General features: G+C 35.3%; 1 protein-coding gene across 1 annotated transcript; it reads left to right on the top strand.

Annotated features, from left to right (window-relative positions):
* The first annotated feature begins 39,035 nt into the window (after positions 1-39,035).
* On the top strand, positions 39,036-140,013 carry POLQ (DNA polymerase theta). Its single transcript, XM_031959723.1, has 30 exons — positions 39,036-39,653; positions 43,285-43,467; positions 44,149-44,279; positions 47,577-47,733; positions 50,977-51,085; positions 51,757-51,976; positions 54,257-54,404; positions 56,858-57,004; positions 57,588-57,800; positions 69,643-69,785; positions 70,468-70,684; positions 71,841-71,983; positions 85,591-85,784; positions 86,778-86,902; positions 88,729-88,972; positions 93,181-96,326; positions 101,531-101,674; positions 102,440-102,636; positions 106,082-106,322; positions 107,671-107,864; positions 109,321-109,449; positions 112,360-112,534; positions 113,847-113,967; positions 114,754-114,872; positions 120,915-121,099; positions 122,080-122,191; positions 125,731-125,855; positions 132,009-132,162; positions 137,637-137,746; positions 138,478-140,013. Exons 1-30 carry the CDS (start codon positions 39,455-39,457, stop codon positions 138,589-138,591), a joined length of 7,839 nt encoding a protein of 2,612 aa, XP_031815583.1. The 5' UTR covers positions 39,036-39,454; the 3' UTR covers positions 138,592-140,013.
* Positions 140,014-144,179: the final 4,166 nt, after the last annotated feature.

Genomic DNA, 144,179 nt, shown 5'->3' with positions numbered 1-144,179 from the left:
CTTTTCCAGAAAATGGTCCAGAAAATGTGACCTAGGAAATAACATCATATTTGACTCAAGACCTTGAAAAAAATTAGTAAATGAAGTAGAATGGGCCTAAATCAGGATAAAAGTCCAAGGAAATAATACTGTGTGGGATTGACAAAACTGCTTTGGCTTCTTTTATCAGGAAGGAAGTGAGGTTGTGCTCTGATCTGGGGATTTTCCCTGGAAAATATTCAGATCCCTCCAGTGTATCAAGAAATAGAAGGACTCCTTCCAAAATCTGTCCCATTGGAATCTTTTACATATTTCCTTATGAATCATGTTGGGAGAGAAAAATCAGAACAAAAGGGGAAAACCACAAAAGAAAAAAAACAGAAGAAAAAGAAAAAAAAGTAAACATAGTATGTGTTGATTTACATTCAGTGTCCATAGTTCTCTCTGGATGTGGATGGAGTTTATAGGGATTGCCTTGGATCACTGAACCGCTAAGAAGAATCAAGTCTGTCATGACATTCTTAATATGTTAATATGTTAGTTGCATTGTCTTCTTACAAAATTCTTATAAATTTCTGGTTAATTTAAATGTATGCATTATACTGAGGAGTTTTTGAGTCTCTTTGTTCCCAAGATGTGAATTTAAATCCTACTTCTGACACTATCTGTGTGACAATGGACAAATTATTCAACTATTTTTGACCTCAGGTGACACAGAGATTCATCTAAGTTATAAATAATGATTGTGACTTGGGTTTATGACAATGAATTTCCCATACATCACCTATCTCAAACACCACAGATTATAGAACTTCGATTGATTAACATTGATAGGGTCACATTCCCACACCTATGCAAATTGCCTCAAAGTTTTTTCCAGCAGTTTTCTGTTTTTGGACCTTCCTTGGAAAGTTGGTGTATGTGGTGTAGTACTAAGAGTTCTGGTTCTGGAGTCATCACAGCCTGCCCTTACATACTTAATGTTTGTGTGATATTGGGGAAGTCACTATTTTCCCTAAGTTTTGATGTTTTCATCTACAAAATAAGGATAATAGTGGAATCAACCTCAAAGGATTATTGTGAAGATCAAATTAGAATAATGTAAGTAAAGCACTTTGTGAATCTCAGAATGCTACATAAATGGCAGCTGTTATTCCTTCTACTGTTTATATTCTCTGAATGTTTAAGGGCTAAGTACTTAGTTATTATTATACTAACCACTGATAATCCAGTGTTTAATTGAACGTCATTTCCCCCCCTCTACAGCACAATTGTGATGGACCACATATTGTGTATGATGGGTCACATGGTCCTAATATTTGGTTCACTGCCTATAAAGGGAGGACAGCTGATTCCTCTGTGAGCACTGCCTGGGACTGGGGATGGATGTTGTCACCTAATATGTCCACATCACCCTACAGCTAGCTCTTCTCACAGTATCTCAAGCTATCTGGCTGTTTTAAGCAACTGTTTGCTTCTTTAGCTCATTCTTCTTTGATTACCTCTCTGTTTTAAGCAACTGTTTGCTTCTTTAGTTCATTCTTCTTTGATTACCTCCCTTCATAGAAGCACATTTCTGTCCCAAGCTGGGGAATGGAAAGTGAGGGAAAGAAATGAGGCTGGGGAATGGAGAGGACTTTAATGAGATTTTGAAGGCCTAAAAAAGATTGTAAAACCTTCATCCCTCCTCCCGGGGGACCTACCATTTCCTTTGTGAGTTGGGGGGAAAGTTAGTATATTAGTAGATGTCTCAGGCAAAAATTGAATGGCTCCCATTTGTGAGAAAAGCATTGAAAGAAATTTTAGAAATGATGGAAACCAAGAGGGAAACTTCAGGATGGAAGTCCGGCTGATTGTCTGGCTGATATGCTCATTTTCAGAAAGTTGAGGAAGGTAGACTTCACAAATTAGAGTGGCTAGCTTGACTTTAGTCTCCAGAGGTATCAGTATAAGAAAGATTTGTGAGTACTTAGAAAAGAAAAACTTTACTCACTATTAGATGGCATAACTCTCTAAGGAGAAGCCATGCCAGATGAACTACATTTCCTTTCTTTGACAAAGTACTAGTCTGTTAGATCTGCATGCTTGGATCTCAGTGAGCCATTTTACACAATCTCTCAAGAAATCCTTGTGAATGAATTGGAAAGATAGTACAACTAGGCAGGTTCAAAACTGATGAAAGGAATACTAAATAAGAGCACTGATCAATGCACTCGTGTTAATCTGGTGTGATGCAGGGCTTCATATTTAGTTCTGCTCTGTTTAATATTTTTAATCAATAATTTGGATAAATATGTCAATGCCATGCTTATTTACATTTACTGATGCAAATATAAGCCGAGAAGAAATGATATACTTCAGATAATACAATCAAGATTCAAAAATATCCAGACTGGGACAATGGGTCAAATATAACAAAGTGAAATTAAATAGGGATTTATGAAATAGGGATTAAAAACTCAGCCACACAGAGGAAAAGGAATGCAAAATAGGGAAGGCAAAGCTAGTCAATAATTTATATGCAAAGAACTGCAAGCTCATGAAAATCAGTGTAATGTGGTCACCCAATAGGTTAATTTAATTTTAGGCTATAGTAATAAAAATATCCAAAATAAGGGAGTAATGTACTGGACAAATCATCTGTACTGTGTTCAATTCTGGACACTGCATTTTAGGAGAGATAATGAAAAGCTACAATGTGTTCATGAAAGGGGAACTCTGATGATGAGGGAACTTGAAATGATATCATATGAGGAACTGTTTAGAAACTAATGATATTTAGTCACAAAAATAGAGAAAACAGGAGAGAGAAAGGAATTTCTTTCAAATATTTGAAGGGTTGTCATGTAAAAAAGAGATTAGAAGCATTCTGTCCTTGACCCCCAAAGGACAAAATAGGGTCATTAGGTAAAATGGGAAGGGAAGTGGATTTGAGCTTAATATAAGAAAGTAATATTCCAGCTTTTCAGAAGTGAAATATGAGGAACCTTTTTGTGAGTTCCCATTCTTGTGTGTATATGTATGTGTAGGTGTATATATATATATATATATATATATATATATATATAGAGAGAGAGAGAGAGAGAGAGCGAGAGAGAGAGAGAGAGAGAGAGAGAGAGAGAGAGAGAGAAAGAAAGAGAAAGAGAGAGAGAGAGAGAGGGAGAGAAGGCCATTTGTGGTTGCACTTAACTATATGGTCTTTAAGGTCTCTTTCTTTTCAGAGACTCATGTAACTCATCTTTCAACCTTCCTACCATATTTCTTCCCTTAAGATCATTTTTTCTCCTCATTTCAGCTTGGGCAAAAATTATTTAATTATAAAGTATACATCCTTTCTTTACTGAAAGAAAGTAAGAATAGGAAATGAAAGATTGAAGATGCAAAAAATACTGGTTTGAATATCTGGCACATTAGATTCATTTGGGAACTTGAGGGACAGAGGAATGAGCAGTGGAGCCAAGAAAGTCATGTGTTTTCTCAATAAAATAGAGAATCCCCTTCCTACTGATGATCCTTTCATTCTGTTCTTCCTGAGGAAGGGCTCTTCCCTACTGTTTATCCAAAGAGAAATCTCTGCTATTGTCCCTTTGACGCCAAAGGGACTTTGTTTGGCTATCATGGATGAGGAATGGGAAGGAAAGACCTATATACATTGATACTAAGCATACTAAAGCAAAGTGAAATACCATCACTAACAGTCTCCATTTTCCCTGGCAGGATCTTTTTTATGGCAGGATTCTCCCTGTTTGCCTTAGGATCAGAAGCCATTAAACCCTGTGTTGTGGCCTTTATTGTAGACCAATTTGAAGAAGAGCATGTAAGAGCCATGAGTCGTTTTTTAAATTAGAATCACTTTTGGACAGTAAATTTAACTGTGACAGTTTTATGATCTAGTGTTTCTGTTGACAGAGCTATGGATTTTTGCAAGAAAATTATAGTGATTGACTATATAGTTATTTTATTTTGGAAAATGCAGCATCTACATATGATACTATCCTGAAGTTGTGAGAGCGTTAATCAGTCATAGAACTTAACTAGAAACATAAATAACACCTTTGATTCTCTGTATAGGAAGTTATTAGCTTAAAGTTATTTTTCCATGACATGAATGTAAATATAATGTACAATGGCATTATCTTCCATCTTGATTGGTCTATATGATAGATAATAAGGAAGGAACATAATTCTAAGAGAAAAATAATGAAGTTAGAAGGAACCTTTAAGAGATCATCTTTTATCAGATAGGTAAATCATCTAAGATTTATCCTATTCTCTTTTTGAAGACTTCTAAGGGATTTTCACTTTTTTTTCATTCTGCCACTTAAGTTTTACCATGATATTCAAGAAATTCCTTTGTTCAACAGAACAAAGAAAATCAGAATTGTAAGGAACCAATTGTCCACTCAGCTCATTATTCTGGCTCTGACAGAGGGACTGAAGGAGACCATGATCATTTGCTTCCATGATTTTGACTCAAAATTTCAAGAATATTTATTTCTAACTTCCTCATTTTAAGAATAAATTTTCTTAAGCTATTTCAAATATATGAAAACACATTATTACTTTATCCTGGTGATTTCTAGAGTTTTAACTTCATTTCCTTTTTTTTTCCTTAAGTGTAAGGCTGTTGAACTAAAATCTACTGTATTCTAGCTTTCTTGTCTTCTTGGCATTTCTCCATTATGCATTTAATGTCTTTGAAGTGTCTACAAATCTTTAATTTATCTACCCATGCCTTGAACAGTTAAAACTTAAAACAGAAACCTTTGTAAGCCTTTCTCCCCTTGTAGCCCAAAACTGCTGAAGGCAATTCATAGTTTTTCAATAGTAGACCCCAGTGCTTTTTCATCCTTCTCCCTCATTGATTCAGCCCTAAATTTGGAAACCACTTCACAAAACTCTGGGATTACTGAACAATGGCTTCCTTTCAGTAGAAGCCTGTGAAAAATGATCAGAGCTGCTGAGCTGAGGAGTTTCCTAAGAAAATAACACTTTATACCAGATAATCAGCTCCTTCAATCCCAAAAGATCTTTACATTATTTGTTTCTTTTATTTGAACATTTAGGAGGAAGAACCAAGATTTATCTAAAATAGTAAAGAAAATCACAGAAGGAAAAAAAGGTTTAAAAAAAGATGTGTTTCAAAAGAAATCTGCTATCTGAATAAAGATATTTCTCCTCATTCCATCCTCTCTCTTTCACCAAAGCATAGTAGTTTTTAGACCTTCTTTCAGTAGAAAATTCTGACTAGAAAAGGCTGAATATAAAGCTTACACAGCAGGAGGAAATGTGGCTTTTGAAAGTAATCTAGCAAGAACAGCATGCCTTCTTACAGAAAACTAGAGGAATCAATAGTCAGCAGAGCAGATGATGAGTAGAGTGGTAATCAGTTGTATCCATTGATCTAGAGTATTGAAGAGACACCCAGCTGCTTTCTGATACATGTATTATGAACCACTGTTGGGAATGGGGAATATGAAAGCCACCTAGGGTCATTAGTGTCAACATGGAAGGAGTAGACAAACTTTCAGAATAAAAAGCTTCTGAAATGCAGCTCAACTTCAAACAAAATGTTAACCTTTTGACTCTCTTGAATCCCTACATATTTTTGGCTCTCTTAATTTTTTTTTCTTTTTAGCAAATTATCTTAGCTTTGTCCTCTGATTGGAAATGTATCTACTATACTAGTGCTCTAGTCTTTCTGGTGATGTCCTAGTCAAGTTTCTGATTATATCTTCTCACCTTTCATCCTTATCCTCATCCTACTAGCAAGAATTGCCTTGCTGATAGATTCCCTAATTACTAAGATGTGCAAATTTGGGTGCCACTGAAGAGGTCCTGGGTAATTAGGTGGGATTGACAGAGAAAGCCTGAAGTATTGTGTGGGGAGCTGGCACTAATCTACTGGCACATAAGGCCACATTTCTAACCTTGAATAAGAATCTCCTAATCACATCATACCAAAGACTTCCTGAATAGGAATCTCCTAATCACATCCAAGCACTGCCCTAACTTTGAATAGGCATCCCCTAATCACATCATAGAGCTTCCTACAACCAGAAACACCTGAGCAGCTCATCCTTGGGCGGGATACCAACCCTTTGTCTAGGACCCCCACCCTGTACTGTGTTTGTACAACCCTGCCTTCTTTCCTACTGCTATATATATCTGTACTATTGCACCCATTAAAATGAGGCTTGATCAGATGGATTTGTCTTGCCTCCATTTTGCTCAACCCCTCTCTCTTGCCCTTATCTCTTTTCTTCCAGGGTCCACACACTTTCCCTGCAGCTGAGGCAGTGTTGATAAGATTATAATATTCCCTGAGGCAAGCATGGAAGGGCACTGATGGATACATAGGGCACTGAGTCAATGCTTAACCTTACAGTACCACCCCTGTGGAGGTCTTGGAAAATCCCACTTTACTGTATCCAATCAGAAAACCAAGTTATGATGTCAAACCCCCAATAATAAATTTCCCCTATAAATCTGTTCATGGCCTATGCCATATTTCCTGAATCTCTATTGGGATTACCCTACCATGACATTGTGCCTCCTGGTGTCTTTCTCCTCACCCTCTCCCTCATACCTCATGGTGTCTTTCCTCTTCCCCTTCTTCCCCATGACATATATTTTCTTCCTCCTTGTTATAACTAACTTTTTAGGGTGCCAAACTCCTCTATGGATTTAGCCTACCAGTCAATGGTATATTCCTCATGATATTTTCCCTGTCTCCGGGTTAATTGTGAATTCCTGTAGGAAACTTGTCTTTCCCTTGTTAATTGTTAAAAATCCCTTTCCTTGCTAATTATATGCTCTCCTGATACTATTTCATATTTACCACTTCTGGTATCTATTTTACCTTTTCATTTTGTTGGTAACCTCTTCTCATAGATTTCCTTTTAGTGAGGAGAAAGCCATTACGAATTTTTCACGTGTGAATTGCTATCATTTCGAGCCAAATCATATCATTTGATGCTGGATCTCAGTCTCATCACTGACCTAACATCAAGAGTTGACAAATCAGTCCCAGATTCTGGAATGGCATAGTGTCCATCTAGGATGTTTCCCTCACAGAAAGCCAGAGAAACACAGATATTCTATCACTATCACTTAGCAGAAATGCTAAGAATCACTAAGCTTCTTTAGCAGAGCTTCTGTGAACTTTACTTGGTTGTTTCATCACATACTCTTAACTCTTCTTCAATGGTCAACATCAAAGATTGACCATTCAGACATTCATAAACCAATACTGTTTTTTAATCCTAAAAACATCTTAAATCCCAAAAGAATGTCTTGTGATTATATAAACATATGATCAATAATAATATAGTATAAGATGCTAACCATGTGATTATTAGAATTCTCCTTAAACCCATTTGGTGAACAAGTTCATGGTTCAATCTATCTATATCACTGATAATTTAAAAAGCTTTGATAATCCTCTCTCTTCTTTCTAATAGTTTCCTTATACTTGGCTTTGTTTGGTTTGACTATGTATATTAGTATCTGGAGTTTTATTTTTCTTTTTCTTTCCTATTTTAAGAAGGAGACAGAGAAGCCAGTTTTTTTGTTAATTGTAAAAAAAGAAAGTAAATTTTAATGGAAAGAAACCCAAATAGTGTCTGTATGAATACTTTTAGAATAGAAGTATTCATATGGAAGATACAACATCTTAATTATTTATTTACTTTGGATCTTTCCAAGTTCTATTATTTCATTCTGGAAAAAAACTGACAAAAATTGCACTTATAAGTATTACAAAATGTAAATATGCTGTAGTTTATTATAAGGGTAAAATCAAGCTTTTCTTTTTTGTTTGTTTCCAGAAACCTTTCTAATGAAGCCTAGGATTTTTTTTTTTTTTTGAGATTAGCTCATAGTCATAGTGCAATTACAAATATATAATCTTTTAAATATTTGGGTTTTGCTTATTTTTCCTACAAATTCCAATGTTGAAAGTCTTCATCTCATCACATGTATTCATGTATCTGATAGTGTTTATGATCTCTAAGGGAAAGACTATGACCTTAGAAGCACACAGAAAAGCTACCTCCTGGAATAGCAGTTATAACTAAGTTTCTCATTTATATTCTATATTCTGGAATCTTTGGGCAATTTGCCTCTGTAGACAAATTATATGTATGTGAAGGAATGCTGGCTATTCTTCCTGAATAACTAGTTTAGCAGCAAAGCACAAAGGTGCTCTTAAAGGGTATTGTCTCTTTGATTAGAAAATCCTGCTTTCCTTCTTTCCTCCATTTCACTTGTATTCTCTTTGATGCCAAAATTAAGAGATCAGTAAAAGTATTAAACAATAACAATTCTGTCATATACTAACTGCAGCTTGTGCTGAAATGGAACTAACAGGATAGTTTCCAGTGCTACAACTAGGATCCTTGCATACTGGCAGGGCTATAGGTTGCATCTTTAAGTACATCAAAGTGGAATTATAGTACCTGCATCAAGCAGATAAAATGAGATAATGGATATATGTATTGTAAGTATGTATATATGTGGGAATATACATTATATATATATGTGTGTGTGTGTGTGTGTGTGTGTGTTTGGATAGAGAGATAGATAGATAGGGACAGAGAGACAGAGACAGAGACAGAGATAGATCAGAGAGAAACACAGAGAGACAGAGAGAGAAAAAGACAGAGACACACAAATATACAGACAGAGATAGAGACAAAGAGAGAGAAAGAGAAAGACAGACACACAGAGAGACAGACACACAGAGAGAGAAAAAGATAGAGACAGAGAGAGAGACAGAGACACAGAAGAGACGGAGAGACAGAATGAGAGAGAAAGAGAAAGACAGAGAGAGAGACAGAGAGAAAAGAGAGAGAGACAGAGAGAGAGAGAGAGAGAGAGAGAGAGAGAGAGAGAGAGAGAGAGGCAAACTGCTCAACCTCCTACCACTAAAAGGAACCATTAAATACCTGTTACCCAATCAGTCATCTTGACTTTTATCTTGTCTCTGTACTTTGATGACTCTACCGGAGAAATGGGTCAGTTGATGATATTGCCCAGCTTTGCCTTACTTAAATCCAATTCACTCTCATGATGTCACCCTCTTTGAGAATGAAGGATGAATAACAATCTTCACAATTTCAAGTAGACTGACTTCTTTATAGTTAGTATCCTTTACTAACTTTATTAATAGTATCCTTATGTTGGATATATTTTGGGAGAGAGTACACTAGCAGATATAGGGACTAGCAAAGGTAGCACCTGAGTTTAGTCTTGAAGGCAACCAGATTCCAAGAACTGGAATTGAAGAGGAAATGCATTCCAGATCTAGGGGATAGTAATGGAAAAAAATGAAACTAGGAGATGAAATGTCCTGTCTAATAAGTCAATATGGCTGTACTGCTGCAAAGCGTAAGAAAATTGGAAAGATAAGAAGGTACCAAGCTGTGAAAAGCTTTAAAAGTCAAGTAGAGGACTTGATTGTAAATGTAATAGGGAACCATTGGCGTTTAGTGAGCTCTTAAGGGTTTGACTTTTGGAAAATCAATATGGAAAGTCTGGAGGCAGGAAGATCAAAAATGATGCTATTGTAATAGTACTGGCAAGAGGTGATGAGATTCCTAAATTAGGGAGACAGAAAGATGATTAGAGACTAAAAGACATATGTAAAAATGTTGTTGATATATAAATGATAAGATTTGATTTGTGAGATTACTAAGAATAAGGTATTAGAGATGACATATTTCAAATGTGGCTAGAAGGATGATGATGATGATGCCTTTAATAGAAATGGGGAAGTTGGAAGAAGAGTGCATTGAGGGGAAGAGGAGCATATATATTTTGTTTTGGATATATACAGATTGAAATATCTATTTGGCATCTGGTTGGAAGTGTTCAGTATGCAGTATATAATGTGATTTATAGGACATGATTTTTAAGGGACTTAGCATATCCTAATTCATTTGTTAATATTAACAGATACTATGAGTTATCAGCATGGCAAATTCTAATTAGCTGTTTCATTTTATTTCAAAAACTTTTTGTAATCAAGCCTGATCAAGTTCAGGTAAGAATCTACACTGCCATCATAGTGTTCTACCTTTTTTTTCCTCTTTCAATTTATTTTCTCATTATTTTATAACTCAAATAACACATAATAAGTTTGGAGTTGGAAGACAAGGCTCAGGGAGGAGATTTTTATGAATTGGATCAGAACAAAAATTGGGGACTTTCTTATTCCCTTTAAGTTTTGCTATAAGAAGTTCCCAAAATGAGTTTCATAGATTCAGAAAAGTGATGAGGGATAAAATGGAAGTTTAAAGAAATGCACTTGCCCTGTTCCCCTACTCAAATAGCAGACTGAGTTCAATGGTAGGCAGTTGGGGGAAAACCAGTTCGAAAGACAAATATAGTCTAAACCCAAAGACTGTTGGGCGGGTTGAGGTGGGAATAAGGTGACAGCTTGTTGCAGCTATGGATTTGACTGATAAAATCTGAAATATCCTAAAGCTATGGACTAAAAATGCTGAAATTCCCTCTTTATAGAGAAGAAATTATATATGCTACATTTAAAAATAGATATTATCTCTCAATCATTCTCTAGTTTTAGCATATCTGATAATTGGGAGGGAAAACAATGTGAACTAATGACCTTTCATGCAGAGAGGAGTTTGATTCTCTCTTTTACTCCTCTCTAAATTGCTAAATGTAATGTTTTTTACTTAAAAGGAACAAGACTCCAGTAGGGTTATTCAAACTCTCTCCAGAACACTTTGTCTCCAGCTCTCTTTTTGCTGCTTTCTTTTATAAATCTTTGTTCTCAAAATGAGTTTTCATAACTTTTTCTGGCCAATCTAATCACTTTTTTCATTCAAATTACTAGGGGTTAAAAGAAGTGTATACTTCTTTTGGGAAAGTTAAAAGAAGTGTATACTTCTGTATAGAAGGTGATTAATTATCTGAATGTCTCTGAATATGGGCTTATCAGTGGTTCTTCTTACCTTGTTCAGCTATTGAATCCCCTTATCTCAACCTTTGACTTAGTCATCTACCCACTAACAAAGATGTGCAGATTCAACTTAACATTACTCCTGCCCTAGAAGGTCCTTCTGACATATTTCTGTTCCCAGGAAGGACTTTTCCTCTCAAACTGATGTATTTTATATTGGTAAAATTCTTTGAGGAAAGATACTACAGATTGCTTATATTCCATATTGGTCTTTTTCTTTGTTTTTATTTTATGAATTGGGAAATAGAAACGAAAAATTCATGGATCCAAGTTAGGCAGAATCAGTTAAAGAAAGAAAATCAGGTATGTACTCTAGTTCTACTGCTAGGCTCCTTACATGATTGACCTGAAGCAAAACTAAGAAATAGGAAAAATTTATCTTTGGGCTCCTTCCATGCAGTGTCTCCTCTCTCCTCCTCCTCTCTCTTGTTCCTATCAAAATTTGCTTTCGGAATATGATTTTTGTCAGCTACTTATGCATTAGTATTAACTTAAGAAAAGAAGGAAACAAGCATTTAAGTACCTATTACATATCAGGCACTATGCTAAGCCCTTTACTAATATTATCTCATTTTATACTCCCAACAATCTTAGGAGATAGATGACATTATTATCTCTATTTTGGAGCTGAGGAAACTGAATTAGACAGAGAGTAAGTAGGTCCAATGATAAGTTTCTGAGCATTAGCTCTTCTGGAATTATTTTCATTTATTATCTTTAGCTGAAGAAAGAAACACTTTGTTCTTGCTTAAGAGAATTTCCAGCATCCAGAAATAATAAGAGACATGTGCTATAGTGGAGAATGCTGGACTTGGAATCAGTGGGACCTAGGTTTAAATTCTGGCTCACTAGTTTTTTCAGCCTCATTTTCTTCATTTGTAAAATTTGGGATTGGACTCAATGACCTTTAAACTTTCTTTGAACTTTAGTTGTATTATCTTGTGAAAATTGTAGGGGAAGATATTTTAAGGCAAGGGAAGTTTCTGTGAGGAGGTGGTTATATATAAAAATGAAGATATTTCCTGATCACACCTTATGTGAGGTGCTGCCTATAATTTTGATGAACTCTTGATTCATTTTCTGACTTATCAAGTTTCTCTTGTGTGAAGACCTTTTATTTCTGGTACCCAATAATTTTGAGGATTTACCTCAAATAATTGATTTACTAGTTTTATGTCCATGGGCAAGTCACTTCATTGTTCTATTTCTCCTTATCTATAAAATTAGGAGGAATGAGTAAAACGATCATCTCTTCTAGCACTAATGTTCTTTTTTCATTTCTCAAGAGTTCCATGACTACATATACAGCAAATACTCCCTGAATTCCCCTAATTCAAAATCACAGAAGAAAATTTAAATTTAATGTATGTCTTTTTATTAAAACCTTGAACATAGAAGTACTTGCATTTATAACAATAATAGCTAACTTTTACATAGCTCCTTAAAGTTTGCAAAGAACTTTACATATATCATCTCATGATCATAATGTACCCCCTCAATTGAACAATCATTTTTTTCTGTTTGGCAGAGAGTGAGGGAGAGAGGTCACATAGGGCAATTCTATTGCACATGGCCAGCCTTTGGCAAAAGCAAACTGAAGAAAACTCACAGACTAAGGATACTATCTAAGACTCAAGTACCTTCAGTTATGGTATCTAGACTTCTTAAAGGGAAAAAATTCAAGGGCAACTTCCAGTGGGGTGTCTTTCTCAAGCTTCTCAGCAGTTTCTCCCCTCAAATAGGAGTGATCTCCTCAAGGAATTGGTTATTTGCTAAGTTTTTCCCTTTTATTAAACAGAGATAAACAATTAGTAGATGTCCTTTTCATGTGTGTGTGTTCCCTTTTCCCACATTATATACCTAAGATAAGAGGTCTTTCCTTTTTTCTCCACATTTCCCAGTTTTTAAGAGATTGTCCAGTTCAGTGTCAAGTTCATGAAGGAATCTGGGAATGTATTGATGGGTACCTACAAACTTCAATCCATGCTAATTTACCATTTTATTAAGCACTAATACTATATTGTAATATGATACAATTTGACAATATGTAACATTGCGTATATAGCTGGAGGAAAGAGGGAGAGGATGGGAAATTTGAATCTGCGTTTCATTTGTGTGGGCAACTAAGAGCATTGGCAAATGAGAGCTTCTTAAGGCACTGACAGTAACTTGCCATGCTCACCCATTTACTATGTACCACAGGCAAGAATCAAATCCAGGTGTTTCTGAATCCAAGTCTGATTCCAAGTCAATATGCTAAGGCTCAATACAACAAAAAATAGCAACAATAATATCAAAAGCAATACCAATAATGCATATGGCTCAGAAATACCATCTTACAAACAGATATAAGTAATGAGAGGAAGGGTAGTATGGAGAACTATCTCCTTTGATTAGAGAGGTAAACTTAATCCCTCTCTACGTACACACATATACACCCATGCACATATACAAACATACATTCAGCACATTTGTCTAAGAGCAGTTGAAAAGCTGGTGTGTTTTAGATGATGGAAGCCATTTGAAATGTTACCATAAATAAATATACTTAATTAAAATGATTGAGGTAAATATTGACCGAGGATGATTTTCATTCAGTAAAGTCAGTAAAGTGAGACAAATGTCCTTGTTTTTTTAAAGAAAGCAAGAAAACAGAGTTTGTGGGCTATAGAGCAGTAAGCACAACTATTTTGGGCAAAATTATAGAAAATTATTAATGGAATAGTTTGTGAGTACTTAGAAAAGCAGTAATCATTAAAAGTAAGTATGAATTCCTTAAGGATAGGGGATACTAGACTAATTTCATTTCCTAATTTGGCAGACAATAGTACACTTCAATTAAATAAGGCATTTGACAAAGTGTTACATAATATTCTTGAGCAGAAAATGAAAAGATATGGTCTCGATGATAGTACAATTAAGTGTATTTAGAACTGTTTGAATGACTAGAGCAAAGAGCAATTATTAATTATGGTTTTATCACTTTGGAAGGAAGTTTCCAGTGGAAGGCCTCTGGGATTTGTCCTTGGTCTATGCTATATTCTTTATCCCTGTCAACTTCTCAGGTTTTCCAAGATCTTGCAACAATCACATCTGCCAGGTAGTTCAAAATCCAAGCAGGTAATTCTTTGGGGCCTTGTTAACTTGAACTTATTAAAAGAACTAGATGCCTAACTGATCTTTGGACTCTGCTCCCTCTTCACTTTTTTTTGTTGAACCCATCCCAGTCTAAAGAGCATTCACATAAAACAGAAGCAAAATGATATTTAAGCAGTTCTGTATTTTTTTTTAATTATAACTTTTTATTGACAGAACCCATGCCTGGGTAATTTTTTACAACATTATCCCTTGCATTCATTTCTGTTCCGACTTTTCCTCTCCTTCCCTCCACCCCCTCCCCTAGATGGCAAGCAGTCCTATACATGTTAAATATGTCACAGCATATCCTAGATACTATACATATGTGCAGAACCGAACAGTTCTCTTGTTGCACAAGAAGAATTGGATTCAGAAGGTAAAAATAACCCGATAAGAAAAACAAAAATGCAAACAGTTTACATTCATTTCCCAGTGTTCTTTCTTTGGGTGTAGCTGCTTCTGTCCATCATTGATCAAGTGAAATTGACTTAGATCTCTTCTATGGCACATTGAGGTTGAGATATTCAACAGATGTCCACTAATGTGGGACTAGAGTTAAGGGGAAAGATTAGTGCTGGATAAATACATCTGAAAGTCTGCACAAAATAATCATCATCTCCATGGGAACTTTTGAGCTCACCATTAGTCTTCTGAAGTCAGAAAAAAAGAAAAGGGTCTTTCTTGAGGGACTGTCATACTTAGAGTGGGCAAAGATATAGTAAAAGAACAGAAAAAGGAATGATTAGACATGTAAGAGGAGGGAAGGGGATAAGCATTTATATAGCATCTACTATGTACCAGGTACTGTGCTAAGTGCTTTTCAAATATTGTCTAATTTTATCCTCACAACAGCCTCGGGAAGTAGATGCTGTTATTCTTCATTTGAAGGAACTGAAGCCAATAAAGGTTGTAACTTGTCTAGGGTTACACAGTTATTAAGTGTCATGGAAGCCAAGAGAAGAGTGTGTTCATGGAGGAGAGTGTCATATCAGTGTCAAAAACTAAAGAGAGATTAAGTAAAATGAAAAATGAGAAAAAGTGATTTTAGCAGGGAAAATCATTGATGATCTCGGAGAAATCAGTTTCAGTTAACTAGTGGGGTTGGAAACCAAACTGAAAGGAGTTTAAAACTGAATGAGAAGTGAGGAAGTAGTAGTAACAAGCATAGGTGATCCTTTCTAGGAGTTTGGCTCTGAAAGGAGAAAAAATAGAGGATCATAGAAGAGGGAATGGCAGATCAAATGAAATTTTTTAAAGATAGAGGAGATCTGATCATGTTTGTAGGCAGTAAAAAAGCCAAAGAATAAGGAAAGTTTAAGATAAATTGAAATGGTTGAAGTTTAAGTTCTTGAAGGAGATAGGAGAAGGTTAGATCAAAATACAAGTGGTGGGATTAGCTTTAGCAAATAAAGTATAAAGACAATGCTTAATTCACAAGTGTTTGTTGAAGTACTCACTATATGTAAAAAAAAAAAAAAAAAAAAAAAAAAAAAGAAAAGAAAAGAAAAAGGAAAAGGAAAAAAAAAAACAAGAAACTGTGCCTTTTGGCTTATACCTCCACATTTTTTTTCTTTTAACCAAGGGTGGAGGGATGGGAGAGATGAGACTTTTGATTTCATTGTTCTAAGGAATACTCAATGAGGGAACATATTTAACTACAAGGCAATTAAATAGGTGTTAAAATAGGTGTTAGACTTAATTTTCTTGAAGAATCAAGAGGGAAGTGCCTAGAAGTCTTTTTCCTAGATAAATCTTTGGAAAAGAGACACAAAAAGTGTTTCATAACTCACTAGTCTTTTTTTTAAAGGTAATGTTAGGATTATTGCTACATTCTCCCTAGGAGCTACATTACATAATTTGCCCTCAAGAAAACAGGAAAAAACAGGTATTGAAAAACCACTATCTGGAACAAAGGCATTATAAGAATTTATATTAGATTTAGAATTGTAAAGGATCAGACAAGTCATTTAGTGTAATTCCCCAATTTTTAAAGTTGAGAAGCAGAGACCCAGAAAGGGGAATATTTGAAAATTGCTTATCCTATTAATGGAAACTTTGGGAGTGTCACAATTGACCTTGGATCCAGGATGAAAGAAAACAAATCAATTTCATGAGATTCTATATAAAAGTTTAGGTTTTTTTTTTTCTCAGTTAGGTATAGGTCTGACTTTAAAGTGACATTTTATGAATAAAATGGTAGATTCTTATCTCATGGAGAAAGCAGTTACAGTTTGCTCAAAGAAAAGTGAAATCATACAGAGCCATAGATCTTTAGAACTATAAGGGACTTTAAGGAGAGAAATGAATTGCAAAAATTGTCAAAGTAGTCAGCTCTAAATTGTTATCACAATTTCATCAAATGCCAAAATAAATAATTTTGTTATTCCTTTTTCTATTAATGTTCAAACAATTTTTGGTTTTCAGTCTTCTGGTTAGTCATTTATTATCTTGCAGGATTCAGATTCCAAATCAAGGGTTCCCATGGTCCAAGAAGTTAAAATAAGTGAATCTTATTATTTGAGGATTTGTAGGTGAAACTCTCATAGAATCTTGTCTTTGGAAGGAACCTCAGTGGTCATCTGGTCATTCCTCTATATGAATAATATTTATAGAGCATCCTTGAGAAATGCGCAGTGAGTATCTGTTTAAGGACCCCTAAGGACGAGGAATCCATTATCATCATTACACTTTTGGAGAGTTCTAATTTTTGAGAGTTTTTTTTTTTTTTTTTTTTTAATAATGAGCCAAAATCTGCTTCTTGGGAACTTCTGTTATTATTTCTGTTTTCTAAATTCAAATTGTCTACTAAAACAATATCTTTTTCACTCAAAATCATGACTTACTCACCCTATGCTTATGCTGTTGATTATATCTTTACTCAGATTTCTAAATGTTTTGCAAAAAATTATATTAGTAGAGGAAACTAATGGTATATTTAGTTTTCTTTTTTAATTAATTAGAGAGAATTAGCAAATCATGACACCTGGCGCCACTAAAATATGAGAATCAGGCGTCACAAAAAAATGTATCATCATATAATCCCAGTTAGGAAATTGAGAATAGGTCAAAATGTTTGAGAATGTACTTAAATATTTTTTAATTTTTATTTTCAGTTCCAAATTATCTCTGTCCTCTCATCCATCCTATACCCACTGAGAAGTCAAGAAATATGATACCCATTATAAAGGATGTACTTGGAAATTAACTTCACCTAGGAGTGGAGGTAAGGGTGGAGGTATAGGAGGGATTTGCTTTTTCCGGCACACGTTCATGATAATTTCAGGTAATGTCATTATGACTATCTGGTACTAAATGAAAATGATATTGAGAACCACTGAAATGAGCTTGGGCATAGTGCCTTGGAGAGTGGATGCTCCTTCCTGTAGGTAGCACTTGTGGTGATATGCTGAATACTTTGAATGATTAGGATCTTCCTGTGCAAGTAATAATTGTTCTTTTTCAAATAAACCTTCTCTTTGGAACATTGCTGCCAGTGTGCTTGCTAGTAAGAGTTTTAATATTCATGTTATTAGGCTTTTCATGAAAGATATAGTTTCTAGGCTTTAGATGAAGGGAAAAATTAGACACCACTGAAGGAAGTTCTTAGAGTCCTTCATATCATAAGTGTGCTTCAGATGAAGCACAAAAGTTCCACAAAAGTCAAATTAAAAAAAATTTGGATGCCTCCTCTCTATTACCCTACTGGCCCTTCTCAGCTCCTCCATCTTCCTTTGTATGTAAGTGCGGGCTCATGTTAGTAGAATTGCTTTTTTGCTTTAGAAGATGGCTTTTCACAGACTGTGGAAAGTTATGTGGGCCTAGTAGGTGTTCAGAACAAGGCAAACAAACTGGGTAAGGAGGGGAAATGGAAAAGTAAGACATGGATCTAAGAAATCTAGTGGAGAAAGAATCACTATTACTTAGTATTAAATTGGATGGTGGAATGTTGAGGGTAGGGGAAGAAGGGCTAAAGGAAAGAAATGACTGAAAAATTATTCAAAGGCTGTTTACCATGGGCTTAATGCTTGTTTGGGCAGAGCGATGGGGTCAGGGATGGGACTTGAACTAATTAAATAGTACTGTAAGTGTAATCTCTGATCCAAATCTCTCCTTAGAGAATGGCTCCAGCCAAGTCAGCTAAGAGAGCTTTCTACAGATCATAAATCTGGCCAAATCAGATGTGAAGATGATAATTCAGAGCAACCAGGTTGACACCATGTTTGCAAAGCCCTCAAGGCCCTTCCTTTCAAGGAAAAAGGAGGGGACAAATGGGTTGGGCTGGGATGATTTTGTAATAAATTACACTGTGTCTTCTCCATCACCATTATCTTACTTCAGCCAAATATCCTATTATATCTTAAATTACTAATCTTTCTAGAAAAGGGGTGGGGAAACTTTTCTCTGCCAAAGGCCATTTGGATATTTATAACAACTTATAAAACTCAAGCAGTGGAAGATTGTTGCACCTAGCTTTCAGCTCATCATTACCTGTGGTTGCATTAACAAATGATTTTGTGGGCCCTATACAACCTGCCTACCAGATGTTCCCCATCCTTGTTCTTAATTTTTTTTTGTCATGGAACTTTTTTACAATCTTTTTACAGTGAAGCTTATGGATCCTTTCTCAGAATAATGTTTTTAAATTCATTCAATAAAAGATATAGGTTTACAGAAGAAATTAATTACATTGAAATTAAATGTAGTTTTTTCATCCAAATTTATGTATCCCCTGAAATCTGCACAGGGAATTATTGGGGATCCATTGATTCCAAGGTAAGAACCCTTGCTCTAAATACCTTTGAACAATAGAGCAAGTAATGAGAAGTATAAGTATTCCTGTTTAAAATTAGGGAATTGTCATAAATTAGAAAATTTACTTATCTAGGGTTAGACATGTAAAACATAAAACCAGGATATTAGAGCTGGAGATCATCTAGTCTAACACTTTCATTTTTAATACAAAATTACATTACAGTTTTTACAGAGAATTATGGTTTAGCATTTAACACTATTTTATTATAGTTATCTTAAACAAATCTTTGATAATCACTCTTCAGGTTAAGGATAGATTAGAAAATTTAAGACAGTAATTTGAAACAATATACTAAAATATTATTGATGATGAGCTAAGACTATAAAGCCATAAAGAGAAAATTCATGTACTAATGTAGACCAAATAATAAGAATAGATATCTATCAAAAGTTGGGGAAAGCTAGATGGCACAATGAATAGAAAACTACTTCTGGAGTCAGGAAGACCTGAGCTCAAATTTGCCTTCAAACACTTAACACTTACTAGTTGTATGAGTTTGGGCAAGTCACTTAATCCCAATTGTCTTGCCAAAAAATAAATTAAAAAGGAAAGAAGGAAGGAAAAAAATATTAAGTATGAGGAGCAGAAGAAAGGAAAGACATTGTTCCCTTCTTTGTACAACAGGCACTAACATGGTTTGCCGTCAAATATCATGGTAGGGATTGTGATTATTTTTGAGTTCCTTTTTTTCTTTTTCATCTGAGTGTTCATAGTTGTAAGCTGCAGTGATTTATCAGAGTAGGCTTTTTTGAAAAATTTTTATATTTTTTAATATTTTTCTCAAATTATACATGAACAAATTTTAAACAATGCTTTATACCTGTGTGATGATGTAAAATATATTTCCATATTAGGCACATTACAAAACAAAACAGATTCTGCTTCTCAAAGAAAAAAACAAAGAAGAAAAATAAAGTTTTGAAAGCATGATTTGATCTGCATTCAAATACCATAAGTTCTTTTTATGGAAGTGGATACCATTTTTCATCATAAGTTCTTTGGAACTCTCTTGAACCATTATATTGCGAAACATAACTAAATCATTCATAATTGATATTGTACAATATTACTATTACTTTGCATAGTATTCTCTTGGTCCTGTTCACTTCACTTTGCATCCGGTCATTTAAATCTTTTCAAGTTTTTCTCAAGAGAAAAAGATGATCTCTGTTCTCAAAGAGTTTATCTTTTAATCGGGTGTGACAACATATATAAGAAGGCCCAGATGTAGGGTAGGAGGCCCTAAGGGTGAAGTGACAGGACTGATGGCAAGTCCCCAAGAGTTCTAAGGCTGCACTGGGCCTAGGGATCTATGAATCAGTGCTGGTGGCTTCCAGACTTCTCAGCCCAGAGACACAAAAGATGACTTGGAGGGTCAGCATAAATGATTTGTAAGTAAGGTGAGAGGGCCCTGGGAAACCATACCAGGAGGGGGTGTGGGCAGTGGTGGTGGCGGCAGCTTCTGGAGGCTGCAGCTCACAAGAGTTCTCTTTGTGGGCACTGAGAAAAAACTCTGTTGCTTTAACACATTAGATCTTAAGGCTACTGTGGGACAAGAGCACTCCTAACAGCTCCAGGGCAGAAAAGGATTATGGCCAGATTCTTAGAAAGATCTCTGAAAACAGTTGTACAAAACCCCTGGAACTTGGGACAGTGCACCCTCCATCCTGGAAACAGAGCCCTCATTTTATTTATTTTTTATTTTTTTATTTTTTAGCTTTTTGAAACAAGTTCTTTTATTATTATTATTATTATTATTATTATTATTATTATATCTTTTATTTACAAAACATACACATGGATAATTTTTTCAACACTGACCTTTGCAAAACCTTCTGTTCCAAATTTTCCCCTCCTTCCTTCCACCCCCTCTTCTAGCTGGCAAGTAGTCCAATACATGTTAAATATGTTAAAGTATATGTTAAATCCAATATATACAGATATATATACATATACATCAATTAAGTGCAAAGCACTGTGCTAGGATGATCAGATTTTAAATGTAGATATAATTTACATGTGTGTATATTTGTATGTGTATTTGAGTATATACATAAATCTATCTAAAATAAAAAATGATCCATGTCTTCATGGAGTAGACAATATAATAAGGGAATATGATAATGGGCCTAAAAAATTCAAAATAATTTATGATTAGTAACTAAAAAGGTGCAAAGAAGGTACAAATGTCCCTGTTATATAAGGTCCAATGATGATGGAATGGGATTGAGGGTTGCAAAAATCTTAATGGTATAACGGGGAAATCAAGTGTAGTCTTATTGGTACAGAGGATGTGTCAGAGAATGGTAGTAATAAGACTGGAAAGATAGAACATAGCTGATTATACAGGCCCTTGAATGAAGATAGGGTACCATTGAAGGGGTTTGAGCAGAAAAGGACATGACCAAATTTAGTAATAGTGTGAAAATAATGAAAATAGAAGCAAAAAATTTGGTTGGAAGGCACTGAGGAGACATCAAGACTAAGTGTGTCTTAAAGTTAATCTGAGACACATATCTCAAATTTAGGAAAGGAGGAGTTAGGCTATATGGGGATAGTGGCTGTAATTGTTTGAATGAATGAGAACTACAAGAAAGGACAGAGGCAAGAAAAGAAGGCCTACCACAGAACATGGCAAATAGCAACATTGGGGATCATTTACAAAGAGGAACCAGCAAAGAAATCAGATTAAAAAAGAGGAGAAATTAATTAATTCACTATATTAGAACCAAGGAAAGAATATCCAGGAAGGATGCATTGATAAATACAGTCAAAAGTATGGTCAAAAGTATCAAAGAGATCAAGGGGAATGAAGAACTGAGAAAGGGCTTTTGGACTTGGTGAGAAGGGAGCCATCCCTTAAAATCTAAGGAAAAAGAGATTGGGGTGGGAGAGATAGGGTGTATCTTAAAAATCAATAAATTTAAACTCCCTACCATGAGGAGGTATTATAGGGTAGCTAGGTGACACAATGGATGGAGTACTGGGCCTGAAGTAAGAGTTATATTCCTGAATTCAAATCCCACCTTGGACAATTACTAGTTGTGTGATCCTGGACAAGTCACTTAACCCTCTTTGCCTTAATTTGCCTTAGCTAGAGAAGGAAATGGCAACCACTCCTGTCTCTTTGCTAAGAAAATCCCAAATGGGATCATGGAGATTTGGACATGACTGAAAACAACGAAACAACCACCTCATCATAACCAGAGCAACAGAAATAGGAATGGACATAGCAATCTAGCAGCCCCTGTTCCTTCAACATAGCATTCAATCAAATATACTTGGAAAGGTGTAAGGGGACAGTGGGAAGAGCAATGGTGTTAGATTCTGGTAATTAATTTTTCTCTATCCCTGCAAAGTTATTGTTTTGCTTACATCGAACCCCAAAAATTTACATTAATTTATTGAAATAAAAACATGAATTTCAGTAGCTCTTATTTTCTAGTGTGACTAAATGCTTTTCCTATGTAGTTCATCTTCACTATGACTCAGAGAAAATGATAATCTGTTGAATCAAAAAGTGTCTCCTTTACAGAGTTGTAGCAAAGAATTATCCATTGGTGTTAGATGTTTGTTCCTGGGGCAGTTGATTGATGTTTCTCTTTTCTCCTCTTTTGCAGAAGTCTGGAGAAGGCCCCTTGGCCTGGAAAACAAAGAATATTCCAGCCGACAAGATGTCTATCTTGTGGCAAATGCCACAATATGTGCTTATCACAGCTGGAGAGGTCATGTTCTCTCTCATTAGCTTTAAATCCAGTTATATTGAGGTAAACATTTCTGACTTGTGGGATATGAGTGCAACAGGTTGGGAATTCAGTTGATGATTTTGAGACCTGAAGTTTCCCCAACCAAATTTCTCTTCTCTGTGATCCTACAGAGAAATCCAGCTCTGTTTGCAGAGGCACCTTAATGCAGTGTATTGGGTCTGGCTTTGGGGAGAATTTACTGTGTATGGGGCCAGAGCCGAATTAAGGCAGATATTTATCCATTGTTTGATACAAAGGCTCCATAAGGCCCACAGTTTCCTTTCTTTTTCTTTGCAGGCTCCTCCCAGCATGAAGTCAGTGCTATAGGCAGCCTGACAGCTGCCAATCTCCTTAGGAAATTTTATTGTGCTCATTGTGGCAAAATCTGTTTTTCTCCAAGTTAAGTTCCAAATTCTAGGGCATGGGACTTGTGGTTAAAATTATAGTATTGTTCTCTAATGCTTAATAAGTTTAGCAGATTCTACATTCACGTATGATTGTACACAGAAGTCTGATGTGTGGTCTTCCATGGGGTCATCTTAGAAGAATTTGCCTAAACAAGAAGGCTGAGCTTCAGGATGGTGACAGGAGACAGAGACCTGAGGATTGCTTCATCCATATATTTCCATCACTCATACTGACAGGAGGGGAAGTGGCTCAGCAATTGAGAAGGCAGAAATCTTTCTCATTAGATAAAGATTAGTTTATCCTTCTCTCTGTGAGCACTCGCAAAAATAGAAGTCATATGTAGTTCAGTCAAGGGACTGAGAGTCCACATGCTGGAGTTCAGCTCCCTGTTTTGCCCTTCACTTGCTGTGTGGTAAGAACAGAATTCATGATTCTCCCATAATAACCCTGCAAAGGGAGTAGTATGACTATCATCATTTTACAGACATATAATTTAAGTTAGGGACAAAGCTGACAAAAAAGATTGTTGTGTTGAAAGGGATGTTATTTTATATTATTTAGGGATTTTAAAGTGTTCTCAACACCTGCAGCTATTCTGTAAAGTTAGAATGGCCATGAAATAGAAATGTGGAAATGTAGTTAGAGTTTGGGACTAGGCTCTAGGATTCTCATAGTTCTTCTACTCATCATTATATAAATATGAATATAATAATGAATAGAAGAAGAACTATGAAAGTACCTGATTCCTGAGGGCAGAAAGTAGGAACATTGGTGTGATAGCTTTAGATGTCTTTAGAATTCAAGAACCCTGAGGGCCCAACTTCTCCAATCAATGGCTCCAGCATGAATTTCCCATTTCAAAGTGCAGGGCAAGAGTCTCCATGATTTTACATTAAAATTATTTTCAGCTTTTCCTTCCTACCTCTTCAAAGATGAGCGACTCTCATGATCATGAAATCATTGCTCAGTCTTTTCATTCGTAATCCCATTTGAGGATGGTTTGGCAAGATCTTGGAGTAGTTTGCCATTTCTTCTCCAGTTCATTTTACAGATGAAGAAACTGAGGCAAACAGGATTAAGTGATTTGCGCAGGTTCACAAAATTAAGTGTCTGAAGTCGCTATCCATTGTATCACCTAGCTTCCCTATCTTTAAATTAGGTGCCTCCAAATTAATTTATAATCTCATTTTTTCTTCTCTGAAACCTAATAAAGGCAACTAACATTTGATGATCTTTGCTCTAAAACTTCATAGAACTTTTTTCTTCTAAACATCTCTGTCAGAAGGAAGGATACATTTTTGCTCATGGAAAAAACTTGAGAGCAGAGAGGGAGAGCAGAGAGGGAGAACAAGCATGGCTTCTGAGAAGTACCCTGGTATGACAGTATTACAGAGAAGAATTGAAACACCTCCAATATATGTCAGATAGGAGTCATTTTGTGTAAAAAGGGAAAGCTTATGAGCCACCTATTGACCCCAAACCCTTCTTTCATCTCTACCTCCTAAGCCCCTTCTCCATCTCCATCCCTTGTGTCCCCGGTAACTGAGGTTAGACAGCAGGTGCTCTTGTGAAAATTACTTCTACTCTTGTAATCTTCCACAGACCCCTGGGGGTTACCCTTTCCTACCAGTCCTTTGGGAGTTCTTGCTTCTTCCCTTCTCCATCCCTTTTCCTGGATGATCTAAAACCACACACCCTAGCTCTCTTGAAGAAATGGCAAAGAGAATTTAAAAAACAGATTTGAGCTCATCTCACTTCCATCTGTGTTGAGACCTCTACTGCCTACAAAGAATATCCTTTAATAAACATTAGCTTTGCAAATTTTATTCAAGTAACTTGTTTCTTTTTCTTCTGGTTGTGTTGGTGAGTTTATCACAAAATCCTCATTTACAGTCGGAATTGCTAAGTAAATATAGATAATAATTTGAATAGGAGAAATCATTCAGTCCTCTTCATTTTCTTTCTTTTCTCTACTTATACTTTCTATAAACCCCAAGAGTTACATTAGTGGTGTATGGGGGGGAGTAGGGTCCTAAAATGGCCATTTAACATTCTTCTCAATGTTTTAGCAAGTCCCTTGTCCTCTCAGAGTCTCAGATAATTCTATAAAATTAGCTGTAGAATAGTTGGAGGTATTCTTTGGTTAAGAGGGTTTCCTTACTGCAACTTTCCTTTGCCAATAAAGGCACAGATCTACACACAAAACAAAACAAAACAAAACAATGTCTTGGATAAAGATAAGCATAGCATGCTTGTAAAAATTAAATATCACACAAAGCTGGGAGAAACTTAACACAGTCTGAGACAGAGATGGATTCAAGAGAAGATGTTTTAAGGTTAAATACTGGACTGAATCTTAATAAGATGAAATTTAATAGGGATAAAACTAAATTTTATTTAGAATTTTCCAAGTACAAAATGGAAGAAATGTAGCTAGAAAGCAGTTCACCTGAAAAAAAATCTATGGCAGCCAAGAACACTAATCCAATAACTCAAGAAAAGTCATTGTTGTAGATAATAACTGAGGAAATAATTTGAGCTACATGATTTATTTGCAAAAAAGGCATAAGAAAGGGTTCAGTCCAGTCAGCCCATTCTGAATACAGAATGAGACAGATTTTTATGTACTGAAAATAAATAAGACCTAATTAAAAGAAAACAATTAACCAAGATATCTCATTAGGTAATCTGATTTGTGACTGAAGGAACGATTTCTAAGTTGGGGGCAGGGAAGTGGTACAAAGCAGAGAGGGGAAACAAACAGGGTGCAATTCCCTGAAATCAGAAAAAAAAGGTGTCCTACTCCCCACAAGTACCTGAGTTCAATCAAAGGAACATGGAAACAATAACTGATTGATAGAACAAGGCCAGTTTTCAAAGGTTGCTTGAGATGTACAATTGTGAGAAAACTCCTTGCATCCATCTTTGAATCTGACTAGGTTTCTAGTCAGCATAAGTGAGGTCCTTAGTTAATAAGGGTATCTAAGCAACAAGGTGGTCCTGCTTCCCAACCATGTAAGGTTAGGCTCAAACAATAGTTTTTTCACAACTCCCACAACTGAATAAAGTTTTCTCACAAGTCAGAAGTTGGACTAGATCCATAACTGAAAAAAAAGAAAACTGAGCTAGCTCCAGAATTGAGTCACAACATGGAGTCAGTCTGGTTCACTCAGTTCCCACAGTATAATGTCCAGGACTGGAGAGTAAATCAACTTGTTGTACTCTGTCTTGATCAGAAAACAGATCAAGCATCATATTCAATTTTGGATAGCATATTTTAGGAAGAACATTAGTTATAGGGGGCCACCCCACAAGAAAATTAGTTGAAGGAATTAAGGATGTTTAAATTGGAAAAGAGAAAACTTTTGGAGGGGAAGATGAGGATTAGGAGAGAGAAGTACATAATAATTATCACCTATGTTAGTATTTAAATATTTGGTTATTAAATCATTTCAGCCATGTCAACTCTTCATGACTCCATTTGGGGTTTACTTAGCAAAGATACTGAAGTGGTTTGCACCTTCCTTGCCAGTATTATATAATACTCTAAGATTTACATATGTTATTTGATACCTAACAAAAACCTTGAGGTCATATTTATCCCTATTTCATAGAAGAGGAAATGGGGACTCTTCAAGTTTAAATGACTTTCCCTGCATCACTGGTAAGAAGTGTCTGCAGGACTTGATTCAGAGATCTTCTTTACTCTTGAATATATTATACTCATTTCACAAGGCAACTTTTCAACTATTTGAAGAGTTTTCAAGTGAAGGAGGGTTCTAACTTGTTTTATCTGACTCCTAAAGATAAACATCAGTCCTCATAGTCATAATTATTATCATCATCACTAATAATATAATGCTTTAAGCTTCCCTAAGTGCTTTTATACACAGATACTTACACATAAATATATTATCTCATTAGATATTAAGAACACCTATATGAGAATAACTGTTATTATTATCTATCTCCACTCAAATTGAGGCAAGGAGAGGTCCAGTATCACACTGCTAGTCTTCCTGGTCAAGTGCTTTATTCATGAGTGAAAACTAAAAAAAAAAAAAAAAAGAAAAGAAAAGAAAAGGAAAGGAAAAAAAAGGAACCTTAGACAATATAAACAAATACTTCCTAATATTCAGAGTTATCAAAACAAGTGGAAGCAAAGGGATCCTCCTCACTGGACAGAGATAAAAGGTGGATAATCGTTGGTATAGAGGAGATTCTTGTTCAGGTCTAAGATAGCTAATATGATCTCTGGGATTCTTTCTGAGATTGTGTGATTTACTGTGTTCCCTTCTCTGGCTTCCACCTTTCCCAAGATCTCTTTCTCCATGGTTCCTTGCTCTATCTGTTTTGAATCTGGAAGGTAGTGAGCCAAGGTCAAGGGGAGAGTTTTAGAAGAGCAGACATAAAGTTATTATGTTAGGATGGCGCTTTCAGAGATTGCAATCTTTACTTCTGGTGACTGTGAGTCTCAGTTTTTAGCAGAATCCATAGTACAGAGGTGGAAAACCTCATGATGGGGGTAGAAGGGAAGGTGTGAAAAGAATAGATAACATGACTCTTAAAATCTGGATGGAAAGAGGATGAGGATGATGGTGATAGTATTTGTAAAATTCTTTAAGCATATTATCTCTTTTTGTTCTCACAAATTTCCTAAGTAGTAGGTGCTATTATAACCTGAATTTTGCAGTTGAAGAAAATGAGGTTAAGTGACTTGCCCAGAATCACACAATTAGTGAACATTTGAAACAAGATTTGAATCCAGGTCTAACTGATTCCAGGTCCAGCATTCTATCCATTGCCACCTCACTGCAACTGGTCCATATTCCTTGAGGCCCCTGAAGACCTGTGAAAAAGAGGAAAACTGATGATTTACTGTTCATCTGAATTTATTTGAAGCAATGAAACTGATAATCCAAGGAATATGAGAGCAAATAAAATGATTTTTTTTTTTTTTTACAGTAGAGCCTCAATTAACCAGAATTCAACTATAAGAACTATCAATTAACTGGAACTATCTAGGGCAATTTTTTTTTTTTTTTGGAAAAAAGGCAAATGACAAGATAAAATGCCAGTGATTACTAAAGGACTAACACCAAATTAATAGCATTTATTTCTATTTATACCAACCTCAACAGTAGGTGCTAGGGAAACAAAAGATGAAATCATCTCCATTCCCCAGGAGCTTACATTCTATCAGGAAAGACAATATGCACATATGTTAATATGTATTTTAGGTTTGATACTAGATTTGTGATCTCACTGCTATAAAAAAACTCCCAGATGAAGCAACTCCCTCTGCCAGTGCAAATAACACCACTTTTCTTTCCCACTTAAGAGTGGGAAAGTATCCTGGGGCACTGAAGGATTAAATCACTTGCCTAGAGTAACTCAGTCACTCTGTGTCAAAAAGTGGGATTTGAACACACACATTTTACACAGAATAATATAACTACTAGAGAGGAAGGACACTAGTAAATAGGGGAGGAAGGAAGTGCATTCTAGGTAGGAGAAATGTCCAAAGTCAGAGGGCAAAAGGAATTTCGTGTGTGAGGTACAGAGAAAAAACTAATTGGCTGTACGGCAGAGTTCAGGACAGAAAGTAATGTATAGTGAATTAAGCATTAAATCCTTATTAAAATACCTACAATGTGTCACACACTGTGCTAAATTAGCTCTGGGGATACAAAAAGAAATAAAAGGCAGTACTTGCTCTCAAAAAGTTTACAATCTAAGGAGGGAAGACAATATTCAAACAAATACATATAAAGCAAACTACACAGAGGAAAAATAGGAAATAATTAAAAGAAAGCACTGAAATGAAGAGGAGATACAAAAGGTTTCCTGTAGGAAGTGGGATTTTAATTGGCAAAGTTAGGTCGGAACTAAGTTTTGAAGGATTTTAATAGACACAGAGACATTATATTTTCTTCTATAGGCATTAAGAAGCTGCTGAAGTTTACTGTGTAAGCACGATCTGCCTTTAATGAAAATCACTTTGGCAGCTGTAGGAAAGAGATATTGGATTGGATTGATAGTTGAAGTATGAGTAGGTCACTGAAATTATACAGGTTAGTATTGACATGAACTAAGTTGGCTATATGAGTGGAGAGGAGTCTGAGGCAAAAGATCCCATGGAAGGAGAAACTAGATTTGGCAAGTGATGGGCAAGTGATATGGGCTACATAGAATGCAAGACAGAGGAAAGAGTCAAGTATGACTGAAGTTTTGAAGCTAGAGACTGAAAGAAGGGTGGGGCCTTTGAGAGAAACATGGAAATTCAATTCAGGGGAATGACTTAGAAGAAAGATGATGAATTATTCTTTAGGCATATTAAATTTGATATACTGATGGGACATTAAATTTGAAATAATGAATAGGCAGTTGCTGATGTGGTACTGGAGCTCAGAGTGGATGTATAGAACTGTGAATCCTCTGCATAAAAATGGTAACTAAGCCAATGAGATTTGATGAGGTAACCAAGAGGAACAGTGTAGAGGGATAGAAGAGAAAGGCCTTGTGGTACACCTCGTCTGTGATTCTATATTTGAACTAAATTCGCGCTGCACATTTAGCCCAATTTCTTACATAAAAAATTGGCAATACATTTAATGACAGAATGGGGATTCAAAATATTTCGACAGATTAGAACAGTAGGGTAAAGCTGGCAAGCTTAATTGGAAAGTTGTTTGTTATAGCTTGATTGTGTAGGTTTTTAAAAATTCATTTACACAAGAATTGGATGGGAGAGATGTGACTAGAGAGCAGTTCATGTGGAAAATCCTAGGTGTTCTAGTTGACTGCAAGTTCAATGTAAGTCAGTAATGTGATGTGGAAGCAAAGCAAAACAAACTCTACAACCACTTTAACTTGTAGTAATAAATGCATAATGTCCAAAATCAAAGAAATATTAGTCTTTCCATACTATGTGTGCCAGTCACATCACTCTGTTATACTGTGTGCTGTTTTAAGCATCATATTTTACAAGAGACATTGACAAACTATATTCCTCCCAGAACAGGGTAACCAAAAAGATGACAAGACTGCAAATTATGACATGTATAGAAGCTGAAAGAACAAGCTATGATTTTTCAACTGTTCTTTAATTTTTCAATGATGTGTTCCTACTACCTTTCCACTTCCACCTTCATCTTCACACACACACACACACACACACACACACACACACACCTTATTTTGCAATAAACATGCATGTTGACATCAAGTAAAACAATTTCTTAACTTAGTCATGTCCCCAAATACACACTCACACACAACCTCATTATATATTCTTAAGTCAATGACCCCACTGTCAGATGGTGGGTAGCATATTGATGGCTGGTTGCTGTGCTGATTAGAGTTCTTAATCAAAGTGATCTGTCTTTACAATGTTGTTGTAACTATGATTTATTCTCCCAATTGTGTTCACTCTACTCTGAATCAGGGCATATAAGTCTTCCTAACTTTCTTTGAACCTTCCCTTACAAAATAATATTAAAATGAATTATGAGAAGAAATGAAAAGACTCAGGGAGATCACTGTTCACTGTTTCTCTGTCATTGTCATGAAAAACGGTGGAGGAAAATGGCAGGAACTCTTGCTAAAGGATATTCAAAAGATGCTAAAGAATTTACTTGTCTGCCCATGTTCACACATAAAAATACCCCTGGGTCAGGGAATAACTGTCAGCTTTGACTTTTTGTTGTTTACCCCAGCAGCAAATTAACATGTCCCAGTTCGGGTCCTGACTCTTGTTAGTAACTTGATACGATTCTAGTTTTGACTTTTCTTCTGAATCAAACCAGTTCCTTGTAAGAAACATTTCTTAAACTACCACTACGTGCAAGGTGTGGAACTTGACACGAAGTGCTGATGCTAGGAATCACTTGGCTCTAGTCAGGACGGATGCATCATACACATTTCTTGTACAGGCAGGTGTCAATGCCTAAGGCCTCGGAGGGTGTTGGACAAAACTGTGAAGAGCTACCTGAAAGGAACTGTCCACGATCAAGAGGACAGGATCACCCCACCAAGGCTGCTGGACTGTGGCTCCCCAGGGCAGATTCAGATGAATCTCATCATTGTGAGTCAGAATGGCAGAGAGAGCTTTGGCTAAGGCTGGCTGACTAGTGGATGAAATCATGAGATTTTTGTTCTTAACAGTTGTTAGAAAGGGGCAGTTATGTGTAAGGAGAGGTTTATCTGAGGTACAGAAACTGTATGAGCTCAGACATTGCTTTAGGGCCATTTCAACTTATTTTTATGAAACTTTGCCTAAAGAGTGTAACTAATAGGGCTAACTATGATTATACTAATTTATATGTTTCTTTTTAAATTTTAAAAAGAAGCTACTTTGCTAAGAGTAGGGGGACATGCTTTGAATGATATTCATGCATAATATGGGAGCTTTAGGAATTTTGTAGACTCCACAAAGACACTATGCTTGGTGCAAGGATACAAAGGCAAAAAAAGGAATTACCGACTGGCCTCAAGGAGTTTACATTGTACTGGAGAGAAAAGATTAGTACGGTAAGTGGATCGAGGATGATCTGAGAAGGGAAGGAGAGCTCTAGCCACCAGGGAGCTAAGGAAATGTTTCACTTCATACCTAAAATTTAGCCGAAGAAAGCCAAGGATTATGAGACGAACAGCAAGTGCATCCTCTGGTTAGGAGGGGTGGCCTAAGCAAAGGCCTGGAGGGAGGAGAAGGGGTATTGAGTTCATTTAGGGATGAGTTCATTGCCAACATTTAGAAGGGCAGCTCTCCAAGCACAGATGTTAAGCAAACAAAGGAAAGTATTAAATGTTAAGGGGAGAAAACAGATGGGGAGCTTTAAAAGTCAAATTGAGTTTTTAATTTACCTTGAGCAATAGAGAAATGGAGATTTTTTTCATCAGAGTGGTGACATGATCATAGGATCAAAGGTTTATATCTAGAAAGGATCTTAAAAGACATTTAGGGTTTTTTTTTTTTTTTTTTTTTTAAAGCAAATAAATTGAATCAAAATCAATACATAATTGTTTTATGGCGGTTTCCTAATTCTATTTCTAGTTTAATTATAATTTTAACACAAGAAATCTGGGATATATCACACACATATAATTTATATATCCATCATCAATGGAGATGTTTCCATTAAATGAAAGAAAATTCCAAAAATAACCTTGTAACAATGATTATTAACCAAGAACAGAATGTTTATCAAAGAAAAAAAATGTAAAATATATATTTTGTGGCGTTGGATCATGTGTAGAATATATAAGTCATTTCAAATCATAAAGATGCAAGCAAAAGTAGCATTATTTACAGTGGAAAAAAACAATAGAAGCTTTCTCAGTCAAGATGAGGATGAGGTCATCTCTAATATTATTGTATAAATCTAGAAATGTTAGTGATAACAAGATAAGAGAAAGAAATTAAAGGCATAAACATTGGCAAAGATGAAACTATTGCCATTTGCAACTGATATATTTACTTTGAAAGACTACAGGGACTCCTAAAGAAACTAATGGAGACAATAGCGTCAGTAAATTCTCAGGATACAAAATAAATCCACCCAAAGTCACCAGCATTTCTATAAAGCACAAAAAGCAAAAATGCATAAAGATCTGGGAATTAATTTACTGAAACTCATTCAAGATTTGTATGAATAGAATTATAAAATATTCTTTTTTTAATTTTAAAATTTTTTTAATTTAATAGCCTTTTATTTACAGGTTATATGCATGGGTAACTTTACAGCATTAACAATTGCCAAACCTCTTGTTCCAGTTTTTCACCTCTTACCCCTCACCCCTTCACCCCCTCCCCCAGATGGCAGGATGATCAGTAGATGTTAAATATATTAAAATATAAATTAGATACACAATAAGTATACATGACCAAACCGTTATTTTGCTGTACAAAAAGAATCAGACTCTGAAATAGTGTACAATTAGCTTGTCAAGGAAATAAAAAATGCAGGAGGGCATAAATATAGGGATTGGGAATTCAATGTAATGGTTTTTAGTCATCACCCAGAGTTCTTTCTCTGGGCGTAGCTGGTTCAGTTCATTACTGCTCCATTGGAAATGATTTGGTTGATCTCGTTGCTGAGGATGGCCAGGTCCATCAGAACTGGTCATCATATAGTATTGTTGTTGAAGTATATAATGATCTCCCGGTCCTGCTCATTTCACTCAGCATCAGTTCGTGTAAGTCTCTCCAGGCCTTTCTGAAATCATCCTGTTGGTCATTTCTTACAGAACAATAATATTCCATAATATTCATATACCACAATTTATTCAGCCATTCTCCAACTGATGGGCATCCATTCAGTTTCCAGTTTCTAGCCACTACAAAGAGGGCTGCCACAAACATTCGTGCACATACAGGTCCCTTTCCCTTCTTTATAATCTCTTTGGGATATAAGCCCAGTAGTAACACTGCTGGATCAAAGGGTATGCACAGTTTGATAACTTTTTGAGCATAGTTCCAAACTACTCTCCAGAATGGTTGGATTCGTTCACAACTCCACCAACAATGCATCAATGTCCCAGTTTTCCCACATCCCCTCCAACAATCATCATTATTTTTTCCTGTCATCTTAGCCAGTCTGACAGGTGTGTAGTGATATCTTAGAGTTGTCTTAATTTGCATTTCTCTGATTAATAATGACTTGGAACATCTTTTCATATGACTAGAAATAGTTTCAATTTCTTCATCTGAGAATTGTCTGTTCATATCCTTTGACCATTTTTCAATTGGAGAATGGCTTGATAAAATATTCTTTATAGAAATAAAAGACTACTTCTCATCACAACTTTTTTTTTTCTCCCTAAATTTCTTTCCACTGTTATTCCTTCAGTTTCCTTTATTCTAAGTGTCAATGGCCTGACAAGAAGGCATTGGCTCCTGGCCAGTCTTTTCAGTAGAAAGACCCTGGGCTTTGGGGGCTGGAGCTAATCTGGAGAAGTTGGAAGGAAGGGTGATAGAGGACAATTTTAAAGAAGAAAATGTCATCTTCTTTATCTGAGATAGTATGATCACTGTGTCATTTCCCTAATCATCATCTTCAGTTGTTTACAGAGAACTGCAAGGAAGGTCCATGGTCCCAGATCCGGCACTGGTTGTCTTGCCTACAAGCAATTTGATCATTAGCAATTTGTAGATTTATCATACTTCTTCCACACCTGTTGCTGACTAGCTATGTGACCCATGAGTTCCTCATCTCCATTTCCTGGCTTCCTTAAAGTCCCAAATCTCATCTTTAACAAGAAGCTTTTCCTGATCATTTTCCCTCTACTGATTATCTCCAATTTAGATTGATTGATTGATCTATCTTATCTCTCCATCTATCTATCTACCTATCTTTATTGTTTGTATATTTTTTGCATATTGCCTCCTGCCATTAGATTGTGAGCTCCTTGAAGTCTCTTGTTTCTTTTTTGTTTTTTGTAACCCTGGGTAAGCATGGTGTCCGACATATAATAAGTCTTAAATGCCTGTTAAAGACTGACTGACTGGTGTCATCTAGACATCTAGTTGGTACGTGGGGATATCACTCATCTGTTTTTATCAGATCATAATCAATGTAGCAGATTTTTGGTATGTTTTTTGGGAGAGGGTATAGCACTAATGGGATGTGTTTTCAACCGAAATTGTCCCACCTGTTTTAACTTGAAGACAATAGCTTGTTTGTTGCAGGGCAAGAATAGGATGGATTTTCAACAGGAAACGTTCTTTCACCTATTTTAACCTGAAAGTGACAGACTCTTTATTGCAGAAAAGAATTTTGTACATTTTAATGCAAGCATTCATTTATTGACTTGTGTTTATGTGTTAGACATTGTGTTGAAATGGAGTTACAAAGACAAAAAGATGTGTAAAGGTAAATGATCATTTTTATTACCTTTAATCATTTGGTTCTAAACACCTAGTTTGCTTTTAAACAGTTGATGTATTAACATAGTGGTCAAAATTCACATTTGTGTAGGTGAAAATTTTGTACTTAGTGTGAAGTCCAGAGGTATGTGGACCTGTGAAAGAGGAATGTATGTCACAACTAATTCACACAACCTTCTCCTTTCCTTGAATCAGTTACAAAATGTCTAACACACTGTCACCAATTTCTTTCAGCAGTGAGCAGGCACAAATTAATAGTCAGTTTGAGTTCAGCATTATGTGCATTGCTAAGCTTGAAGTTTAGCTTGGTTTGGCATTTTACCCAGTATTACATACCAACATGAGTTAACCATTATGAGCTGTAAAATAAGTTTTTCCCCAGCTTAAGTTCTTAAAGGGATTTTTAAATAAATAGTTTCAAGATTGACCACAAAAAACAAAAACAAAAAACAATCATCAGAGTTCGTAAGGGGGATATGGAAGACTATGGGAGTATTTCATCTGAGCTTCATAGAGTATAAAAAATCCTATTCACTAGAATGACTGGAATACATCTCTCTCCCTTGGATAGAGCTGATATTCTTAAGAAATTCTATTTAATAGTCTAATACAGACCACTACCTCTCTGTTTTGTGTTCATGATAAATGGATAAATGTTTTGTGTTCATGATAAAGTGTCCAGGACACTAACTGCTTTTACATTATGTTTTTATAAGTGTCTTTTTGATGGGATTTCAGTAGATAAAGTAATCTTAATAGCACCATCTTTCCCAACATTTTTTCTCCTATGGCCAGTTGTTTCAAGCAGATGATTAACATTATCCACATTTCTGTCAGCATCAAATTTTAATGTGTGACATTTGTTGAACTCTCCCCTAGATTCTGGATTGTACCCAATTTTGGCACTTATATCTTTTTGAACAGAATAGACTATGTTACTACTAGAAGGAAACATTTCCCATTGCAATTTATTAAATTGCTTTTCTTGTACAAATCTATTTCCTGTTAATTCATTCAATTTACATACATTTAAATGAGTTCTGACTCATTTAAAGGCACCAGGATGTAGATGTAATGGTAAATATAAAGATGCACGAATACTTGTCAATCTCCTGGGCATCTACAGTGGCTAACTCCAGTGTAACTCCATTTGGAGGCTTTTTTGACAAAAATATTGGAGTGGTTTGCCATTTCCTTCTATAGCTCATTTTATACGTGAGGAACCTTGAGGTAAATGGGGTTAAGTGACATGCCCAAAGTCATACAGTTAGTGTCCGAGGCCAGATTTGAACTCAGAAAGATGAATCTTACCAGGCCTGGTACTCTATCCTACAAACTACCTAGCTGTTATAATCCAGGCCCAGGAATTGGCACCTACAAAACCATAATAGTTAGCCAATATCACATTAAGGAAGTTCACCAAATGGGGCAATTGCAAACAAACAAAAAATGAGATCACAAATCCATTTGATATCTGTCTGTCAGACAACACTACCCAGCTTTTCTTTCCATCACTCTTGCTTCTTCAAATAAGTAGCCCTCAGAGGCAGAAGTTAGTCTGTTAATATGCATTTATGGAGGATCTACTAGTGACAAGTACTGACAAATGGGAAAAAAACTTGATATCTTTTGAAATACTCAAAAGACAATGAAGATAAAAATATTGAGCAGGAATCACTGCTTGAACACTAATGGAAGGGGGCAATAAACAAACTACCAATAAATAAACTTACCTTGAGCGAGTCAGCAAGGGTAAGGAGGTAGGAAATTGAGAATGGTTCTAGTAAGGTAAGTAAAAAGTACTCCCACAATCATCTTGTGTATAGGATGCAACCAGAATATAAAAAATTTTAAAGAATGAGTGAATGAATCAACAAGAATTTATTAAACACTATTTGTCAAGTATAGTGCTAGGCATTGGGAATACTCAAATAGATCTGTCATCTCATCAATATGGGAGTTCCTTTCAACACTGCAACACATCAGTGCCTCCCTATGCAGTGCAACTCTTAGGATCTAAACTTCCCAAAAAATTTCTCTCAACTCTTCTAGAGTTAGTGGAAAACTTTTGGCTGTCCATCTGGCATCTTATCTTCTGTCTATCTGTCATTTCTTACTCTTGATTTTCTCTTCCTGTATTATTATTCCTTATTATTGCCCTCTCCTATTCTCTTTAAAGTTTCTTCTTGGTTATGTGTTTGAGATCTGTTTACCTCCACTATTGTCTCTTCCTCTAGGTCTGGTTGATCCTAATGTTTAGTTAGTCAGAGATAGTAGAGCATATAGCAACAATAAGAAACCATTAGTACTGAAAAGTTGGGCTTTTAATTTCAGTAAAAGAGCTTTGCAATTTCTCTCCTTTTCTTTTGGGCAACCCTTGACCCAGTGGTAGAGATTCATGTCCCATTTAGATACAGATAGGAAAACGATGAAATCATGGACAATTCAGGGCTTCATTTCCCTCAGCTATAAAATAGGGATAATAATCCTTTCTCTTTACTGTTGTGTAAAGCATTTTGGAGACTTTCAAGCGGAAAGCATTTTGGACTTTCAAATACTATGAAATTTATGAAGTTATTTCCCCAAGATCTTACAAGTACTAAGCAGGATCAAGATTAGATTTCCGACAATCTGACTTCAGATCAACGGGTCCAAATCTCAATTAAGTACACAAAGAAGAGAAAGGAAAAATTTCTCAATTTGTTAAACATCCCGCAATTTCCTTCGCCTGCGGCTCATTTAAATCTAATTAGCTCAATAGATAAATTCTTTGTTACTAAGAATTACTGTTATTCATTCTTAAGTCTTTAACTTTTCTGTATTTCCTAAGGGAAAATAGGGAGCGAGATTGGAGGGAGGGACATGCTGCGATTAGAGATTTATTTCTTAGGGCAATTCTGGGAAAGACACATTTTAACCTAGGGCAAGTAGCTTAAAACTCTAACTTTCATTCTTTCTTTCCTTTTTAAATTAGCTTTTTTAAAGGCAAACTAGGCTTCAATTAAGGAAAGCCAGACGGCGAGCGACACAAAGCCATTGGTTGAAGTGGATTGAGCGAGAATGGAGGACTGATTATGCTATTGTTGAGGCCAGCTCGGACACTTTCCCTAGCCATAGCCCCAAGCCTAGAATTACTGACCTCCGGGGCTTCTTTTAAATCTCAACTAAAAATCTCACCTTCGCCTTTCTCAATGCCTTCCCTCCTTTAATTTTTTTCCCCTCTAGCTTGTATATTTCCCACTTTATATGTTTCCCGTTGTGTCCCCCTTTAGATACTTTTGACTCCTTTTGTATCTATTTCTTGATAATGAAACAAACTTCCCGCCAAGGGCAGAGCGCTTGTTTTAAGTACCCTGAAAAGATGCTCTTTTTGTATCCACAACTCTTGCCACATAGTAGGCGCTTATTCACAGATGAGGAAAACTGAGGCAGCTCGCGAGGTTAATGTGACGCAGTCGCGCAGAACTCCCCGCGGCACCCTGGGGCTATTTGCAATAAAGAGAATAAGCTACCTTTTAGTTACCGTTTTAAAGTTTGCAAAAGACAAATGTTTGTGGCAGCCCTTTTTGTAGTGGCTAGAAACTGGAAACTGAATGGATGCCCATCAGTTGGAGAATGGCTGAATAAATTGTGGTATATGAATATTATGGAATATTACTGTTCTGTAAGAAATGACCAACAGGATGATCTCAGAAAGGCCTGGAGAGACTTACACGAACTGATGCTGAGTGAAATGAGCAGGACCAGGAGATCATTATATACTTCAACAACAATACTATATGATGACCAGTTCTGATGGACCAGGCCATCCTCAGCAACGAGATCAACCAAATCATCTCCAATGGAGCAGTAATGAACTGAACTAGCTATTCCCAGAAAAAGAACTCTGGGAGATGACTAAAAACCATTACATTGAATTCCCAATCCCTTTATTTATGCCCACATGCATTTTTTATTTCCTTCACAAGCTAATTGTACAATATTTCAGAGTCTGATTCTTTTTGTACAGCAAAATAACGTAAAAAAAAATAAAGTGTATGTTGTATCACTTAAAAAAAAATAAAGTTTGCAAAAGGTTCTAAAAATGTTTTATTTTCACAACAAACCAGGGGCAGAACAGGAAACTGAGGCAGGCAGTTAGGACTAGCCCAGGGTTAGCGGACGTCTGAGGGCGGATTTGAACTTGGGTCTTCCACACGTCAAAGCCAGCCTTCCATTCGCGGAAAGCAAGACCGAGAGCTGGGAACCTCCTTCTAAAGAGCATGAGGAAACCAACCAAACCTCGAAGGCCGCTCTAGGCGTCTCCTCTCGGCCTCTCCCTGATAAAAAAGAGCGTCTTCTCTATGGTCCCTGCGGTGACTCCATACGCTGAACTCTATGGTTCCGGGGCTGGGTGGGAGGCCAGGATTTGAAACCCGCGGCGGGAAAATGGCGGCTGCGGCTGCAGGGCCCGGACCCGGGAGCCGCCGGCCCGGAGCGGGTGAGCGGCCGGGACGATGAGACTCAGCGGTCGGAGCGCGAAGCGGCGGCGCTCGTCGTCGCCCGGCTCGGATTCTTTCCTGGGACGCGGCGGCAAGAGAAGAGACCGGAGTGGCGAAGGTGTGGGGGCGAGTCCGCGGGAGCCCGCGGGGCCCGTGCTGAGCCCGCCCCCGGAGCTGGCGAGTAGCCTGCGGAGGAGCAGCCTCAGCCCGCCAGGTACGGCGCGGGCGGCCGCCGGCGGCGGGTCGGGGAAGGCCCGGGCCGAGGCGGGAGCTAGAAGCGTGCGCCCGCCCCCCGCCGCGTCCTCTCCTTTCCCTCGGAATCGCCCCTGCGGGATGTCAGTTACACGCGGAAAGTCACTGGTTTCCCCCGCCCCTTTCTCCTCCCCCTTTCTCACTTTGTAAGAGACTCCGTGTCACTCCCCCTCGTCTCAGTCTTCCTCCCTTCCTTTCTCTCCCTCTTCTCCTTGTTCCTTCCAATTTTTAAAAACTTCCCTCATTCCCGCTTTCTGTCCCTCTCCCTCTCTCCCCTTCCCCCCACCCCTTTCATTGGTGGCTTTTCTCTTCAAAAGATTATCACAATGCTTGGAATTTACTAAGCCCTTGTTAACCTAATCAGGTTAATATTCAATGTAATTGATTTCCTTTGTAATTCTATACATTTTATTTTTAAACATACATTTCTTTTTATATTGTAAAAATTTCTTCCGTATCCCTTCCAGCGCCCAGAGCCACATAACTCAATTTTTATTTATTTTAAAAATAATAGGTTTTTATTTTCAAAATATATACATCGATAATTTTAAACATTCACCCTTGCAAAATCTTTCGTTCCAAATTTTTCTCCCTCCCTTCCCCTGCCCCCAGACAGCAACTAATTCTCTCTGTCTCTCTGTCTCTGTCTCTCTCTGTCTCTGTCTCTCTCTGTCTCTCTGTCTCTCTCTCTCCTCTCTCTCTCTCTGTGTTTCTCTGTCTGTCTGTCTGTCTCTCTCTCTCTCTGTGTTTCTCTCTCATTCTCTCTCTCTCTGTTTCTCTATGTTTCTCTCTCTCCTCTCTCTCTCTCTCTGTCTCTTTATACATATTAAAATTTAAGAAATATTTTAAATTTAATTTTCAGTTCTAGATTCTCTTCCTCAGCCATTGGGAAGACAAGAAATTCAAAACCATTATAAATATGATGCTATACTTTATTTTGTGTGTATTTTTTAATGTATTAGCTATGATGGGGGTAGCAGAAAAAATAATCCTTCAGTTCACACTTTGAGTCTATCACTTCTTTCAATGGTTCTTCTGAACCATTTTTAATTGTGAGTTCTTTGGAATTTTGGTGAGTGATTGTATTGATCTAAGTCTTTCAAAGTTTATTATTATTATTTTACAATATTGCTGTTGTTTTGTAAATTGTTTCCTTGGTTCTTCTCACTTCATTTTGCATCAGCTCATATAACTCTTAGCAGGTTTTTCTGAAACTATCTCTTGCATCATTTCTTATAGCATACTACTATATTCTATCACATCCATATACTATAACTTGTTCAGCCATTCCCTAACTAATGGACATCCCCTCAATTTTCAGTTCTTTTCTACATAAAAAAGAACTATATAAGATTTTTTTTTAAAGAAAAGAAAACATTAGCAAAACTGATTATACATAGAAAAATTAAAAATATATGCAGCATTCCACACTCCAGTACCTTCTACTTCTGCAAAGGGGAAGAGTTGGAATGTTTTCTCATGTTTCTTCATTATTGCATGTTCTTGTATTCTGAAAAATTCACATTTAAATTTTTTTTATTTGCCTTTTGTTTTTATATCGCCCAAATTTCTCCCCTATATTCTCTTTTCAACTCTTTCCTACAGAGCAATTTCATATAACCAAGAACATTTTTAAAGAGGAAAAAAAAGAAGGGGAGAGGAAGCAAAACTGATGTATAGACTGAAAAAAATCTGAAAATATATGTGGTGTTCCACATTCTTGAACCTCTTACCTCTGCAAAAAATGGAGGCATATCTATTCATGTCTCTTAAGACAAGGCTTATGCCTTGTAATTGTGCAACATTCACTTTTTATCCTTTAAAGTTTCCTAAACTTGTCACTATATTCATTGTTATATATATTTTTTTGATTTTTGATTTGATGCATTTTTATTTGATGCATCTAAAAACATTATTGGGAGAAGTAGAAATGTTAAAAATTCATAGTCTACTGAAAAATTCCCAGTCCCCTTTTTATGGACAGGAAAAAAATAAGCACAGGAGTTGGGCACAGAGGAAAATGTGCTCTATTTGGACGAGAGGCCCTGGGTTTGTATCTTGGCTCTGGCAATTCCTCTCCGGGTGACCAGTTATTAATAGCAGGTATTTATATAATGTTTTGAGGTTTGCAAAGCACCCTTCATTCATTCTCTCAGTGGATTCTCAGAACAATCTTGTGAGTTAGATACTATTATCATCCCTGTTTTACACATTAGGAAACTGAGAAGTTAAGTAACTCGCGGGTGACAGAACTGTTGTGTCATTTATCTGCCTGCCAGTTAACTCTGCTGTGCCTTTTGTTTCTCAGGTCCTAATGTTTTCAAGGTCCAAAAGCTGGAAGGGGCTGAGGCTCCTTCCATCAAGTTCAACCTGTACTCAAAAGGAATCCCCACTGTAGACATAATTTTTGAATGGCCATCCAGACTCTGCTTGAAGGACTATAGCTGGTAGCAGAGGCAGCTCATGTTACTTTGGGATAGCTTCTAATTGTTTATCAGCTTTTCTTGGCATTAAGCTGAAATTTGCTTCTTTATAATTAACATCTATGGTTCCCAGTGTTGACTCCATGACTAGAAAGAACAAATCCATTTGCTGGTCAATATGTTCATTCCTGGGTGTCAACCTATATCTACCACCTAAGTCTAAACATTCAGATTAAAGATTCTAGTTCTTCAACCTTTCTTTTTATAAAATTTACTCAAGCCCTTTGTTTCAGGCACTTTGGTTGCTTCTGGGATTACAGATCAAAATAGAAACAATCCTTGCTCTCCATGAGTTTATATAATGGGGAAGGATGAATAAGTATATATAAATTATATATATATATATATGTGTGTGTATGTGTGTGTGTGTGTGTATGTGTGTATATATATATATATACACACACAACATAAACGTAAAATTAATAATCACAAATATGGTCCATGGATTTAACAGTTACAAGACTTTTGTAACCTTGGAAAAGTTGGTGGGATTGGAAAACAGATTTTAAGGTGTAGAAGTAGAGCCATTGAATATAGACAATCTTTTCCAAGAATTTAGTTTTGAAAGTCAATATGTGAAGGTAGTTAAATAATGAATATAAATATAATAATAAAAATAAATGCTAAGATACTCTAGCTCTGGAATAATTGATCTTTAAGGCTTCATTTTGCTCTAAATGTGTGATAGTAACATGCCAGAATTAGAAGGGAATTTAGCAGTCATCTAATCTAACCACTTTTAAAGATTCTCATTTAAAGATGAGAAAACTGACTTGCTCAATATCAAGGTAGTAAGTCTCAGGGCTAGGATTTGAAGGCTCTAAATTTCTAAATTGGTTCTAAATTTCTTTCTCTTTCAATTGCATAATGCTGTTTTCTTTTATAATTTCCTAGAAATTTCTTGTCCTCAACCACAATACAACTAATCAAAGAGCACTAGACAAGAGACTAGTGCCTTGTAGTTCAGGTGTTAGACTGAGGAGAAGTATGAGCTTGGGCCAGTCACAAACTCTTTGTAGTAGATGACTCCTTTAAGTTTTAACAATCTTAAAATGAAATTTCTATTCCACCAGTCATCACTGTTTGTGTGTTTGGTTTTTTCCCTAAAAGGACCTTTCAAGCCAGTGGTAGTTCCTGATAACCAAATAGACAAACTGCTCCTGGCAAGCTGGGGGCTTCCCAAAGCAGTTTTGGAGAAATATCAAAGTTTTGGTGTGGTTCAGATGTTTGAATGGCAAGCAGAATGTCTCTTGCTTGGACAGGTCCTGGAAGGAAGAAACTTAGTCTATTCAGGTATTCAGATTTCTGTTAACTATTATCTAATTTATTTTAAATACATTATGGATATGTAAAATAATATGCTAAGTAATTGTAGATGGAATTTTTTTTTTTAATCAAACACATTCAGAGCAGATATAATTATCTTTTAAGGAATTGTTATATAATTATGGGATGCTATTTGAATACAGCTTTCATTTTTTGGAATTAGAATTCATTTATTTCACTGTGGTAGCCTGAAGATGAATAAATTAATTTACAATACATAAAGTATTTCAAAGTCTTAAAATGTATTTTAACCAGATACCAAGCTCATAATAGGCTTTTTTTCCCCCAAAGCATTTGGCTAACTTGCCTAGTTACACATCTAGTAAATGTTAAGTAGCTGAGGCTAAATTTTCTCCCCAATCCTCCTGACTCCAGAACTAATGCTCTATCTATTGTGCCATCTAGCTGCCTCCTCCCCATAATATACTTTTGGTGTCTTGTTATTTAGTCTCTTAGTACATGTGGCTTCAGATTCTTACTTCATCATTAAGAGTATTCCAGCATATTATTTCAAATTATTGTCTTAAATTTACTGACTCTAGCTTTAATCTAAAGAACTATCAAAGGTATGCTTAAAAGAAGTATAATAAAATAGTGTTAAACTCTATTTACTTTGTGATGACTTTTAAAATAATTGTATTCTTTTAGCCCCTACAAGTGCTGGAAAGACTCTTGTTGCTGAATTACTGATTTTGAAGAGAGTTTTGGAAATGCGTAAGAAAGCTTTATTCATTCTGCCCTTTGTTTCAGTGGCTAAAGAGAAAAAATATTACCTTCAGGTAAGTCTAAAATAACCATCCCATTAAGATTACTTATATTCTGACTGAAATGAATGAAAAGTCACTGTTAAAAACTGTGCTCTGAATCTCTTTTTAAAGTGAGTTCCAGAAACAGTTGAATAGATCAATTTTTTTTTGTGATAATAACATGTCTTCAGAATGTTACTTTTTAAAGAAGGAAATTTGAAAAGAATGATATAAGTTCAGTTCAACAAGCCTTAAAAAATGCTTACTATTTGCTGGGTACTAGTAATAAATGCTGGGGATAACAGATAAATATGTAACACTTTATGCCTTCAAGTGTCTTTACATTTTTTGGGGGGGAAGAGCTACATCATGTACATATATTATTCATGTTTATAATATACAATATAATATAATAATTTGAGGGATGGATAGTGATAACTTAGAGATCAGAAAAGACTTTCCCTATGTACCAGAGTTAAATCTTGAAGAAAACTAAAGATACTTTGAGGAGGTGAATGGAAATGCTTTTCAGGTATAAGAATGACTTAGGTACAGATGTGAGAGATCAAATATTGAATTTCAGAGATAACTATCATAGTCTACTTTGACTGGAATGTAGCATATATTAAAGGAAGTAATATGAAATAAAACAGGAAAAGTAGGTGAGAGCTAGATTGTGAAGGGTATTAAATGATAGTCACAGGAATTAATTTTTTATCTCAGAGGAAATAGGAATCCACCGAAGGATTTTGAGCAGTGAAGTGCCATGGTTAAACCTGGGTTTAGGAAGATTATTTAGGTTGCTCCACAGTGGTGCTTACCCTATGAATAGGTAAGAGAAGGCAGTGGATGTGAGAGGTGTTCTTGAGGCAGGATTGGCAAGACTCAGTGATTGTATGTGAGGGATGAGGGAATGAAATGAACTCAAGATTACCCCAAGTTTGCTACACTGAATGGCTGGAAGCATGATGGTGCCGTAATTTGAAATAGGGAAGCTTGGAGAAGGATCATGTTTAGACAGTAAAAGAATGACTTTCTTTTTGAATGTTCATGAATTACCTAGGGAGAGAGTTTGGTGATATGGTACTAGAGGTCAAGGTCATTTATTTGGAAATCATTTACATAGAGATATAATTAAACTGATGGAAGCTGATGAAATCACTTAGAGAGAATTTAAGCCCAGACAGAACTTTGTAGAATAAACAAGGTTTGAGTCTGGGACACGAATATTTCATTGAAGAATGAGAGACAGGAAGGAAGAGAACTGAAAAAAAGAATATTCAGAAAAGGTGGAGGGATACAATAGTGTCAGAAACTGCAGAGAGGTCAAGTAGGATAAAGATTGAGAAATGTCCCTGGATTTAACAGTTAAGAGACTTCTGTAACCTTGGAAAAGTTCAGTGGGGTTGGAAGACAGATTTTAAGGTGTGAAAAAAATGGAGAGTAGAAGTAGAACCATTAGTTATAGACAACTTTTTCTATGAATTTAGCTTTGAAAGTCAAGACAGATATGTAATTATAGTTTGAAGGAATGATATAGTCAAGTAAAAAAAAAAATTAATGGATGGGGAGGCCTGGGAATGTTTGTAGGCAGCAGGAAAATAATGGATAAATACCTCTTTCTTTTGTAAGTTAAGGAGTTATAGAAATTGTAGGATATTCTTGGAAAGGAAGATGGAAAACTCATTGAGCATTTGATGTCCCCGATTTGTAGGAATTTATATCTTTTTGGTTTATATTTTATATTTACTTATCTGTATATATATTAATTTAAGAGCCCTCAGCATAATATAAGCTTGTGAAGGCAGGAATTGTTTTGTTTGTATCTTTTAGTCCTTCAGTGCCTTGTTCAGTGCTCATTATATATTAGACACTTAATAAATGCTTATTTAGCTGAATTGTATTTGGCTCTGGTTAGCAGGATGGGGTACATGCATAAATCAACCAATTTTACTATTGCTAATTAATAGGACATAGTTTCTATTTAAGACAAAGAAACAACTTTGTTGTTATTATTATTTATACTATCCACCATCTCAAACAAGACTTCACTGCTCACATATTAGCCAGAGATGGGGCAAGTCAGGGTGGGAAGGGGAAGAGGGAAAGAGTGTGTGTGTGTGTGTGTGTGTGTGTGTGTAAATAATTCTGATCCCAGACTTAGCATGACATTTCTTCTGAGGTAGTCTTCAAGCTTTAAATCATGCTTCATAGGCCATAACACTTTTTCATAGATATTTTAGAGGTAAAATAATCAACAAGTCTGGGCTTAAATGCTGGTAACTTTAACAGAATTCTCTCAAATAAGTGGCAAGTCCAAAGTTTAAAAAATGGTGAAAACATTCTTGCTATGAACACCTTGGATTAAAGGTAACTTCAAAGTCTCTTACAATGGAAAGGTTTTGTTTTTATATTCATTTTATATAATAGGCCAAAACTACACTAAAACATTTGGGACACTCCATAAAAATTTATCAGAATTAGTTTATGACAATGAGAGTTTAAATTCTATGATCAAATTATTTTCTTTTAGCATTGTAATGAAACTATAGGCATGATTTTACTTTGTTTGGGGCCTTAATGCTATAGTCTGAGGTGATTTTCCTGTATTTTTTATTTTTGCAGATGGATATGCATATTAGAATTACTTTGATCATTGTCATTAAAATAGTACTTGAAAATTTTTTGGTTTGTTTCGTACATTTCTTCATTGCTTACTTTGATGTCTTATTTTCTAGTAGAAATAATTCTGTATTTCAGAGACTGCCAATAAATAGTATTTCTACCCTGTTATGACTTAGCAAGCTGAAAAGACATGGGGTGTGGGCCAAGTCTGTTCTCTGAGGACTAGCTTTGCTATATTAGGAGTGGGTTCCTTACCAGAAGATTGGCTACTGGGGGATGACTGCTTCTAGCTATAGCAACTTGCACTCTGTGTCTTAGAGGCGGAATTGGCAAGGCTTGTTGATTGTATATGAGGGATGAGGGAATGGAATGAATTGAAGACTACCCAAAGTTTGCTAAACTAAATGACTGGAAGGATGATGGTGCCATAATTTAAATTTAAAAATTTGATGAAATCATGAATCCTGAAAAGTATAATAGAATATCTCTTCCTGTCTTAAAGCCGATTATGTACTATGTTCTAGAATTTCTACATTTTAACACATAATTCTGAGTTGAACCAAATAGGCTCAGGTTTATAAGGTGGATATAAGTGGTAAGTGATCTTCAAAGTTTTAATATCTCTACATTTATGAGTGCTTGACTATTTAATTTATCTTGTAAATTACAATTCAAGTCAAGAATTTTTTGTTTTTTTATTTTTAGAACCTGTTTCAGGAAGTAGGATTGCTGGTGGAAGGCTACATGGGCAGCTGCTCCCCAGCAGTCCGTTTTTCTGCTTTGGATATTGCTGTCTGTACAATCGAGAGAGCCAATGGTCTGGTCAATCGCTTAATAGAGGAAGATAAGATGGATTTGTTAGGTGAGCTCACTATGAAAATAACTGTTCCCGTTGTTTGGTGGTGGAAAGGAAAAGTCACTATGGAATGGTTCCTTTTCCCAGTATTTATTTCTCAGGTTCTTCACACTTTGCTTCATTTCTTCTATTGACAAAATCAGCAGGGTGATAAGATCAGGACATAGTAGAAGGGTAGTTTTTGTTGTTGTTTAGTTCAACAATTATTTTTTAAGAGCCTATTTTGTGCAATGTGCTATGCTAGACATCAGGGGAAATCCAAAGTGTCTTACTAGATGAAATTTAATGGAGAAAGTGACACATTTACAAATATTATTATAAAATACATAAAAACTTAAGAGAGGTGTTGTAAATTAAGAACTTTTAGACCTGGCCTTGGGAAGATCGATTGGTGGTATCAGTAAGAGCTTTGTCAAGGAGACATAAGATTATTTATGCTATTTGGCTCAAAAACACTTTCTTCATAGTGCAAAGGGTAGCAATTAAAAAGGCAAGTATATGAAAACACTACACAGTTATTGAAAAAGAATTATTTTACTCTAATGTGAAGAAATTATAGGTTACAAATTACCTGCACAGCAGAGAAGTAAAGCATATATAGTTTTACTAAATTGACACAGCTTTATTCTAGCTCAACTTTCCTTGCCTTTGTACCTTTGTACATACTTTTTTTATTTATTTATAAACTAAACTCTTATCCAATTTCCTCTTGAACTTCTCTGCCATTAACACCCGACTCATATGCCATCTCTGGTGCCTTTCCTCAGTAGTCTTTTCAACCTCAAGCTAGAAGTGATTGCTTCTTTTGTGATTTTGCCTGTGTGATTAGTCATTTTCTAATTTCTACACAAATAATTATTATACCTGAATCACTTGCTCTCATAAGATCATAAGCTTATGTTTTGGGGGATAGGGACTGTTAATTTTCATTTTTGTAGCTTTAGTATAGTCTTTTGTAAGTAGGCACTTAACAAATATTTGTTGAATTAAGTTGAGTTACTAAGTGGAGTATAAGTTCTCCCATTCAAATTAATTGTGATTTAAGTCAGTCTGAATTAGTGCTGTTAAAATTTTAGACTATTTTAAAAGAAATACTGTTTACTGTACAATACTTTAACTGTTAACCAGGTGATATCAAATACAAGTGAATAAAATTAATAATAGTAGCAGAATTCCTAAAAAACACTTCACCTGAAGTGCATAAACATATGATATAATTGATTTCATTAATTTGCTTGCCAACACTTTTTTTATTTTTCTAATTATATTGTAAAGATAGTTTTCAGCATTCATTTTTGTAAGATTCTGAATTCCACTTTTTTCTCCTTTTCTTCTTTTCCTCCCCCCTCCCCAAGATAGCAAGCAATCTGATGTAGATTATATAAGTAGAATCATTTTATACATATTTTCATATTTATCATAATGTGAAAGAAAAATCAGAACAAAAGGAAAAAGTGAGAAAGAAAAAGCAAACAACAAAGGTGAAAATAGTGTGCTTTGATCTTCATTTAGTCTCCATAGTTCTCCTTCTGGATGCAGATGGCATTTTCCATCCCAATTCTGTTAGAATTGTCTTGGATCTGTATTGCTGAGAAGAGCTACGTCTACCACAGTTAATCATTACAAAATCTTGTTATTGTGTACAATGATCTCATGGTTCTACTCACTTCACTCATCATCAGTTTACAAAAGTCTTTCCAAGCTTTTCTGAAATCAGCTTGCTTATCATTTCTTATAGAACAAAAATATTCCATTACATTCTCATACCATAATTTATTCAGCTGTTCCCCAATGGATGGACATCCACTTAATTCTTTGCCACTATAAAAAGCTGTTAACAAACATTTTGCACATATAGATCCTTTTCCCTTTTTTATGACTCTTTGAGATACAGACCCAATAGTGATACTCCTGGATCAAAGAATATGCATAGCCCTTTGTTGCCATCACTTTTTAAATAAATAATGCAGAGGTAGACTTCATGGGAGTCCAATTTGAAGAATCACAAATTCTGAATTAATGGATTCCAAAATAATGAGATTTACTGAATCATCTGAAACTTCTTTATATTTTTCTGATATCTGAAGATATTTTTGTTGCCACTGTACCATTGTAGAAGTCTGAAATGTTTGACTGGAATGTGGTGTATGTAATTTAATCTTAGCTCTCAACCATTATCATTTTTAATAGTAATGTCACTCTAAAGAATTGTGACATACCTGCAACAAGATTCTTCTCCCAAGTGGGCTTTTAGGAATTTGAGGTTCCAGTTCATATGATAATTATGCCTGCTGTATAATTAGAGGAGTTGTAATTATAGAATTACTTTCACTTTAAAGCTGGCAGGAATATTAAAGGTTTAATCTCCTAATTTTACAGATTTTTCAGAGACTGAAAAGCCAGAGATGGTATTTACTCAAAGTCACATTTGTGTAAATGGAAAGCAGTTGGGATTTGAATCAGTAATGTCATTTAAATCCAATTTGCTCTTTCCTCTAAGGCTGATTGATGTCTATATGAAAGATATAAATGGGAAACATGTTGAAATGGGGATAAATTAAATAGGCCCAAATGGTATTGGTTCTCAGAGTCTTGAGAAGTAGAACTTGAAGCATAAAAATAAATGTTTGTTGAGATTCGTTCTTTAGTGTGGCCAAGGAAGAGATTGTCCCATCTGGCCTATAAGGAAATTCACAAGAATATTTTTCATTTCTTGGTCAAATGTGACAAACTATACAACTATAGTTTAATGAAAACATCTATAAAGCCATCCATTTTCCTTTGTCTAATTCCTTTTATTTTTAACTAAGCAACCTTATGATAAGAAAGCAAAAAGGCATGTTCTATTGAGAAACATGTATAACTGCTAGCTGCTAGTTGGTTGATATTTTTTGACTGTTATATTTCCTTTAAAGGTACTTAATTATCTTTTTGATGGAAATAAGTTTAGATAATATGAGTCAATTTTTCAGGGTTTGCTCATCAAGGCCCTTATGTAGAATTAGGACTAATTGTATTCCACCAAAACATAGCTGGCCAACTTTATCCAAAATCTTTTTTATAGAGGTTAGAGGATAAAGCTGATAGTTTATCATGTGAAACCTTTTCCCATTATTTCCACTTTTAGAATTTTTCTATACCTAGGCTATAGTGATCTACCTAATATTTATAATATTTGACCTTTCTAAGGTTTATGGGACTTAATGTGAAACTCTTAGAACTTAATATCTGAAGATATCATCTTTTTAGGAATGGTGGTTGTAGATGAGTTGCACATGCTGGGAGATTCTCATCGTGGATACCTGCTAGAACTTCTTTTGACTAAGGTTCGATATGTGACTCAGAGAGCGGCAGCACGGTGAGTGAATGAAATCCTTTCTTTTTTAGATTTTCAGCAGAATTAGAGAAACTTAAATTATTGAATTGGCTGAATACAGTACTTTTCTCATTTGGAATCTGGTACATGATGGGAAACAATTCCTCTTTCAATAAACCCTCATGTATAGATCATGGATCTAAAGCCAAAAGAGACCCCTGGGGTCATGTGCTCCAGTGTTGTCATTTTTCCAGAGGTACCTCAGAAGAAAGTTTCAGAGCAGAATTTGATGCCATCATTTGACTATGGGACCATTGCTTATTTTTCTTCCTATACTCACTTGATATTGAAGAAAATTTATATTGGAACACTTGACACTGAGATTGAATTATAGATTTCTTTTTTTTTTTTCAAGAAAATTTTATCTTTTATCTTTAAGCTTCACTAATATCTTTGAGCTACACATTTAGATGTGTAATTTTAGAAATGTTGACAAAAAATCAATGATGTTCTTTTATAGTTCATATTATAGGCTTTTGAGTAGGTATATTGATGGGTTATATTTTTTTGGGGGGGTGTATATGTATAAGATGAATAGTAGCAGGATCTACTTATCATCTAATACTAAGAATAAACTTTGGGAGCTTTATTATGGTGAATAGCTATAACTTGTCTTCTATTTTGTTACTACTTGTTTTATATGCTTTTCATAGCCCAGAAAATTTGACCAGTGATTTTTCTAAAGACATTCAGATAATTGGCATGAGTGCAACGCTCCCTAATCTTGACCTCGTAGCTTCCTGGTTAAATGCTGAACTCTATCATACTGACTTTCGACCAGTACCACTTTTGGAGTCATTAAAAATTGGTAATTCAATATATGACTCATCCATGAAACTTGTGAGGGAGTTTCAACCCATGCTCCAAGTGAAGGTAAGTTCTTTTTCTTTTTTAATTAGACATTTTCTTTTTTCTAAACGTTAGATATATCCATACCTCTTAGATTAATTTATACATCACAACCTATAAGATTATATTAGAGATTTTAAAGTTAGATAATTTAGAGAATTCAAAATCATATTGCTAATAATTGTCCCTTCAGAACTCATAAAATAGTATTTTGTTATTCTGTTGCACTCATGATGTAATCATTCAATCAATCAATATTAATCTCTCACTATCAGACAGCTTCTACAAAATAGTATATGTTATAGTTGTGCTCATATCTATATTAGACTGAACTCTTTAACAGCAGGAAGCTCAGCTTTGCTTTTGTTGAATCCCTAGTTGCTCATGCTCTGTCTCCTTGGGATATTTAATAAATGTTTGCTTTTGCTTAAAAGAATCCTGTTAAAACTAAAAGTCAATATTTTACTGATGTTTAGCTATATCCTACAGAGCTAGCTAATGTTCATACCAGATAATATCCCCAAGAATGTAACTTTTTATGATTATAAATCCTTTTATTTTAAGATTACACTTTTTCCTTATTCCCATCTGAGGAGCAGGCCCATAAAAGCCTCTCTGGTGTGATATCTTAAGTTTCATTTGCCTTTGAATACTACAATAGGCACATTTTAGTAGGAGGATAGGTATAGGACTGACAATGAAGGGTGTAATTACGCATTCTTTAAGGGATGCAGTTGTAACCTCTGATGAGTAACACTTTTTTAAGCTGCTCTGAGAACTTCATAGAAATATGTATTGTCCAGTTTTTTTAGGCAACCTAAGGTCACCTAGCTTTGGGTGAGTGAGCCTCTCAAGTGGACATTCAGATCTGGGTATTATGAAAGGATAATTCTTTTTCCTTAACATATATGTAAGTATAGTATAACTTTGAAGCCATAATGAGAAGTAGGTCAACAAAACACTTAGGAACAAAAAAACCCAACCTTAAATATGTGATAATACCTTTTATATAATACTTCAAAGTTTATAGAGCTCTGTAAATATGTTATTCGATCTAACCATTGAACCTGTGAGGTAGGTGCTGTGATGTATGAAAATTCTGAGAGACATAATTTCTGGGTAATTAATAGCTATTTTATTAATTATAGCTAGAAGATAATAAAATGGTGGTCTCTCTAAAAACCAAAGAGAAATTATGGGTGGCAGTCAACCCTTGGAAGAATGGGGTATTCCTAACTAGTGGGAATCACCTTTGATTAGTTAACAATTAATGGGAGAATGACTATTTTAATGAGAGATGGACCTATCCTCATGAGGGGTGGGGACATGACTTTGACTAGACAAAGAGACTTTCTTTATCCACAGACAGCTGGAGGGCCTTCCCCTTCAATTTATATAAAAAGGGGACCACCCAGTCCACCCATGGACTGAAATTCACCTAAATTAGATTTTCTTTATAAGGTCTTCTAATTTGGGGGATGAGAAGCATGTGCCCCAGAGATTTTGGACAATCTCATCTATCATCAAGGAGTAGGTTCTGAATGAAGAAATAGAAAGAAAAAAACCCGTGGTCTTTTTCTACTCCCTTATCTTCCCTTCATATATTAGTCATTGGTTATTCACAATCATTTTTCTCAGTCCTATTATTATCTCCATTTTAAAGTTGAGGTAACTAAGGCTGAATCATCATTAAGTGACTTGCCTAGGGTCACGCAATGTCTTAGTGGCATTTGAATTCAGGTCTTTTTGACACTATGTCCAGCATTGGTACCCACTGAGCTATCTCCATACCTTTGATAAGTGTGCTTATACATATGACATAGGAAGGCTTATCCCATTATCACTAAGAGTTTTAAGTACATAACTCCTTTTGGGTAGTGGAGAACAAGTTGGGGCCATTCTATTTATTATGTGAGTTATATTTGGTAATATATATTTAGTTATATTTGTTAGAGACAGTGTTTAGTCTTGTAATTGGACATTTTCAGTTCTCTGGCTAACTGCCACCCCTCAAATGATGGCCCCAGGAGGACAGAATCATCAGTTTCTCCTCATTTGGGGCTGACACTAGACTATTGAGTCCACGATTCCACTAGACACTAGACCACTATCCAACAGTTCAAGAAGTTTTGGAGTTATTTAACAGGTAACAGCTTATTTATTATAATTGCATTAGAAACTGAAAACCTTGCTTATGAAACAATATGCTTGAAAAACAATGACTTGAAATTTCTTGGATAAGATGGGTTTTTAAGAAGTACTTCATATTGGAAGAGGAACTAAAAGGTATTCTTTCCTTTTTAGGGAGATGAGGACCATATAGTTAGCTTATGCTATGAGATCATCTGTGATGGCTATTCAGTCCTGATTTTCTGTCCATCAAAGAGTTGGTGTGAGAAACTGGCAAATATCATAGCCCATGAGTTTTATGACTTGCAGCATCAAACACAAGGTGAGTTACAGACACTAGGACAATGCAATCTTTTCTCTGTTGTAGCCTCTGGTTATAAAAAGATACTGATTCCACACACAGTTCAGACCAGGCAGCGTTCTTTTGAGTGTGAGAGAAAATGTTCCAAAGGTTATCATTTGAACTTGTAAGGAGCTTTTAAGTAAAGAAATTGTCTTTCCATGCAGAATGGCAGTGCTTTGCCACTTCTAGTGTGAGTGCCAAGAGACGCCTAGATGTTAAGTGATTTTTCTAAGTTCATATAACCAGTATCAGAGGATGCCTTTGAACCCACATCTTCGTGACCCCGAGGTGGGCTCTGTATTCATTATGCATGCTGTTTCTCCTTGTTATTAATCAGTTAGCTAACTACAATTTGTAAAGTACCTAGTATGTGCTGGCTAAGCATGGTGATATAAAGAACAACAAAACTCAACTCCTGATTCTCAGGGAGCTTACAATCTAATGGATATAATGATATGTAAGAAATTATGTACAAATAAACTAGATAGAAGATAAATTGGGTATAGTCTCACAGGGAAGGCTGTAAAATTAAGGAGGACTGGGAGAAGGTGCATTAGAAGCATACAAGAGAGAGGGGACATTATGAAAAATAATCAATTTTGTTAATAAAAAAGCAAAATATAGAATTAATGTAGCTAGACTAAGAAAAATCTGTCAAATTGGAGAAATATATTTGCCCCAAGTGTCAGATTAAAGTCCATTATACAAAATCTGTATAAAATTGATACAATTTATTAGAATATAAGTGTGCAATTTTCAAAATAAAACTCAATTACTACATGAAAAAATGTTTCAAATAGAGAAATACAAATTAAAATAACTTTTACATAATGCTGCATGCACATTCAATTGACAAAGTTGAAAGTGGTAAAGTTGAGGTAAGAGCACTGATATACAATTTATAGAGCTTTGAATATGTCCAGCTGTTCTGGAAAACAGTCTGAAACTGTTTTATTGAAAAATACCATTATACTGGGTTTATGTGCAAAAGAGGTTAGTGTCAGTAAGAAAGGTAGCATATGTTCCAAAATATTATTAGTAGCACTGTAATGTTCTTCTTGGTTGGGCTTCCCTGGGCTCTCTGGGAACAGCCTTCATTTCAGTTCAGTAATCACCACAAGTGCAGCCAGATGTTAAAGTCCAAATCCTTTATTGACTCTTTGTCCAGTGCTGGGCAGCTTTCTGGAGAGCCATTTAGTCTGGCCTTGGTCTTAGTGGGGGAAGAGCAGGAGGCCAGGCCAGCCACCAAGAAGATCAAAAATCGAATTGAATTTCTCCCCTTGGTTCTGAGAGCTTGAGCTCCTGCCGCCAGACCTTTGTTTTCTCTGCCTCTGCTGGCTTCTCCTTTATGTATCTCTCAGTCTGCTTATATGCTCCACACTGAGTATAAACCAATCATTATATCATTAGGAAACCATTGTTTGTTGTAGGATTAAATCAATGCTAAACAAGATTTAACCATTTGTCTTCTCAATTCCACTTAGTACCTTGTTTCAAGTTCTGGCCCATAACATAGCACTATTTGTAATAACAAAAAGACTAGAGTTGAATCATGTACTCACCTACTTGGAAATGACTGAACTTGTTTTAATATATTCAAGTAATAGAAATTATTGCATTATATAAAGATGGGAAAATGTGAGAAATTTAGAAAAATGTGGGAAAATGTGTGTGAATTGACAGAAAAGAAAGGTAAAACTAGAGTTCACAATTACACAATGATGACAATAATGTAAGTGAAAATAACCCTAAAAAAAAAAACAATTTGAATCAAACCTAGTCAGACTGATAAATTCCAGTGTTTGATGTTAGAACCTGGTGCATTTCTGTTAAGAAATGGTTAACTATGCAGATAGAATGTTACATGTGTTTTCTGTTGTAATCAGTATAGTTAAATAATTTTGCTTATCTGCTTTTCAAAAGAGAAAGTACATGATGAAGGGATTGTTGTTCAGGGGATTGATTGTTGTATTTTAACAATAAATCAGTGTAAAAAATTTGTAAACTACAAATACATAAACTGGAAAAGTGACTATACAATTTCTGTCACATTAATTAACATTAATTAATGATTATTATTTATATATAGTGTGCTAAGGTTTGCAAAACACTTTACATATATCATCTCATTTTATTAGGTGTTTTTTAAAATAGCTTCAGGTAATATACTTTTATAAGGAACTTACACACATAGACATATATATCAGATACACATATACCCCTCTGACTCAGCTTTTTACCAGAAGATCATGAAAAATTTTTACTGGGTAAAGATAGTTATGAAAATATATGATCATAGTCATTTAATGAAGAAGGAAATGGCTTGATCATAGGATTATCTCATACACATATAAGAATAGTGGATGGAAGGGAAAATAATGGTTTGCTTTATAATGGCTAATGAAAGTTTATTTTGATTTATTTTATAAAAGGATTTGTAAAGCCACCTGAACTTCACCCAGTTACATTGGACCAAAAAGGACTCTTGGAAGTAGTGGATCAATTAAAACGCTTGCCTTCTGGATTGGATTCTGTACTGCAACAAACTGTGCCATGGGGCGTGGCATTTCATCATGCAGGTAAGTCTGCAAACAGAATCAGAAATCATTAGAATTGAGTGTGATTTCTTAAGACAACCTCATTTTAAAAATGTCAGTATTTCTTGATTTTCTGATTATTTTATATAAATATGTATGCATGTATGTATGTGTAATTTCCTCAATGCCCAGATACTTATAAAATATGACTTGACATGAACTTGGAATTTGGAGCTGTTTAGACCAAGGAGGTAACTTTTAAAGGAGTTGCATTTCTGTTCTTTTAATTCTTTGAAACTTGATGACCATTCTTTGTTCCATTTCATTTCAGAATGTATCTATCACAATGTGTTTTAAAAATTCAAAATGAAATAAAATTTAATTCATTTTCCTTTAAACTTTATATTTTGCATATCATTTAGCACCTGAGGAAGGAAGAAAAATTTACAAGATCAAATGAAAACAGATTGTCAAAACAAAAAAATTTGGGAGCTAATGAACTCTTGACCATTATCCATTCCTTAATAGTCTTTCTAAAATTTTAGTTATCACAGACTTTAGTTTTGATGCTTATAGCTATCTTTTAAATTCTTTACTAAATATTTATGGAAACCCACCTTTTCAGGTCTCACTTTTGAGGAGAGGGATATAATTGAAGGAGCATTTCGTCAAGGACTTATTCGTATTTTGGTAGCAACATCTACACTTTCTTCTGGAGTGAATTTGCCGGCCCGCCGTGTGATTATTCGGACTCCTGTCTTTAATGGAAAATGCCTTGATATCCTCACTTACAAGCAGATGGTTGGTAGGGCAGGAAGGAAAGGTGTTGACACAGTAGGTAAGTAGAATTCAATAATGCTAAGAACATAGACAATTTAGTTATGAGATTACCATTTATCAACTAGTTGATAATTATTATGGATAATATGCATAATAATATGTGAGCTCTTCACAATGATGTTTTTAAAAGTGTAAAGTAAACTTCAAAGGATTACAAAGGAAACTAATAGTGAAAATCATGATTTAAACTTTCTCTGTCCAAATTCATAAATCTTTTGAAATAGAATCCATGTTGGTCTTTGGACCTCAGGTAAAGACTTCTCTTAAAGGAATAAGAAAATACCTAACTGAATTATAAAATATACAGTTTTAAAACCACTGAAAATTAGGTGTTTTATGTTTTGAAAAGAAGACTCTTAATATTGGAGAAAGATTTACTGGAATTCAAGAAATCACTCATCTCTGTCACTCTTCCTTTCCTTTAAAAAAAAAAAAATCTTGTTGATTTTTTTTTAAACCCTACTTTCATTTCACAAACCTAAAAAGTGCCTCAGGCAGAATCAAAACCAAAAGTAAATCACATTTGATTTACTTATCAGATACTGAGAGATACAGCTAAGAACAATATTACTTTAAAATATAAACTCATTTGTAAAGCTGTTACAGAGAAAGATAGATGATTATGAATAGTTTCATCTCATGGAACAGGAAACAGTTAAAATTACTTTAAAGAAAGTTTGAAGGAGATCCAACAAAATTATTCTGAAGACATTTAAAGATGGAAAATAGAAGAATGAAAATGCAACAGAAAAACAATGGAAACTATCATAAATATTTTTGCAAGAAGTTTTTTTCACTGTGAATCAAACCACCATGTTGTTACTCTTCACAGTCCCAGATGGTTGCATATAAAAGTCAGTAAGAATTTATTAAATGTTTACTCTGTCCCAGGCATTATACTATAAAAGATAGAAATATTGCTAAAGAAATAAGAACAAGAAAAGCAGCAGGATTATACTAATTAGACATTAAGAAGATCCATGTTGGACTGACACACTGAGGACATTGAGGAAATTTTCTTATTTTTAATTTTTCTTGGGGCAGATAAGTATCACAGTGTATATAACACTGGTCCTGGACATAGGAACACCTGAGTTCAAATGCAGCCTCAGACACTTGACACAAACTGTGTGACTAGATAAAGATCCTATTGCCTTCAGAAAAAAAAAAAAATTTTTTTCCATTTTATTAAATTTAATTTTCAGTTTCAAATTCTCTCCCTCTTCCCAGTATTCTTTATCCATTGAGAAAGCAGGAAATAACAAAATTCATTACAAATATGAAGTCATGCAAAATAAAATCAGAAGTTTTCTGAAGAAAAAGGAAGGTATTAATACTATAGAAAAATCTTAGGCTTTGTTATTTTTTAAAAAGGAAGCTAGAAAAAATAGATATCTTCTGATGTATAAGCTTATATCCTTAATGAAAATTTTAAAAGGGAGCAGATAGTTTTTTTAAAATAATAATAGCTTTTCATTTTTCAAAATACATGCAAAGATAGTTTTCAACTTTCACCCTTAAAAAATTTTGTATTGCAAATTTTTCTCCCTTCCTCCGCTCTTCTCGACAGCAAGTAATTGTATATAGGTTAAATGTGCAATTCTTCTAAAACATATTTCCGCGTTTATTGTGCTATACAAGAAAATTCAGATCAAAAAGGGGAAAAAAATGAGGAAAAAAAACAAGCAAACAACAACAATCAAAAAGGTGAAAATACTATGTTGTGATCCACATTCAATTCCCACAGTTCTCTCTCTGGATACATATAGCACTTTCCATTACAAGTCTGTTATAATTGTTATGAATCATCTCACTGTTGAAAAGAGCCATGTCCATCAGAATTGATCATCATATATAATGTTGCTGTATATAATGATCTCCTGGTTCTGCTCATTTCACTTAGCATCAGTTCATCTAAGTCTCTCCAAGCCTTTCTGTATTCATCCTGCTGGTCATTTCTTACAGAACAATAATATTCAATAACATTGAGATATCATAACTCATTCAGTCATTCTCCAACTGATGAGCATCCACTTAGTTTCCAGTTTCTTGCCACTACAAAAAAGATTGCTACAAACATTTTTGCACGTGGGTCCTTTTCCCTTTTTTATGATTTCTTTGGGATACAGGCCTAGCAGAAACACTGCTGGATCAAAGGATATGCACAATTTGATAAGCCCTTTGGGCATAGTTCGAAATAAGATTTTTACAAATGATATTTTGACTTTTTTTTTTTTTTGCTATTATATTTCCAAAATTACTTTTTTCTTTTCATATTTGTAAAATGATTTGTGTATATCTGACTATGGTTCCTTTAAATATGAAATCTTTCTTTCTGGTGGCTTGCAATATTTTTTCTTTGACTTGGAACCTTTTATTATTCTTATTACATTCCCTGGCGTTTTTATTTTGGAGTTATTTCAGAAGGCAGGTTTATAGTAGGTATAGGCAGTTTTCTTTCTTTTTTTTTTTTTATTATAAATGCTTTTTATTTACAAGATATATGCGTGGGTAATTTTTCAGTATTGACCCTTGCAAAATCTTCTGTTCTAACTTTTCCCCTCCTTCCCCCCACCCCTCTCCTAGATGGTAGGCAGACCCATATATGTTAAAGTATACGTTAAATGCAATATATGTATACATATCCATACAGTTATTTTGCTGCACAAGAAAAATCGGACTTAGACTTAAGGTAAAAATAACCTGAGAAGGAAATCAAAAATGCAAGTGGACAAAGACAGAGGGAGTGGAAATGCTATGTTGTGGTTCATATTCATTTCTCATAGTTCTTTCGCTGGGTTTAGCTGGCTCTCTTTATTGTTGAACAAATGGAACTGATTTGGTTCATCTCATTGTTGAAGGTAGCCACTTCCATCAGAATTGATCATCATATAATATTGTTGTTGAAGTATATAATGATCTCCTGTTCCTGCTCATTTCACTCAGCATCAGTTTAACACATATACATTTTTGCAATTTTACAGTCTTTTGACTTTGTTCTAAAGTTTCTTGTCTCTTTAAATCATTGAGTATTTTTTGTTCTATTTTTTAAAGCTAGTATACTACTTATATAAGGTTTTACACTTTCTATTCAGAGTTTTTTTCCTTGTTTCTCTTTCTAGTTTTTTCTTCAAAATTCCTTATTTATTTTTTAATCTTTTTTTCCATCCACTGTTAGATTTTTTTGTGGTAGAATCATTTTTCCCCTTTCGAGACTGGAGGGAGAAGCTTGTTGGTGCTTCCCTTTGCTTTTGTTGATTATTTCTTCATGTCACCCTTTAAAAATCTTGGGGATTTTCTTGGGGAAGTTTGGCTTAACTATAACCTTTCACATCATCATTCTTTAACAGAAATCTTCCACTGCAACATTCCATTGCACATCACATTTTTACTATGATGCAATTTTTTGAAAGATGTAGTAAATACAAGATCACAGTGTTTTTATTGTTTGTTGATTATAAAAGAATATTTGATTCAGTAGAACATACTGTTCTCTTCTAACAAAGTATCTACTTAAAAAAATTTACATTTTTTTTTGTCAATCAGCAAAAATTTGCCTTTTTAACCTTTTACTCCAAGTCCATTTTTCCTAAACCCCCATTATAAACCAATATAATAAAATAAAACAAAATTTCACATTGGCCATTTCAAAAATCATCCTGTTTTACACTCTGAGGCCTTCACCTCTCTATTAGGCAGCTGGTAAAATACTTTTTCACTAGTCCCCTGGAATTGTGATTGATCCTTACATTAATGAGAATTCCTGATTCTTTCAAACTTTGCCGTTACTATTTGCTGCCATGGTATAAATGTTCTGCTTCTGTTGACTTCATTTGACCTCAGAACATATAAACTCCATCATTTCTCATGGCATATAATATTACATCTCATTTACATACCACAACTTGTTTATTCATTCTCTATTTTATAGGTACCCCTTCAGATTCTCATTCTTTGCCACTTCAAAAGCATTATAAATATTTTTTTATACAGCCTTAGACTTGTTTTGTTTAGGGCTAATCTTTCCCTTAATCTACCCTCCCTCTGAATCTTCTTCCTCTTTACTTTTCTTTTTCTTCAGTTTCCCTCATAAATGAGATGTATTTTGGTACCTTCTTAGGGTGTATATGTGTGTGTGTCTGTGTGTGTGTGTGTGTGTCCAGTTCAGATGAGAATGAATTTGAAATATCAGGTGAATCTCTTCTCCTTGTTTGTATAGCTTTTTGAGCATCGTGATTTTGAAAGATAATTTCCTCTTTTTTTTTCTGTTAGATATAGGTGTCATAATTTATTCAACTATCTCCTCTTTAAGGGGGCCCCCCTTCCCCCTTAGTTTCTACTTATTTCCTATTACAAAAACAGACATTATATTTTTGTGTACATGGGTCCTTTTTCTTTTTTACACTGCTCATTTGTTGTTTCAGTGGTGTCCAATTCTCCGTGACAAATTGGTGTTTTTCTTGGCAAAGATACAGAAATGAATTGCCATTTCTTTCTCCAACTCATTTTACATACAAAATGCTGAGACAATCAGGATTTAGTGACTTGTTCAGGGTCACACATTTAGTAAGTGTTTGAGGTCAGATTTGAGCTCCAGAAGATAAATCTTTTTTTTTTTTTTTTAAATTTAATAGCCTTTTATTTACAGGATATATACATGGGTAACTTTACAGCATTAACAATTGCCAAACCTCTTGTTCCAATTTTTCACCTCTTACCCCCCCACCCCCTCCCCTAAATGGCAGGATGACCAGTAGATGTTAAATATATTAAAATATAACTTAGATACATAATAAGTATACATGACCAAAACATTATTTTGCTGTACAAAAAGAATCAGACTCTGAATTATTGTACAATTAGCTTGTGAAGGAAATCAAAAATGCAGGTGTGCATAAATATAGGGATTGGGAATTCAATGTAATGGTTTTTAGTCATCTCCCAGAGTTCTTTTTCTGGGCATAGCTAGTTCAGTTCATTACTGCTCCATTAGAAATGATTTGGTTGATCTCGTTGCTGAGGATGGCCTGATCCATCAGAACTGGTCATCATCTAGTATTGTTGTTGAAGTATATAATGATCTCCTGGTCCTGCTCATTTCACTCAGCATCAGTTCGTGTAAGTCTCTCCAGGCCTTTCTGAAATCATCCTGTTGGTCATTTCTTACAGAACAGTAATATTCCATAATTTTCATATACCACAATTTATTCAGCCATTCTCCAACTGATGGACATCCATTCAGTTTCCAGTTTCTAGCCACTACAAAAAGGGCTGCCACAAACATTCGTGCACATACAGGTCCCTTTCCCTTCTTTATAATCTCTTTGGGATATAATCCCAGTAGTAACACTGCTGGATCAAAGGGTATGCACAGTTTGATAACTTTTTGAGCATAGTTCCAAACTACTCTCCAAAATGGTTGGATTCGTTCACAACTCCACCAACAATGAATCAATGTCCCAGTTTTCCCACATCCCCTCCAAAAATCATCATTATTTTTTCCTGTCATCTTAGCCAATCTGACAGGTGTGTAGTGGTATCTTAGAGTTGTCTTAATTTGCATTTCTCTGATTAATAATGACTTGGAGCATCTTCAGAAGATAAATCTTTATGACAAAGAAAAACAGGTAAGGAAAACTGTTACAGTTGTAACAGTTATGCAAAATTTTTGTATCAATAGCTCAGTTATACTGAAAGGAACTCAATGTATTTTTTCTCATAGATTCTCCAGAGTCACTGTAACTTATGAATACTTGAGTTCTGATATTTTTTTTTTTTTTGCATTGCTTTCATTGCTTATATTATTGTGGTCACTATATATTCTCTTGGTTTTGCTTTCTTTACTATGAATTAGTTCATATAAGTTTTCTTGTGCTTCTTTGCTAAGAATATATTATATGTCAGTTGTGCTTATCTTTCCATAGCCTCTCCATCACTATTTATTCCATGTTTTATCATCATCTCATTTGATGAGGATGAAGTAAAATCCGTGCTGTGGTAACATTCTCTTCTGACTTGTGATATGGAGCTTTAAAAATTGTTAATCATAATTTTAAAAAAAATGTTTGTATTTTTTGACCACTTAAACATTGAAGAATGATTTTTAGAAATAATGCTTGTATCAGTTCCATATATATTTTCAGTCACTTTAGTCGGAGATATTTCATAAACATATTATCTACTTGACAACCTTTTTTTCTATATTGATTGGGGGGGGGACCCCAAAACAAATTTAGGAGCAAAATGAATTTATTGATTGTTCTGCCACACTGATAGGTCAAAAAAAGTTAACATGACAGAAGCATACCTTGGAAATATCCCATTGGTCTTCAGAATCATTACATTTATAAGCTTCTATTTTTTTTTTCTTCCATATTTGTTTGCCTCTAAGACTATACTACTAAGAGTATTCTATTTCAGTTAACCACTGCATAGAGATCTTAAAAAACTGAAAAAGTAGTTTTCCTTAGGGCTAATATAATAATTAACTTAGATTTCACATGTTAGTACATATCTTAAATCAGGCTTTCAAGATCATTTCATATAATAATAAGGACCACAAGAGTCTACTCTCTGCTTTTTCTTTTAGCTCTTAAATCCCACTGAACATCATTATGTTCATGTGAGGGAGAATCTATGTTTATCAAACTTTCCATGGAATCTGCCCTTTTAACCCCATTTAAAAAATTGAGACATTTGTCTGTGTCCGGTTTTTTGGAACCACTCTTATTTGCTATGATTTTCTCAACATCATTTCTGATGACTCCAAAATATATCTGAAATTCCTTAATATGCTGGAATATGATTTATCTATACCTGCAGCCGAAGTCATTTACATGGTTAGGTATTCTCTTACCATCTGTTCATCATTTTGAAAACCATTTTCCTTTTGTGTGTGTGTGTGTGTCAGTGTGTGTATTGTGAGAGAGTTCAGTTGTACTTTCATTATTCCTTGCTATAATAAAATCATTAATATTATATTGCCACCTACAACCAATGAACCTTTTGAAGGACTCGTTCTTTTCTTTCTTGGATATTTGGAACTCCAGGGTGACATGGTCATTTCTTTCCAGTGTCTCTCCAATTTTCATATTGTCAAGAGGCTATTTTTATTGGTGATTGTTGAGTATCATTTGGATATAATTTCCTTGTGAGTAAGGATTAATTCATTTTATTTGTATCTTGAGCAGTTAGCATGGTAACTGGCATATAGTGCCTATGCCATAAAAGCCTGTGTGTTGATTGATTGAAGTTCAGACCTATAACACTTTCTCCAGCTGTACTCTTCCTTCCCATATTGTGTTGAGGGAAAACATGTGCCTGCACAAATAAATGCAGTCTTTTTATTGAAATCTTCTACTTTTTGGATTTTAGTTTGTTGTCAATAACAGTATTCTCTAAATGACAAGACAACTCTTAAACTATTTTTAGAAATCCCAAGATAATTTCAATAAATTCCTAAAATTCCAGTACTAGAAATGAAAAAGTGAATAGACTTTTGCTCCAGGGGAGAGATTCTTCTCCCATTTCTATGGGGAAGGAGTTTTCTTAGGGTTCTTGATTAGTTTGAGGCTATGTAGCTTTATTTATAGTATTCTAATAAAAGTCAATATTAAATCCAGGTCCTGTTAGAGCCATCTCTTGATTTTTTGGGAATGCATCTTTTGTTTTGTTCAGGATGCTGACTGGTTGATATAATGGGCTGAAGCTCGAGTTGATAAACTGAGGTCCCAAGCATGTGAGGCTAAATAGTAATTGAACCATACTCTATTAATATATATGTTTGGAGAAAGAATGGCCCCCACCCATTCTCTGTGCAAGTCCTGATGTGTTGTATTGGAAATGATTTGGTGGGTGGAGGCAGAGGGACGGGGAGAGAAGAGGAAAGGTCTGGCTGGTTTCTTGACTCAGCTGCACACATTGCGATCGTGAACCCCCCTTCACCTCTGATCTTTCTTCACCTCTACTGAGAATAAAGATTGAAGATTTTCCCATAACCTGAATTCCTGACTCCAGCTGATTTTAAAATGCGTGGTCATCACATTACTCCAGAAAGACCAAAGTTCTATGTTGAACAAGTTTTTAAGAAGTTATTTCAATTAGGAAGTCATTTCATAGAATCTTCATTGTATTTTTGCATTTTAATCACATTTCTTTGGGATTTTGTTGGGAGTGTTTGAACAGAGTGCAGAAATGTGAAGGCAAAGTCAGAGAATACGGTTTGGAATATAATCCTGAGTCTCATTTTTTTTTTTTTTTTTCCTGAATCTGCTAATGTTGACACTGGAAGACCAGAGTATGCTGCCAAATTTGCTTGAACTGGAGATTCAGTGTTCAGGCTGGGGTGAAGAATGTGTACAGTGTGGCTCCAAGATTCTGTCTTTTACATGATTAACTAGTGACAGCCATTCCATAATAAATTAAGATGTTTGTTCTGAATGGATCTCTTAGCATATTAAATTGTAGGCTAAATAAGTACATGTGTGAAATACTCTAGAGCCTTAGAGCAGCATACTGCTATTAGCCACCATGCCACCTGATCTGTTGACAGTGAATAAGAAACTTATGGGAGATCCTAGCAGGAGCTGAATAAGAGGGGAACAGTTACACTGGTTGTTTTATAGAATGGTGGAATGACATGTATGGAAGCAAAATATTTTTATCTGTATGATATACTATTATCCAAACTTGATCAACATGCTCTGGAAAGTAGATCTACTGGCAAGAATATTGACCTATAGCAATTCTTTCATTATTAACTATTGCATTATTAACCCCTTATCCAGGAGAATTATATTCATAGAATTGGTATAATAAATGTTTTGGGTAGAAGGCTGTAGGTATCAACATGAATGGATGAAAATGGATAAGAAGGCATTTATTCAATACTTATGTTCCAAACATTAAGCTAATCATTTGGAGAGAGAAATTGGCAGTTAGTTCTCTGAAGGAGCTCATTCTCCAATTTAGGGCAACAGTATGTAAAGGAAAATTCTACCTGATGAAAAGCCCTAGAAGGCCTAAGGGAAGCTGTAGTTTGGTACGCCTCAGGAGTATCTAGGTTATATAAAGAGGTCATGTGTCAGGGCCAGATTGTGTAGCTGGAAGGACCTCAGGAGGCAGTGTCAGAGCATGTAGTGAAGTATAGTGGTCCTCAGTGTCACGGCAAAGTGTAGATAGTGACTCCCATGTCATTTAAGCCACGTGAACAGTAAAACAGTTGGAGAAGTAAGGGTGTCCCTGCTAGTGGTGAGAAGGACAAGCTGATCTTTTGAGATATCTAGACATTTGATAACATTTTCATTGAGCATATGACCTTCAATGTAACTTATTGAATCAATAAGTAATTTCTGAAGAACTCGCTACAAATCAGACATTGTGGTAGGTGTTGCTGATATAGAAATGGAGTGCCTGAGATACTGCTTCATATCTCTGATTGGTTGGGAATAATGGTAGGAAAAAAATAATGATAAGTATTGAAGGAATATGGGAAAACTGAGACATTAATGCATTGTTGGTGGAGTTGTAAAATGATCCAACCATTTTGGAGAGCAATTTGGAACTATGCCCAAAGGGCTATAAAACTGTGCATACCCTTTGATCTAGCAGACCTCCACTAGGTTTGTATCCCAAAAAGATCATAAAAAAGGAAAAGGATTCACATGTTGCAAAAATGTTTGTGGCAGCCCTTTTTGTAATGGCAAAGAACTGGAAACTGAGTGGATGCCCATCAGTTGGGGAATAATATGTGAAAGTAATATGATGTTATTGTTTTATAAGAAGTGAGGAGCAGGCTGATATCAGAAAAGCCTGGAGAGACTTTCATGAACTGATACTGAGAAGGGAGCTGAACTAAGAAAACATTGTATACAGAAATAACAAGATTATATGATGATCCACTGAGATGGATATGGCTCTTCTCAACATTGCAGTGATTCAAAGCAATTCTAATAGACTTGGGGTGGAAAGAGTTGTCTGCATCCAGAGAGAAAACTATGGAGACTGAGTGTATTTCAAAGCATAGTATTTTCACCTTTTTAGTTGTTGTTTGTTTGCTTGTTTGTTTCTTTTTTTTTTTTTTTTTTTTTTCCTTTTGGCCTTATTTTTCTTGCACAGCATGACGAATTTGGAGATATGTTTAGAACTGCAGATATTTAACCTGTATTGGATTGCTTGCTGTCTGGGGAACTGGGAGAAGGGGTGGGAGGGAGTAAAATTTGGAGCACAAGGTTTTGCAAAGTTGAATTTGAAAAATGTCTTTGGATGTATTTGGAAAAATAAAATAATATAGGGGGAAAAAGAGAAATGGAAGTGAAACAAACTTTTTCCTTTAGGGTCTGACATTCTCTCAGCGCAGACCCAACCTTAAAATAGATTCAAGGTAATTTTGTGTGTGTGTGTGTGTGTGTGTGTGTGTATAGACATTAGCAGTTTGAGTAGGGTCAGGAAAGACTTCATTTTGAAGGTGGTTCAAGCTGAGTTTTGAAGGAAGCTAGGAATTCTAGGAGACAGGTGAGGAGGGGTTATATTGTTAAAGTGGGTGATGGCTAATGGAGAGATCCAGGGGCATGAAGTAAAGTTTGGGAGGAACAGCCGAAAGGTCTGTTTGTATGAAGGAGAGTAATATTTAATAGTAAGAGCTTAGAGCTCACTTATAACTCAGCTTTGCAAAGTACTTTGCATATATCATGATCTTTAACAACTTGGTGTGAGGTAGGTGCTTTTCTTTCTGTAGATGAGAAAATAAGCATTGACAAAATGGCAGACAACTAGTTATCTGAGGCAGAACTTGGGTTTTGCAGGCTAAATCCACTTCTCTCTCTATGTGCTGTCTAGCTCACTCTAATAAGACTGGAGAGGTAGTTTGGGGCCCCATTCTGAAGGACATTAAATGCCAAGCTGAAAAAGTCATATTTGCTTCTAGAGGTAATAAGGAGCTAATATGAATAGGGAAGTGACTATGGTCGGATCTACATTTTGGTAAAGTCACCTTGACAGTAGTTTGGGGATGGACTGGAGTGAGGAGAGGCTTGAGGCAGAGCCTATTGCAGTGGTTTCCATGAGAGATTGAAAAGGTATGAATTAGGGTGGTGGCTGTGTGTGAATGGAGAGAAAAGGACAAATTTTAGAGATGTGAATGTAGAAATGACAAGAGTGGTCATGGGATTTATGGGGAGAGATTGGGGAGTGCAGCAGTGAGGTTGTGAACCCGGATCACTAGGTGGATAAGATTACCTTCAACAAATCAGGAGACTTGGGAGAGAGGCAGAAAGCTTAGAGGAAAGGTTGGGCTTGAGATGGGTCCAAGACATGCGGTTTGAAATGTCCGCTGGGCTGGAGGTGGCTGGGTGGGAAGACCAGAGCTGAACAGAAAGAGAAACATGGGAATCCTCTGCCCTAGAAATGAGGCTTAAAGCCATGGAAGCTGCCGAGATGAGTATAAATGACATTATTCTGAAAATATGTCTAGAGAGAAGAGAGAGGATCTGGGGATAGATATAACAGTCAGGGGGGTACAGGAGGCAGAGCATGAGAGGCTGGGCGAGAAAAAAGTGCTGATCCCAGCGGAGGAGCCAGAGTTGGTCCTGAGGCTGAAGAACTTAGTTTGGGCAAGAACAGTAAAAGGGGGTGGAAAAGATGAGAATCATCTTTGGCAGCCTCAGGCTTTAGTGGAGTGAGAGAGGTGGAAGAAAAGCCTCTGTAGAGAATATGAGAAAGGGAACTAATAAGAGAAGAAAAAAAAGAATATTCAATTAAATAATAAAGAGGAAATGAAAATTTGAATTGACTTTTATAGAAATAAGAGTAGGATCTGATACATTCGTACTATTTGTTTGTAGGTGAAAGTATCTTAGTTTGCAAGAAGATGGAGAAATCAAAAGGCATTGCTCTACTTCAGGGGTCCCTCAAACCTGTGTGTAGCAGTCTGCAAAGAAGGGAGGGAGGAGAGAGAACATCCAGTATGATACGAGCCATTCTAGAGGTAAAGGCCAACAGACCAGAATGCCACTTTTTCCTTTGTCTGATAGTGAAGCAAAAAAAAAGTTCAAGTCATTTTATTTATTTGTGTAGGAAAATCTTATATAGATGGACTTTTCCGTTATTTAGATCTTTGGACAGCTCTTTTCTAAAGCTTAACTTAGCTAGAGTTGTATTTATCTGTGTTTCTAATATAATTGTTATAAAAAGTAATGCAACATGGTTCCCAAAATATTGAATATTGAATAGTGAGCCTAATCTCTCTAGGAATTAATTTCTTTCTTTTTGTTACACAAAAGATTAGATTAGGTAAACATTCAAAAATCATGAATTATAAATTTTAAGAGGAAATGATGAGATAATTAATTTTATTAGTTTATTACCTTTAAAATTTAGGACAGCAGTTCCAGCTTTAATATGTTTTGCTAATTCCAGAATTTGTAAGCTCTCTCAGATGGTTTTCATCTGTTTTTGAATAGGAAAAAAAGAAACGGCTAATTATTTGCTTTTAAATTATTTTAAACATTTTTTCAAATTGTCAGTCAGAATGAGAGTGATGCTGCTAGTTTTGACAACTAGATTCTGAAGAATTTTTGACAAAATGAACTTGTTTACCTTATGTTTTTGTCCATTATTTTTTTTTTTCTTTATGTTAAATTATAGTTTTCCATTTTCCTATTCATTAGATAATAGTTGGTGGAGTTGCCAATACACCAGAGGACGTCCACACCTATGCATCTTGCACTTTTTTGGCTGCCAGTCTGAAAATGGAAAAACAGAAAAGTTTGAAAGGGGACAAACAAAAAATGCAGCAGGAACAACATGGAGCAATTGAAGACTGTGTGATGTGGCTGCTAGAAAATGAATTCATTCAGATTTCAGAAGCTAATGTTGGAATAAAAAGTAAAAATTGCATTTCCATTTTAATCTCCTTACTTATCTTCTCCATAGTTACTTAGAAATTAAACTTCTGAAAATAAGTGGAAATTAGATTGTCAAGGGACAAAGGAGACATCAAATAGGAAAACCATTTAATTAAAGTTTATGGTTTCTGGACAATGAAAAAAGTTTTAGTTTTTTTTCCCCATGACAGTGAAAAGTCAAGCCTTTACTCATTTTTTTTTTTCTTTATATATTAGTAACTGGCAATTTTCTGTCCCATTGCTGAATTTTGTATACTTTTCTTAGAGAAACAAGCACAAGAGAAAAGCAAATATTTTTAATGGAAGACTGAAAAATTATTATGAAGGCTGGTGATATGATCAGGAGGTTATAATTTGTGGTTCATTACTATCCGTATTATTCTAGTGTGTTCATTTGTCTTTGTATAACACAAACAGTTCCCATTAATCCACTGAGAATTTGAGGCAGATCAGAACTAGCTTCCCTTGGAATCTTGCTGGAGAAGAGTCAGCAAGTCAGAAGACAGCAATAGAAACCATTTGCTGGCTTAATTGTTGCTTTTCCTAATCAGAAAATGCTAAGGAAGTAAAAATAAAAATAACCAGGAGGTATATTTTAGATTTTGAGGATTATAGACTCTCAGATTTGAAAGAGAATTCAGATATTAGCTTGAGAATGTGCTTGCAATTTGAATATAACTAATTACTTTCTGAGTTTTTTCTTTTCTTTTCTTTTCTTTTTAAAGAATTCATGTAAACTGAGGTATCTCATGTAAATTAATCTGTGCTGATTTAACACTTTGGGGCCAGTTTAATATATGTTTATTAATTAATATACATTAATATAACATTTCCTCTTGGGCTTTTTCTTTTCTTGACAAAAAAAGTCTTGGTTGTTGATAACTACTTGGTAATTCTTTGTTTAATGTTAATATTTTTCACATCAACTTGTAACTCCATGAATATTTGAATTTTTGCTCAAAATAGTACAAAGGCTGGACAGATACTCACTTGACAAGAATATATGGTTTCCAAAAATGTAAGAAAAAAGCCCATTATATTTCTGTTAGAATCTACAAACTATGTTGATGATTTTTTGAATTTTTTGTAGAATGAGATGTTTCATCTTTTGAATTTAATATTTGCTTTTCTTTTAGAAAAAGTATATCATCCTACTCACCTTGGTTCGGCCACTCTTTCTTCATCTCTTTCTCCAACTGAGGCCCTGGATATATTTGCTGACCTCCAGAGAGCTATGAAAGGCTTTGTTTTAGAGAATGACCTGCATATTGTGTATCTGGTAGGTTTTTTCTTTTCATTTTTTAATCCTTAAATATATTTGCAGAAAAAAAATCTGTATATATATATATATATATATATATATATATGTACTTAAGTGTATATACATACATATTGTCTGTGTATACACACTTGTGCACACATACACACACTTCCTTCCCCCCTTCCTTTTCCATGTTTCCAGACAGGCAGTTCCTAGAGAGTATTCTTCATGTGCTAGTTCTTTTTTTGAAAGGAAAGAAAGACTTTTTGGTCACTATTATGTAGGTCTACTCATTAGCCTTCTCTTTCCTAAACTAAATAGCTGCATTTACAATTATTTTACAGCTATAATATCTAAACAAGTTGTCATTTTGTGAGTTTTTACAATTTTTTTTATACCTTTCTAGGAATATGAGTTCTTAGTAAAAGATTGAGATCTAGTAATGCTTACTGGGCTAAGGAAATAATCTTATGATATCCTGTTTTTATAACAAGACTTTGTTCTTTTTCCCCTGAATACAGTATGTTGCATGCATTTTTAAGATATCACTGAATTTTTGATTTATATTCTATTTTGTTTAAACAATTTTCAAAAGCCATACAAGTAGCACTATTATATTCAAATACTATATTGGACCAAGGAAATAATCTCATGATGTACATCCATTTTTGTAATGGGATTTTGTTCTATTTCCCCTGAATGCATTCATGATTACATATTATGGCACATGCATTTTTATGATGCTGCTGAATTTCTGATTTATATATATCTTGTTTAAAAATTTTTGAAAGGCCGTCCAGTAGCAATACTATGTTCAAATACTATTATGTTGGAAGACTATTACTAGCATATATATTCCACTAAAGAAGTATAGAGGAGTCTGAGAAAGCTACATATTCATTCCATACTTTGTTTAAAGTGAATTTCCCCCAAATAGCATATTTATGAACAATAATGACTTATTGCGATTGTAAATGTTGTGTGCTGGGGTCTTGGATGGTTATGGAAAAATGGCAGGTCAGTGCAGTGATGTATAAGGAAAAAAATGTTGCTATGCTTATGTTTTTAAAAATTTATTCTTGAATATAATAAGAATAAAATAAAATTGAATTTATTTTTCACAGGTATTTGGAAATGTGCTGGGTGTTGTTTTTAGTTCATTTTAAAAAGCGTATTTCCTGAAGGAATTGAAGTGCTATTGACATATAGGCTGATAGTTTCATGAATGCAGTGCTAATATGGAAATATTTTTGAAGTTTTGAGAGGTACATGTTGAAATATTACTTACATCCCCATAATTTATATCTGCTGTTATTTACAGATCTTTTTCATTCTATCACTAAAATATATGAATTATCTAGCTCTGTCTTGTAGGTGCTGACCCATGAGGACAGTTCCATCTCCTCCATGGAAGTTTCTTTTCTTTTACTTGTTTATATGTTATTATTAACATTTATATCTGCAGTTGCCTAAGTAGCCTTTTGTGATAGTCCTTAGAAAGCCCACAAGATGGAGATGTTTCCTTATGGAAATAAAATGCTTTCATCTAGGAATAAGGTATCAGATTTTCTTCATTTCTCCATTTCAAAATAAGAAATCTTTGAAAATGGAAAAAATCTTAATTTTTAAAAAATGCCTGTTTACGAAACCCTGTCTTGGGACTTTAAAAATCTATAGTTTCCTTTTGGGGAAAATTTACTCACCTATATCTTTGGAGTATTATCTGTACTTTTTCTTCTCCAAAAACAAGCTCCACAGGGTTTTTTTAAACAAAGGTTTGAAGTCCATAATGCTTTTTTTACTTGCCCTAAATAAATGTATTCAATTAATATTTAATGAATGAATTCATTTGATGGACTAAATGGCTACTTGCATGTATATTGGGAATACAAATTTAAACTTTCAAGGAATTTAGAATCTAGAAGAATGAATAATTAGAATTAAATTTTTCAGCATTGTAGTTAATTAGGAGTCTGGTTTGCCCTGCTTATGTGCTGCAATATGCTTTGACGTCATTGGTGCTTTTCTGATCTTTCTTCTGAGACAACTGGTTTTGGCATCAGATAGGGATTTGTTTCTATTGGCTTATTGTGACTCAATTTCTCATTTTTCTCTGCTAGCAGTGGAATTTCCAGGTTCAATGACCCATGATAATTTTAATTAGGACATTTAAAATCCCTTGGTAATTATTGCTGAACCCCTTTAATTTTTTCTAAAACAAGGATGGAGATATCTGTTTGTAGACTAGATAAATAGATGTCTATTCTTCTACAATTCCTGCACTAAGGATGCCAACCTGAATTTAATCTCCCATTAGGTTGTTGTAGCTATCACTCAGCTGGTAAGTTTTTGATGACATACTATAGTCTACTGCTGACTATTATATGTTTCCATTGTTATTAAGATGACTTGAATTCTTAATTGTTTGGAAAATGTGCATTATTCTCTGGCTTGAAGCCATACAATAAAAATCATTGGTAGGAACATTGGTTTTAAAAATTGTTTCAGAGAGAAGATTGGAGTTATTAAAAGCACCATTCAATTTTCCAAAGGCAATCTAGCTTGTTCAGTTATCCATCAAAACTTTATTAATTGTGTCCCAGACATTGTATTAACCACTGGAGTTGCAAAGGGAAAAAAATGAAAGGCTTTGTAAAGAAGATGAAACTTAATATGAATCCTGAAGGAAGAAGCAGTGGATTCTTTGAGGTGAAGGTAGAAGGTAGTAGTAGAGTAGGTAGTAAAGAGCTTTAAAAATAGAATATTTTATATTTGATTCTAAAGGCTATAGGGAATCATTGTTGGCTTTTGGGTATGCAAGTGACATGCTTGGACTTATGCTTCAGCTATCTGGGAGATGGATTTAGGGGAGGAGAAATTTGAGGCAGAGAAACAAATTAGGCTATTGTAATAAGCCAGATGAGGTGATGAAGACTAGAGTAGTAACTTTATGAGTTGAGAAAAGGGGATTATGTTAAAGATGTTACAGAAGTAGAAACAATAGGACTTGATAACCGATTTGGGATGGAGAGTGAAAAATTGAGGATAGTATAGAAGTTGCTAACTTGGGTGACTGGAAAGATTGTGGAACCCCAAGAGAAATAGATAAGTTTGTTAAAGGAGTAGATTTAGAAGGAGAAACAGTGAACATGGTGAGTTTAGGTGTCCTTAGAACATCTATTTTGAAATGTCCCGTAGATTTATTTCTTTTCCCTTTTACTACCAAATTCATAAAAAAGACTAGTTAAAGGGTAGAGAAATATAGAATATCTTTAGGGGTTTATAAAATGAAATGAAAGTTTCTTGAGGATGGGGACAGGAAAATGGACTTGAGTGTGTTTTTAGGTGTCAGGGAAAAGAGAATGAGAAATCGGCTAAGTTGCCTAGTAGATAGAGTAGCTAGAATTGGAGTAAGAAAGACCTGAATTCAAACCTTGCCTCATGCACTTAATTAGTCCTATGATCACTTAACCATTGGCTAGCTTCCCTGTCCTCATCTGTAAAGCAAGGATACTATCATCACCACATAGAGTTGTGCTGAGGTAATATATATAAAGCAACTTGCAACTTAAAACAAGATAGAACCTTTTTTTATCATCTCATTTTCCTTTTCAAATTTGGGTCCAGTACATTTCATCTTCATCTTCATCTTACATCTTCAGCATTTGAGATGTAAGTACTGTAGTGATGAGCAAGTTGTAAGAGATGTATCTTTCACAAATGTGTATCATAATCAGACTAACTGAACAATCAGCATTCTTGACTGACTTGGTCTTTTCTGTATGATAGTGAGACTGAACAAATTTGAGTGATTATTTGTGTCATATAAGAAACTCTGTATTTGTTACTGGTTGTGATATATTGAGTTTGATGCCATCCACTCATGGGTACATTTGTAGAATCTCCCATCCACAGGGTATCATGGTGGTGACAGACACTTTTGGCAGGTACACATCTTCCTTTTGACATTACTTGATAGTAATAAACAAAGGATCACTGGACAAGGGGTATTTCTTTCAGAATGAGATGAATTAAAACCCCTTGAGACAGTTTCTGGCTGATAACCAAAGACACTGATTGGCGGACATTTAATGACATGATGGCCTAAAAGTCTTCAGCTCTTCCTGTTGAGAACTTGACTTGATCATATGATTCAGCAATCTTAAAGCATCAGTACAAGGGGACACCATCTCCAGCTGTACCTTAATCTAGTTGGTTTTCTCCTTCATGAGCTGGCTCCCCCTCCTGGAGGAGGTTAAGGAAAGGAATCCCTTCCCTTGGGTAAGGGCTTGCCTAGATTGTATTCTATTTATAATCTAAACAGAAATTACATCTCCTAGTTGGCTGATGAACATGAGTAGCATGTTCCTTGAGGGCTACAAACAGTTTTATCAATCATCAGTGCCCTTCATAGTCTGACTGATCTTTGCCGGAGACTTGGACCTTTATAGAAAATGAAGGGAAAAGGGTGGATCACAATTAATAATTAACATAATAGTAAACAAAATTAATTTCAAGATCTTTCAAGGAATATGACACAATTTTTAAACATAATGTCTTTAGATATTTCGTTGGAGGAGAGCCTTTTAAGCAATATTGTCTGAATAGAATAGTTTTTAATTATCTAAGAATTTTTAATTAGTTAATAATTAGCAATTAATTAAATTAATTTAAAATTAAGAATTTTTGATTATTTTTTTTTAAACAATCATTGAATCATAATTATAATGAGAGCTTTATAGTCTTAGCACCTTTCAGTCAATTTTGAAACTATAAGTTGTGGTCTATTATAGGATAGTTTTTGATCTCATTATCAAGGGTATCTCAATGTAAGTATAAGTTGTTATAAAGATTTTATGGAGATTAGTAAATAGCCACTATTATTCGTGGTTTCATGATTACTTTCTTTTGATTATAATATTTTATGGCTAATTTTTTTTCTGAGTGTTTAGTAGCTTTTCTTTTAGACAGCTGGAAAATTGAAGTCTTATTCTCAGAACTGTGTCACTTTCATCTCGTCTTCCTCTTTGTATTTGTTTTGGTCTAGTTGCTTTATTTGCTTTCAATGAGTTCTTAAACTTCTATTTTCAGGACTTTGCAACTGTGATGTTAGAATCTAAATGTAGCTAGAGAAAAGTTGTTACAGAAACTCGGACAGATTTTTTTTTTTTCTTACCCATATTTGTCTATTGACTTCATTTGAGTTTTATCAGTAAATATTTTCAGGATCTAGATCTCTTGTTAAGGTGCTCTAAACTTCTCTTTATATCTACTATTTCCTTCTGTTTTATTAGACATTCAAACTTCTGCCATTGTACTCAAACTATGATTTCTCAGCTTTCTCTGATTTTTTTCTGGTAATGATTGATTTAGGTCAGTTCTTAGTAAATGATCATGGGTTATATTAATTTAATTCTTTTAATTAATTCCCATTTTTCATCATCATTAGTTTACTAAGTGGGTGAGGTTGAATACCATCAACTGCATACAGTACCTCTTCTCATTTGCTATATAGTCACCATTTACTTCTCATATATTAGAGAACATAGTCAATGTGGGTAATACCATTCACACAGATGCATAGTATAAGTTATCAAAAACTACCATAGCAGATCATGTATATAAGCACTGTACTCAAATGCCATTCTAATTACAGAAGTTAACAGTACTTGAAGGTACATTTTATATTTCAAAATACCAATGTTTGGAAATCTACCAAAGATTTATTTTTTATACATATACCATCTCATGCAGTACATGGTATATAGTTGTTTCTTATAGATTATAGAATATTAGCTGCCTACATTAAATACTGCTTTGGTAATTTTTTAAAACTAAGTTTAGATATAAGCTTATTGAAATGAGATACTACATATTTGCAAATTTATATGCATGATATATCACAATCATCTGAGTATCTTTCATAAGGAATTATTCTGTTCATTACTATATCCCTTGTAATTCTTTCCTTCATCCCCTAACAAATTCAAATTATTTATATTTGCATTTGAAAGATATCTTTGTACCTAACATTCTGGGAATTCACAACAGAAAAAACAGCACCACAACTTGAAGACCTGGTTCTGCAAGAACTAGAAACATTTTTGATTTCCTTTTTCTCCTCCTCATTTCATTTTCAAGGTTTATGAGCAGGAGAGGTAACTACATGGTTTTAAAGGCTTTTTCCTGTTGTGACACAGGAACCACCTGACAGTGGCTGCTGGAGATCCAACCCAGACCTACAGAATGGATCTCCTCGTGTGAGAGGATGAGACTGAGAGGTAGTTGCTGTTCTCTGACTGAGAGGCCATTGTGTTGTCTTTTCCCTCTTACCTCCAATTTATTTCATTCTCAATCCACAAGGAATATCTGTGAAGTCTGCTTTGCAACTCCTTCAAGTTTATGATTCACAGCTGTGGAGGCTCACAGAGAAATAACCTGCCCCTTCACCTAGGCATGATCCTTAACAATTCCCCGTTTTTTAAATTTTTATTTTTATGGAAATGTGATTATTCCTTCCTTCCTCCCCAGCCCCAGCATAGTCAGCTGCAAGCAGCACTATCCCTCTGAATGATATGGGTTACCGAAGGAACTCTGGGAGGATCCTACTCACAAATAGCTCTCAAGTGCTGCTGCTTCTTAGTTTCTTGTGTTTCTTATGCCCCACATTGGGTGCCAGAATGTAATGTCCCAGCTAGCTTTCTGGAGGTCCTTCTGACAGACCTTGGTCTCAGCAGGATAGACACCACAAGAATGGTCAGGAAAAGAGTCTATAGTCTTTATTTATTCTGGCCCAGTTTTGATCTTAGTGGAGATGTGCAGGAGGCAGGACAGCCAGTACGAGAATAGTCAAAGAGAGAATGTCTCTCTTCCAGTCCTTGTTAGCCCTTATATACCTTAATGTAATTACAGCATTACAGCATACTGATTATATGCAAACTAGAGAACCATTACATCACCATGCTAAGTACTAACTATATATGTGAACTAGAGAACAATCATCTCATCAATTCCACTGAGTTAACACCTTGTTTCAAGTATACTTCTCCAGAGTTCCAGCTCTCTGTATTTTCCAACAACTTGAGTATATAGTTTTTGAGGGAAAATCTTAAGCCTCATTTCTTTATAGTTATAGGTATATTTCATGCTATATGCTGATTGAGAGAAAGTTAGGAGAGTAATACAAACATGATTGCTTTTTTATTTATTTATTTATTTATTTTTTATTTAATAGCCTTTTATTTACAGGATATATGCATGGGTAACTTTACAGCATTAACAATTGTCAAACCTCTTGTTCCAATTTTTCACCTCTTACCCCCCCAACTCCCTCCCCTAGATGGCAGGATGACCAGTAGATGTTAAATATATTAAAATATAAATTAGATACACAATAAGTATAATAAGTATACATGACCAAAACGTTATTTTGCTGTACAAAAAGAATCAGACTCTGAAATATTGTACAATTAGCTTGTGAAGGAAATCAAAAATGCAGGTGGGCATAAATATAGGGATTGGGAATTCAATGTAATGGTTTTTAGTCCTCTCCCAGAGTTCTTTTTCTGGGCATAGCTGGTTCAGTTCATTACTGCTCCATTAGAAATGATTTGGTTGATCTTGTTGCTGAGGATGGCCTGGTCCATCAGAACTGGTCATCATATAGTATTGTTGAAGTATATAATGATCTCCCGGTCCTGCTCATTTCACTCAGCATCAGTTCGTGTAAGTCTTTCCAGGCCTTTCTGAAATTATCCTGTTGGTCATTTCTTACAGAACAGTAATATTCCATAATATTCATATACCACAATTTATTCAGCCATTCTCCAACTGATGGACATCCATTCAGTTTCCAGTTTTTAGCCACTACAAAAGGGCTGCCACAAACATTCTTGACATACAGGTCCCTTTCCCTTCTTTATAATCTCTTTGGGATATAATCCCAGTAGTAACACTGCTGGATCAAAGGGTATGCACAGTTTGATAACTTTTTGAGCATAGTTCCAAACTACTCTCCAAAATGGTTGGATTCATTCACAACTCCACCAACAATGCATCAATGTCCCAGTTTTCCCGCATCCCCTCCAACAATCATCATTATTTTTTCCTGTCATCTTAGCCAACATGATTGCTTTTTTAACCAGCAAAACCTTCCTCTTGCTAAAATCTTAGATGAAAGTAACTCCAGTTTGACTATTTTAAATAGCCCTGAGAAATACCATGTGTGTTTTTCTGTTGCATTGTGAGATCATAATAAGCACAGTCATTAAAATTAATTGGAAGTGAGGGACAGCTAGGTGGCACAGTGGACTCTACTGGCCCTGGAATCAGGAGGACCTGAGTTCAAATCCAACCTCAGACATTTCCTACCTCTATTTTAGTGGATACCATTAAGAGACTGTGCACAAGTCAATTAATCACAATTCCCTCAAAAAAAAAAATTAATTCAAAATGAATTCAGAAAGCTTTAAGCAAACATGATATTTTGAATATGATTCAGACAAATGCACTATGATTAAAATCTAATAATAATAATTGAAAAATTTTCCACAGGTTAGACAACCACTGACATTTGTATCAGCTTAAAAAGAAGTCATTTTCTGATAGTTCCCAAGACTTAGACTTGAAATCCAGATGAGCTTAAAATGAATGTCTAATGTAAAATTCTAATTTTGGAAATGAAATTAAGATGTACATAATAAAATATTTCAATTGGCATAGTGTCTAATGGTGATTCCTAATATGCTGTTTTTTGTAGTTTTCCAATAATTGTTTTTATTACATGTTGGGTGTGGGGGATGTTTGGGAGGTTTAGGCCTACTACCTTTGCTGTGAGGGCTTCCTGAGCTCTTTGCAGGGTTGCTCATCTACCTTTGTTACCTACCTGGCACTTGGCTCTCACCTGTGGAGCTGTAGCATCCACAGTGACCACACCTTGTAAACTGTCTCAGTAGGTGGCTCAATCAGGTTGAGGTTAACTGACAGTATTAAAGATGTTGATGGTAGAGGGGTTTCTACCCCAAACATGTGAAGGCACAGCCTGGCAGGATAGGTGGGGGAGAACAGTTTGTTTGAAGAACCAGTAAGGCAGCTTTAGCAGGTGGTGTGGAACGCTTAGGCCCCTGCTTCCTGTGCCATTACTGATCCTCTTGACTTTGGTCTTGCTGCTGGACTTTGAAGATTCTGAAAGGGAGAGTGAGTCTGCTGACTTACTTAAATCCAAAATTCTTGCACATCACCCCATGATGTTTTTGGTCCTTTTCAAAAACAAAAGATAAATAACATTATATAATACTCCTTCCTTAAACTCCTTAAGGAGCAGCTGAAATTATATCCTGCTTCTTATAGAACAATGCTGGTTATACCTGGTCACTTAAACCAGAATAGCTCAGTTTAATTTTATTTTAAATCCATAAATACTCTTAGTGATTACTTGTTCAAATGTCTTATGGAATTTATAGTTTAAAAGAGTCCATAAAGTATTAGAATTTATTTCTTTTTGAGTCAGACTTTGAATGATTTTTTTCCCCGTCAGTCTTTCTTGATTTCCTTTTTACAATAATTAATGTTCCATTTCTCTAAATGTCTATGAGTGCTTCCCCCCCCCCAGACCGCCCCCCCCCCCCCCAATTTTGCCTCTGTACATTCAGGCTCTTGAATGCCATAGTCTGAAGCAGTGGTGGTTTCTTTATGGTTAAATTGTGTTTTTCTTTCACACTGTACTCTCTATTGTAAGTGAAAACATTATAAATTCTACTCAAAAGACAGAGAGATGAATTCAGGTACCTGTTATTATTGATATCAGACTAAAATTTTATTTTCATATTTAATCACTATAAGTGAGACTTTTGTTATCTGGAACTCTTAGAATTAATCTTTTTGAACTGCCATTTTTTTGAAACACCAAAAGTTTTAATGGAAATTTTCCAAGAGCTTATTCATTCCCTGCCTTCTTGAACAAAAAGTATTCATTCATTCAAAAAGCATTTATTAAAAGCCTACGTTGTGCCAAGCACAGTGAGTGCTAGGACCTGGCTGTATAAGATAGAAATGAATCAGTAGCTCTCCTCAAGGAGCTTGAACATTCTATTAGAGCGAAACAACATGCACATATATAAATAGATAAAAATAATGTTAGGGTAGGGGAAAGCATTAGCAACTAGAGGATTAGGAAAGGCTTTACTCTAGCATGTGGTTCTTAAGCTGAGTTTTGAAGGAAACCAAGGATTTTGAGAGGAGTGAGTACATTCAATATCATGAGCAAAGAGAGGGCCAAGAAGGCTAGGAGAGTTTGTTGCTGAGTTAGAAATAGTTTGTCTTGAATACATTGCCAGTGAAGAGGGTAGAGTGTAATGTATAATCCTGGAAAGGGAGTCCAGAAACAAATTGTGAAGGACTTTAAATGCCAGTGCAGAGTTGGTATTTGATCCCAGAGACAAATGTGGGTCTGCTAGACCATTCTGAGCCGGAGAGTTGAAATGCTTAGATCCATGCTTTAGGAATATCAATTCGGTAACTAACTGTTCATTAGCAGACTGACTACTATCAATCCTGTATATTAACTAGTATTAAAGAAGCATTTATTAGAAACTTCTTCATAAAGTTTAAAAACTTTTCTATGTCTAAGATGACACTTTTTTGATGCTAATAATAGTGATACTTTCTACTGCTTTCATAGCATATTCCACTTGAAAAGCTCTTTCATTGGGAGAGAAAGTTAAAACTGACAATGGGTCATGTCTGTTCCTTTGATGTTTCAGGTATATTTTGAAGGGATCTTTTCAGGGTCTGAACCAAGCTTAATCACATGGTCCAATGGTGTCATTTATAAACATTCTATAAGAATGTTCTTTATTCTTTTTATGATAAAGTATCCTCTGTTTTAGTCTTTCAAAATTTTCCCCCATTGCCTAAGGAAACAACCCTGAAGCTTGTTCCTCCAGGGAGGACAATGGAGTCTTTGTTCAGAAGAATTTTTAAATTTCTTCAAATGAATTAACTGATCTAGAATGGAAACAGTAGAAGAGGGAACTTCACAAAGATTTTAGTGTTGAAGAGAAAAAGAATTGGCTTATCAAAACAGAATGTCTCCAATTTTTGAGCTCCCCTTTATGCCTTGTTTTCCCTCTTTAGAATGTAAACTCCTTAGAGTCAGGGACTGACTTTTCTTTTTGTTTATATTTGTTTTTTCAACTCCACACTGTGCTGCCTGGTGCTTATTAAGTGCTTAACAAATGCTTGTCACCAGCTTGTCTTGTAATGCCGGAGAAACTGAGACAAGATAGAGATTAGAGAGTTTTTAATATTTTATTTGAAAGGGAGAGATTTGCTAGGACCAAATGGATCCATGGTTTGGTCCCAGGGCTGAATGAGACTATCGTCTCCAAGAATCCAGCATCCAGCAGCCCATGGAACTCTCAATGACATATTTATACACAGTAGCTAAACAAAGGCAGGGGGTGGAGTCCAAACTCTGGTGAGTGAGAATCTCCAGTCAGGGACCATCAACTCGGTTCTGACAGGTTGTAGGGTAGGACCATAAATTCTAACAAACTGGAAGTTAAGAAAGTGTCTGGCAAGAGACAATGTCTGGAGTCCCCCTTTTTTAGTTTACACATTAACAATTTATAACTTAGAGCAAATAGCCCTGAGTTATATCAGTCTTCATGAACCAGAGGGGAGTTTGCAACTAAGGGGATTGAGGCAGGACCAATTAGGGAAACTGAGGCAGAACAATTAGGGAAACTGAGACAGGACAGTAAAAGAGAACTGTGGCACAACAGTGTTGCCTATATATGCATATATTTGCTAGGAAGCCCTAACATTTCATTTATATTTTTCAGTGAGGGCAGGCACTTACAGTTACACAAATCCTAAAAAGAACACATTTACTTATGTACTTTATCACCACAGGTGTTTTTCAGAGACTGGGAAGCTATATAGCATTGTAGCAATGATAAAGGAGGAGCAGAACCAACTGGTCAATTTTATATTAAAATAAGTTTTGCAAAAGTGTATTTTTAAACATTTTATATATATATATATATCACTTTTTTCTCCCTGAGGCAATTGGGGTTAAGTGACTTGCCCAGGGTCACACAGCTAGGAAGGATATATCACTTTATTGATCTGACTGGACCTACCTAAGCTGTAATCCTTCTCATTGTTTTTCTCATTGATTTTTCTGTTTATGTTCAAGGTAGTTGAATTTACTTCTTTCTATAATCTTTGGTATTCCCTCTTCCCGACCCTTCTCCACTTATTTTCTTTATTATTCACTCCGGATCCCTCATCTCTGACTGGTTCCCTTCGGGGCTGGATTTCAGGGTGGCTCAGCCCCTTCCCAGACTTGGTAGTCTGTGGTGCTTCAGCCCAGACCTCTGCCCCTGTGAATTTTGGGTCCTTTTGGGTCCAAACCAGCCCCACCTGGATGCCATCCTTTTCTTTTGGGTTTATTGGAGTTCTGCACAGCTCCCTATTTCCTGGTGACTTGTTACATTTCTTCTATTACTTAGCTCCTTGACCTCGCAGTGGCAGTTCAGAGCCTTCTGGTACCAGTATTTCAGAGCCTTCTAGTACCAGTAGTCCAGAGCCTTCTGGTACCATCAGTTCAGAGCCTGCTTTCCCTGGTAGTGGTAATTCAGGGTTTGTTACATTGGTACTTACTACAGCCCCCCAGGTTTGGCTTCTGCAGGGCTACGGATGAGCTGGCTATAGAGGCTTGAGGAAGCTTCCCTGCTCTGGAGTCACAGTATCCATGGCGCTGGGAAGTGGGAAGGGGGGACCAGGAGGCAGGAGTGGGTTTCAATATAAGCCAATGTCTTGTCCTTGAGTCTCCAAATGCACCCTCACTGATGGCAGCATGGGAGAGGGGGCAGGGGTGCTGAGTGAGCTCAGGCTCAGCGAGTGTCAGTTCCTGGGGCTCGTTTTGTTTGTTTTTTAAATTTTTGTTTTTTGATCTTTTGGGTTTTTTGGTATCCTAAACCATGGAAACTGCTAAAGTTGCTTTATCTTTAGCATATGGTTTCAGTTTGAGGAAGGTTTGAGAGGTTGTGGGAATCAGAGAAAATGTGTGGCCACTATTTGTGTTTCTTTTGTGACCTAGTAATAATGATGTCTTTAACAGAACTAAGGATGGCATGGGTTGGGGAGGGGCTTTGGACATGTTAAGTGTGAGATATTTTAGGGACATTATTGCATTTTTGATTTAAATTTGAAAGGGACCTTCAAGAACATATAGTCTGTCTCCCTTCTCCCTAGCCCCCCTCCACTGTATGGATAAAGTCACTGGAGCCCAAAGCCATGCGAGCAAAGCTGTAGTGACTCCAGATATAGTGAGGGACATCTCCAACGGACTCTGCTTCTTCAGATCATGCACACTGGTTTTGAGGAAGAGCTTGAGGGATGCTCCTGAGCAAGAAGGTGTTTGTTTTCAGGCTTAGTGACATGACTTTTGGCTGCTTAGAAGTTGTTTTTGTTTGCATCTGGGTTTTTGGTTCATGTTCTGGAGAGGCGATATAGGAGATGTTTAGAAATACACTTTTGTAAAACTTATTTTAATATGAAATCGATCAGTATGGTTCTGCTCCTTTGTTAATGACATCCCCCATCTTCCTTCTCAATAGGTTACTCCTTTGTATGAAGACTGGACAGCTATTGATTGGTACCGCTTTTTCTGTCTGTGGGAGAAACTGCCCACCTCTCTGAAGAGGGTGGCTGAACTGGTGGGAATTGAAGAGGGTTTCTTGGCTCGTTGTGTGAAAGGAAGAATAGTAGCCAAAACTGAGAGACAGCATCGACAAATGGCCATTCATAAAAGGTATTCCTCTTAACATCTTGACTCTCTTATCTAGGAATAGATTCTGGTCAGTATTTTTGGTTCCTCTTTAGTAAATCTCATTTTGAATTTCTCCTTTCTGAACTTTGTTGCTGATAGAAATACATTTCTCTTGAATTTGACTCATGCATTTCAGCAAATCTGAAAAGGTTGTTGTTTTTAAACAAAAAGGCAGGGGGTGTTACCCAAAGGATTAGTTTTGCTTGGGAAGCTAGAAATTTTATTTTCTCCTGAGCTTGAGAAATGTGAGAATAGTTTTGGTTTGATATGGTATTCCACATTAAAATGTAACTCCAAAAATTAATTCCTAATTAAACTATGAATGAATCTAGGCTTCATGCTATTATGAATTATTTGTACCATTTTTCATTTCTTTTCTATAGATGATAAAAATCTTACTTGGTTTTAAAATAGTGGTTTTAATGCAAGTGTAAATAAAGTCTTTTTATAACAAGTTCTGAGATTCCTTTGTTGATTTGAAATTTTATAAATTATATATTTTTTTGTAATATTTCTATAATTTAATTAATAGTTTGAAATTGGAAATATCCCCCTCCCTCATAGATTTGATTTCAGTGATTAAGTGGCTTAAAGCCATTTGTGAACAGTATCTGAAATGATCATGTTGTCTTTCTCTTTAGCCATTTCTCTGTTTAATATTAGTCCTAGATTTGAGAGATTAATTTAAATTCATTATTTACAAAAAGTAGCTTGGATTTCAGTATTCAAAGAATCAGATATTTGGGCACCCTTGGTTGTTAGGCCTCTCTTCTTATGTATCCTATAAAATAGAGATCTTATCTGCACTAAGAGTTATTGTATGAGTCAAATGAAAATAAATAATTCCAAGCTGTTGTGATAAAAAAGAGAACTCTGCAAACATAAATTGATATACAGATATAAACTACTATTATTTGAATGTTATTAGTGCTTAAGTATTTTTCCTACATTTTCATGTGGTGTTTGTCTTTACAGATTTTTCACTAGTCTTGTACTATTAGATTTAATCAGTGAAGTTCCTTTAAAGGATATTATTCAGAAATATGGTTGTAATCGTGGACAGATTCAATCTTTGCAACAATCAGCTGCAACTTATGCAGGTGAGTTAAAGAAATGGAGAGGGTTTTGCAAACCTTGAAGTTCTGTTTAAATAGAATCAATATATAAAGATAAAATCTAGATAAATAGTTCTCTACAAATATTTCTACATAAAACCCTATAAAATAGTTGTTATTTCTATGTCAATTTATTGCTACATTTGGGCCTCAGTTTGGATTATTTGTGGCATGAAGGTTGGGCCATTCTCACTCTAAAAAGAGCTGGGCAGGCCAAAATGAGGTATCAAAAAAACCCCAGAAGTAATTTTAAACCTTTGCATGAAGCATATATATAAAAGCTATTTGTCAGTCTTCTCCTACATGGGTACCCCTCCTCTGAGCAGGGTATAAAAAGAAAGGTTTGTTTTTTGCTTTTTTTTTAATGGAGTAACTTTGTTATTTACAATTCTATTTTTTTAATTAAAGCTTTTTATTTTCAAAACATATGCATGGATAATTTTTCAACATTGACCCTTGTAAAGCCTTCTGTTCCAAATTTTCTCTTCCTTCCCCCCTCTTCTTCCCCTAGATGGCAAATAATCCAATATATGTTAAACATATTAAAATATATGTTAAATCCAATATATGTATATGTAGTTATGCAATAATTTTGCTGCACAAGAAGAAAACAACTTTATAATACAACTTATATACAAAATAAATTGGAAGTAATCACCAGAAAATCTTAGCATTAAAGAGAGGGGATCAGGAAAAGCTCCTTGTAGAAGGTGAGATTTCAGCTGTGACTTGAAGGAAACCTGGATAGAAGAGATGAGAAAGGAAAGAACTCCAGATATGAAGGTTAGCAAGAAGACTAGTGAAAATGACTGAGTTTTGGACATTTGAAGTTTAAGGTGTCTATGGGATATTCAGTTCTATATGTTGGGAACTTGGAGATGAGAGGCTGGAGGTTAAAAGTGAGATTAAAGCTAGATAAGTTATTCACGAATCATCTATATAGAGATGGTCTACAAAGTTGAAATGTACATACAAAGTATGGAGGGAGAATAGAAAGGGGCACATGATAAAATCCTGGGGGACACTCAAGGTTGAGAGGAGTGACTGAAGATCTAATTGTTATTATAGGCATCTTCAGGCAAAAACTCTTTTTCTTTTCCATTTTTGTAAGTTGTACGTGACAAAATACACTATATATAGGCCTAGTGATGATATTACTGGGTCAAGGATATAGTTTAGTGATTTTTCTGGCTATAGTTACAAATTGTTTTCCAGAATGGTGGTATCATTTCACAACTCTGTCAGTAGTACATTGATATGCCTATTTTCCTTCAGCCCCTCCAGCTCTTGTCATTTTTCTTACTTTTGGTTATCTTTGCTAATCTGATGAGTATGAGTGATAGCTGACTTAATTAGTAATGATTTAGCATTTGTTTTTCAGGTAGCTATTGAGAGCTTGCATTGCTGGCTTTTGTTTTTGCCCCTTGCATCTCCTCACATGTTCCTGTGCTGGAAGACTTTGTATATTCCTGGCTAGAACCTCTCAACAGACTTCTAGCTATCTCCTGCCAACCTGAGCTGGGCAAATGACCCCTTGTTGTTTCTTCCATAGATTTTTCTGTTTATTTTTCAGTCTAGTGTCTGCCCTTCCTTAACCTTGTTGGAATAATTAATGGAGAGAGCTGGACTATACTGCTTCCTTATACCTTTATCATCTTTCCTGGTTTCTCTATGTAAAATTTATAGTGTAGGTTATCTAGATACGCAATAGCTTAATGTTTTGATGGGTTGAGGACAACATTATCTATAGAAGTGTAAATTAAGTTTGTAAAAGATTTTAATTTATATCTATGTCATTATAAATATTCCAGGGATGATAACCGTGTTTTCTAATCGTCTTGGCTGGCACAACATGGAACAACTACTTTCTCAATTTCAGAAACGTCTTACATTTGGTGTCCAGAGGGAGCTGTGTGACTTAGTTCGGGTGTCTTTGCTGAATGCACAGAGGGCCAGAGCTCTTTATACTGCTGGCTTTTTAACAGTGGCTGATCTTGCCCGAGGAAGTATTGCTGAGGTGGAAGCTGTTCTGAAAAATTCTTTGCCATTCAGAAGGTGAGAAAAACCTTCAACTTAAACTGTTCCCTATGTGGTGATATGCAATCAATTAATTTTTAAACAACAAATGGGGATATGTATATAAAAGCATTACAGTGCATTATAGGGAGTCTCATAGCATATTGAAGCTATGAAAAATATGCCAAGCTGCCCCTGTTGCCAATTTCTGGCATCCAGAAACTCAAGTTTACATCTAATCTAAAATCGCATAATTACAGAGAGGCTCATAAACTAGATTATAGGCCTTTTCTTACATATTATGTCAGGCTTGATCTTGGACAGAAGAGAAATGAAATTAAGGCAACTTTTCTTTCTCAGTTTGAGAACTGCTGACAATACATGTGCAGATATACTTTTTTCCCCCACAGGCTTGCATCCTTGTAAACATAAATAGTTTGGCTTGATCATCGGGCATTTGTCTTAGGATGCTGAGAAGCTAGTTTTTTTCTTTATGTTAAGCATTGAAGTATAGGCATGTATTTAAAGAGGGAAGATATATAAAAAGGATATAGAGAATTGTATTAACAAATATACAAAGATAAGAAAGCACTGATTATGTCTACGATATAGAGGGTGGGGCATCCTGGCCCCAAATCATGTTTCCTAAGCAGAGATTATTATCATATTTCCCTAAATATTATCCCAGATTTCACTATTTTCATTAGCATTTACTCAGTCTTGCTTGTTTGAAACTTTGATATTATCTGATTTTTCCAACCTTCACATTTATGTGTGTGTATATATGTGTGTGTGTGTGTGTGTGTGTGTGTGAATAATCTTGTCCTACAACTTCTTATTCATTTCTAATGCCACAGTATCTTTTGCATTTGTTCTTTCTTCTTTTTTAACTGTCCCTTATTAAGATCCTTGTTACCACCTGCCTGGCTTACTGAAGTCTTCTCAGCTCCGTTCTTTTCTCCCTTCTATTCCATTCTTTGTATTGCTACCATATATCTAAATTCAGAAGGGAAAGGGAAATCAGCATCTGAGGGCATATTAGATTAAATACTTTTGCGGGCTAGTTTTAGAATTTAACAACTTTTTTTTTTTAATAAAGATTCTCAGTTTTGAAATTCTTTAGTCCAATTTGTATCTAAACAAAAATTCCCCCATGTGATCTATTTATCAGTTGTTGTTGAGTATTTGGTTGCAGACCATAATTTTAAAAGCAGCCTATTTATAACATTGTTTCTGTAGGAAAATGTGGGATATCACTGACTTATTACTTTCAGGGGAAAAAAAAAAACCTGCAAGTTTGTACAGTTAGATTTAATAGCATTTTGGTGTTAAAAAGAACAGTTAAGATTAATCAGTTAAATTTTAGGATGGCAAGGAAGGCAGTTACACTCAAAAACAGAAACAGAATGCCTGGAAGAGGCTCTAGTATAGTGCATTATGTTCTGATGTAAATGTATAGGTTTGAGAGAGATTGGTAAAGAATTTTTCTTCTTTGATAGAGGGTTGAGCCTTTGATTTTATTAATCTTGGGGAAACTCTCAGTGTAGAAATTCCCTCAATCCCATGTCCATACTTCATCTGTAACCTGTAGTTCTAGAGAGATGCCTAGAGTAATGAAAGTACAATGAAAATTAAGTGACTTGCTTGTGGTTGTAAAGCGAGTGTTTTTCAGAGGCAGAAATTGAATTTGTCTTCCTGAATGCAAGACTATAAATAAGATATACTGCACTGCACTGGAACAATCATATCAGTAAGCATTTATTAAGCACCTGCTATGTTCTGGTCACTTTGCTAAGTGCTAAGGTCCAAAAAAAGACAAAAACAAAACAGCTCCTGTTCTCAAAGATGCTAATAGTGGACACAATATGGAAACAACTATTTACAAAAACAAAATGCATACAGGCTAAATTGGAGATATTCTCACAGGGAAAACACTAAGATTAAGGAAGACTGAAAAAGTCATTTTATAAAAGGTGGGGTTTAACTGAGATTTGAACGAAGCTAGGAGGCAAAGTGGGGATGGAGAACTGACTCAGGAGAGTTCTGAGGATGGTCAGTGTCCTGAGTGAGGAACATTAATGAGGGTGACACTGGAGGATGCCAGTGTCAGAGAAGGGGGGACATGTAACGGTACAATTGACAGAACTTGGCAACTGATTGGATTTAGAAAAGTGAGAGAGAGACAGAGACAGGGAGGGAGGGAGAAAGAGATAGGGAGGGAGGGAGAGAGAGACAGAGAGAGAGACAGACAGACAGACAGAGAGAGAGACAGAGAGGGGAAGAGATAGAGAGACAAAGACAAAGAGAGACAGACAGAGGGAGAAAGAGAAGAGAGAGAGAAGGAGGGAGGGAAGAGGAGGGAGAGACAGACAGACAGACAGTTGAAGACTTGTCAGTGAGGAGTTAAGGATGACACCTAAATTTTGATCCCGGGTAACTGGAAGGATGGATGGTGGTACTCATCAAAGTCACAGGGAAGTTTGTGAGAGGGCAATGATTTGTTCAATTCTGGCATATTAAGTTTAAGATGTCTATGGGCCATCCAGTTTGAGACACCCAGCTTGAGATGTGAGTCTGGAAAGCGGGAGAGAAGTTTGGACTGGACAAATAGATCTGAGAATTATCTGCATAGTACCTTGAATCTATGGCAGTTAAGATCATCACATGTGTAGCAGGAGTAGAGAAGAGGATCTAGAACAGAAACTTGGTGCACACCCATGCTTATTAACAAGTGAGAGCTGGATAAAAATTCAAGGAGCGAGACTGAGAAGGAGTGGTCAGACAGGTAGGAGGTGAACCAGGAGGGAACAGTATAATGAAAACCTAGAGAGAAAAGTGTGATCAGCAATGTCAGAGGCTGCAGAGAAGTGGAGAAAACTGAAGACTGAGAGAAAGCCAGGTGGATTTGGTGTTTGAGATCACTGGTAAATTTGGAGAGAGAAAAAAGTATTAAAAGGAGAGTGAGAGGAAACACTGGAGATGTCAGTGGTATAGAACTTAGTCACAAAAGGGAGAAGGAGTAGAGTACCATAGCTAGCTCAAGTGAGGATTTCTTTGGGATGGAAAGACATGGTTCTGTTTATTGGAAGTAGGGAAAGAGAGCAGGGGGAGGGATTGGAGGTCCCTGCCTGTCTTCTGAGTCCTCACTCTCTAGGTCCCATACTTGATCCCTGTCTTCCCTAGCATCACTGTGTTCCCCATAGTGCTGCCTTGGCCACTGATTTAGATGTTTAGTAAATTGTCATCTTCACTTCCAAATCATCTAAGGAATTGAATCAAATGCATAAGTCTTAAAAGGCTGGATTTTCCACAGCCATACCACAATTTCTGAATGAAAGAAGGAAGCATTATTTATTTAGTAAGCGCTGGAAGTGCAAAGAGAAAGGGGATCTTGCCGACAAGGTGCGCCAGATTGATGGCAAAGACCATGCATGTGGCAGATTTAACTGTGAGTCTGTAGGAAGATGGCCTGGTCCTTAGGAAACAGTAACGGAGAAGATGGCCCTGCCTCTTCTTGAATATCTTTTCTACTCCTAAGATCCCCTCAGTTGCTGGCAGGGAATCATCTGTAAGTGCAAGGACTACAAGAAGTCTCCTTTGGGGTCCTCAGAACCTGTGGCTGGAGTGTGCACCTGGGCATGGTCAGGCTACATCTGCCCAGGCGGAAGAAGGAGAGCCACTGGAAGTGGGCTGATTGTCTGGAGTGTTGCCATTCTCAAAGATCTTATGCCCGTTTGCCTCTTCTATCTGTTGTTTCCAGAGACTCCCTATTTTTCTTGCTTTTTGATCTTTTCCTGAAATGCACATGCTTAGGTAGTAATAAGAAAGACCTGGATTTATTATTTCCCATTCATTATTATCCAATGTAATGCTATTATTATACACACTACTGTTAATTAACCTGAAAAATAAGTGCATAGTTGATCAAGATTATCTATGATTGATGTAGGTAATCTTTGCAACAGTGCGGTTTTAAAAACTTCCATGTTTTAGTGGATAGACAGTGTTCATTAGTTATAGCCAAAATCACCCGGTAGTTTCATCCTCTGGTGAAAAAATTTTCTACTGTTTATAAATGCTAATTATATATTTTTAAGTTGTATGTGACAAAATACACTATATAAAAATTTTCTTTGATTCCATTTAAAGATGAAAAGGTTTGTTAAACAGTGTGTATGTTACCTTGAGGTAGTATATTATTGGCCTTTCAGGAAAATTTCTTTATCCTTATTCATTTCCTTCCTTAGTGTCCGCAAGGCAGTAGATGAAGAAGAGGAAGCAGCTGAGGAACGCAGGAATTTTCGAACTATCTGGGTAACTGGAAGAAAGGGTTTAACAGAAAAAGAAGCAGCAGTACTTATTGTGAAGGAAGCCAGAATGATTTTGCAGCAAGAGTTAGCTGAAATGGGAGTACAGTGGAATCCAGACTCTTTTTTGAACTCTGAAACCTGTTCAGCTAGAAGCAGTGAATCAGAAACAGAGGACCTAAAATCTAGGCAACATGCCAAAGACTTATTTCAAAGACCCAAAGTATCAAAGAGAGATCCTAAAATTTCTTTTGGTGAGTCTCTTGCTAAGACACCCAATACTGTGCAAAATTCTAATACAGACAAGATGTCCGCTAACTCTTCAAACTCTATTGTCCAAGGTGGAAATGAAGAGCATCAGCTATATGTTGAAATGAAAAGTGATGAGTCTGTTTCTAGAGGAAGAAAATCCTCATTTTTGGATTCAAGTAAAGATAAAATTATCACCACTACAAACAAAAGAAAGTCAGGCAATGAGAAAATTCCTAAAACATTCTCAGATGAAAAAAGGAAAAAAACAGCTTTAAGTTTTAGTTCAGAAAAACTGTCCCAAACTCCCCAGTTTAGGAAGCAAAGCAAATATGTGAACCAATCTGAAGTTAGATGCAATGTCAAAAACTTTAGAACACATAGGATTGATTCACCAAATAGTACTACATTCAGCTCTGCTACTGTTAAAGATTTAGTGACATCAGATGAAAAGAGTATGGAATTTCAAAATCCAGGACCTTCTGCTCAAACTGAGTCTTTGGGCACTAATGTCAAATATTTCAAGCATACAACAGCACACCTTCCACAAACAGCGAAGAGTTGTTCAAAGAACAAAATAATCCAAGACTCTATTATTTCAGAACATTTCATCATAAAATCTCAAACAGAAAATAATTTCAACCAAGCTCCTTGGCTTGCTGGGAATGATGTAGTGGGTGAAGGTAAGCCATACTCAGAAATGGTGAGTAATGGTTCGAAGGACAAAGATAATCACATGAAAAATCAGAGACTTCAGGGGAAGCACACCAATGCCAATCCAGTTATGAATTGTTCTGAAAACAGATCAGTTACTGATACAAAAATTTATGTCAAAGAGGAAGTATTGTTAGGCAGAAAACCACTCAGTGAGACAGACTCCAGTTATACAAACACACATAAAAATGTTGGTACTAGCAGATGGGAAGGTGGAGATGCTGATGAAAATGACCAACCACCCGAAGACAACAAAAGCCAACCCAAGGGGCCTCATGGAATGTCAGTACAAGTTGGAGCTATGGATAAAGGAGGCCTGGATGAAAATGATCCAAAGGCCTTTGGAGTGAAAAAAAATGCAGGTGCTCATGTTGCAAATGAAACTAAAAATAATCAGTCTTCTGACTTAGGCTTGGGGCTTAGGGACTTTGACGATAGTTTCCACCTGGATACTCAGACAGAGAAAATAATACAACAGATGGCAGCTGAGACTGCAAAGGACAAAAAGGTAGCAACAATGTTGGCCCAGAAGTGCTCAGAAAGACAACACTCTGGTAGCACTTTGCAAAGTGAAAATGTTACTTCTTCCAGGGAAGGATCAACTAGAGGGATGAGAAAAATGGATCCCTCAAATTGTAAGGTTGTAGATGCCAAGAAGACAACCACCGAGTCGCCTAGCATTGAAGTCCTGACTCTGGAAAGCCCTGTTTTACAGACTCCGGCAAAACTGGGGAACAATTATTTTTCTTTTAAAGGAAATGAAAATTCTGTCACTGACTCCCAACTAAATAGTTTTCTTCAGGGTTATCAAACACAAGATTCAGTGACATTAAACACTCCACCAGGCTTACAAAAGAAAGCTTCAGTCGGCAGAGAGGCAAATTGTCATCCCGTTTTTGAAACGAGTTTGAATATGAGTGATAGTTTACTCTTTGATAGTTTTAATGAAGATTTAGAAAAAGATGAAGTAAAGGAGCAACAACCGGATCCACAAAAGAGTGTCCCTCCTTCCGAAATTACTTCCAACCATTCCAGTGATATTTTGTGTCAGCAACCACATGGATCAAAAGATAAAGCAGTTTTGAATCTAGTACCAGTTGATGGGAATCAGGTTATGCAGCAACAGTCTGCCTGTTTTAGTGATGAGTCAATGATGTTCTCAGAAATAGATTCTTTTCAGATGGCTGAAGCTTTGGATGGTGCAGATTTAGCTCTTAGTCAAGAGCAGCATGTCCCTGCAATAACTCTTAATAGATTAGAGCAAAGGAAGTCAGGAGTTATAAATCATAATTACCCCAGATCAACAGTAGATAGGATAGGTCAGGATGTAAATGTGCAAATAACTAAATCTGCTGGAGAAAATAATGATGATTCATTGATGTGGTCTGGGGAATCATTTGACTTAAGCCCAGGACTAGAAAAAATTTTAGATCGATTAGAGAGTGATAAACCAACTTTAGTGAGTACAGAGCTGTCTGCTCTGAAAGAAAAGCACATAGACTTAAAGGACCAACAAGAAGTAACCTCATCTTGGCTAGCACAGGAAATGCCACTTTATCCTAATGGCAAATTAAAAAACAACTTTGAAGCATTGGAAAACAATGAGAAGATTTCAGCTTTTCATGGTAAAACTTCATCTCCTTTGCTTTATAAAGAAAACAACATTATTTCTGATAATCTGGAGAGTCATGTATTTTTTCCTCCTTCACCCACTTCTATTCTACCCACCAAGCATGGCCCATCACGGGTTCTTGGAATTTCTAAAAAACTTGGAAAAGCCCAAATGGCTTTACATAGAGATGAAAGTTACCCACTTATTTCATTATCAGATATTGAAGAGCAAAAGCTTAAACCACAAAATGAAAATAGTCATATGAAAAACCACAGTCCCTCTAAAGATACAGACCTTTCACTGAAGTTTTCACAAGATATGTCACAATTAACTCTAGTCCCATGTAGTACTGAAATCTTGACAATCATTGATGTAGCAAGTGACAAAACTCTTTTTCAGACCTTCATCAAAGAATGGCAGTGCAAAAAGAGATTTTCCATTTCACTAGCTTGTGAAAAGACCAGTTCTGCAGGTCTCAAGTCAACAAGTATAGGTGGTAGATTCAAGCCAGGTAAGTTTCTGTTATTTTTTCCTTAAAAAAAAAATTTTTTTTTTTTTTATATGTTGGTTGTGGATTATAGTAGAATATTGGTCTTTTATCATCAGTTATTGAGCAAATTATTTAAGCTTACATTTATGGGCTTATTTAGATGATGTTAGCATTACTTTTCTACTACATTAGGGTAAATATTCATATTCTGAATATAAATTGTTTTTAAAAAATTGGCATAAGATTGTTTTGATTGGGCATTATACATTAATAGATGATGTATCTGGCGTAATATGGTTGAAAATGTACACAAGTTATTCCTTATTTTGATCAAGAAAGAGGTTAATAGAAATGGCAAAAACACTCCTATTAATCACATTTATTATTTGTATGTTTAATTAGAGTTATAGTTTTAAATAATTATAAGAAAGATTTTGAAGCTCAAGTTCGGAAATTTAAATCACATTTAAATTCTGCTGAATTTGCCATTAGAAAAAGAACAAACAACATTGGTATTCATTTTTAAGGCTGAGGAAATTGATGATCATTCTATCAGTTTTCCCTCAACTAAGGAATGTCACAGATAGCACAGGTCTCTGCTGATTCCAAGGTCCTCACTTTACCACTCAGTGCCTCCATTGGATTTTGGCCCCAAGAGTTTTTTCCTAATATTTTTTTCTGTTTGGAATTAGCATTAGCTCTTACTTTGTATTCCTTTTTTCTTCTCGTAAATCTGTATTTTTTTTCCTTTTGCTTTACAATTTACAAGTAAGTGAGTGAAAAGCATTAATGAAGCTTTTGCTATGTCCATATGCTATGCTAAGCCCTGGGAATCACAGATAAAAAAAGCCAGTCAATCCCTGCTCTTAAAAGCTCACACTGTAACTGGGGGGAGGTAACATATATAAAGAGTTTCACTGCCCACTGCAAGGAAAGTCCCAGGAGTGCGAAGAGGGCATTAGTAGGGTGACTATCAAGGCCCAGGAAACCCCTGGATTTAGTGCACAGAGGTCTGGATTTGGCAGGAAGGAGCTTAGTAAGGCCTTGAAACTTTTAGCACACAGGGGAATGCTTATGGGGAATCTTGGTGGGCCCCAAAAGCCACTGGTGACACAGTGGATAGAGAGATGTTGGGCCTGCAGTCAGGAAAATGCGACTTCTAAAATGGCACCCATGTGTGTGACCTTGGATAAGCCATTTACTTTTTCTTTGTCTCCATTTCCTCACTAAAAAATGAGGATAACAATAATAGCATCTCCCTTGTTGGGTTGTTGTGAGGGCCCAGTGTCAGGCACAGGGTAGGGATTTTATGCCAGTTGTTGCTGTTGCAGATTATTATTATCATTATCATCGATCTCGTGATAAGACTTACAGTTGGTGACTTTCACTTCATCAAGGTATTTGTTCTTTCTGTTGCCAGTTTGGATGTAGATGGGGTCATTATGGGACCATGATGCTCATTGGTTTATGGAAATTTGGAACAAAGGAATATCAGCTTATCCTTTTGAGATTGCCCAGTGTGTAGTGAAGGCAGGCTGCTTGGCTGACTATCTGCCAGCTGTCTTCATAAACTAGTCTTCCTGTGTCTGTGCTCTCCCATGCATCAGACATTGTACTTCCTGCCATGTATCTTACAGAGCAAAGAGCCTTAGAGATTCAAGTCTTGGGATTCAGATCCCATCTGTCATTTAACATCTGAAGGACAGTAGGCAAGTCACTTAATACCCTTTGGTCTTATTTCCCTCCTTTATGCGGTGAGAGAGTTATACCAGATGCCTTCTGAAGTATCTTCCAACTTTAGCTCTGCAAGCCTAAAATGCTTGTTGTGTTTGCACTGCTGTATAGGCCAAGTTGCATGTTTTCCAGAGACCCTGGTTACTTTGGGTCTCTTTTATTTTATATGATGGAATTGTTCCTGATTTACTTAGAAACTTTTTTGGGGGACAATTGTAGCTAATTTTTTCCTACTTTATCTCTCACTATCACTACCTTGAAGGCAGTCAAGATTAATATTTCTTTATCCTATCCTACCTTATTCTTTACCTGGTTCCCCATCTCACAAGTCAGTGTGCCAGGCACTGTGTTAAGTGTCAAAGCATCATAGTCTTATATGTCATAGAGATAATGTAAGGTTTTCAGAAATATTTTGGCCCAATTCTTTTTTTGAGGTCAGTGTACTTGACTCTGAACATAAGTGACTTTCATTCAGTCACATAGTAAGCAACAAAGCTAGATTTTAAAACTGAAGTTCTTTCTCAACAATAGTGCTCTTTCTACTCTGCCATATAGTCTAGAGAAATTTTTTTAAAAAATTTTTGGATTTATGGACTTTGGTCTTCTCTTTGACAAAGTAGCAAGGTACAAATTAAGGACAAAAAATCATCAAGATATTTATAAAATATTAATAAAAACTAGGAACCCAATGAAAGAAGGACTCTATTCAACATCAGTATAAAATGAACAAAATATTTAATAGTTACCCTATAAAGACCCATTCTGAATGTATAATTTAAATAGGCAAGACCAAAAGTAAATGAAACAACTGCTCAGTGTTCAATTAATGAACATAAATTACTTCGGAAAGAACTTCTGGGAAATTGAAAAAGTAGTTTGGCAGAAAATAAGGTCATACTAATATCTCAGAATATGTACAGAATGGATATGGAGCTTGAAATATGAAAGGTTATACAGACAAAAAAAATTAAGAACGGAGAGATGTACCTTTTATATCTATATTTAGGGGGAGGCTTCATTACAAAAATAGAATAGAATGGATCAAAACAGACAGCATACAATTGTAAGACTTCCATGAATAAGATCAATGCAACTGGAATAAGAAGAGAAATTGTCAAATGGGGAAATACCTTTATGTGAAATATTTCAGATAAAAGTATGGTGCATATGTAGCTAGAATCAGAAATTATATAAAAAAGAAGCAATGCCCTAACAACTAAGTGGCCAGAAGATTGGAACAAAGTTTTCAAAGGAAGATTCCCAACATTTAAATGAAAAAATATTTAAAATTACTAAAATGAAAAGAAACAGTATCAAAATGACTCTGAGGCTTTGTTTTGCATCTGGCATGTTGACAGAGGTGACAAAAGAAAAAAAAAATCTAGTACTGAAGGGGCTTTGGGAAGATTTATCTACTAATTCACTAGTGGTAGAATTTTCTAAGGATTTTGGAAACCATCTTGGAACACTAAATTGTTCATATTTTAGCCATTAATCTCAGTACTAGACATATATCCCAAAGATCTAAAAGGCCAAAATAAAAGTTTCTTGTATAATAAATATTAGTTATAGCACATTTTTGTAGTAGCAAAAAGCTACAAACAAACCAAGTGCCCATTGAAGAATGACTAAACACATTGCGATGTATAAGTGGAATATTTTTGTATAATTCAAAATTATAAGTATGAGAACTTGCAAGGACTTGTATGAACTGGTATTGGAAGGAAGTATTACTATGGAACAATATACAATGATTACAGTAAAAAAAAAAAAATGACAATAAAGGGCTGGCCAACTCATTAATGCGGTGAAAGAATTTAGAGAACAGATGATGAAATAATACTTTTTTCTCTTCTCTCCTTTCAACTGGTCTCTGTCAAATGAGAGATCATGTTTATTAAATCACAAACCTGGCACATAGTAGGCCCTTGATTAATGCTTGTTCCCTCCCTTCCCCCTTCTCCAGCCAGTTATCAAAGTGATCTTCCTCAAGGCAAGAATAACCATTCCCCTTCCCTCTCATAGTTAACTAAAGTGGTTCCTTATTACCTCAAAGATCAAATATAAAATGTTCTGTTTAGCTTTTAAAGCCCTTTATAACCTGTCTTCTCCTTACCTTTCTAGTCTACTTGAATTTCATTCCATTCTAGCTATAATTCAGGGACACTGGCCTTCTTGTTCCTTGCACAAGACAGTGAATTACCTGACTTGACATTTCTACTGGCTGTCTTTCATGTCTAGAATTCTCTCATTCCTTATTTTTACAACTGGCTTCTTTCAACTGTCATTTAAAAGACCTACAAAAGACCTGTCCTGGTCTCCCTTAATGCTAACAAGATTATCTCCAATTTGTCCTGTAAAATATATCTTGCTAATATACTTATTTGTCTATTGTCTTCCTCAATGGAAATGAGAGCTTCTTTAGAAGAGGGACAGTTTTTAACTTTCTTTGTATCCTCAGTTCTTAGCATACAGATGCTTCATAAATTCTTATTGACTTGACTTAAAAAAAGAGTTAACTTTAGTTAGTCAATAAATGTTTATTAAGCACTTACCATGTGCCAGGCACTGTACTAAAGCGTTGGTACATTGAATAAAATATAGGAGCAATTACTACAACAATTTATTTTTCTCATTTTTTTTTTACAAGAGAGATTATGGCGGGGAAAAACATTATGAAATGACTGTGCCATAAAAATGAAAGACAATAAAATGGAAGAAACCTTTGGTATAGATTGGTTGCTATCTGTATCGATGGACTTAATACACTGATAAAAATCTCCAATCTTTTTTAAAATTAAGGATACCTAATAGAACTGGGCAATCAGGGCTGCCAGGGTCTCAAGATTAAAAAAAAATCTATATGTATTTTTGTATATATATGTGCCTACTTAGTATATGCTCCTGCATATAGCTGGACTTGTATTTATTTTGGTGAATATAATCATGTGTATCATTTTGCAAAATCAATGTATTTTCTGTAATTAAGATTTTGTATACCAAGTTCCATTTTACTGTTGATTTGTATTAAAAATTTGGAGATGTCTTCTAATGAAAATACATCAATTTACTTCATTCTCCACATAGATAATTGAGGCACATTTATTTTCTCTGAATGTATATTCGATACTTTTAAGAATTATTGAATTTTGGGGAGAATTTGTATGGTATAGCAGTGATCTTTAATTTGCTTTCGAACTGAATAATGCAAATTGCTAGTAGAGCTTTTTATATTGTACAATTCTTCATTCCAGATGTGCTTACAGTAAAATCTACTTTAGATTTTGTTTAATATCAAATGTTTCACATGATCTTATCTATAGAAATACTGCATAAATCAGCTAAAAAGAACTAGAGTTCTGACTTTTTAAAAGAAAAAAGTCTGTAAAATGTTTTGACATGTCAAGTATATAAATTTTTGTCACATTTTTAGTAACAGACTGGTTTTATAGATGACTTTTATAATTTTACTTCATTTTATTTTCATTTAGTAATATCACCTGAACTAATCCCAGTTACAGATGATGGGTTTCCTGTTAAAGGCCATGAAGACATTTTGCTGGTTGGGTTGGCTGTATGCTGGGGTGAAAGGGATGCCTACTATGTGTCACTGAAACAAGAAGAAAACCATTCTGGTAAATTAGCATCACTGAGGATTGTGTAGTTTGGGGACTCTCAGTATATTCATGTTATTTTTAGTTGGATTATGTGACATTTTACCTAGGTTATATTTGTGATGAGAATAACAAAATACTTTAATGGACAGTCATTATATGTGTTTGCATGTATTTAGGACAAGATACTTCCCTTTTATCACTAGAGATATTTGGAATCCTGTAGTTGTATCTTTTGCACACACTATCACATGTGGTTGCTTTGCCAATAAATTTTGTTTAACTGTTTGGTCTAAGAGTTCAATGGGAGCATAAAGGTAGTGAGAAATAATTGATATTTTTAATTTTTAAATTAAAAAAAGAAAGAACAAAGAAATAAATACAGATACATAAAGAAAAAGCACTCCTGCTATATTTGGTTTTGTAGTTTATTTGTGTACAAGTTGCATTTCCTCATTTGAATTTGAATTTCTAGAGGGAGGGAGTTGTTCTGTTTTTTGCCTTTTTATTCCTGGAACTGTAAGTGCTTAAGAAATGGTTTCTTGAATTAAACAGTTGAACCTTTTTTTTCTAGGATGATGGAGCCCAAGACTGCCTTCTGAGTTTACTTCTCAGAATTTTAGCTGTTTCATGAGAATCTTAATTTAAAGTGATTTCTTCCCACCTCATCCTTCAAGCTGATTGAAATAGAAGCTTTTTATACATGCATAATATGTTTAAAAAATGTTTGCTGAATTAGATTGCCTGAATTAATAGCATACATTTTTCCCTTTAAAACCTCTTTAGAAATCAGTGCCAGTTTAGCACCACCTTCTTTGGATCCAAATCTTACTGTGAATGAAAGATTGTGGCAACTTCAGGCTTCTTTGCAACAAATTTTTGTGGAAGAACGTTCAGTTATCATCTACAACTTCATCCAGAACTATAAGATGCTTCTTCTCTCTTGTGGTATTTCCCTGGCAGGAAGTTTTGAAGATCCAAAGGTTTTAAGTTTTTCTTAATTTATTTTTCTTTACTTAGAAAATTGGTAATGATTGGAGTTTTTAAATTTAATTTTATAACGTAATTTAAATAATTTATTATAATACTTCTCTAGTCATCATTCTAAATAGCCCAAAACATGGAAGTAACCAGTAACAATTGAAACACCAAAACTCCATGCTTATCAAGCATCAATGTATATGAACTTTCTTATCCTTAGGGACTCTCACTCAAATCCTGTATTCCCTTGTAGAAGTTATTTTTCTAACAAAAATGGCTATTTTATTTCCAATTCTTAACAAATTAAGAGGAGAAAAGGGACTGTTAGTTTTTGTACACTGATAGCATCAAGAAACAATGGCTGACAGCCTAAAAGTAAGAGAAAAGTAAGAACTTACATATATACATACACACACATATATACATGTATATGTGTATATATAAAGTATAACATAGGCAAAGTAAATTTTTATGTTAATCTGAGGTTGTTAATGTGAAAGCAAAATATTCTTTAAAAAAAAAAAAAAGACAGATATCTATTTGTAAGGGATTCCAAAACATTAAAAAGGTATGTGATAAATTTTAGAAAGACTTACAGTGAAAGAATCATAGTTAGTTTTTTTTATTGTTATTTAAGGGTATAAGCTTTTAGTTATTTATCTAGAACAAATCATTCATTCATCGAATTGCTCAGTGTATCCCAAAAGTCTTAATGCAATTTTAAGCTTTATTAGTTCAACCTATTGTGAATTTAAAATTGACCTAGGACATTTGGGACAACCTGAAAACTAATATGACATTACTGTAGCTTTTTATTTGGAACCGAAAACCCACACAGGGTTTAAAAAATTTATTGCAATTTTCAGAGCTATCAACAAAAATATCAAATATACAGAATAATAGTAAACTCTTACATAAAACTTTTAGCACTTAAGGTAGAACTAGATGAATTAAACAAATTTTTGTGGTGTTCCTTTCAAGCTATGTCTGAAATTTTCCTTATTATGGTTTTATTGTCTGCCTTCCTTCTCTACTTCTATTTAATTGCAATTAGTGTTTATTCAATTTTTGTTTTGCTAGCATCACTTCGCATTGTTTTGTATAAATCTTTATATACCATTTATGCTTTATGTTTGTTAGTTTTATCCTCTAATTGTTAGACATATTATTTTAAATTTTTTGATGTTATGATTATAGTAGTTTGTATAAGTTGGTCTTTTTTGAATTTTGCAATGTATTGCAAATACATTGATAATAAAACCTTAGCAGTAGTAAAATTTCCGGCTTAGTATCCTTTTGACTAAAGGATATCAGGGGGATGCTACATTAGATCAAAAGGTACAATCAGTTTTATGAGAGAATTGATAATGTTACTAACACCTGCAGCCAAGTAGTTATTTTGACTCCTATAAAAGTTTTTGATTATTATTAGCATGTTAAGCAAATGGCTTTGTCAGTAGACTTGATTTTAAATAAAGTATGTTTTTTCCCCACTTTATCATGAAACAATTGGAGTAAGAATTCTATAGTGGGAATATTGGTTTTATAAGCTTCACATTAATACTATACTGATCAATTTAGATTTCTGTAGTACATTTCCTAAGTTGCCATAATTGTTTGGCAAGACCTTAGATATAATTAGTGGTCTTCCCTGTGTTCTACTTGGGATTCCTTATGATAAAGACCTCCAGCACATCGGACAGTCCCTCTCAGGTGAAGTGATAGAAGGGTGGAGATGAGTCCTGGGAGCTGGGCAGTCAGGGATAGGTTGTGAAATGCATTGTTAGAAGAAAGAGCCATAGTCAAACTGAATGAATTGTAGATTTATTTGACTATAGTACTTTTACTTTTAAATGTTTAAACTATAACACTACTTTCAATAAAGTGCCTGTGAAATAGGAATATAGCTTCTTTCTGGTCCTTCTAGCTGTTAGTACCTTTCCCTCAAGGATACCTTGCGTGTGTTTTGTAGGTATCTACATAGGTACAGGTTGTCTCCCCCTTTAGAACGTGAGCTACTTGGGAGGAGGGACTTGTTTCCCTTTTGTCTTTGTACTCAGCTCATTCTCATCGTGCCTGCCAACATAATAGATGTTTATACATACCTTGATTGACACAGTTGTGTTGGTTTTCAGTCATAAATAGGACCTAGACTTTTTGCCTCATAATACTCCCCTGCTAGCCAGAACTAGCAACTCGCAGGTCTCCTCGTTTCCCTAGAAAGTAAAAAAATAGCTACTATGGATGAGACATAGTTGACTGGCACACCTCAAGGAAAAAATCTGAAGGCTTTGTATATGAATAATCAGTAGCAGCAACTCATGACCACTGACACTTTGATTCTTGAAAGGGCTACAAAAGACTAAAAATATATTCACACCATTGTGTTTCATAAACTCTGCTATTATTGGACTTTTAGAGAAGATGGATTTATGGACTTTGTACCTTTTAGTTTCAGTTAATATTTGAGATAAATGAGGTGAGTTTGTATCTCTTTGCAGATCTTGCCATTAATTAGATTTGTGAACCTTGTTTCGTTATCAGATTCATTTTGGGTTTTGCTCATGTATCTCTATCTATGTAGCTGCACATATATACACACCTATGTATGTATGTATCTAACTATCAGTATCTGTATCTTTAGCTGGTTTATATGCTTATTTGAAATACTTTTGCGATAGAGATGAGACATTTAAAACTAAATGAAGATTTTTAGAGCTCTAAGAATGAGTATAAATAGGAGAAGGAAGAGGCAAGGAAGACTTTCAGATTTTAAACCTGGGAGATTAACAGAAATAGGAAAACTTAGTGGAGGGATAGTTTAATAAGGAAGATAATGAATTTGTTTTAGTATATTGAATTTGAGATGCCTACAGGATGCCTAATTAGCAATTGGTGATTTTTTAGGGACTGTTTGGGACTGTAATTTAGGGGAGCATTTTTCAAAATTTACTCAAAGCCAGATTTTTATTTTCATATATATTCACATATATATTCACATACACACACACACACACACACACACACACACATACACATATGCAAAAATATGCATGTTTATGTTTATATATGTGTGTATATACATATCTATACATACATATGTGCGTGTAGATAATTATACATCTATACATGGACACACATACACACACAGCAGTCTTAAGGAATTATGTAAACGTCAGCTCTTATTATTATTATTAGCAGCAAAAAACAATGCATTGCTGGAACAAATGTCTTGACGATCACTCTTGAGATGGTCCTGATTTTATTGGAACTAGAAATTCATTTAGTTTCTTATTTTGTATTCTGCTTTTTGATTGGCAAGAGGGAATAAGGGAGTTCAAGAAGAAGTTGTTCATTTTTGGTCCTATCTACAAATTTGAAAGTCTACATTAATGCTTTTAAATTATTTTGGAATTAGTAAAATAGTTGGGTACATTTCATTTTCAGGTGGCCTGTTGGCTTCTAGATCCTGACTCTAAAGAACCAACACTTCACAATATAGTTACACGCTTTCTTTCTCATGAGCTACCGCTATTGGAAGGAATAGAAACAGGCCAAGGGATACAAAACCTGGGACTGAATACCAGTGGTGACCATTCTGGGCGATACAAAGCAGCCATAGAATCTATTCTCATCTTCAACTCTATGACTCAACTCAATTTGCTATTAGAAAAAGAAAAGCTACAAGGTAAGTGTCTCAGCAAACGAAGCTCTCAATGTTCAGTAATGTGAGATAAACATGGCGCAGTAGAGGAGGCTGGGAGGGAGGTGCAGGGACCTCAGAGGACATTAAGTCTGACTTCTTATTTTAAAATTGAAAAAACTGAGAGATGAAATTGTTTGTCCAGGGTGGTGGTGGGTCAGTATTCTTTCTACTGTGCCATACTGCCTCAAAATATGTATTCTGTACAGGATATACATTTTCTATAAATGGAATTATACAAAATGTACAACTTTATGGGTGTGTGTGTGTGTATACACACATACATATACACATATATTTATATTTTTTTAAAGAATTCAACTATGAAAGAATGTTTGTTTGCATACAACACTGTATCTAAATATATGTGCCTTGATAATCATTGCTAACACAGGCCAGACTTGCTCTTGAATGTTAGACTATATCTTAAATTACTACTATAATTACTATATTGGGATAATAACCTTCTAGGGTTGTTGTGAAGGTCAAATGAGATAATAATTGTAAAGCACTTAGCATAATACCTGGTATATGTGCCATATAAATGTTGATTATGAGTATTATTATTGTCACATGACTATTTGTTATTTTATTCTAATGCCTAGTTTGGTTTCAGAGAGTTTCAGAGTAACTTTTAGCTACTGAACCAATGTCTGTGACATCAGACTTTATGAAGCTTAGTTGCTACAATGATCAGTCTGAGAAGCAAGTTGTAGAAAAGAGTTAAATGAATTTTCATTATGCACTTTTCCACCTAAAACTAACTTTCTTCAAGCAAGAGGCTTGATTTTGCCTGGGATTGCTATAAAGCTTAATTCCAGTCTGAACAAAAACCCTACTGTGCATGCTACTTAATCGGAGGGGAATAGATTGGTTAAAATCAGATACTGAGTACCATTAGTTATTTTCTCCATTCTGAATGTTGTTGAATAATAATCAAGGGCACAAAGTGGGTACTTTGAAATAAATATTATTACTGATTTATGGTAATTTGATGAGAATGTCTTATCTGCTTCAGAGAAGTATAGTTTCTTTACATTTGTAATTCTTATTTTATATCAAATTATCATAACACTTCTACTCTGTCTGGAGAAGAAGATGATACTGACTGGGGGCTGAGAGATTTTCTATCCATTTCTTTTTTCTTGGGTGGATTTGTTTGTAGTTATACTCAGGAAACTGTATCCTAAAGAACAGCATAATTTACTTAGGGCATCTAAGAAGCTTGATTAGAGATGTGCAATAAATGTATTCTGGTAATGGCAGTTGGTTGAATCATTCATAACTGACAAGATGTTAATGACTTTTGTTTGCTTTTCTTTTTTTCTTCCAGATGTTTTCTGTAAAGTGGAAATGCCCTCCCAGTATTGTTTGGCCTTACTGGAACTAAATGGAATAGGTTTTAGTACAGTAGAGTGCGAGAGTCAGAAACATGTCATGCAAGCCAAACTAAGTGCAATTGAAGCTCAGGCTTATGAACTAGTAGGCCATAGCTTCTCCTTTACTTCCCCAGATGATATTGCTGAGGTTTGTACAATGGGCGCAGGATTGGTAAACAAGTACAATCTGTGACTTTTTATAGTGGTATTTTTTATGATTTTGTTTATTTTTAAATAGTTGCTAACATTATTATTGTTATATCAATATATAATGTTATTTTAATATCATTAAATGGTTAATAACATTATTGATATGTTCTAATTCTTATATTATCTTAGCTATTGCAACTACACATCCCCTTGCCCTTCAGAGAGCTATTCCATATAACAAGTGACATTTTTTTTAAAGAGAAAAAGAAATCAGCACAACTGATTGATACATTGCCAAAGTTCAAAAAGAACAACTGAGATTCTGCCCCTTATTTTAACCCCATAGGTACTTTCTGTTTCTAGTGTGTTTCTTGTAAACAAGGTATTGGATTTTGGTTTCCAAACCACCCTCTTATCTTCTTCTGTCTTATGAGTGAGTTTATCCCATTCATATTCACAGTTAGGATTGCTAACTGTACATTTCCCTCCATCCTATTCTCTCTCTCTTTTTTTTTTTACATTGTCCTTCCTGAAGAGTTTGTATTGCTTCTTATCCAGAGAGATGTTCATCCCTAGACACTACTGCAGTTCCATAGCTCACAGACAGTGCTGATTTCTACCAGGCCTTCCCCCAGTGTCTATAGAGTTCTCTTTCAGTTTTCCTAACCTATCATTTTCAGAAGAAAAAAAAAGACTCACTGTGACTTTCCCTTGGCTGTTTTGCTCAGAATTTTGTTTGCTGTTTTCTGTTGTCATTTTATAGGAGCTATTTTAGGGAAGGTTTGACAGATCTTTCACTCTGCCATCTTGACTCTGTCCTAATTTTGAAACTGTTAATTTTTACATTGCTCCTACCCTCACTTCCATCTCTCTCTATGCCTCTCTTTCTCTCTATCTCTCCCTCTCTACTTGCATGGTTAAGTAGGTACACTGTTATAATTTTCCAGCTATTTATTAGACTTGATTGAAGAGTCCAGAGATACTGCCACAATGCCTTATTTTTCAGATGGTTGATAAACAATATAATGTATATCATTTCCTTTTTGAAAACTGAGACACATTAGTACTTAAAAGAAGTTATAGTATCTATTTAAAGATGTTGAATAATTAATGTTCTTGAATTTAATAGCACTGTTGTTTTTGAAATTTCATTCAAACAACGCAGCTAAAATATGTGCAATGGTAGCCTCCCATGTATAGCTCTGATAATGACCATCCTTTATTAAATTTATTTATTTATACAGAATACATAATAGTACCTACATAGAATACATAATAATACCTAGAGCCAAGTTTCTCAATAGAACTATTTCCTTAATCAGCTTTTAAAAGTATTTTGTGACATCTTAATTTTAGGTCATCTTTAGTGCAATTAAACTATTTATCATATGATGGTTTATTATCATTTTTCTGTGATAAGATATTTACCCTAAAAAAAATGCCATTTTTTCTAGGTTTTATTTCTGGAATTGAAGTTACCACCAAATGGAGTTCAAGGAAACAAGAAAACTTTGGGTTCTACTAGAAGAATGATTACAAATGGACGTAGTAGCAAGTTAGGCAAGCAATTCAGTACTAGTAAGGTAATACTTGCAGGAAATTTTGGAGCAAAGTCAGAATCCTGTTTCACATTTTTCATAACTATTTGTCCAAATAATTTTGGCATTCAGAATTAAGATCCAGAGTTAATGGTTCCTAGTTTCTACTTTTGTCTTCATTCAGATACAAATAAAAATACTGGTTACTTAAGTATCCCATAAAACTAGTGGTGGCCATCATTGCTTGAATGAATGAATGGATGAAAAAGTATTTAAGAGTTTATTTGTGTACTAGACATTCTACTAGTTACTGAGTATGCAAATGAAAAAGTGACAACACATATAAGGGGGTGGGCCAGGGAAGGGAAATGTAGTTTGGGAGGCATGGGAGATAATAAGTAATGTCAGAGAACAGTCAGTTGTCATACTTTTTCTAGAAAAAATGATAGTGTTGATTTGATTTGTATTACCAGAGTGAGAGGTGAAAGTTTATGGAGGTAGGGACCTATAAAATTTTGAACTATGCCCAAAGAGCTACTGAGCATACCCTTTTACCTATCAGTGTTTCTACTGGGCTTGCATCCCAAAGAAATCATAAAAAAAGGGAAAAGGACCCACATGTACAAAAATGTTTGTGGCAGCCCTTTTTGTAGTGGCAAGAAACTGGAAACTGAATGGATGCCCATCAATTGGAGAATGGCTGAATAAGTTATGGTATATGAATATTATGGAATATTATTTTTCTATTAGAAACAATCAGCAGAAAGATTTAAGAGAGGCCTGGAGAGACTTACACGAACTGATGTTAAGTGAAATGAGCAGAACTAGGGATCATTGTGCACACAACAGCAAGACTATACAATTATCAAATGTGATGGATTTGGCTTTTTTTTTTTTTTTTTTAAACAATGAGGTAATTCAGACCAATTCCATTAGATTTGTGATGGAGAGAGCCAAAAGAAGGGCTGTAGGGACAGAATATAGAGCACAACATAGTATTTTCACCTTTTGTTGTTTGCTTGCTTTTTTTCCTCATTTTTCCCCCTTTTGATCTGATTTTTCTTGTGCAGCATGATAATGTGGAAATATGTATAAAAGAATTGCATATATTTAACCTATATTTCTGCCTAGATGAGGGGGGAGGCGAAGGGAGGGAGGGAGAAAAATTTGGAACACAAAAGTTTTGTCGAGTGTTAAAGACTATCTTTGCATGTATTTTGAAAAATAAAAAACTATCATTATAAAAATAAATTCTAAAAAAACTTTATAGCTATAAAATTAAAGGTGTACAAATTAGGGGTTCTTAATCTGAGGTATGTGAAGTTGTTTCTTATTTTGCTAACTATATTTCAGTATGATTAATTTCTTTTGCATTTTTTCCTAGGCAATTTGTTTTATTCATCTAAAAATATTCTGAAAAATTTTCCATAGGTTTCACTAGACTGCCAAAGAGATTAATGAATCCAAAAAAAAAAAAAAAAAAAAAAAAGTTAAGAGCCCTTGCTCCAAATGTTTATTCTACTAAGTATCTTTCCAGTTTTATAGTTAATTCTCTTCTTAACTCTTTGTATTATTGTTACTGGACTTATCATTGAACTGAAACTATTCACAGGTTATCAATGATCTTTCAATTAGCAAATCTAATAACCTTTTTTCATTGCTTATCCTTGTTGACCTTTCTGCTGTTCTGACATATTTTCCATAATATGGAGTTTGCTTTGACATAGCTGTATCTTGGTTCTGCTTCTGTCTCTCTGACCATCCTTTATCCATCTCCTTTGCTAGATTTTTCTATAGTTCACAAGTTTCTTCAAGGGTTTGTCCTGAACCCTTTTTTCACTGTATGTTATTTCACTTCATGATCTTCTTAGCCCCCATATATTCAATTATCATCTCTATACTGATTATACCCAGATCTATTTTTCAGTCCTAAATTCTCTCCCGATCTCCAGTTTTATATCTCTAACTATGTATTACCCTCTAACACTGGAGGCCTCCTAGAGATCTTAAATACAACATGTTCAAAAGGAAAAAAACAAGAAAGTTTACTTTTGAACATGTTGAATTTAATTGCACCTCCCCTGCTATCATTTCAGCTTGAGCCATTAAGCTAATTTTCTTTCCCTTTCCAAATTACTTCCTTTTCTTAACTTTCTTATTACTCTTGAAGATACCACAATTTTCTCAGTAACCCAGGATTACAATCTGGTTGTTATCTTCAACTTCTTACTTTCCACATCCAATATTGTTAAGTCTTGTTGATTCTACCTTCCTCACATATCTTATATATGCCCCCTTTTTTCTTATCACTATGGTGCAGACCCTTATTTCCTCACAACTGGACTATTATAATAACCTTTTTTGGTTGGTGTTCATGCTCCAGTTTATCCTCAATTCAACTCTCAAACTGATCTCTCTGTCTCTCTCTCTCTCTCTCATACACACATACACCCCTGGAATGCTCTCCATTCATTTATGTCTTCCTTCAAGTCTCAATTACAATTCTGTTTTCTGCTTGAACCCTGCCTTTATTCCTTTTAATGTGATTGCCTTTCCTTCAAGATTATTTTGAACTTTTAGCTATATATCTTGTTTGTGCAGAGTTATTTGCCTCTTGAATCTTCCATTAGATTTCAGATCCTTGAAGGTAGTGATTGTTTTTACCTTTCTTTGTATCCTGAGTTATTAGCATAGTATCTGATACATAGCAGGTACTTTATAAATGCTTATTTGACTGTGATTTTGGCTTTGATACTGGTTCAGCATTAAGCATAATATAATTTGCATGTTTATCTTTAATATTATATTCAAATATTGCAAACTGTTACTGAAATAATATTTTTATTCTAGAGAAAATAATTATTTTAATTAATTAATTAAACTATCAAATACTCAATGCCTATATAAAAACTTGCATGGTAATTTAAATATATTTTCCTTTTATTCCTTTGGCAGGATGTTTTAAAGAAACTTAAGACCTTACATCCATTACCAGGATTGATTCTAGAGTGGAGAAGAATTACCAATGCTATTACCAAAGTTGTCTTTCCACTGCAAAGGGAAAAATGTATGAATTCTGTCCTTGGAATGGAAAGAATCTATCCTGTATCACAGACTCATAGTGCTACAGGTAATGTCATATTTACCTTTGGAATTAATACCTTTTTAAAAAAATTATTTCATCAAATATTTTCCTAATTACATGTACATTTTTAAAAACATTAAAAATTTTTGAGTTCCAAATTCTCTTCCTCCCTTGTGCCCTTTCCCAGCCATTGAAAAGGCAAGCAATAGTATATCAATAATATGTGTGAAGTCATATAAAACATTTCTATATCAGTCATGTTGCAGAAGAAAACATACAAAAATCCCAAGAAAAATAAAGTTTAAAAGTATGTTTCATAAATTGGAACTATACTCAAAGGACTGTCAAAATTTGCATACCCTTTGATCCAGCAATGTCTCTACTTGGGCTTATATCCCAAAGAAATCATAAAAAAGGGAAAAGGACCTACATGTGGAAAAATGTTTGGGGCAGCCCTTTTAGTAGTGGCAAGAAACTGGAAACTGAGTGGCTGCCCATCTGAGTGGATGCCCATCAGTTGGGGAATGGCTGAATAAGTTATGGCATATGAATGTTATGGAATATTATTGTTCTATAAGAAATGACCAGCAGGATGATTTCAGAGAGGCCTGGAGAGATACATGAGCTGAGGGAGATCATTATATAAGATAAGAAGACTAAATGATAATCAATTCTGATGGACGTGTCTCTCTTCAACAATGAGATGACTGAGACCAGTTCCAATGATCTTATGATGAAGAGAGCCATCTACCCCCAGAGACAGGACTGTAGAAATTGAATGTGGTTCACAAAATAGCATTTTCACTCTTTTTGTTGTTGTTTGCTTGCATTTTTTCTTTTTTCTTTTTTTCTTTTTTGATCTAATTTTTCTTATGTAGCATGATAATTGTATAAATATGTATGTGCATAATGAATTTAACATGTTTTTATCATGTTTAACATATATTGGATTACTTGCCATCTAGGGGAGAGGGTAGGGGAAGGTGGAAGAAATTGGAACACAAAGTTTTGCAAGGATCAGTGTTGAACAATTATCCATGCATGTGTTTTGAAAATAAAAAGCTTCAATAAAAAAAATTAAAAGTATGCTTCAATCTACATTCAGAATTTTATTACTTCTCTTTTGGAAGTAGTTAGTATTTTTCATCATTGGTCTTTTGGAACAATTTTGGATCATTGTCTTGATTAGAGTAGTTAAGTCTTTCACAGTTGATCATCCTTAAAATATTGCTGTTACTATGTATTTTAAATCCTTATGTGTTTTAAAAGATTTTTAAATTTTTGAATATACTTTACCCATTCAGTAACTGATCATGTTTTTCTAGTTTTAACGCCTGTCATTCTTGCTTAATTTTAGGTCGAATAACTTTCACAGAGCCAAACATCCAAAATGTGCCGAGGGATTTTGAGATTGAGATACCAGCGCCAGTTGGAGAGAGCCCACCTTCTCAAGCACAAGGCAGAAGTTTGCCTTTCAGGTAGCAGCCATGTCACACAGCGACTCCACTACCTTTGTCTTAGCAGACAGTCAATATAGAAATGGGGTCAAGTCCCTCTTTTCCAATTATGTACATGTAGTGAAACTCTTACTTTTCTTTTTAAAGATCTTATGCCAAGCAATGAATTGAGACAGTTAAATGATGTGTTGGCTTCCTTTAGAGTCTTTTTTAAGGAAAGTGTTGAAGCCTACTCACTGCTCAGAATGTTTGTGGGCAGATACACTGACATCAGAGTAAAGACAGTGTGAGGGACTGAATGGGGTTGGGCCAACATGGTGGAACTAGTATTAATGCTTCTCAGGTCAGACAATTACTGGATTAATACAACAACAAGCTGGTGTCTTTTTAGAATAAATAATGATTTTTTTATTAAACACTTAGATATTTCCTTTTGGGATTAACTATTCATTATACATTTTCCACCATTTTAATTTCTCCCTTAAATGATTTGTGTTAACATTTGTATGTTTGGAGTCATTTTATATAGTGGTAGAATCATATGCTATTAATTCTATTTATAGATTTTTATAAATTGAGACTATTAGATTAGAAAAGTAATGTTAATAATATTAATTTTGTAAGCTATTTAAATTTCATTCCAAACTATTCTTGAAGTAAGCCCTTTAGGAAAATTAAACAAAACATTTTTTTAGTTTTCCATTTAAGAATCTGGCTTGACTAAAAAATAAATCCATGATATATTCTAAAAAATAAGTCCATGATATATTTTTGAGTGTGATACACATAATGTTTTTCTTTCCACAGAAAAAGTAAAAGCAATTATAATATAAATTCTCGGTATCAGACATTGATGGCAGAAAGAGTCAAAGACAGTGGGAAGCCATTTTCTGTTAGTATGAGACATGCCTTTGTTCCTTTCCCTGGTAAGTTTGTTGATATTTCCTAAGATTATTATTATTAGACTAGGATTACACACACACAAACACACATAGAAAGGAGAGATCTCTTTGTTTCTCTCTCTGTATGTGTATGTGTACACACACACACACACATGCATACATGTATATTATGCACACACACACACACACACATATATATGATAATCTGAAATGGGTTTTCATTAAGACACAGAAGCTCCTTGAGACTGAAAAAAAATTTGCTTGCCTCTGCTTCCTTATCTCCTTACTCTCCTAATTTTCACTTTGCTTTCCCTTCCAAACTTAAGAAATAAGTTAGCTACCTCAGTACTCCAGAAGTAAGGCTTCTGCCCCATCCTCTACTGATGTTATACTCTTTACTACTTGTACTTCCCATGTTCAGGAGCCTTCTCTCAATCCTTTCCTTCTCAAGAGTTCTGTCTTTTTTCAGTACTAAGAGCTTCTTAGTCAGGTAGATTTAGAACTTTGGTATCCTCTTCTACTGTTATTGTTACTATTCCAACACCATCTTAGACCATCTATTTTTCTCCACTCATTGAGCCTACTAAACAAGTACAGGTTCTCACTACCTCTTGTTTGAACTTTGGAAATAGACTCCTAATTAGTATCTTTACTCTGTAATCCGTACTCCATACAGTTTCCAAATTTATTCCTAAAGCACAGACCAGACCTTATCATTTCCTTGTTCCCCAGTGGCTGGCTCCCTGTTGACTACTCTAAAAAATATAAATTCCTTTTTTTGGTACTTAAAGCCTTCCTTACTCTGAATTCAGCCTGTCATTTCAGATTGATTTCATATTACTTCTCTTAACATACTTTGCTTCTAATCAAAGTAGCTCAAAATTGGTTTCCTTGATATTTTTTACCTCTCCTTCCTCAAGATGAATTTTGTTTTTATTTTTTTCTAGCTCTAAAATGGTAATTCTTTAGTACTTTGGTATGACACTGAATAAATTAATTAATTTAGTTAGGATTGCCATTTTTGTAATATTGGGTTGGACTACGTGTGAACAATAAACTTTTCTCCAATTATTTAGAACTTTTTTTTATTTGTATAAAGAGTGTTTTGTAATCATCACAACATAATTCCTATGTGTATCTTGACAGGTAGACCCTCAACTATTTTATACTGTCTGCAGTTATTTTAAATGAAATTTCTCTTTTTATTTCTTCCTGTTGGATTTTGTTGGTAGTAGAGGAATACTAAAGATTTGCGTGAGTTTATTTTATATCTAGCAACTGTGCTGAAGTTGTTAATTTGTTTCTTTTAGATTTTAAGTTGACTCTTATAGAGTTCAGCTATCATATTTCCTTGATCTGATAATTCTGGAATTTAGCTACAATATTCCTTGAAGTTTTTATTTTGGGGTTTTGTTAGAATTCTTCCAAGGTGCTAAATCAGTTATCTAATTTAGCATGGTACTTAATAGTTCTCTACTCTCATTAATATATTTAGTACTCACTGGAGTTCTACAAGATTCACAAGTCAGAGGAGTCCAGGAAATTCACAAGTCAGAAGCCCACAATCCCACTCTCGGAGGAGGAGTCAACCTTTGAGTTCACACCTCTAAAAGAGCATATAAAAGAACAAGCTCACTGGGAGCACGGGGAGATTGAGAAACCAGGGTTCAAGTTGGGCAGAACGAAGGGAGACAGAGTAGTGGTGGCAGGCTGTCCTGTGGAGAACACTGAAACCAAGATCCAGAAGGCTAAAGGATTTAGACTTTAACTCCTGGCTGCACTTGAGATTACACTGAAACTAAGACTGCCTCCAAAAGCTCCCCAAGAAACTTGCTCCCAATGTAGGTTATATCTTATATTATATTTTAGAGAAGAGAACATTACAAGGGTCTCTTTCAGGAGACAATCCATGGACTCTTTCAGTGACTATTTTACTTCTAATTCTAGGATATCAAGGCATATTTCCTTGATGATATCTTAAGAGATGTTATCTAAGCTTTTTTTTTTTTTGATCATGACTTTTAGGTATTCTAGTAATTCTTAGATTATCTCTCCTGGATCTATTTTCCAGGTGAGTTTTTTTCCAGTTAGATATTTTACATTTTCTTCTATCTTTTCATTGTTTTTTATTTTGTTTGATTGATTCTTGATAACTCTTTGAGTCATTCACTTCCATTTGTCCAATTCTAATTTTTAATGAATTATTTTCTTCAGGTAGCCTTTTTACCTCCTTTTGTCCAATTGTACTTTTAAAGGAGTTATTTTGTTCAGTGAATTTTTTTTTCCATTTCACCAACTCTATTTTTTAAAAGAGTTAAATTCAAATATGGAAGAGGATGCTTATAAAACCCTTTAGATCTTTATCATCCCTACAACTCTTAAAAGGAATGTATATTAGAGGCATGAGTTTGGTTATGTTACACTGAGATAATTCCATAAGAAACACAGAAGGGCTGGGATGAAGAATGCACTGGGACAGGAGGAAGGGAATTATCTCCCATAAATAAGGCATGAAAGAAAGAGTCTATACACTGGCAGGGGAAGAAGAGGAAGAGGCAGCAACACTTGAACTTTACTTTTATCTGAAGAGGTTCAAAGAGGAAACACACAGAAAGAAAGCTATAAACCAATTTTCCTAATAAATCAATGCAAAATTTTAAAATAAAATATTAAGGAGATTATAAGTATCTCACATTTACTATGAAGATGAGAATAATTAACAAATTAAAATAAAAATCACAGGGTTATTTCAATAGATGCAGAAAAGGCTTTATCATGAGTCTTTGGAATTGTTTTGCATCATTGTATTGCTGAAAATAGCTAAGTCATTTGCAGATCTTCACTGAAATACTGAACAGTTCAATGAAGAACAATATTGAACAGTATTACTGTGTATAACATTTTCCTGGTTCTGTTCACTTTACTATACATGTAAGTCTTGCCAAGTTTTTCTAAAATCATCCTGCTTGTCATTTCTTATAGCAAATAAATATTCTACCACAATTATATACCATAACTTGTTTAAACATTTCCTAATTGATTGGTATCCTTTTGATTTCTACTTCCTAGCTACCACAAAAAGAGTTGTTACAAATATTTTTGTACAAAAATGACCTTTTCCTCTTTGTCTCAGTTTTTCCAACATCCTCTACAACATCCAGGATTTTCTTTTTTCATCATATTAGCCACTCTGCTGGGTGTGATGTAGTCCTTTAGAATTGTTTTAATTTGTACTTTTCTGATCATAAGTGATTTAGAGCATTTTTTCATAAATAGCTTTTATTTCTTTGAAAACTGCTTTTTCATATCTTTTTACCATTAATCAGTTGGGGAATGACATCTTTTTATAAATTTGACTAAGTTTTCTATGTGTTTGAGAAAAGAATCTTTATCAAAAATAGTTGCTGAAAAAATTTCCCTCCAATTTTCTGCTTTCCTTATAATTTTGGTTGCTTTGGTTTTGTTTGAGCAAAAACTTTTTTCCCCTTTGTTTTTATTAATAGTATTTTATTTTCCCCAATACATACAAATATAGTTTTCAATATTCACCTTTGCAAAATCTTTCCAAATGTTTCTGTCTCATCTCCATCCCCAAGACATCAAGCAATCTGATATAGATTAAACATGTACAATTCTTCTAAACATGTTTCTGTTTTTTGGAATTGTCATTTTGCATACTGCACAAGAAAAAGGAGATCAAAGAGGAAAAAAAATGAGAAAGAAAAAAAATAGCAAGCAAACAATAAAAAAGGTGAAAATATTATGCTGTGATCCACATTTAGTCCCCACAGTCCTTTTCTTTCTGGATGCACATGGCAGACCTCCACAGGTCTGTCTATTGGAATTGCTTTGAATCACCTCATTGTCCATCAGAATTAATCCTCATACAGTATTGTTGTTGAAGTATATAATGATCTCCTGGTCCTGCTCATTTCACTCAGCATCAGTTCATGTCTCTTCAGGTCTCTCTGAAATCATCCTGTTGGTCATTTCTTACAGAACAATAATATTCCATAACATTTATATAGCATAACTCATTCAGCCATTCTCCAACTGATGGACATCCATTCATTTTCCAGTTTCTAGCCACTACAAAGAGGGCTGCCACAAACATTCTTTGTTTGTGGTTCCTTTTCCTTCTTTAAGATCTCTTTGGGATGTAAGCCCAGTAGAAACATTGCTGTATCAAAGAATATGCATAGTTTGGTAGCCATTTGGGCATAATTCCAGATTCCTCTCCAGAATGTTTGGATCTGTTCACAACTCCACCAACAATGTATCAGTGTCCCAGTTTTCCTACATCCCCTCCAACATTCATCATCATTTCTTCTTAAGCTATCTGAAAGGTGTGAGGTGGTACCTGGGTTGTTTTCTGTGCAAAACCTTTTAAATTTTATATAATGAAAATTATCTGTTTTATATTTTGTAAGGCTCTCTATATCTTCTTCCTGTATCCATAAATCTGATAAGTTATTCCATGCTTTCTTAATTTGCTCATCGTATCACTCCTTATGAGTAAATCAGGTACCTGTTTTGACCTTATCTCGATAAAAAGCTGTGAGGCATTGGACTATAATGTTTTCTAGATTTCCCAGCAGTTTTTGTCGAATAATGAGTTTTTGTTCCAAAAGCTTGGATCTTTGAGTTTGACATATACTAAATTCTTATGGCCATTTACAATAATATTATTTGTACTTAATCTATTCCACTGATTCACCACTCTGTTTTGTAACCAGTACCAGATTGTTTTAATACTACTTTATAGTACAGTTTGAGATCTGGAATGGCTAGACTAACCTTTCTTATTTTCTTTCCATTGATTCCCTTAATGTTCTTGAGCTTTTGTTATTCCAGATGATTTTTTTTGGTTATTTTTTCTAACTCTATAAACTATTTTTTTGATAATTTATTTGCTATGACACTGAATAAATTACTTTAGGTAGAATTGTCATTTTTATTATATTGGTTTGGCTTATTATCCATGTGCAATTAATATTTTCCAGTTGTTTCAATCCAATTTTGTGTGAAAAGTGTTTTATGATTGTGTCCATATAATTCCTCAGTTTTTATTGGCAAGTAGACCCCCAAATATTTTATATTGTTAATAGTTATTTTAAATGGAATTTCTCTTTCTATTTCTTATAGCTGGACTTTGTAACATATAAGAAATGCTGATGATTTTTTTAAAACATGAGTTTATTTTATATCTTGCAATTTTGCTAAAGTTATTAATAATTTAAAGTAATTTTTTTGATAATTCTCTAGGCTTTTAAAATATAACATTACATCATTTGCAAAGAGTAATGGTTTTGTTTTCTCATTGCATGTTCTAATTCCTTTAATTTCTTTTTTTTCTCTTATTGCTACAGCTAATGTTTCCAGTACAATATTTAGTAATTGAGGTGATAACATGTTTATCTTAATAATGGCTCCTATTTAGGATCTCAAATATTCTAGAGTATCACTTGAGATTCTAGACTCTTTATTAAAGCAACTCTAAACTTTTAAAGTAAAATGATGAAAGCCTAAAGAAACACCACCCACAATAGAAAAGAAATTAAAGAAACTTTTCTGTGCAGAATTTTTCTTTACCAGTTTAGTTCTGTTTAGGATTCCTAGTTGTGCTCTCTGAATCTGATTAGAATTTATCCTTAAAAAAATTAAGCCCTTTCCCCAGTTACTTAGTGATCAAGGAGATAAAATACACTGCAGGACTAACTGCTTCTTCATGATCTGGTCATTGCTTGAGGTCTCACCGTAGATATTTTGTCTAATATTCTCGATACTACTCAACTTTCTTGTTTAATGTTATTCCTATGATGAAACTTTATGTTATTTTTCTATTTCCTGGAGAGGAGAAATTTTGTCATACAACTGAATTAAGGTACATTGACAAAAAAAGGAGCAGGTTTAAATGTGTTAGATGACATAATGTCTTAGATACATTCTTGTTCTAAAGTTCTGACTTTTGATATCTTACATAATGATACTCTCCCTATTCAGTTAAACTGTATAGATTTTGGCTTCTTTTGTCCCAGCTTTGTAATGGACACTTCTTGATTCTAGGAGGAATGATCCTGGCTGCTGATTATTCTCAACTAGAACTGAGGATTTTGGCTCATTTATCCCGGGATCGTCGTCTCACTGAGGTATTAAACAGTGGAGCTGACGTTTTCAAGAGCATTGCAGCAGAATGGAAGATGATTGATTTGGAGGCAGTTGGAGATGAGATAAGGCAGCAAGCCAAGCAGGTACATGTGTAGTAAAACAGGTACTTTTAAAAATAGGTATCAAAAGTAGATGAAGTTGTATATTTAGAGACCTTTAGTTTGAAAGTTTGTCATTTAAATTTTTTACTGTTCTGATGTGTAGTAAGTAAATCAGTAGATTCATGAGATTTAGAGCTGAAAGAGAAATTAAAGGTCATTTCATTCAATTCTCTCTTTCCTAGGTAACAAAACTAAAATCATAGAAGGAAGTTACTTTTCCAAGTCCATATGCAAGTAGTAAGGGGCAGTTAGGATAACAATGATAGCTAATGTTTATGTAAATGCTTAAAGTCCTAAATACATACTATCTCATTTGATTATTGCAGTGTCCCCAGAAAAGTTGACTTTGTTATTTGATCCAAATTCGTGGTTTCACTAGGAGAGGGAATTCCTGATTAGGAAGCTGCTAATTCAAATGCTGTGGAACTCAATAGCCTCATAGAGCTTCTTGAGCACTGGACAGACCACTGACTTTCCCTGGATTACATGGTCAATGTGATTAAGAGACAGGATTTGCATCTCCCAGGACTTCTTGATTTCTAGGCTGGCCATCCATCCACGAACTCACCTTTGCCTGTCTAGGTGGTATTATTTGTCCCAATCTAGAGATGAGGAAACTGAGGTTCTCTTTCAGAGAGCTGAGCTGAAAACTCAGAGAACTGAGCTGAAAGAGGAAAAGTCCCTTAACATCTGTTTGCCTCAGTTTCTTCAGCTGTCATATGAAGATTATAACAGTTTCTGACTCTGAGTTGTTATGAGGAGGAAGTGAAATAATATATGTTAAGTGATTAGCACAGTATCTATCATGTAGCAGTTGGTCCGCAAATGGTTATTCCTTGGTGTTCAGTCAGCCAAAAGCAGCCCAACTTGTTTTTGTAAAATTGCCTAAGATGTTAGTCACAAGAAACTCTTTTCTGTGGTCTTTAAATTGCTTATTTAATGGGATGCCTCTTTTATCCTAGATTTGCTATGGAATAATCTATGGAATGGGAGCTAAATCCCTAGGAGAGCAGATGGGCATTCAAGAAAATGATGCTGCTTGTTATATTGAATCCTTCAAATCCAGATACTCAGGTAAAAGAAATCTTAACTTATCCTAAAGGAATCTTTTGTCTTTTAGACTCACTTTTGATTAGGTAAGTTTAAAGTAAAGTTATTTCTGAATAGTCAAAAAACTAAAATGTAATATATTGGGGAAAAGCAGAGACCAAGAGTGGAGCATCAGAAGGTTGGCTGTGTGAGTAACATAATGTCCCTGTCAAATCTTTGGGCAACTTTGTCCTTCTGCTGAAAATATTCTTAATGATGTTCATAATTTGTTGAGTGGAAAGAATTGCATAGAGGATGACAAATAGATTCTTTTTCCCCTTTTTCATGTATTTTTATTTTTTGCTTAAAAATTGTTTTGGGGGGCACAATAAGACATTTCCCAACAAACAAACACACACACAAATTTCTTTATAAATTACATTTCTATAAAATACATACCATCAATTTCTTTTTATGCCTTCCCTTCTTCCCCTTCCCCTTCCCTTTTTCCTTCCTTTTTTTTTTTTTTTTTTTTTAAGGATGTGTTATCTTTTTGTTTGTTTCTTTTGTTCATCACTTTTGTTTTCCGCTTTATTTCTCCTGAACCCTTTCTCTTCCATATAATGAAGGGGAAAAAAAAAAGAAGAAAAAAAATTCAGATAATTTTCATATTGGAAAAAAAACAAAACCAAAACTGTTTTATGCCACGTTCCCACCTCCATGGTTTCCTGTCTGTCCATTTTATATTCCATCTTCTTATGTCTCTTTTTTGACACCAAGCTTGGTTTTTAAAATTCCACAGCATTTGTTTTCAGATTGTTATTACTGCACTCTTCTCTGTCTACATTGTTGTGGTCATTGTCTATATTGATCTCCTGGTTCTGCCTATTTCATCTCATATGAGTCTTTTTTTGGGCTTCAGTCTATTCATCATTTCTCACAGAACAGTCATACTCCATCATAGGGATGTGCCACACTTTTTGTTTAATCAGTCCAACATCAGTGGGCAGTTACTTTGCTTCCAGTCTATCAAAAAAATTTCTGCTATACATGTTTTGGTTTATATGGAACCTTTCTCCTACCAATCTCTAAGACCATATGGCCTAGCAGTGTAATCAGTTTATTATGAACAAAAAAGGAGGGAATATGTTCCTTAAATTTAGTAGAATGATACTATCATCAATCAGTTTATTTGACCAGTTTAAAAATAAATAAATATATATATATATATATATATATATATATATATATATATATATATAATAAATGTTCTTTTGTCTTTGTTTTTTTTTTCATTTGTTTTACATCATTTGATAAATGTCTTAACCATGCTTTTTTGAATTCTTCATATTTGTCATTCAGTAGTAATATTTTTTCAGTCATTTTCTAATTTGGGGGCTCAATTTATTTCTAGCATTTTGTCATTCTAGATAAGACTATTTCAAACATTTTTATATGGATCTTTATTGTTATCAGTAACTTTGAATGTAGTTATAGTAGAATAAGGTCTGGGTCAAAGGACAATATAAGTTAAGTAACTTTTCTCCCATCATTCCAAATTATTTTCTAAAATCATAAAACCAATGCACCAGTAACATGTTAGTATTTTGGCTTCTTATAACTCCTTTAGCATAGAGTTTTTCTGTATTAGCTTTTAGTGTGGCACCTCAGAGTTGTTTTGATTTACATTTCTTTAAGTTTTTGTTTTTAATAGTTTTTATAATTTTTATTCCTTATTTTGAAAGCTGTTTTTGTCAAGCCTTTTGGCTATTTGGGCCCACACTCTTATAATTTTATATTAGTTTCTTATGCATGTTAGATATTGCTCTTTTATCAGAGAAATTTATTGCAAAAATTTTTTTCATTCAAAATCTTTTCTTCTGTTTCTAGGTAAATTGATTTTACTTGTCCAAAAACTTTAAAAATTTACACAATTGAAATTTGCCTATTTTGTTCTGTATAACCTCTCTAGTTCACAATTCTACCCCATCCACAATCATGGAAGATAGAACTTTCCATTAGAGTCTGTTTTTGTGCTATGACTTTAACTGTTTAGATGATTTGTAAATTTGAAATGTATTGCTATACAGAATATTCCTATTTTTTTGGTGATCTACCTAGCAAACTTTTTTTTGTTTTTTTAATAATTGTTGCTTTGTAGACTAGTTTGAAATCTGCAAAACTACCCTTCTTACTTTTTCTCATCATATGTTCTTGAACTTTCATTTCTAAAAATGTATTTTGCTTTTATTTTGTCTGATTCCATAAAATATCCTTTTGATAGCTTGGTTATTATAGCACTCTCTCTGTAGTCACTGAGTATGGCAATTTTCCCTACTTCCCTTTACTTCTGATAATGAGTTCTACATTTGTTTTGCTTGTGGCTTTCCTTCCCAAATCTACTCTCTCTTTGATCATCTCTTGAGTTCATTTCTTTCTTCCTTTTTCATCCCTTTTCTTTTGACTTTTATTATTGTATTTTTTTTTTTAACCCGCTTGCTTTTAAAAAATAATCTTCCCTTTCCTGACCTTGATAAAGATGAAGCTTATTAATTCCCTACTCTCCTCACCTCAGTGTTTGAATTATCTTTTCCTGCGATTCCCTAATTATGAGAAAGAGTAAGTTCTTTCCTCCTCATTCCAAACATTTCTCAAGAGTATTTCCTTTCTTATTTCTCCCTTTTTCCTTTTTCTTTTTGACTTCTGTTGAGAGTTGAAGATTAAGACCAATTCTGTTAGGTTCATTTGGTTCAGAGCAACTCTCACTCTTTTTGATTACAAAGTCAACTACTTCTCCATGAAACTTTTCTTGCTAAGGTCTGGAGGTGGAGTGATCAATGGATAGCAATTTTAACCATAACTTTTTGTAGGACAACACTTCTAGTAAGTGCTAAATGTGGATTCAAACTCAGACCTGCATCTCCCTCCATCTTGGTGATGTTTACACTGTACTAGGCTACTTCTCAAAGTACTATAATTGATTTTTTTATTTTTATTTTTTTATTTCTAATACTTTTTGTTTATTTTATTTATTTATTTTTTAAAAAATTATGACTTTTTATTGACAGAACCCATGCCTGGGTAATTTTTTACAACATTATCCCTTGCACTCACTTCTGTTCCGACTTTTCCCCGCCCTCCTCCCCCTCCCCCAGGTGGCAAGCAGTCCTATACAAGTTAAATATGTCACAGTGTATCCTAGGTACAATATATGTGTGTAGAACCGAACAGTTCTCTTGTTGCACAGGAAGAATTGTATTGAGAAGGTAGAAATAACCTGGGAAAAAAAACAAAAATGCAAACAGTTTACATTCATTTCCCAGTGTTCTTTCTTTGGGTGTAGCTGCTTCTGTCCATCATTGATCAATTGAAACTGAGTTAGATCTTCTCTTTGTCAAAAAAATCCACTTCCATCAGAATACATCCTCATACAGTATCATAGTTGAAGTACATAATGATCTCCCGGTTCTGCTCATTTTACTTAGCATCTGATTGATATTTTAATGTGTTTTTTAGACAGAAATATGTTACATAAATTATAAACTTGGAATGTATTTAGATTTTCTTTTATTTTTTCCTCTTAGGCATTCAACGTTTCCTAAGAGAGACAGTAAAGAACTGCAATAGAGATGGGTTTGTTCAGACCATCCTGGGGAGGAGAAGGTATTTGCCTGGAATCAAAGACCAAAATCCTTACAGTAGATCCCATGTATGTTGAACATTCTTCTCTAAACATAATTTAGAAGTTAAAAAAAAAAGTATTTGTAAAGTGCATTGTGGGAGGTAAATCAGTAATTCTAGATTTTGACTATTGGCAAATATATTGCTTTTATGCATATATCTATACTTTGGTTAATTATTTATTTAAAATCTTTTAAAAAGAAATGGAGAGGGGCAGCTAGGTGGCCCAGTGTATAGAGCATTAGGACTGGAATTTAAATCCAACTTGACACTTGAAGCTTACTAGCTGAATGAGCCCAAGCAAGTCACTTAATCCTGATTGCCTCACAAAAATAAATAAAAGAAATTTAGTCTGTTATAATGAAAAAGCATTTATTATTTAATTAATACTGATTACTTATTATATATTATTTATTAACAATTTATAGGAATTATATTCTTTGGCTAGAAGGTAGTAGCATAGGGAAAAGTAGTACATAAAGATATAGTGCATGGGGGCAGCTGGGTGGCACAGTGGATAGAGCACCAGCCCTGAAGTCAGGAGGACCTGAGTTCAAATTTAACCTCAGACATTTAACACTTCCTGGCTGTGTGACCTGGGAGGTCACTTAACCCCAGTTGCCTCAGAGGAAAAAAAAAAAAGATACAGTGCAACAACCAGTGAGTGGGAATAAAAGTAAGGAAGGCAAGAAAGAAAGAGATGGACATCTTCAAAAGACGTCAGGTATGACTGTGTATGGACCTGTTACTTAATTTAGGGTATTAGGAATCTGATGTTTGCAGATAGGTTCTGCGCCTGAGAAATAGTGCCAGATAATAGGAAAGAAAAAATAAGGAAACCCAACATGAAACTGTCACGATGAGAAATCTTTGGGGCTAACATTGTGAAGAGGGATGGAAAACAAATGGTTTCCTGTTTCACTTAGAGGTGAAACTTAAGTCATAAAATCCACGGAGACCTTAGCATCATCCCATACTGTGCCTTAGCAGGTAGGGGAAGTGAGAAAAATGTGCCCCTGACTTGCAGTTTGTGCTCTGTTTTTCGGTCAGCATTTCTTCCAGAAATAAGTAAGGACAACGTGTTCCAAAATGTAGCATGTTCATTTTTCTAGAAGAAAAATTGAAAAGCACACTGGAAGATTATTTCTCTATTTTCTAGCTTATCAGGATAAAGGAACAGTCCCTTGAGAGAACAGAGCATGATGTTCCCTTCAGCCTTGTGACAAAACAGTAATATAAGAATAAAAGCAAAAATACAAGGAGGTAGAAGAGAATCAAAATTTGTGTTAGAAGTTTTGAGTGAATGAAAAATGTATCTGACAAAATGAAGGGAAGAAGACCACTGATATCTTAAAGCCAGAGAGTAGGTTGGATGGACCTGCACATGCTTATGTTTCATGGAATGTTGACAAGAGTCTCCTGATCTTACCAGGACAAAGGATATCTGTTTGAAGTTATAATATGATGCGATTGCTAGCCAAAGAAAAAAGAGATGAATCCCAATGGGACTATAATCAGCTCACTCAATAGCATATTTTAAAAGAACATGAACAGAAAATAAAATAAAAGGCAGCAGAGAATAAGTACAAAAGAATGACACTATCTCTGAATGAATGTCACAAATGATAAAACTTAGAATGACATATTTGTTGTTGTTCCATCATTCAGTTGTGTCCAGCTCTTTGTGACTCTGTGAACTATGCTATTAATGGATGTGGGTTTTCTTGGCAAAGATACTAGAGTGGGTTGCGTTTCTTTCTCCGGTGGATTAAGGCAGACAGATTAGTTACCCAGATCATACAGCTCATAAATTATCTGAGGCTGGATTTGAACTCAGGCTCACTGTTCTATCTGTGGAACCATCTAGCTGCCCTGTCCAAAGCCAAGACTAAGGGCTACTCAAGTTATTTGTTTTTAGCCAGGACGGAGACAAAAAGAACAAAGACAGATAGGAAGCATTTCAGGGGAATGGAACAGATGAGTAGCAGTGGATTAAAAGCAAAATTACTAAACTCTTTATTTTGTCCTTTCTTCTTTGTCAAGGAGATTAGAAATTATAATGCAAAATAATCATTAGAGAATTGGCAAGGGAAGAGAATTCTGATGATAGTTCAAGTTATCAGAACAGATGAACTATATCATGGTCCTGAAAAAAAGTCATTATTGGTTATTTTTTGGAAGAACTGTGTAGGGCAGGAGAGGTACCCTATGGTAGAGATGGGCAACTGGTGCAGTTACTTTTAAGAGAAAGGAACTTTAGGATAGTGAAGACAATGTGAGTTGTGAGCAAAATTCTAGATGGTTTTTGAGAGATTGCACAGGAAACTAGTGATCACAATGAGCTGTCTTGGATTTAATGAGAAAAAGTTACATAAAATAAACCTCAGTTTCCTTTTTTTTTTTTTTTTTTTTTTTTTTTTAGCCAGGGTGATTATAGGGGAATTCTTTAGACATGATATACATGAATTTCAGAAGGAAATTTGACAAAATCTTCCACAACATTTTCATGAATGAGTTAGGAAGGTGTGCTATGTGTTAATATGGTCAGGGAAGAGAAAATGGGCTAAATGACCAAAAAGAATAGGATTATTTGTTTTATGTCAACTTGGAAGATTTCTAAGGGAGTGCTACAGAATTATTTCTTTGGCTCTTTTTTTATTCAACAATTATATAAGTGCAGATGGCATGTTATAACATTTTCAGATGCAGTGGCTTTTGAACAGATAGCTAATAATCTGTTCATTCATTCATATATTTATTTATTTATTTTTGTGAGGCAATCAGGGTTTAGTGATTGCCCAGGGTCACACAATTAGTGTCAAATGTCTGATCAGATTTGAACTCAAATCCTCCTGACTCCAGGACTAGTGCTGTATTCACTGCATCACCTAGCTATCTCTCATAGTTGATAGATTTTAAGAAGAGCTTGATGTGTTAGAATAGTGGCCCCATTTAATAAGATGAAATTTAATGGAATAAATGTTAAGTCCTAATGTCAAAAAGTCAATTTAAGTGCATTGGGGGATACTGGATAATATGTGATATGAGAAAATGACTAAAGGATTTTTAGTGGATTCCAGGCTCAGTGAATCAGTGAATATAGCAGCAAAAAAAAGAATATAACTTTAGGACTTATTAGCGGAAATTTAATATATCTAGAACTGGATATTATAGCTCTGTTTCATTCTGCTCATGTTGGACCACATCTAAATTTTTTCTCTCAGTTCTGGATGCAACATTTTAAGAAGAACATTGGCATTTTTGGTTTGTCCATCCAAAGGAGACATTCCAGTTCATGAGGGAATTCAAAACTATTATCCAAATGATCACAGGTGAAAAAGATGAGCTTATAGGATAACTTGATAGCCTATATCAAGTGTATTTAAAGAATTGTCATAACGATTAGAGTAATTCACCGTTGACCCTCAGACCTGGAATTAAAATAGATTTCAAGATCATTATTTCACTTTGCAGACAAAGCTATAGCCCAGAAAACCTATTTCATCTGGTGCTTTTATGCTGCAGTGTTTTACTCAATAAGAGAAATGTAAATGTAAATAACCCCGAAGTTTCATCTTGTTCTTGTTAAGTAGACCAAGATTAAAAAGAAAATGATGGTTGTTGGAGTTCTTGTGAGAGGACAGGAGCATTAACGTACTTTTGATGGAACTTTGACTTAGTCTAAACTTTCTGGAAAGCAATTTGAAATTGTACTTCCAAACCCTCTAGTCTGTGCATATCTTTTTTTTTTTTCCTAAAGCAATTGGGGTTAAGTGACTTGCCCAGGGTTACACAGCTAGAAGTGTTCAGTGTCTGAGGTCATATTTGAACTCAGGTCCTCCTGCCTTCGGGGCTGGTGCTCTATCCACTGCATCCTCTAGCTGCCTCCTGTGCATATCTTTTGACCCAGTTTTACAGATACCAGATTTATGCCTCCTAAAGAGCTTTAAGACAGAGAGGAAAGGACATACAGGAACAAAGATTTCATAAGAAGGACCTTTCCTTCTTGTCCTTAAAGAAAAATGTCCTTAAAGGACATTTATTGAGTGCCTACTGTCACTGAGTAGAATGTTAAGCATTTTATAAATATTATTTTGTTTGATCCGCACAACGACCCTGAGAAGTAGTTACTATTATTTTCTTCATTTCACAGTTGAGAAAACAGGGGCAAACAGATTACAGTGATATGTTAAGGATCTTGAATTCAGGTGCTCCTGATTCCAGGCCTATGCAGGTTCTATCCCCCACAACAGCCCATAGCAACGCTTTTTGTTATGACAAATAACTGGGAGGAAATGTGTAATTCTCATCAGCTTGGGAATGGCTGAGTGAGCTGTGGTATGTAATTGTAATGAAATATCATTGCAATGACAGATGGGATGGAGTCAGAAATAATGTGGGAAGGATGTACAAAGTGGAACAAGGAGGACGTTTTATTTAATAACTACATTATGAAGAAAAATAACTTTGAAAGACTTAAGGCAGTGACACAGATCTTGAAGATTGATGATGAATAACACTTCCCTTTTCTCCTCTGAAAAGTGATGGACTGTAATTTTAGTCATGATCACTGTGCGGATTGGTTTTGCTTGACTGTACTCACTTGTTACAGCAGAGAGCTTTTGTTTATTTTGGGGGTGGGAAGAGAGATTCATGAGAGGAAAAGGAGTTTAGTAATAGAGGTGCCACAAGGAAAAAGGAGAAGAATGTTGGCGAATTTAAAAGTAGGCAGAAAAGAGCTGTGGAAATTCAGAAAGAGTCACAATTAGACCGATGTGGGGATTGTGTATTAAATGTATTATATAATTAATGAGAAAAAAACCCAAGTTGTACATAATAGAGAATGATGCTTTTATATGCAGTTTTCCTTTTCTGAAAATTTTTTTGTCTCTTGGTATTTGGTTAATGTTTGCCAAGTTCATAATTAAAAAGTGCTTTTAAAGTCTTAATTTTTTTTTTTTTTTTTTTTAGTTAGTATATATATGAAAACTCTTCTATACCTTTTTCTGGGGAAACAGAAATGAACTTTTAATTAAAACATTTTGAATTGTTACTAAATTTTTTAGTTTATGTATATAGGTAACAATTTCCTTTTTTTTTTTTCTTTTTTTTTAAATAACTTTTTATTGACAGAACCCATGCGAGGCTAATTTTTTTTTTTATTTAATAGCCTTTTATTTACAGGATATATGCATGGGTAACTTTACAGCATTAACAATTGTCAAACCTCTTGTTCCAATTTTTCACCTCTTACCCCCCACCACCTTCTCCCCTAGATGGCAGGATGACTAGTAGATGTTAAATATATTAAAATATAAATTAGATACACAATAAGTATACATGACCAAAACGTTATTTTGCTGTACAAAAAGAATCAGACTCTGATATTGTACAATTAGCTTGTGAAGGAAATCAAAAATGCAGGTGTGCATAAATATAGGGATTGGGAATTCAATGTAATGGTTTTAGTCATCTCCCAGAGTTCTTTTTCTGGGCATAGCTAGTTCAGTTCATTACTGCTCCATTAGAAATGATTTGGTTGATCTCATTGCTGAGGATGGCCTGGTCCATCAGAACTGGTCATCATATAGTATTGTTGTTGAAGTATATAATGATGTCCTGGTCCTGCTCATTTCACTCAGCATCAGTTCGTGTAAGTCTCTCCAGGCCTTTCTGAAATCATCCTGTTGGTCATTTCTTACAGAACAGTAATATTCCATAATATTCATATACCACAATTTATTCAGCCATTCTCCAACTGATGGGCATCCATTCAGTTTCCAGTTTTAGCCACTACAAAAGGGCTGCCACAAACATTCGTGCACATACAGGTCCCTTTCCCTTCTTTATAATCTCTTTGGGATATAATCCCAGTAGTAACACTGCTGGATCAAAGGGTATGCTCAGTTTGATAACTTTTTGAGCATAGAGGTAACAATTTCCTATTGAATTATTTAGGTAAATAGTATCTCAAAAACTTGTAATAAATGTTATGTGATTATTTGGGTATGTGTTATATTTTTCTCAATAAATCATAAGCACCTTGAAATTAGGAAGTGTTTTCTTCCTTTTTTGTATTACCCAGCTCCTAGCACCATGCCTTGTACATAGTGGTTACTCAGTTACATTGACACAATCCTGCATTCTTCTTCATTGAAAAAATGAATGTTCTCTTTTATAGGCTGAACGTCAAGCCATCAATACCACAGTGCAAGGCTCTGCTGCCGATATTGTCAAAACAGCCACTGTTAATATTCAGAGACGATTAGAGACTCTTCCTTCTGTGATCCAGTCACACGGGCATAGAGAGAGTAACCTACATGGTGACAAACCAGGTTTGTTTACTTTTCATAATGCCATTTTTCAAACTGGGGAAGTAATTATAAGAAAAGGAGGGAGGGAGGTTTTAAGAAAAGCTTTTATTTTAAGTTGTATTTCAGAGTCTCTTTTTCTTGACTGTGTCCCTGCTTTTTTTCCCCCCTTTGTGAGGCAGTTCGGGTTAAGTGACTTGCCCAGGGCCACACAAGTGTTTGAACATGGGTCCTCCTGGTTTCAGGGCCGGCTCTATCTGGCGTGCCATCTAGCTGCCCCTCTGTCTTCTGTGGACATAAATGAACACATGTGATTCTGAGGTTCTGTGAATAAACTCAACTTGAGTTTTCTGTGTATCCCTTGCTGTTGTCTTCATGTTTTTGCTTATTTCTCAAAAACATGTCCCCTGCTTACAGTATGATACAGGCAGATTGCAGCTGATCTTAGCTGTTACAGCTCCCATTTCCTAATCCTTCATCCCTCACCTCATTTTTTTTCCTTGAAGAAATTTTCATTGACTCAGATTGCTGTCAAACTTATAGTAAAAATAACTCACATTTATATAGTGCTTTAAACTTTTATTAGATATTTTCCTCATATCCTATTACTGTCGCTTTTCTCTTACTGGATAGAAGCCATTAAGGCTGAGGAGAGGTGCATAGGAGGGAGGCAGAAAGGGCCAGTGAGGGGGATCGCTGGGGGCCTTGCACGTGGCGGGGAGAAGCTGACCCTGGTTCTAAGGTAAGGGGGACCAGGGCACAGCAACACATGAGTTGTTGTACCCTGGCAAAGATAGAGAGCATTCTGGCTAAGTATCCGGTTAATGTATAGTTATGGTTAACATATTATGTCAATTTAAAGAGAATCCAAATATATTGAAGTCAATACACATAGACACATTGATACTCTGGAGAATTGACCAATGTCTCTGGACATTTATATTACTTTGACTTGAACAAATAAATTCTGTTTTGATGCATGGAGATAGGGTATTCTGCTTATAAACAGTGATGATCTATCATACCATTTATTAGTGATTTAATTTATTTTAAATTTGATTTATTGATTTAATTTTTTTAATCTTTCTTGTATGATACAGAAAGGACATCGGGACATTAGGATTTTTAATTGTCTCAATATCATCCTTGACATCACTTTTTATTTTATATTTTATATATAGGATTATAGAATTTTTCCTATAGAGCAGTCTGGTCAACAGAATGCCAAATTACCAAGTATATGGTGTGCTCTGTGCATTTATAAAGAGTAATGATAGTGTTGGATGTTTTTGCCCACTCCATAGGAAGCACCAACATGTAAAATGGCTCATATTCTTTATACAGTCACTGTCTCCTCTGGACATGTCATGCAATAAGAGTAATTACTAAACAGGCATGAATTTGAGAGGCCCTCCACAGTGTGTGAGAACTCGAAGGTCCCTCTGAGCTGAGATTCTCCATGATTCTCTGAGTTCTGCTTAGTGGAAGACTGTTCAGAGAGAACCACTTCTTTCAGGCAATGGTAGCACAGCCCTGACTGTCTTGTCCAGGGGAGGAATGCTGTCGAGTTGTGGAGCAATGTTAATAAGATTTAGATGTTGTGTGTGGAGGGATCACTGATAAAACATCAAGGGCTTTTCACATGTTGAGGAGGTTGTTACCAATTTAATTGCCATGGGTTCAGTCACAGTATCATACTTACGTTTAGAGTTTGGAACAAAAGGAAAATATAGTTTGTATTTGTGTGGTCCTTCACAGTTATAAAACATTTTAAGTACAATAGCCATATGAGATAGATAATATCTCTATTTTACAAGAATTGATTGAAGGCCAAAAGTTTAAATGACTTTGCTAAAGTTTAAATAACTTAAAGTCATAGAGTTATGGCACCATGTTGCCACAGTATATTGACTGATTCTACACACAAGTGCTAGCAAAGGCGGAGATTTTTGTTTTCCTCCCAAAGACAATGAAGTGTCCTCTTGCTTTTCTGACAAGTACAGGTTATAAGCTGCAGTGCCTGGGTGCTGGCTGGGTTCCAGCTTATAACGTGGTTTGTTTATGATTGTTATGGTACTATTTATGATTGATTATTGTATTTTTGCTCCATTGGATCTTCGCCCTCCACCCTGAGATTATTCAAAAGCTATATGGCAGAATCTTGTCTGACTCCTATCCACACAGTCCCTATGGGTCTTCAGAGATAGATTAGAAGAAATATCTTTCAACTTTTTAAGTCATGGAATGCTTGTGTTCAAATTATAATAATAGCTTGTGCTATTTTTCTTGAATAATAAATTTTGAGTGATAAAATGTTTATGTAGATGGTAAGAGTAAAAATTGCATGGTATTTTGTATCCACTGTTTGTTTAGTGCCCCTTTTATATTGAACTTGACAGCAGAGGCTGTAGGATATTGATATTCTAAAATTTGTATTAGTCTTTCCTTTGAGTAGGCAATATCAGCAGGCATTTATTAAATAAACCTTACCCTCCAAGATCTTATATTCTGTTTAGGGAACTTGGATTAGAGCAGCTTAAAAGTCAAAAGAAGTTATTTATGTTTGATAATAGTAGTATTGGGTAATCCCTGGAGATTATTGATCAGAGGAGTGACTGGTCAGGCATACTTTAGGAATATCACTTTGCCAGCCCCATAGAGGGTGGATTGGAAAGGGAAAGGAAAGAATCAAAGGGATGACAATTAGGAGTATGTGCAAGAGGTGTTGTGGAGATATAATCAAGAATACTGGGCAGCTGAATAAGTATGTTGGGGTGAGGGATGTCAAGGATAGGTCTTGAAAGCAAGATAGTGTTCTCAGAAATAGCGGGGTGTGGAAGAAGGGTGGATTTTGGGGAAGGATAATGGGTTCTGTTTTGTACGTGTTCAGTGGAACATGTAGTTTGGAATGTTGAATAGGAAGTTGGCCGTGGGAAGCTTGAGTCAGGACCTGAGAGTATCTCTGGAGACCCAGGAAATGGGCTAATCAGGAGAGGATGTGTCGAGAACGGCAGGTACAGACTCGGGAGACATCCAAAGTCACAAAGAGGGTATGAGGATGATATAGTCCAGCAAAGCAGGCAGAGAGCAGTCAGGAAATTTAAGAAAGAGCAATATCATACAAACCTAAAGAGGGGAGCTAAACATCAGTGACCCATGTTGCAGATAAGTGGAGAAAAACAAAAGCCATCAGCTTTGTCAGTGGAGAGAGAAGTGACATTTGGTCATTTTTGGAGAGAACAGTTTCAGTTGAGTGATTAAGTTAGATAAGGGATTAGAAAGTTAGAGGAAAGTGGAGGGATGAGTATAGATATTTCTAGGATATTGTTAAAAGGGGGAAAGATAAAGGACAACAGCTTGAGGGTGGTAGAATGAAGTGAAGAGTATTTTAAGGATGATTGGGACATAGGTGTGTTTGTAATCAGCAGTAAAGGAGCCTTACATGGAGAGAAATTGAAGACTGGAGAAAGGGGGGGGGTCATCTGCCAAAGGAGGCAGGAAAGATGGCCCCAGTTGGACTGTGGAGGAGTTGGATGATGAGAACAATGAACTCTGTATCAGAGAATAAAAGATGGAGAAAATGGGTTATGCTATGCAAAGATTTTGAAAGAAGAGGGAGCTCAGAATGAATAATCTTTATTTTCTCAGTTAAGTATGAGGTTGTATCTTCTTTTGAGTGACTGGAGCAAGGTAGTCATGTGGTAATCTTAAAGAGAGAAGATTTAAACTGCTGCTTGAGTGAAGGAGCTGAGAGAGAATCAGTCCAGTGGAATTAAAGGATTCCTTTGATGTTCTGAAAGTCCATTTGAGATTGGATAACAATTACTCAGGGGGCACCGAAAGCAGAGTTGGCAGCTTTATTTAGCATATATGACTTATAATGGGGGAGGTTGATGACAGATTTTTTAGAATTGGAACTTGGTGAGGGAAGGTCAGCAGTAGGACTAGGGATGAAGAAATTTGAGAGTAGAGGACAACATAACTTTGAGTTAATTAATAATAGAATCTGGATTTGGAAAAAAGGAAAATGAAGTCTTAGCAGGTTTGATGTAGAAAGAGGAGAAGGGTTTAGAGGTCCAGTGAAGAAGAATAGATTTAGGAGGGAGACTTTGGGAGAGAAAAATGATAGAAGATTCTAGGTCAAATAAAAGAATATCATCCTTTTTTGAGCTTTTTTATTTTCAAAACCTATGCATAGGTAGTTTTCGACATTCACCCTTGCAAAGCCTTGCGTTCCAGATTTTTTCTCTCTCCCTTCCCCATTCCCTCCCTCAGATAGCAAGCAATCCAATAATATCATAATTCATGATCATGGAAGTAGAACCCTTGGAGGTGATGGACATCAAAGCCAGGCCTGCCTCTGTGGCTGAGGTGGAACACAAGAGAAGGGATTTGGGAATTGAGGAAATGATGGTCACAGTGTGTGTTGATGCCTTGAGGAAGTTAGTGGCCCAGTGGTTAAAGCTCTGGATCTAGAGTGGAAGGCCTGAGTTCTAATATGGCCTCAGGTTCTGGCTCATTTTGTGACCTGGGGAAATCACTTTACTTCAGTTTCTGAAATCTAAAATGGAGATAATAACACCATCTGCCTTGTTGTGATCAAATTCGGCAATGGTTGTAAAAGTACTTGGCGAGGTCTGGCCCGTCTTTGTTCTGCATCCACACCTACTCCTTTCCATTGCCTTCCTTCCCCTTGTGGGAACCAGCCAGGACTGCAGTGGGGGGGGGGGGGGGGGGGGGGGGGGGGGGGGGGGGGGGGGGGGGGGGGGGGGGGGGGGGGGGAAGTGATGGCAGGAGCAGGAATGGCCTAGGAACTGGTTCAGGCTCCAGATCTGCCCTGGACTAATGGATCAGGAGACGTGCTGGAATGGGGGCGGGGGGAGCAGTAGTTTCTGATCAGCTAGCCTGTGATTTGGGGGAGGGGGCATAGAGAAGAGAGATGGGATCCCGTGTTACTAGCTCTTCTGGTAGAAGGATTCCTTCTCCAAAGAACACACTTGTAATACATTGACTCGGATTTATTGCCTCTCAGTATTCCCGTCTTCCAAGTGCTGACTTGATGGAGAATGGTGGGAAGAGTTGTGTAGGAAGAGGTAATGAAGATAATAATGGCCTCTTGAACTTGCATAGAAATGGCCTTCTAGCAGCCACGTGCTACGATATTATGCTTTTGTCACTAGAGGGTGGTGGAGTGGGAGGTATGCAGGGTTACTCTAAAAGGCCAGGAAAGCTCTCTTAAGATAGTAAGTTAGGTATTTTCTTGATCAGTTCAGTGATTTAATTTCATGAGCTTCCATATTAGTATCAGATAATATTATCATATAAAACACTATACAAATATTTTTCCCCCTTCTCCTCTTCCTTAATTAAAGGATATCTAAAAATTCTGAAGTTTTATTGTGACATTTCCCTTCTTGGTCTTTTTTCCTATTAAAACAATGTGGACATAGTGATTAATTTTACTCTCTTTTTTATACTTTCTCCCTCTCTCCACTTAGGACTGAAGAAAGGATTTCAAAGAATATTTTGCCCAATAAGAGGAGCTTTTTTCATCCTTCAGTTGCATGATGAGCTCCTTTATGAGGTGGCAGAAGACGATATTGTCCAGGTATCTTTACAATGTAGAATTAGTTTTTATTGTGCCTGAGAGAAATTATAGTCTCTTTGTGACAAAAAAAGATCGTTTTCTACCAATCCAGTGCACCTCTCCTTCCCATTCAGACTTCTGAAACTAGCCGGAAGCTTGAAGGAGAATTGAGTTACCCAAGGGCATGGAGAGGTGGATTCACAGAAAAGCTAGTCAGTCAGCCATGTAATTAATTGGCATTTTTAAAGAGCCTGTTGTGTGCCAAGCACAGTGCTGGGTACTGGGAGAATACAAATAAGAATTAGAGTCTTGCCTTTTAGGAATGTACATTATATAAAGAAGGAGATTGTTTTGAGCTTTTGTCTCTGTCTGTGCTGGGAGACCCTGCTTCTAATGTGCTGCAGGGATGTTTCTGAATCTAGGGAAGTTATATTAGGATCTGTAATACAGCTCTGCAATGATAAGGGAAAACTGTAATCTAGAAGCCAGGGTTTCAAGATTTCTCACCAATCATTCTGCTGGGGTTCTCCACCATTCAGCTGCCTGATAAAACAGAAGTTTTTCCTTCTCATTGAAGACCAGTCTAGGAGACTGCCTTGGGATGCCCTGTTTTAGACTTGGGGGAATGAAAAGCCTTCTGAAGGAAAATGCAAGAAACTCTTAGAGCTGCGTCTTCTGGCAGATGGTCCAAGTCTTCCCTAGGAGAACAGGAAACTCTCTCTCCCTCTTACCCTTCATGTATTTGCTTTTAGGTAGCTCAGATTGTCAAGAATGAAATGGAAAACGCAGTGAAGCTCTCAGTGAAACTGAAAGTCAAAGTGAAGATAGGACCAAGCTGGGGAGAGCTACATGACTTGGATGTATGACTCTGGAAGGGAAGAGACGCCCCTTGCTCGAGGATCTTGGTCCCTCACCTGGCCTGCCTTCTTGGAAGCTGCACTCAGGATGCCCAACCACAGCCAACATGGCAGCAGCTCTTGGATGAACCAGGCTATTTTTATCAAGGTTTTTTAAAAGCATTGTGGCTTCAATATCCTGAGGGACCTTTTTTGAGCAGTGTTTTTATGGAAGGACATTTCCATATGGATATTGGGATGTTATGATTTTGGGGGAAATGAATTTTCTTCAAATGAAATAGAATTTGATGGTCATAACTTCTCACAAAAATATCTGAGGAATTGCCTTTTATAGAATAAGTTTGTAGAATTTAATGGTCTCTCAGGCTTGTTGTTATATGTACCTACTGCTGCTTAAACTAGTTTGGTGCCATAGAGAAGACACCTGCTTAATGGGTCCTTACCTATTAAGTACCTTACCTCGATCTTGCTCAGTTGTCTCTGCTTAGGTGGAAAAAAGGGAAGGAACTCTCTGAAGCTTCCCTAAAGGTTCTATTCCTCTACATCCCAGCAACCTTGACCAGGGCTAATACCGGGGATGAAGGACTATAGATAAGTATTTATTTTGCACACCAGGGATCAGCATTTTGTGAAGTTTTTAATCCATAAAGAACCTGGGAGGGGGTGGAGAATAGGGGGAGAGTGAGGATTATTTTAGATATTTAGTGATTCTAAGCCCACAGCAATCTAAATTATTAATTTTAAGGCTGTAAGGAAATAATGGATGAATATCATCTAGGAATGTATTTTCTTGAAAAGTTTTATCTTCCTTCTATTCCCTATTCCCATTCATACAATATATTTAAAATATGTCTTTCCTTTTAATGAAGCCATACCTCTTAAAATGGCACTTGTTTTAGAAAGAAATTTTATTTTTCATTTGAAGCTCATTTGAATCTGACACTGAAAATGTCCTATTCTCATTGTTGTCTTAGTACCTTTTCTCATTCTAAAATAGGGTACTATATATTTTTTTTGTATGTAATTGAAAACCTCATTCGGAAAAGATTGCACTTTATATGGAGTCTCAACATTGGTCCTATTCATTGTTGAAATAAAATGAATTTGTGAATTCTATTGAAAATCTTTTTTTTTTTTTTTATTTTAATCATTGTCTTTTACATACCAGCATCAGAAAATTTGCTTTTAGTTCTGTCTTCTCTTTGGCAGAATGCCAGCCATAGCTGTTGTGAATTAAGTAAATGATTGATTGTCGTCTAAATAGCTCTTTTATGTTCATTTACCCTGAAACAGATATTTAGTTTTGATATCTCCATATTAAAGTCAGCGTGTTATTAAGCCTTTTGGTACTATTAAATGCAACTGTTTGATGGAGAATGAAATGCTGTTGATTGCTTGTGAAGCAAAAGGGACTTAACACACAATTTTGAATTTTTTAAAAAAAGGATTGATGGATTTGCCTCACCAGGGAAATAAAGGAGATCCTGTACTAAAATGCATATGTTTGGAATGTTTTTCAGTAATATATTCTTTAAATCCAATGGTCATTTAGTGATTTTTTTTCCCCCCGAGTTCATATACTGACTTTAGAACTACATCATCAATTGCCTGCTGAGTATTACAAACTCAACATGTCCAAAGTAAACTCGATCTCTTTTCTCCCAGACTCACACCTCTTCCAGAAGGTGCCATTTCCCAGGTTTGCATCTTGTTGCCTTTGATTCCCTTGTCTTCTTTCCCCCCACACATTAGTCCACTGCCTAATCTTGACATTTCTGCTTCCATAGCTCCTCTAGAACCTTTGCCGTTTGTATTCAGGCTCTTAGCACCATTTGCTGGTTTTTCTTGCAATAGCCCTTTAACTGACCCCCCCTTCCTTCAGACGTGGCCCTTTCCAGTCCATCTGACCCATTGATATGCTAGAGATTGTCCTTAAATACAGATCCAACCATCTATTCCCTGCTCAAGTTCCAGTGGTTTCATGTTTACACTGGGGTCAAATATAAACTTTGTGGAGTCTTTAACAATCTAATCGCAACTATTTTTTTCAACCTGAGGCAATATTTTTATTTCCCTCACCAGAAGATTGCAATAAATGGAATTGTTTATCTAGGTGTGCATCTCTATCAGAAATCACCCCTGGGTGAGAGTAACCGATTTAAACAATGACCAAATTCAGTTCCTGAATACTCCAAAATTTAGACTTCTGCATCTGAAGGCCTCTCCTCTCAGCATTGTCTACTGAGATCTACTGTATATGGGGCCACTCCATGGTGCAGCGGATGGAGCACTGGCCGGCCCCAGACACCTGAGACTTAGTAGCTGGGACCCTGTGCAAGCCACTTAACCACTTGCCTCAAAATAAAAGAGGAGGAGAACTGATAATGGTAAAAGTTGAAATGAAGGAAACTGTGCATACCCTTTGATCCAGCAGTGCTACTACTGGGCTTATACCCCAAAGAGATTTTAAAGAAGGGAAAGAGACCTGTATGTGCCAAAATGTTTGTGGCAGCCCTGTTTGTAGTGGCTAGAAACTGGAAACTAAATGGATGCCCCTCAATTGGAGAAAGGCTGAATATATTGTGGCATATGAATGCTAAGGAATACTATTGTTCTGTAAGAAATGACCAGCAGGATGAATACAGAGAGGCTTGGAGAGACTTACATTAACTGATGTTGAGTGAAATGAGCAGAACCAGGAGATCATTATACACGGCCACAAAATTATATGATGATCAACTGTGATAGACTTGGCTCTTCTCAACGAAATGATTCAAATCAGTTCTACTTGTGTAGTAATGAAGAGAATCAGCTACACCCAGAGAGAGAACAGTGGGAACAGAGTGTGGGTCATAATGTAATATTTTCATCCTTTTTTGCTTGTTTTTTTTCTTTCTCTTTTTTTTTTCTTTTTGATCTGATTTTTCTTGAGCAGCACAATAATTATGGAAATACGTATGGAAGAATTGCATGTGGTTAATATATATTGGATTACTTGCTATCTAGAGGAGGAGGGAGAGAGAGGGAGGGAGAAAAATTTGGAATGTAAGGTTTTGCAAGTGTTTTGAAAATATTTTGAAAATAAAAAGCTTTAAAAATTTTTTAAAGTTGGGATAAAGGATTAGTACAATATATTTCAGATGTGTATAACTTCAATAGTAACAAAATAGGTAAGGAAACCTGAAACTATAGAACCAATTGCATCCTCTTTTCCTATCTTTACCTCTCTCTTCCTTCTTTATTTTTTGCTCCCTTCCTTCTCTTTCTTTTTCTTCCCCCTCATCATTCTTTCTTCCCCTCTTTTCTTCCTTTTTTCCTCCTTGCCATACTTCCTTCCCTTCTTTCCCTCTTTTCTTTCCTTTATTTCTTCCTTCCCTCCTCTCTTTCTTTCTTTCATTTTCCTTCCCTCTTTCCATTATTTCCATCTCCTCCTTCCTGTGTATCTTTGCTTACAATAGAAAGGGAGTATATTATAGTGAAGATACTTTCACTTGTGGGTTAGAGTTGATGACTTCCAACTCAGATCCTACAATTCTGATTACAGTCATACTATGCCCAATTATTTATCACATTGTTTGATTTATATGGCAGTCATAAAGAACATAGTGCCTGACATTCCTCATGGAGCTTATACTACCCTAGCAAGGTAGGATGTAAACACACATAAAACAATACGTGGTAACTACATGAGGCAAAATCCTGTGTAAAAGCCCAAAGGATACAGGAAGGGTTCAAAGGTGGCATTTTGGTTCAGCTTAAAAAAATAGCAGTTAACCGATTTATAGGACTTATAAGATTGTAGTGACAAAGGGAATGGAGAGGAAGCAACAGAAATAAAGGTATGTGTTATATAGATGGAATTTAGATGACTTGGTGTATTAGTAATCAAGGTCATTGATTTTTTTTTTTTTTTCCATTGAACTATTTCTGGGTCTTCACCACTTTTGTGATTTTAGGTAGGTTATGTGTTCTTCCTGAGCCTGTAATTGTTTGAGATGCTTTATGCCCCAATTTATGCCTCTCTAAAACCTTGCTAATACATATCTGGCATATCTTACAGTGTTGTTGGAGGATTAAAATAAAATAGTAGATCAAGTGCTTTGTAATTAAAGTACTTATAAATGTGAATTCTTATTCTGGCCCTGATTTCTCTATTCCTTTCATTCGGTCCAATAAGTTTATACTCCATTTAGGCAAGACTTTTTTGACCTCTATCTTAAGAGCTATATACTTCTTTAGCCTGGAATATTTTCTTGGTTTCTTTCTTTTTCCATCACAGTCCTAAGCATTTTTTGGTTGTATTATTCATTTTATTCCATTTAAAAATTATTTTTATTCTGAAATTAGTAAACACCAAGTACAACAGATATTTCCATTTTCATAACAGAACCAAAAAATAGGATTGTATCCAAAACTGGATCTTTATTATATACAGCTTGCTTTTCTTTTTAAATATATAATAAATTCATTTTGTACCTTGCAAAGCTGTCTTACTTTTCTGTGATTCTTCCTGGACTGTTTTATTCTCTCAGTATTTTTTTTTAAGTTGTGTCAGGAGTAAAGGCAAGAACTTGCCCAGCCTGTCCCCCAAACTGCTTCAAATTCCTTTTAATAATGACTCTAAACAAATTTTAAAGCACCAGAATACCCAAACAGATGTAGTAGAACATTTTCCAGCAGAAAAAGTTTGAATGACCCAGTTTTTTTTTTTGTTGTTGTTGTTCTTTTTGTCACCTTTTTACCCCCATCCCTCTTCTCCCATCTGTCCTACAAGTGGGAGAAAAAAAAACCCCAAATTCTTGGATCAAATATGTATGGTCAAGAAAAACAAATCCCCACACTGGTCCTGCCCAGAAATGTCCATCTCCTTCTGATTCTTGAATCTGTTAACCTCTGACAAGGGGTACATAATATGCTTCATCACCATTCCTTAGGAGTCGTGGCTGACCACTGCTTTGATCAGAGTCCTTTGTTTTTGTTAATAATGATATTATTATAGAAATTGTTCTCTGGGTTTTGTTAATTTTATTCTGAATCAGTTCATGTAAGTCTCTAGATTTCTTGGAGGCCAGCCCTTTCAGCATGTCTTATGACACAGTAATAATCTGTTAAATGTATATATGATAATTGTTCAGTCATTCTCCCATTAATCAGTACCCATTTAGTTGCCAGTTTTTTGCTACTATGAAAAGGACTGAAAATATTTTCTTACATATGGTTCTTATTCATCTTTGTTCTCTTTTAGAGGTAAGATTAGTAGTAGTGGTTCCTCTAGGTCACGGAGAATGCACAGTCTAGTGATTTGGGAAGTATATTTCCAAATTACTTTCCTGAATGGCTGGATCAATTAACAGCTCTGCCAGCAATGCAGTAAGGTACCTATTTTTCTTTTTTTTTTTTTTTTTTTTTTGAACAAATTTAATATACATTACTTTATGCATCATGTTGAGGGAGAAGAATCGGAGCAAAAAGGAAAAATCATGGGAGAGAGAAACAAAAAAAGAAGTAAGCATGGAATATGTTGATTTGCAGTTAGTCTCCTTAATTCTTTTTCTGAATGCAGATGGCATTTTCTATCCAAAGTCTATTGGGATTGC

The sequence above is a fragment of the Sarcophilus harrisii genome, chromosome 3, assembly GCF_902635505.1.
Source record: "Sarcophilus harrisii chromosome 3, mSarHar1.11, whole genome shotgun sequence".
In the NCBI taxonomy this organism is placed as follows: Eukaryota; Metazoa; Chordata; class Mammalia; order Dasyuromorphia; family Dasyuridae; genus Sarcophilus; species Sarcophilus harrisii.
This window is presented reverse-complemented; position numbering and strand designations above follow the sequence as displayed.

Coding starts and splice junctions, on each gene's coding strand:
- POLQ (XM_031959723.1), top strand. CDS start 39,455: ATGAGACTCAGCGGTCGGAGCGCGAAGCGGCGGCGCTCGTCGTCGCCC. Junction 70,685..71,840: donor AGCTAATGTTGGAATAAAAA/GTAAAAATTGCA, acceptor CTTTTCTTTTAG/AAAAAGTATATCATCCTACT. Junction 107,865..109,320: donor CCCCAGATGATATTGCTGAG/GTTTGTACAATG, acceptor CATTTTTTCTAG/GTTTTATTTCTGGAATTGAA.